Below are 128,002 nucleotides of genomic sequence, written 5' to 3'. Positions count from 1 at the left end.
CGTGGTGGTGGGGACCACCGCCCAAGGTGCGGGGATGAGGATCTCCAAAGGTGCTTGTGAGCTTTGGGGGACCCCCCCTCGCCGAGGGGCTTGTGATGGCCCCAGGGACAGCGGGGCCATCCGTGTCCCCCCCAGGCAGCCCCGGGCGGGGGGTCCGTCGCGCCCCGGCGGGGGCAGCCAGGCGGAGCGGCTTTGTCCTTCGGCTGAGCCGAGCGCGTGGGGGAGGCGGCGGGCGAACCCGGCGCAGCGGCTTTGTCTGGGGACGGTGACGTGGTGGCGACGGAGGGGGGTGTTGGGAGCCCAAACCCCCCCGGACCCCGCAGCACCCCTCACCCCAGCTCTGGGCACCCGCTAGACCCCGTGCAGGTAGGGTGTCCTCGGCCGTGGGTCCCCTCCCGAGGTGGGAGGGCTGGGGATGGGGTCCCCTTGGGCTGGGGGGGCCTGGGGGGACCCCAGCTGCCTCCACCAGCCCTGGGGAAGCCGGTGCTGCCCCAACGTCCGTCCAGGGCCTGATCCAGCCCTGGGGGGCTCGGTGGGGCTCTGGAGAGGGTTTTTCTCGGGGAGACCCTGGGACAAGCCGGGGATTCCCCTGCTTTGCGGTGGGGCCGGGGAGGTTCGGGTGTCCCCGCATGTCCCTGCGTGTCCCCTCACATATGCCAGCCCGCGTGTCTCCCCCTGCGCCGTGGCACCCCCAGACACCCCCCAGCCCCACGGGTGGGAATGGGCCAGATCCTGCGCGGGGGGAGTTACCCCAGTGCTGGGCTCTGCCCCTTTGCACCAGCCTTGATGTGTCGGGGTGGACACAGGGTGCCTGGGGGTCAGAGGCCCGACTGCTGGCATCACTGAGGGTGCCACGGTGGCAGGGCTTGGCTGAGCCATCCTGGTGCTCTTCGGGAGCCCAGTGGCTTCGTGCTGGTGCTTTCACCAGCCCCAAGGAGCTCAGATGGTCCCATGCCCCCCTAAACCACACTCAGCCCCCCTGCCCTACCCTCAGGGGCAGCAGCAGTGGCAAACCCCCCCATCCAGCCCTGTGCCAGCGGGTGGGCAGCAGCATTTGCGGGGGCCGGGGGCTCCTGCCAGCACCAACAGATGCTCTCCAGCCTGGGACATATGGCCAGGGCTTGGTGGCGACGGGAGCTGTGGCCGCCCGAGGAACCGGGGCCACTGTGGAGGGTTTGGGGGCACGGGGGGGCTGCAAGGGGTCTGACGCACTTTGTGCACCCAGTGAGCCCCGAGCTGGCTGGCAGGGAGCCCCTGCGGCCCCGGGCGGGGGGCATGGCATGGGTCCCTCTCCCCAAGCACCCCGTCTCCTGCACCATGGCAGGGGGGTTCCCTGGTTCCCTGGCCCCTTCCTCCCCGGTACGGCAGCAGGACCGTGGCTGTGCCGCCCAGGTGCTGGCGTGGGGCCCATGGGCATGGCCCCGGTGGCAACCGCTGCTCCCCCAAATTCCTGCCCCGCCCTCCGCGGGACCGCGATTCCCAGGCAGGAATTAGCGAGCGGGTAATAAATAAATCACCAGCCGGGAGCCTTTCGCTGCCCGCCTCTATTTTTAGCTGCACCCTCCTCCTCTGCAGTTGCTCCCCGGCAGCGTCGCTGCTCCGGGGCACGGGGGGAGCCGGGGGTCCCGCTCACACCCTACAGCCCCCCCATGGCACAGGGGCCTGCTGCAGCCCGGCCCTGCGTGGGTTAAACCGCGTCCCCCTGCCCTTGTCCCTGTTCGGGCAGGGGCGAGGGGGTGCTGTCCCAGCCAGGGTGCCCCTTAGAACCCCTTCACCCACCGTCCCGATGCCACCCCAGCCGAGGGTCCTTCCCCAGCCACCTCCTCTATGAAGCCCATGACATCCTGTGCCCACCCAGGGCCCCCCCTGCTTCTCCTCAGGGACCCCCACACCCCACTGGGGAGATGACACCTCGTGGGTACCGGTGTCCCAGCCGGGGCGTTGCGGCGGGGGGCGGGGGGCGGTGGGAGCACCCTCCGGCTGTGCCAAGACACCCGGGCTGCAGCGGTGGGCGTCCTGCTGCCGCATCACCGCCAGCCTCGCGGTGCGGGAGCTGCCGAGAGCGGGGATGCTGGGACCATGGCTCAAGGACACGCGGTGGCCATGGCCAGCAGCTCCAGCTGGGGGGGACCTGCCGCGTCCCCCCCGTCCCCGCCGTAGGGCCGCAGAGGACCCCGCTTGGTCCCCCTGTGCCGCAAATCCCACCCGAGCATCCCTGGGGGATGCAACTGCTGGCCACCGTGGGGAGGGGGCACAGGGACCCCTCGGGGCTCGGCAGTTTTAATCAACCCTCCGGGTGCCGAATTCCGCCGGAGACGTCCCCAGCGATGTCCTGACGGGGGAAAGATTTAATAAGGCCCATTTACGTCGCCATCGATAGATGCTATTAGCGAAACGACCACGGAGCGATGGTTAATAAAATATTTAATGTCATCCGTCTGCGATGGCTCTGGGGGCGGCTTCGCCGACCCCATTCGAGGAGCCAAAAAGTTTACCGGGGCCTGGCACGGCTCTGGCATCTGGGTGGTGAAGGGGCCTGGGGCCGGCAGCTCTGGGAAACCGCTTCCCCTCCGCCCTGCCCGCTGCGTATTTTTCTCCCCAACCGAGTATTAAAAAGAAATCGGAGCCCATTTTCCTGCAATAAATTTGGCAGAATGGAGAGAAAATGATCCGGCTCTGGAGGGGAGCCAGCGGCCCCGGCTACGCACCGGGGAGCAGCCGGGCACTGGAGCCTTTGCTCCCGTAGGTGGCAGGAAAAAAATCTTCCCTGGCTCCAGTGCACCCATGGGGATGGGGAAGGGGTCCCAAAGCCCAGCTGCCCCCCACGGATGGGGGGACGCTGCTGCCAGCAGCCCCTTCCTGGGCATCCCCACACCGGGAGGGATGCGGGCACGGTGATGGTGCTTGCCGTGGGGATACTGGTGACGGTCGGTCGGGGTTTTAGCCGGGACAGGCTGCAGCAGCACTCGAGTGCTCGGAGGCCTGAAATCCGGGGAGCTGCCCCCTCCGCAGGGTCCGGCCCCGCTGCAGGGCTGGGGGAGAGGCTGCGGGGCCCCCCCAGCTCCCCCCATGCCAGGAGACCCAGCCTGGCCCTCCAACCACGATGGCACTGCCGGTGCCATCGGCCCTGTGGGCTCTGCGTGGGGATTTCGGGGTCCATCGTGCAACGGGGCCGCTGGCACTGGGGGTCTGCGCCAGCTGCAGCGGGGTCTGTGCTTGCCGCCCTGGGACTGCCGTGCCGGGGGGGCTGCTCGTGCTGGAGGGGCTGCGCTGACCCTGCGGGGCCGAGGGAGCTGCTCAGGCTCCTGCCTCCCCCGTGCAGCCGGAGGGTGCAGGGCCGGGGGCTCTGCCCACAGCCCCCCCAGTGACAAACCCATGCCCCAAAACCACAGCTCCACTTGCCGATTCCCCGCTCGCCCACCCTGGCTGCTGGGGTGGGGGGGCTCACTGCGGCACCAGCAGCCCCCCTGCCCACCACCGTGCCCCCAGACAGGGTGGGGTGCACACGGGGATGTGGGACAGGGTGACCCCCCGGTTGGCGGTGCCAGGGCAGGACCCTTGCCCTGGTGCTGTGGCTCTGGGGGTCCCTGGCACCGCGGCCGAGGGGGTTTGGGGACCTGCTAACGCCGTGTCTCCTCCTGGCCAGGTGTGGAGGGAAGCCCATGGCACCCGGACCCCCGGACCCCCCCTGTGCCAAGACCCAGCCCCACAGCCCCTAACGCCCCGAGGGCCCCCCCGGCCAGCCCCGGGGAGCCCGAGCAGGTAGGGGGGTGCAGGTGGCCGGGGTGGGCAGGGCTGAGGGTGCAGGGACCAGCTGGGGGGGTCATGGGGGTGTGTTGGGGTGCCGGGAGGCTGCTCTGGGTGTGCCAGAGAGGATGTACTGGGGGCATGCAGGGGGGGCGGGTGGCAGCGTGCTCGGGGCGTGTGGGGAGGATGGAAGGGGAGTGCAGGGGGGGGTGCATGGGGGTTGATGGGTTTTGGGGTGCGGGGACCGGTGCAGTGAGGCTGGAGGGTGGGGGGGGTGTGGTGGGGTGCATGGGGGGGCGCTGGGGGCGTCATTGGGGGCTGAAGGGTGCGCACAGGGGTGTGGAGGGGGCGCACGGGGGTACTTGGGGGGGTTGGCGGGGGGGGGCGTGTGGGGGCCGGGGGGTAGGTGGGCTGGTGGGGGGGGGTGCGGGGGCAGCACAGGGGTCTGGGGGGGGCAGGGGGCGTCAGGGAGCGCATGGAGGGGGGCGGGGGGCGCTCAGGGGGCGGAGCCGGCGCTCGGGGGCGTGGCGGGGGGGTGTGGCGTGGTGCTCGTCACGGGGGGCGTGGAGGGGGCTCCGCCAATGAGAAGCTCCGCCCCGCCCCCGCCCCGCCCCCGAGCGCTCCGGTCCCGCCGCCGCGCGCCCCCGGGACCGAGCCGGGCTGCGGCGGCGGCAGCGGCGGCGGCGGCGCGGCCCCGGCCCGGCCCGGCGGCAGGTAACGGGCAGCAGGCAGGGCAGGGCCGGGCCGAGCCGGGCCGGGCCGGGCCTGGGGGGGGTTGTGCCGGGCCGAGCCCACCGGGCACCCCCGGCACCGGGAGCCCCGGGCACGGCGGGGACGTCGGGGGGCGGCGGGGGCGCGCAGCTGCAGCTCGTTACCGGAGCCGTCCCGGGGCCGCGGGCAGGGGCCAGCACCGGGCACAGGGGGGCACCGTGGGGCCGGACCCGACCTGCCACCCCCCCCGGGGGGCTGCAGAGGGGGCAACCGGGCTGCGGCAGCCCCGGTCCCCGGGCGGGGGGGCACGTCCCCACGGGCAGGACGCGTCCCCGCCGTGGCCGTGGCTGGCACATGGGCAGCACGTGCCCTGCCAGGCGTCGCCCGGTGCCGGGTGGGGGCGAGGGTGCCGCTCTCGGGGACCCCCCACCCAGACGGCCCCTCTGCCGCAGGTCGCCCCCGCGCCGCTGAGCCATGCGGGATCGCCCGGCCCCCTCCCCGCCAGAGCCATGAGCGGCTGCCGCTACAATGGGGGGGTGGCACGGCCCCGGGGCCCCCTGAGCGCCTCTGCCCGCACCCTAAAACCGCTGGAAGGTGAGACCCAACCGCTGCGGCCCCACCGTCCCCCCGGCCTCGAGGTGGTGGTCTCCCGGCCGGAGCAGCCTGGGGGGCTGGATCCCGGCCCAGCAGCAGCCCCGGGGCAGGATGCGGCCGAGGAGCGGGGCCGGGGAGCGCGGCGGAACCAGAACATCGGGTACAAGCTGGGGCACCGGCGAGCCCTCTTCGAGAAGCGGAAGCGCCTCAGCGATTACGCCCTCATCTTCGGGATGTTCGGCATTGTGGTCATGGTCACGGAGACAGAGCTGTCCTGGGGGGTCTACACCAAGGTGGGGGTCACGGCGGGGTGGGTGGGGGGTCAGGGGGGTCCGGCCAGGCTCACGCTGCCCGCTCTCCTCGCAGGAGTCATCGTATTCGTTTGCACTGAAATGCCTTATCAGCCTCTCGACCGTCATCCTCCTGGGGCTCATCGTCATGTACCACGCCAGGGAGATCCAGGTGAGGGGCACCCACCTGTGGGCACTGGCTGGGATCGTGCCGCACTGGGGGGGTCCCACCGTTCACCTCCCCCCTTCTCCTTCTGCCCCCGCAGCTCTTCATGGTGGATAACGGTGCCGACGACTGGCGCATCGCCATGACCTACGAGCGCATCTTCTTCATCGCCCTGGAGCTGATCGTCTGCGCCATCCACCCCATCCCCGGCCAGTACCTCTTCACGTGGACGGCGCGGTTAGCCTTCACCTACGCCGCCTCAGTGGCCGACGCCGACGTGGACATCATCCTCTCCATCCCCATGTTCCTGCGGCTGTACCTGATCGGGCGCGTCATGCTGCTGCACAGCAAGCTCTTCACCGACGCCTCCTCCCGCAGCATCGGAGCCCTCAACAAGATCAACTTCAACACCCGCTTCGTCATGAAGACCCTCATGACCATCTGCCCCGGCACCGTCCTCCTGGTCTTCAGCATCTCCTCCTGGATCATCGCCGCCTGGACGGTCCGCGTCTGCGAGAGGTACGTGGGGCGCTCCCCGATGGGGCTTTTTGGGTGGGGGGGGGTACGGGGCTGGGGTGCAGCTGAGGACACACGGCGCAGACCCTGGGGGGGAAGAGAAGAGGCCCCCACTCTCTGGCCAGAGCCTTCCCAGCAGGACCCTTGTGCCCTGGGTGGTGACCACAATGGTTTTGCCAAACCAAAACCATTTGCCAAGGTGAGGTGGGGGTGGCTGGACCCCCAGGCTGTCCCATGACCTCTCCCAAGCCCCTCTGTGCCCCCCTGGGATGTGGCAGGACCCTCTCTCTGCCAACTGCTCCAACCAGGAGGAGCTGGGGGTCTTGCAGAGAGGACCGAGCCCTTGTGCAGGATGCAGCCTGTGCTCCTCAGCTGCGCCCGCCGGGATGCCAGGGCCGGGATGCCGGGGCCGGGATGCCCGTGTCGGTGCCCTGCCCGTGCTCGCCCCTTCTCGGCCGCTCCCCCCGGGACGCGCATTAACTGCTCTTGTTTTCCCTCCCTGACCGCTCTGCTGCTCGCAGGGACAAACTGTGAGTCACCCCAGGGACCGACAGCGCGTCCTGCACGGGACGTCCCCCCGCCCCGGGCTTGTGCTACCCGGAATTTAGGATTAGCTGCAGCCAGCGGGTGGGGGGTCAAGGCTGGGGGGCTGCGGGCTGGGGGGCAGAGAGGCCGTGGACACAGAAAGGGGCTGGAGCCCTTTTCTGCTTGGAACCTCAGCAGCTGCTTTCTGTCCCCCCTGTGCCCCCCAGCTGGGGTGCCACGGTGCCCAGCCTGGCCGCGGGCTCAAACCGAGGGTCCCGTCGCAGCGTGTGAGGGGGCCGGAGCGCAGGTCCTTCTGCCCCGGCTCGCAGGGTGCTCTCAGAGGGGTGGGCTCGTGGCAGGAATTGCTGCCGGTCTCGGGGTGGCTCCGGAGGGAGAAATCCCGACAAGGAGCGGAGCTGAGCCGGAGCAGTGGGGAAGGAGCCGCTGGAGCCTTCGTGTTTCCAACCGGAGGCTCCGGCTGAGCGTCCGAAGGGCTTTTGCTCGGCTCCGGCGGACGCCGTTGCTCGGCGTTTCCCCGTGACGTGCACACTCGGGGTGCGTTGAAGGAGTCCCGGGTGCTCCTGGAGAGGCTGGGGGGAGCAGGGAGCACCGCAGCCCCTGCCGTCCCGGGGACTCTCACCGTGGGGTGACATCCTTAGGCTGCCAGCGCTTTGGGGACAGGCTCAGCCCTTGCTACCAGCCCACCCCAGGGTGTGGGTCCCTCCTGGCCACACGGTGCCCCCCGGCATCGCCCGGCTGCCTCCCTCGGTGCCGGCTGAGGTTCCAAGCCCAGACCGCGTGGCTGTGCCTGGGGGCCAGATGGAGGGATGCAGCAATCCTAAATTCCTCGCCGCACGCTTGAGTTCCCCCCGGCTCGCTCTCGTCTCCTCCCTCCCCTTTTCTCACCCCTGGCACCCTGTTTTCCCGGCTCCCCGCTGCTCCCTGCATGCCCCCATCCCACTGCCCGCTTGGCTGCACCCAGCGCCCGGCCCCGCTGCTCTGTGTCCCCTGGCTGGGCTCGTCCCGGCGAGCGGCAGGGGCTGTGTCCGGGGGTCTGTTGGGGAGGGGTGGGGGGCACACGAGGGCACACTCGTGGCATTGGCGCTGGCCACGGAATCTCAAAGCACAGTGTCCCCCGCTCCCCTCGCAGTGGTGCCCACGGTGACCTCGGGGCCCTTCATAGCCCTGGGCCTGCTCGGGGTGGGGGGCAACTCGCCAGGGTGACCCCTGAGGACTCACAGAGTGAGGGGTCCTCTGTCCCAGCCAGGTCCGTGCGACTGTCCCCAGCTCTGCAGAAACGGGGGGTCCCCTCCCTGGGGGGTCCGGCAGTGACACCCGTGTCCTGTGCTTTGAGATCTCTGGGGGAGCTTCAGGAGGACGGAGGCTGCCGCCATCCGTGCGTGGGGGCTGCGGCTCCGCACCCGTCACCTCATTGTCCTTGTCCAGCAGCCCCCCGCCCCGACCCTGAGCCAGCCCCGCTCCTGGGGGCCACAGCCCCGGGGCTTTCCTGCTCCCTGGTGCTGGTGTCCGGAGTGGCCGTGCCTGGTGTCCCCAAAGTGTCCCCAGGGGTGTCCCCAGCTTCTTTGGGGCTCCATGTGCCAGCGGTGTGACTCGGAGCTTGGGGACACTCTTGACTGCAGCCGCCGGATGGGAAAGCGGCTAAAAACCGCGTTGGCAAAGCTGGTGGCACCGCGAGGGGCACGTGGCGGGATCGGGAGCGTGCAGTGACGGTGGCTGCGCTCGGCCCCGGGCAGGTACCACGACAAGCAGGAGGTGACCAGCAACTTCTTGGGGGCGATGTGGCTGATCTCCATCACCTTCCTCTCCATCGGCTACGGGGACATGGTGCCACACACCTACTGCGGGAAGGGCGTGTGTCTGCTCACCGGCATCATGGTGAGCGCCGGGGAGGGGGGGGGGGTGACCACTGCTGGACCCCCCGCTGCCGCCGCTGCCCTCACCGCGGGGCTCTGCCCGCAGGGTGCCGGTTGCACCGCTCTGGTCGTCGCTGTCGTCGCCAGGAAGCTAGAGCTCACCAAAGCGGAGAAACACGTGCACAACTTCATGATGGACACGCAGCTAACGAAGCGGGTAAGACCCCCCCTCACCCCCCCCAACGCCGGTACCATCCGACGTGGCATCACCGGGCGCGGGACCGCATCCCCATCCCCAACCCTGGCGCTCTCCTTACCTCCAGGTGAAAAATGCTGCTGCCAACGTACTCAGGGAAACGTGGCTCATCTACAAACACACCAAGCTGGTGAAGAAGATCGACCATGCCAAAGTTCGGAAACACCAGCGTAAGTTCCTCCAAGCCATCCATCAGTAAGTGCCAAACCTTTACCTGCTTCCTACGAGGAGGTTTTTTTCCCCCCCGTCGTGGCTCTGGAAGGAAAACCGGGCGCTTCCCTCCCCGTCGGTGCTGGTGGGACCCCCGGCTTGGCAGCCTGGTGGTCCCTGTCGCCCTCCCCACTGTGGGGTTGCTTTCCCGGTGGGTGAGGACCCCGGTGATGCCAGGGGTAACCGATCCGTGAGGCTTGATGTGACCGTGTCGCCGTCCGCTGTCACCTGCACTGGGGAGCAGGGCTGGGGGCTGCCTCTGAGCACCTGCTTTGGGATGGGGGGGGGAAATGGAGGGGCACCCAGCTTGGGGTGGGGGGGACGGAGGGGGGGGCCGTGCTGTGGCTGCTGTCGTCTCCCCGCGCTCTTCGTGGTGGTATTAAACCTGCTGTTGTGTTTTGTCTCTGTTCTGCCCGTCCCTGCAGAGCTCAGAAGTAAGTTGCCCCCCCGGGGCTGCTCCTCTCCTCCGTCCGCTCCCGTTTGCATGGGCTGGTGGCTGCAAAACGGGCAGGGGGGGGGTGGCACACGGTGGCGCAGCCCCCCCAGGGCTGTGCGGGGTGAGGATGGAGGGGCAGAGGCTGTGCTTGCGGGGCTGGGGTGGGGGCTGCATGGCGGGGTGACGGGGTAGGGGGGTGCTGCGGAGGGGGGGGTCACGGCCCTTGACCCTGCTCCCCCGTGTCTCCGCAGGTTGCGGAGCGTCAAGATGGAGCAGCGGAAGCTGAACGACCAGGCCAACACACTGGTGGACCTGGCGAAGGTGAGCGGTGCCGGGGTGCGGGGTGGGGGGGGATCCCGCTGCGGGAGCTCCCGCTGCTGAGACCCCCCCCCCGCCCCCTCCGACTCTGCAGACCCAGAACATCATGTACGACATGGTCTCGGAGCTGCAGGAGCGTCACGAGGAGCTGGAGAAGCGGCTGGGAGCCCTGGAGAGCAAACTGGAGGCGCTGGGGCTGAGCCTGCTGGCACTGCCCGGGCTGCTCGGCCAGACCCTGCGCCAGCAGCAGCGCGAGCTCCTGGGGAGCTGGACCCCCCGCCTCTGCTCCGCCACGGCCCCCTGCACCCCCACCCGACCCCCCAGGGCTCCTTCCACTGCCCCCCCGACCTCCTCGGACAGCGGGTGATGGGGGGGCCGGGGGTCCCTCTTATGTCTGGCCATCGTGTGGCTGATCTCAGTAGCTTTGTTCTGTAAAGCCCTGTATAAATTTCCTGCGTTCACTGTGCTGGCATGAGGCTGGACCCCCCCTCGGGCCATCCTGTGCCCCCCCCAGCCAGGCAGGGGGTGAGGTCTGGCCTCCAGGAGGGCTTTGGTGGAGGGGGGAAATGCAGCAGGCACAGTGCTGGGAGGATGGAGCGGCCCTGGGGGGGGATGGAGCAGCCCTGGGGGGGGATGGAGCAGCCCTGGGGGGCAGGAGCTGGTGGGGGGGGGTGAGGGAAGGAGGGAGAAGGCAGGAGCCCTGAGTGTTGGGGGGATGGTCTAGGGGCTGCCACCTCGGGAGTGGGGGTTGGAGGTTGGGGAGAGGGTGGGGGAGACACCTGGGGTCTTGCTTGGAGGGTGCGGAGGAGGGGGGCAGCCCCCCCCCCCGTGGTGAGAGCAGGGCTGAGCCTCCAGGGTTGAGGATTTTAGAGGGGAGGGGGGCGGCACTGTTCCTGGCTCTGCCACGAAGTGACCTTGGCGAAGTCATGTCACCTCTCTGTGCCTCAGTTTCCCCCATCTGTAAAATGGGGGGGTAGGGGGTGGGGGGGAGGGAGGGACAACGGTACCGACCATTGTGAAGTGCTGTGAGATTTCTGGATGCAATATCGAGCCCGGCCCCCTGCCAGCGGGGTGGGTGAGCACCCTCCGCCGGGACCCCTGCACCCCCCGGGGGCTGGTCCCGCTCCCCAGCCGGGACCCTCGGCGGGGGTGGGGGGCTCCGGGGGGGCTGAGGCACACATTAAAGGAGGCTGAACTGGACGCGTTGCTCTCTGCTCGCGGCAGCGGGACCCCAGCCCGGTGGGAGGGGTGGGATGGGATCCCATGGGGAGCGGGGGTGGGGGGGATGTTTTTGGGGGGGGATCTCTGCAGCTCCCCTCGCTCCGGGGGCTCCCCCCCACCCTGGGAACCTTGCAGGGGGAGGACGGGCTGGACATGGGGGCTCCGAACGCACCGGGATGCACTGAGCGCTTGCAGCCCCCCCACTCCGCTTGCAGGCACTGGGGCAGGTTTGGGGGGGCTCAGAGCAGCGGTTTTGGGGGGTGGTGATGGGGGCAGGCTCAGAGCACCCCTGGCCATGCCAGGGTACCTGGGCATCCCGGACGCAGCGCCGGGACATGGGTGCTGCCCAGCCCCAGCCAAAACCAGGGCCTGGCACTGGAGCCCTGCAGAAGGTGGGTACAGGGACAGGATGTGGCCCTCGGTGGGCACTGCGCAGGGGGGAGGCTGGGGTGGGTGAGGGCCCGATCCTGCCCACGCGGGGCCTCATGCTGCACTTTGGGGCGGCGCGGCGCTGTTAATGTTTAACTGCTGGTGCCTGGCGGTGGCAGGCGGCGGTGGTGGCACCGGTGTGGGCAGCAGTGGTGGCATTGGTGGCAGTGGGCAGCAGCTGAGGGACGTCGCTGTGAGCCCCAGGGCCACGTCCCACCATGAGACGGGCAGGTGACACCGGTGGCGGGGGACTCGGGGGGCTGGGGCAGCCCTGCAGGGACTGGCACGGGGGTTGGGGGGGGACACACAGAGCCCAGGGGTGCCACAGTGGGGCTGGTCTGCTTGACGCTGGCAGCATCTGCAGGGTCCTTGCCGGGTGGGACCCTTCCCCTTCTCCTGCCCGCAGGGGCTGCCCCGGTTCCCTGCTCCAGCCCAGCCGGGTGCCGGGAGCAGCAGCAGCTGTGTTCCCGCTGGCCCACGGGCCAGGACGGGGCGGTAGCCCTGGGCCACGCACCGGAGGAGCTCAGAGCAGGGGAGGTGACATCCCTGGAGCCAACTGATGGGTCCCCATGACAGTGGCCACTCGGGAAGCCCCGGAGAGGGAAGGTGGCCCAGGGCCAGGCTGCAAGTGTGCTCTGCAGGGGAAACTGAGGCACGTGGAGAGGGCTGGTGCCACCACGCCCCGTGTCGTCTTCCTGTGGGGCTTGCTCCTGTCCCTGCTCATCTCGAGGCTTCTCCAGTGGGACACGACCTGGAGGCAGGGGAACGGAGCAGCCGCCGGATGCACCCAGGGAACCCCCGTCACCCCAAAGCTGCCGGGAGCTGCTGGCCGAACCCACCCGCCCCGCCGGAGAGCCAGGGCTGTCCGGTACGGATCCAGGGACAGGCTGGGGGGCTGGGGGTGGCCTGGCCGCTCACTGCCATCCTCCTGGGCTGTGCCACTGTGTCACGGCCCCCTCCTCGCTGGTGTCTGGCCAGGGCATGGGCAGCCACGCTCACCTTCCTCTTCCTCACGTTGCCTGGCCGGCAGCCTCTCGTCCCTCCAGACACGGAGGTGCGAGGTGACTGGGAAGCACCAGGAGGTTCCTGGGAGTCCCGCCATCACCAGGAGCGGGGACAGCCCTGGGTGGTGTGCCCCCCGCCGTGCCCCCTGGTATGGTGTGGGGGTCGTGCAGCCTCACCCCCCTCTTTTGTGTCCTGAAGCCCCCGCCAGCCCGAGCCAGGCACGTCATCTTCCAGGATGAGGTGATGCCATTGGAGGGGGTCCCCCCTGCCAAGGATGGGGAGAAGCCAGGGGCCAGGTCCATCCCCCCTGGGCTGGCACCTTGGCCACGCACTGTCCCAGACTACGTGGTGTAAGTGACCACGGGGATGGGGACAACCATGGGACTGGGGCATCATGGAGCCCCGGGGACCTGCGACACCCAGCCGAGGGCACTGCCTGCCCCGTGTGCGGGCAGTGTCATGGGCAGTGCCAGGGCTCTCCCTCCCGCACTCTGAGCCTCGTGGCTTCCTGGTGGTGCAGAAAGTACCCAGCGATCCGGAGCCCCCAGCAGCGGGAAGGGTACAAGGGCGTCTTCCAGGACCAGCTGGCTGAGTACACGGAGCTGCTCGGGGAGGTCCGTGCCGCACGGCGGAGCCTCGGCGGGCTGGAGGCGGCGATGGGCCGGCTGCCCCGGCACACCGTGACCAGGATGGTGGGTCCCTCGGTGGGCACTGGCTGTGGGCACCATATGTCTTGCGAGCAGTGGTGGATGTGATGAGTTGGCTGGTCTCCGTGGATACTAGGGATGACCTGGGGAGGCTGCACTGGGTGGGGGGCACCAGGGGGGCATGTGGACACCCGGGCTCCTGTGCTGAGAGGTGTGAGCCGGGCTCGAAGACTCGCCGGCGGCTGGTAAATTAGGGAGCGGTGGCGTTTCTCGGCTACGCCCCGGGTGAGGTTTTCCCCGCATGGCACTGCAAGAAGGGTGGCTGCCCCAGAGCTCCCCCAGGCTCGTTAACTCCAGCTGCCTCGTTAGGGCCCCTGGGGTGCCAGGACGGGTCTTTCTGCCCGGTGGGATGGGAGCTGGGTGGCCCACACCTGGGGAGAGTACATGAGGAAGAAGAGGGTGAGGGCTCAGAAGCTGCTCCCTGTGCTGGGAGGTGCCTCTCCCTCCTCCCCAGTGCTTCAGGGACCCAGGGCACCACGGGACCCCAGTGCTGGGGCAGGGTCCCTCGCAGCTGAGCCTGGCCCTGCTCTCTCCGGCGAGCAGGATTCGGCCTTCCTGGAGAAGCAGCAGCGCTGCGAATACCTGAAGAAGAAGCTGACGCACATCAAGGCGCGGATCCAGGAGTACGACCGCGACGCCGGCGACGGCTCCGTCTACTTCTGAGCCTGCTCACGGGCTGGCACCCACGCCATGGGACAGTGGCCCCAGCGGGGACCCCAGGGACTGGGTACCGGGAATGGGGTGGTGATGCTGCAGGGATGCAGCTGGTGCCCACCCAGCTGTCGCACCCACCGGGGCACAGCGAGAAACCCGCGGGCTCCTTGTGCTGTTGGTTTTGGGGTCCTCTGGGTGCTCTGTGCCCTGCGAAGCCTTGGGGTCCCCCGGGCTCCCCTGGTCACTGGGTGGGTGTTGCCTGTCCCTGCGTGGGAGCCGGGCCCTGGATGTGCCCCCGCGTCGCCCCTCACGAACTGGGGAGCACCCGCCTGGGTGCTGCAGAAGTGCCCAGAACAGGTTGTAATAAAACACGGTGATGATTTTTTTTTTGGGGGGGGTCTTAATGCGCACCCGGGGTTCCTGCAGCGGTGGGGGGGACAGCCGGCAAACGCGTCCCACCCCAGCATCCATGGGACTCTCCTGCCCCCAGGAAAAACACTGGGAGGGGCTGGGGAGGGTGCAGAGCAGAGTCCCGACCCCAAAGTCCTGAGGGACCCCGGGGATGCCCCCCCCCCGCTCAGGGCTCCCCTTTATTCCGCCCCGTCCGGTCGAACCCACCTCCCCCCGGAGGCATCGGGACGGGCTGCGGCGCTGAGAGCCGGCAGCGGGGGCGGCCCCCGGGGCTTCCCCCCCCCTCCCCATCCCACCCCTCCCCGGAGGCGGAAACCGGGGCCGGTCTCCAGCAGCGCCCGCCGCCGCCGAGCCGCCGATCCCGGCTGCCATTTTAAGGTGAACAAAGAGGCGGAGGCGCGGGCAGGTGAGTGGCTCCGCGGCGGACGGGACCCCTCCGGTACCGGCACCGGCGGACGGGCGAGCGAGCTCCTGGTACGGGGGGAGCGGGGAACCGGGAGTCCCCGTTCCACGTCGCGCACGGCGAGTCCCTCCTTTCCCGCCGCACCGGGGTCCCCACCGGTACCGTGGTCCTCGCTGGGGTCCCCAGCGGTACCGGGATCCCCACCGGCACCGGGGTCCCCAGAGACACGGGCACTGAGGTTCCCACCGGGGTCCCCACTGGCGCGGGGGCTCCCGGAGCCGCGGCCCCGGCAGGTGGAAGGCGAGAGGCGGCGGCTCCTCCCGGGGAAGCGGGGCCGGGGGCCGCTCTGCTCGTTCTGCCCTCCGGGAAGGGACCCCCGGAGCTCCCGGTCCCGTGTCCTCCCCGCTGGCACCGGAGTGCCCCGGGTCGCCGCGCCCGGGTTACCGCTCCGGAAGCCCGAGACCCCCCTCAGCCCCGCTCGGGGAGGGGTCCCTGCCGCTGCTGTGCCCCGACGGCCGCTCGAACGGGGATCCCCGGTGGGGCAGGGGGGGTCAGACCGCAGCCCCGGGGGTTAATCCGGCCGGAATCGGTGGGTTTGGGGATTTACGGGGGGAGGTCGGGACCCCCTGAAGCGGGGGGGGCGGTTTGGCTTGGGCACCCCGGGGAGGTGCTGCCCCAACCCCCTGGGGGCACCTCCGGACGGCGGCTGCGCCCCAGACCCCCGGTGCCCACCCTTGCTGCAGGTCAAGGGGTGCCAACGTCCCCACAACCCTCCCCGAGGGGCCCGATCCTGCCCGCTGAGCCCTGGCACTGCCAGGAGCGGGCGGCCGGGTTGGGTTTCCCATGAAGGTTCAGGTTTCCACTGCGGGCCGGGGGGGTCTTCACACCAGGGGGTGTCTGGCCCAGGGGGTCTCTGCACTTGGGGGGTCTTCACAGCGGTTTTGGAAAAAAAACCCCAAACCTCAAGTTTTTGAAAACCGCTTTGCCACGTTTTAGGGGGGTGTCGCTAACGTGCCCGGTGTTGTTATTATTTTGTTTTTAATCCAGCCAGATCTGCTTACGGAGGAGCCCTCGGGGCTGGCGCTGGCCCTGGGTAAGAGGTTTTTCTGCTTTAATTAGAATTTAAACAATCCGGCGCATTCAGGCGGTGTCTGGCAGCCGCGGTCATGGGGGGCCGGGGGGGCCCAGCATGGCAGGGTCTGGCGCGTGGGGCAGGGCTGGGGTGCGACCTGGTGACTTTGTTGGGAGATGCTCGGTGAGTCACTTCTCCTCCCCGTGCCTCAGTTTCCCCATGAGCAGTGGTGAGTCTGGCGGCGCGGCGTTGGGCACGGGCAGACGGTTGGTGACCGTGCCATCGGGCTGGTGACAGGTGACCAAAGTCCCTGCTGGGTGTGCGGAGACGTAGAAACCTGGCGGTGCTGCCTCGCACGGTCGCAGCGCCAGTACCGGCACCTCCCGGTGCGGCACCAGCTCCGACGGCTCCGTCCATCTCCCCACCAGGCTCTCCACCGCCACCGCCATGTTCAGCAAGAAGTCCTATGATGGCCCCCCCACGGGCTACGGATCCCCCACGGGCTACGGCCCCCCCACGGGCGATTATGGCTACGACTACGGCGCCCGCTCGCCCCCGCCGGGCTCCTACTACATCGAGGATGTGCCACAGCACTTCTACAAGTGGACCTCTCCACCCGGCGTGGTGAGGATCCTGGAGGTCACGATCATCCTGCTCTGCATCGCCATCTTTGCCTGCATTGCTTCCACCCTGGCCTGGGAGTACGGCTTCGGGGGGGCTTACAGCACCGGGCTGGGGGGCTTCTACGGCTCCGGCTACTATGGCAGCGGGTTGAGTTACGGCTACGGTTACGGGAGCTACTACAGCGGGGTCACCAACCCGCGGACGGCCAACGGCTTCATGATCGCCATGGCCATCCTCTGCTTCCTGGCCCAGCTGGGGCTCTTCGTCGCCAGCGTCAGCAAATCGAGCGGCTCCCGCTCCCGTCGCTTCTACCTGGTGGTCATCGTGGTCTGCGCCGTGCTGGCCTTCGTCATGCTCATCGCCTCCATCGTCTACGTCGTGGCCGTCAACCCCCAGGCGCAGATGACCGGCAGCTACTACTACAGCCCCTTGCTGACCATGTGCAGCCAGATGTACAGCACCAGCACCTACCTCAACCAGTACCTCTACCACTACTGCACTGTGGACCCCCAGGAGGTGAGGGTGCCCCTACCCCAGCTCTGGCAGACCCCTCCCTTCCCTCCTTGAGCCAAACTGCTGGCGCAAACCCCTTGCTCTGCTTCAAACACGGTGCTGAGCAAGGGCAGCACCGGAGGGAGAGCATCGGTGGCCACGCGTCCTGCCCTTGGGACGAGTCCCCGGCCAGCCGGCGTTTTCCCCTCCGTCTGTAACGTTTCTGGTGGTACTGGTCACCCTTTAGTGGCTGTGGAGGGCAGGGGGTGGCTGCCGGTGCTGGATCCCAGCCCAGCTGTTTACTGGGGCAAGCTGGCGCTGCGGGAGGAACCGGGGCGAGCCGGTTGCCTGCGCCGGGGAGTTTCGGGGAGGGGACCGGCTGTCGTGCCGGTGCAGAGCCGGTATCTGGTACTTTGGTCTCCCCGGTCGTAAAAGTATTTGGACAAGGTTGTGGCAGGGACAGGCTGCACGTGTGGGGATGGGTGCGGGGTCGGGGTGGCAGCTGGGTGTCAGCTTTCCCCAAGCACCCACCTTGGGAGCCTGGCCGGTCAGTGGGGCAGCGAGAACCTTCAAAACAAGGTCCGTCAGCCCCGGTTTCGGCTGGGGCCGGCAGGGATCCTGCGTGGCACATGGGCTGGGACTGGCGCTGCCGGTTCCCATCCGGCCAGGCTGGCCGTGCCGCATTCCTGCAGCGGGGCGGGGGGAGCCGTGGTGCCCGCGCTGCTCTCGCTCCACGCAAAGGCCGAGCGTGGCCTGGGTTGTCCTCTGCCAGCCCCGATTTCGGTGCGGCTGCAGGGATCTGGCTCATGGGAAACCAGCTGGCAGAGACCCGGCTGCGTGGTGCAGGAGCTGGCAGCGGGATTAGGGTGCTGCAGGGAGATGGTGGAGGGTGCCAGCTTCCTGCTGCTCCCTGAGCCCCAGACTTGTCCTGCACCCCCCTCATATCACTTGGGCTGGCCCCAAAAGCTCTCGAACCCCTGATGGGCTCTGTCACAGCTGCCTGGGCACAGGGGGGCCCTGCCCCTCTCCCTGCACCGTGGTGGGGGGGTCCAATGTTTGGAGCATTTGGGATGAGGGGAGCAATTCCTGCTCAGCCCCAGGTTGGTGCAGGGCACCTGCATCCCCGGGTCAGGGTCTTTGCATCCTTGTGGGACCCCCGCCCTGAGACCCACCCTCCTCCATCCGTCCAGGCCGTGGCCATCTTCTGCGGGTTCCTCATCGTCATTCTGCTCTGCCTCATCTGCTTCTTCGCTCACAAGACGCGGAGCAAGATCTGGAAGTATGGGAAGCCGAACATCTACTGGGACAAGGTGCCAGTGGTCCAGGAGGGTCCCAACGTGGAGGAGTGGGTGAGTCTGAGCGTGAGCTGGGGGTGCCGGTGGGTACCCGGGTTTTCCCTCTCCGAGCATCCTCCTCCCGAGCACAGGGGCTGCGTGGGGACCCGGGGCTCCTGGCACCAGGGCTGTGCCAAGCCCGTGCCATTCTCCTTTCCCAGCTGGGCCAGGGGTTTGTGCCAGGAGCCTCTTTCTGCCTGGTTTGTGCCACCCTGGTGCCTGGTCCTAGCATGTTTGCGCACGGCAGCGGGCAGGTCCCAGTTGTGGCGTTATCGCTGCCGGTGTGATGCTGTGCCCAGCGCTCGACAGGTCCCTCCCTGTCCCCGTGTGGGTTTTTCCAGCCGATACCATTCCCTGGCACCATGAGGCTTTGCATGGGGTGCCGGGCTGGGCAAGCTGGGCTCAAACCCCCTGGAAGACAAACAGGGTGGGATCCGCTGGGCTGGGTGCCGGAAGCACCACACCGAGGCTCCGGGTCCTGTCCCCTTTGCTCGCCCCATGCTCGGGGACATTGGCCACAAGACGCCCGTCGACACGGTTTGGTTTCGGTCTCGGCAATGATTAACTCAGCTCTGCGGGGCCGTGCCACCCCGCTGCCACGCAGGGAGCCACGGGCTTCGCAGCGACCAAACTGGCACCGTTTGGGCTGCGGATGAGCCTGTGGCCCTTGGAGGGGGATGCTGGGGAGCCCCCCCACTCCGCTGCGGCTCAGCCCCATTGCCCTTGGGAGATGCCAGTCCCAGCGTGGCCCCACAGTGTGCCAGGACGCACTCCGTCCCGTCCTGGCTCTGCAGCTCCCTGGGCCAGTGCCTCCGTGGGAGCCGGTGCCTGCGGCGCCCCATGGGGAAGGAGCCTTCGGAATCTCGGGGGGCTGCCGAGGGGCTGCCCCAGGACAGTGGGCAGCAGAGAACTGCAGCGTGGGCAGGGGCTGCATCCCTGTCACCATCCCCTGCTCATCCCCATCCCTGGGAGACCGGGGCAGCCCAGGGGTGCTCAGCCCCAGGGGTCCCCCCTGGAGCCGGGGCTGGAGACGTTCCTGGCGTTCCTCTCAGAGCTGAGCCCGGCAGCGGCTCTCGGCCCCGGGGACGCCCGGCTCTGCGCTGCGCCAGGCTCTCACCAGGACGTCTTGTTTTGCAGAAACACCTTTGTTCTGGGTTATTTATTTTTGTTAAAAGTCCCTCCCTTGAAAAGCATTTCCTGGTGGTTGGGGGGGGCAGGACCCCACGCACCCGGGCTCACCCTCACCTGCCCCTTGTGGGGGTGCCCGCTTTGCCCAGTGCCACCGTCCCAGCTGGGTGAGGTCACCCACTGGTGACATTTCCCCCCTCGGTGGGGTGCAGTGGTAGGGGGGTACCAGGCTGTGAAACCCCCCCAGGACGTCCTGTTCCCTGTTTGTTTGAGGCTGAGATAAACGAGTGACCTTCGAGTGGGCGGGAGCCGTCGGGCGCCGCTGCCTCTGTCCCAGCGTGGCACTGGGACGTAGCCGTCCCCGTGTCGCCGGTGGCCGCCTCACCGGGTGGCCCCATCAGGCAGAGCGGGGCCAGGAGCGGACCCCAATTAGCCACATCCTCGTTAGTCTGGGGGAAAGTGCCGGAGGAAGCGGCTTCACCGGCCGGAGCTCGTAGCCGGTGTTCCCAGGGCCACCGGCCCGGGCAGGGACTGGCTTCCGGCACAAACAACCCACAAAGGCCAGGAAGGAAGGGGGGGAGGGACAGACGGACGCCCCACATCCTCCTTGAGGAGCTGTGGCTGTGCCAGGGCAGCGGTGAGGGTCTGGGGGGGTGAGCAAAGCCTGGGGGGTGCCACCCTGGGGTGTGAAACGGGGTGCCAGGACCCCCCGGTGCCATGTGTCTGTCTCTGCTTGGCTCCTGGTGGGACCCCCCACGAGCTCCGTGCGGGGTGGCGTTGCCCACTGGGGTCCAGGGTTCCTTCTCCTGCCACCCCCCAGATGCGGCTCTGCCCACCTGTGGGGGCTCTCCTGTCCCCACTGCCCCACAGCCACGCGGGACATCCCCCCATAGCTTTGCCGGACAGCCCCCACGGCTGCTCCGGGGTGTCTCTGGATATGTGGGATGGAGACCAGCGTCCCGGCGTGCCGGGGCCGCGGTCTGTGCCCCGTGGGTGTCCCCACCGTCCCGGCACGCGGCTGAGCACCTCTCCCCGCTCCAGGTGAAGAACGTGGCGGACGGGGCCAGCGTGCAGGACGACACAGCCACGCTCGCCTACTCGGAGAAGCCGACGAGCCCCATCACCGCGCCGCCCTACAGCCCCCCCTCCTACAGCTACCCCCCCCAGAACGGCTACTACCCCTCCGAGACCTACAGCAGCCGGGGGTGAGTGGCCAGGCAGGGAGGGGACCCTGCGCACCCCTGCGTGTCGTCCCCCCCTCAATTCTGACTTGGCTGATGTCCCCGCGTCCCTCGCAGCGACCAGCCGGACCGGGTGGTCAGCCCCAGCCTGGCACAGGAGCAGGCACGGGAGCAGCCCACCAAGCCCCCTACCCGCCGCGGCCGCCGCCGCCGCCGCAACCCGGAGCTGGACGAGTCGCAGTACGAGACCGACTACACCACGGCCGTGGAGTCCGGCGACGAGCGGGACCAGGACCAGTGGGCCAGGTGAGGTGGTGGGGGGACACCCCTGGCAGCCCTCCTGCCCCCAGAGCCGCCCCTCCAAGGCCTGACCCCCCCCTCTCCCGCAGCCTGTACCCCCCCATCGCCTCGGATGCCACCCGCCAGAAGTACAAGCAGGAGTTCGACACCGACCTGAAGCGCTACAAACAGCTCTGCGCCGACATGGACGGCGTCAACGACCGCCTCAACCAGCTCAGCAAACAGCTCGACAGCGTCTCCGAGGACAGTCCCCAGTACCAGGTCAGGGGGTGGGGGGGCCGCCGGGACACCGCGGGGGTCTCGGGATGCCGTGGGGCATCGGGGATGGGTACATTTGGGCATCAGGGATGCAGTGGGGCATTGGAGATGGATGCTAAGGGGGGTCTCGGGATGTCATGGGGCATCAGGAATGGATGCTGTGGGGGTCTTGGGATGCTGTGGGGGTCTCAAGATGCTGTGGGGCATTGGGGATGGGTGCTGCGGGGGTCTCAGGATGCTCTGGGTATCTCAGGATGCTGTGGGGCATCAGGAATGGATGCTGTGGGGGTCTCAAGATGCTGTGGGGGTCTCAAGATGCTGTGGGGCATTGGGGATGGGTGCTGCAGGGGTCTCAGGATGCTGTGGGGCATTGGGGTTGGGTTCCGTGGGGTGTTGGGGATGCTGTAGGTCACTGCTCATCCCCATGGGCACCCACCCTCACGGCCCCCCTCTCTGGTTGTGATCCCCCCCACACCCGGTGCCCTGGCAGGACCTGGCAGAGGAGTACAACCAGCTGAAGGACCTGAAGCGGGTGAGTGCGGAGCGCGGCCGGGCTCGGTTTCGGGCTGGGGGGGGGGGGTGTGATGCAGTTGGGGGGGGTTGGGAACGTGTTCCCCCCCCTCCCCGTGGCTGAGGCCGGTCCCTGCGGTGCCCCTCAGAGCCCCGACTACCAGACGAAGAAGCTGGAGACCAAAACTCTGCGCAACAAACTCTTCCACATCAAGCGGATGGTGAGCGACTACGACAAGGTGCGGGGGTAGCCCCTGGCACCCCCCGCCCACGAGGGGCTCCCCCCGACCCCCCCCAAAGACTTTGGTGCGTTTTGTACCTTTGTTTGTATAAACCCCCCTCACAACCCACCATTCCCCGCCCCCCGCGATGTCGGTGCCAAGGGCGCAGGGACGGAGGTGGCTGCTGCAGAGCCCCCCCTCCATGTTTGCCCACCCCCCGCACCTGTGCCCCCCCTGTCCTGCATATGGGGAGGGGGCTGCACATCCCCTCCCACTGCTGTAAATATGTGTGGGGAGGGCCTGCAGTCCCCAGCCATCCCTGCCCACCCCGGGGTCCCAGTACCAAACCATGGCTGGGATGGGGCTGAGCATCCCTCGGCCAGGGAGCTGGGGGGGGGTGGTCAGAGCATCCTCCCGTCCCCCCCCCCAATCCCCCGGGGCTGCCTTTTGGGGAGCAGCCCAGGGCAGGGTGGTGTTTTATAAGGAACTGGCTGAAACTGTGTCATTTTTTTCCTTTTTTTAAAAAAATAAACTGTATCTATTGATTTTAAATCGGTGCCGGAACAGAAGGGGCTGCAGAGTGGGGGCTGGTGTGGGAGCAGGTACCCCCAGGGGGCAGGTAGCCCGGGCTGGATGTGGGGTTGCCACCGTGCGTGGCTACAGCCACATCAGCACCCCACTCCCAGCACCTTCATGATGGGGGGGGGGGGGGGGAACAGGACACCCCCTCCCCAAACTCCTCCACCCTGAGTTGGGGGGTGGGATAGAACTCCACAGACCCCCCCATTGCTCCCCAAACCCCATGGTGCTAACTCCCACACCCCTGCGTGCCACTCATCCGGTTCTTCCCCCGCCCCTGCAACAGGATTTACCCCCCCCCAGGGGGCCCCCCCATTTAAAAAACATCACCCAGAGCCCCCCCAAATCCCCAGAATTTCCATAAACCATCCATTCAGGTGCCTTAAGGGCTTAATTATTTTTTTTTTTGGAGGGGGAACTATATCTCCTCATTCCCCCCCCCGGGTGGGCTTCAGCACCACTGCAGGATAAGTCCCCTCACAGCATTGCCCCCCCCCCACTGTTGTACGAAACAGCTTTATTGACTTAATTTCTTGAAGTATCATCGAACAAGGATTATATTTTCAGTGAATCACTCTAAATGATAAATTCCCCCCCCCCAGCTCATCCTGTCTCCATCTGAGACCCCTGAGAGGCAGAATCTGGGGGGGGGGGAACACACTCCACACCCCAATCCCTCCAAGGTGGCTTTGCCCCATGTGTCCTCCCCTTCTTCCAGCACATCCCTGGAGACAAAGACCTTCCTCCCCTCGCAGCAGCATCACCTCTTTCCAGCCAGATTTTAGGCATTCCCCCCCCCCCCCCAAAAAAAGATTCTTCCTTTCCCCTAAAAAAAAATAAATCATAGTGAGGCACAGGAATATAGCGAGCGGGAGGAGGGTGGGTGGGCGGGTGCTGGCACCCACCTTCCCAATGTGAGGATGGTGGTGGGTGCTGGGGGGGGCAGGTAAAGCACCAAGCGAGGCAGCAGGGAAGAGCTGGATGCTGGGGCGGGGGGATGCAGCACCCCAAAAAAAAACAAAGGATCGTTTGGTTTGTATGCTGCATGGTGCACAGCTCTGGGTACCCTCATCCTCTCCTGGGTACCCCCATCCCTGGGTACCCCCATCCCCTTCTGAGTACCCCAGTCCATGGGTACCCCCATCCCCTCCTAGGTACCCCCATCCCTGGGTACCCCCATCCCCTTCCAGCTACCCCAATCCCTGGGTACCCCCATCTCAGGATACCCTCATATTCTCCTGGGTACCCCTCTGTACCCGAGAGTGGAGATGCTTCAGTGGAAAGTGCAGGGAATTGAGGGGGGGAGGGAGTGCTGGCACCAGGGGGGGACAAGCCCCATCCCCAAAAAAGGGGCTGCTCCGAGCTCAGCGCTTCAGTCCTCGAGGCTGGATCCGGCCCCACCAGGGAGGGGACAAAGGGGGTTTATATTTAAAATGTCCCTTTTTCCACCATTCCAGGAGTGGGGTGGCAGCAGAGGCGGGGGGGGGTCCCACAGCCCGGCTGGTCCCCCCTCCCACCGCTCCCATCCGAGCCTTCCGCCATCCCAAATTCTCCGTTGGGGGGACGGTGAGAAGATGGCATCCCCCTCCCCGGAGCCCCGGGGATGCTCCGAGGTCCGCAGGGAAGACCGGGGTGGGGGGGGGCGATGAGCTCCGCTTCACCGGGATACGGAAGAGTTCGGTGTCCGACAGTGGCACGGCTGGCACTGGGCTTTAGGGGGGCAGCGCCGTGACCCCGCTGCTTTCCGGGGGGAGCGTTGGCGGATGGCTGAGCCACAGGCTGGCAGCGGGGCTGGGGGCCGGCGCGGTCCGGGGCTCCCTGTGGCTGGCACCATCTCGGGGCACTGGAGAGAATCCGGGTGCTGGGGGTCTGCGGGGTGGGTGGGGGGAGAGCCCAGCCCCTACTGCCCCGTCCCGTAGGGCCAGTTGAAGGTGCTCCCAGACAGCAGCATGTCCCTGATCAGTGTCTCGATGGGCGTCTTGCCCACCAGGCGCATGAAGAAGAGCTGGGAGATGAGGGCGGCGGGCACGGCGCGCAGCGCTGGCAGCCGCAGCAGCAGCCGCCCGAAGCGCTGGGGCTGCGCCGGGTACTGCGCGCGCACGTACTCCGTCAGGGCCACCTGCGCCTTCTCCTGCAGGCTCTCCACGTGCGCCGGGTCCGAGAGGCCGCAGGCGTCTGCCAGAGGGATGGGATGGAGAGGGGTGAGTGGTTGGAGACCCCTCGATATCCCCAGCGAGCCCCCACCGCCGCCCCTCTCCTTGGGACCATGGCTTGGGTGGCTCCGGCTGCAAGCTCGTCCCTGCTAGGAAGGACCGGGCACCTCTGCCACGTGAGATGAACACGGACAGACTGAGGGATGGGGCTCCTCAGGACCCCCCCTGGTGGGCAGGGTGGTGTTTGTCTCGCCCCCATCACCCCAGGGAAGCTCAGCCCCATGCCCAGATGGACAAGTCGGGCGCTGCAAACCACGGCGGAGAAGCGCCGGGGCACAAGGACCCTCTGCCACCCCCCTGAGAGCCACCTGATGCCCTCTGGACCCTGAATCTCCAGGGAAAAGGGGGGGGACAGATGCTCCCGGGGGGCTCACAGCTCCACGGGACGGAGATGGTGACAGACCCTGGTGGTGGCACCGACCTACCCGGCGTGAAGAGCGCAATGGCTTTGAGGCAGCTGTACTCGGCCGAGTCCACCTGGAGCCGGTTGAGCTTCTCCACCTGATCCTGGAAGATGCGGATCTGGTCCATGAAGGAGACGACGCGGTCGGCCGACATGGGGGAGGCGTGGAAGCCGGCGGCGGCCAGCAGCGGGGCCATGTGCAGCGGCAGCGCCGACTGCGCCGCGTTGAGGACGAAGAGCTCGCTCCAGCTGAGCCGCAGCAGGGCCACCTGGTCGGAGACGGGCAGCTCCGGGAAGAAGGGAATGTTGCGGGCCCATTCCACCGTGCTGAAGAGGAGGCGGGCGGCCAGCTCGCAGATGTTGTCGATGCCCATGACGCTGCCCTGCTGCGCGTACTGCGAGCCGTAGCGGGCGGCGGGGTAGGGCTCAGCCCGCAGCAGCTGCGAGATGAGCTCCGACACCGGCTGCCCGTTGAAGTATTCCCCGCTGGGCATCGTGTTGGGGCTGGTGCTGGAGTGGGTGGGGGGGATCCGGCCCCGCTGCACGGCTGCGGAGATGGGGGGGGAAGGAGATGAGGTGTCTGGCTGCTGCCACATCCTGCCACGTCCCCCAGCCCGCTCCCAGGGGGTACGCGGGGTCCCCTCTGCCCCGTGCAGGGTGAGGAAGGGCGGGGGTGCTCCCCCTCCCCACCCAGCACGCCCAGTGGGGATGGATCCTGCCACCCTAAGGGACAATGGGCGGCTTCCAGGCAGAGGGAGGTGGCACATGCCACCCGCTGCACCCGCCAGGACTATGCTCATCTATTTATCATCCCGGCAATCCACTGGCACCTGCCAGGCTGCCGGCACCGTGGCCAACGGTCACTGGCAGCGTCCGTGCCGCCTCCTCTGCAAGGACCTGGCAGAGAAGAGGCTGCAGGACCAGCCATGCCATGCCAGACCGGGTGCCCCGGTGGCACTGCGGCCCCTCCCCGTGCCCAGCAGCGGCGCAGGACGACGGCTGCCCAAGGTCATTGCGTGGCGGCGGATCATTTATTTGCAAATAAAACGTCCATCTTGGAAGCATCGTTAACCCCGGGGCGCTCCCCCTCCTAATTGCATTCAGAGCTATTTTTCAGCTCCCCCCCCCCTCCCATTAGCGCCCACGATTTGCTCAGTCCCTGGTAATTAATTTATGGGCTGTTCATGAGCCACTTAAATGAGAGCTCTAAATCATGCTAAGTGGCAATAATGCCATCTCGACTCCTCTGGAAAAGAGGGAATTACTGTCCTGCTTCCAGTATCCTTCCCCCTCTTTGCTCCTCGCATTAATGCCACCTGCCACCGCGCAGCCCCGGCACCGTGGCACAGCCCGTGCCGAGCCCCCGGCGTCTCCGTCCCCGCGTGCGCTTCGGCACAGGCTCCATCCCGCCTTCATCCTGGTGGCAGTAGCCTGGGAAGGGTTTGGGGTTCGCGCCCCTGGGCGATGTGGGGGGAGCAGAACGCTGCCCTGGGGGTTCATACGGCTCCGGCAGCACCGGGAGCCCGTCCCAGCCAACCTCCACCGCGCAGGGGGCACTGGGGCTGTCCCGGCTCCAGGTGTGTCACCTGATCGGCTCAAGGCTCCGGCTTTTCCAAACAAACACCACCTGCGCTGCCGGCACCGAGGGCGATTCAAGGAGCAGGGTGGAAAAAAAGGGGGCAAACGGGATTTTTTTTGATGCAAACAGGGTTCCCAGAGAGATGGGAGAGCGCTCGGCTGCAGCGGGAGCAGGATGGGCACCGGCAGCACCGGGAGGCCTCGGCTGGTTCACCAGGACCCCTCGGGAGCCATCCCCAACCCCGCGGTGTTGGCATTACCTTCCTTCCTCATCCCCACGCGGAAACACTTCTTCAGGCGGCAGTACTGGCATTGGTTGCGGTGGTGCTGGTCGATCTGGCAGTCGCGGTTGGACCTGCGGGCAGGACCGGGCAGATGAGGTGCTGGGGAGGACGGACGCGATGCCACCGGGGGTCCCGGCACCCCACTGAGCTGCTCCGCCGCCCACCTCCCCACTGCCACCGGACAAAGCCCTTCGCTTCCAAGCACGGCCCACTCCGTGCTGGCCGCGGTTGTGCCACACTGGCCCCCAGCGTGCCAGCACAGGCGCTCCCAGGCGGCACTCAGATGCCATGGAAACAGATTTCCTATGGCACCGGCTGCCACTTCGCGTTGCCAGTGATGCCCAGGCTGCAGAAAAGCCAGAGAGACCCATGGGACGTGGGGGTCCCATCCTCGGGGACACGTAGGGATGGCACTGGGGAGCGACGCCCCGTGCTGTGGCAGGCGGGGGGAGGCAGCGGAGCAGCCCCCGGCCTCCCCGCCAGACACGCGAGGAATTTCAAGGAATTTCAACTATTTCCTATGGGGCCGGGGCTGCCCCCACGGTGCTGAGCCCGAGATCTTTCGGGCACTGAGAGCTTGTTGGCATCCCTCACGCCAGTGGCATGGCCCCGCATCCTCCGTGCTCTGGTCTGGCCTCGACTGGACCCTGCGGCAAACCAAAACCCGGTGGCTCCGGAGCAGCGGTGCACGTGCCCCCAGCCCTGGCGTGGGGTCTGCACCGGCCGGAGGGACGCGCTTTCCCCACCCCGAGTAACCTCGGAACCTGCAAGGGGGGTCATGGCCACCCCCGGCACACGGGTCCTGCCCTGGGCAGGGAGCCACGGGCACCGGGCAGCCCCTGCACCACGCACCAGAGCACCGGCCACTGCCAAAGCCAACCGCCGCCCTCCACTCCGGTGGCACGGTGGGGAGCGATGCGCGGGGCTGGGCTGCCAGAGACGCATCGGCAGCGGCCGAACCCCCCCAGCCCCGATCCCCACCGGGCGCTCGTGGTCCCCGAGGGGCGCAGCAGGGTACGGGTGACACCGGGTGCTCGCATCCCACCCAAGGGCCATCGCGGCAACGGGGCAGAAACGGGGTTACCCGCAAAGCGGCGATAAACGGCGGCGCACAAAGCCGGGGCGCAGCGGCAGCCGGCAGCTCGGCTCTGCCCGGGAATCCCGACACGAGTCTCCTCATCCCTACACGACTCCAGAGGCAAGACGGGCAGGGATTCCCGCCGCGCTCAAACCGGAATTAATTCGCCCCGAACATCACCACTGCGCTTCGCACGTTCGGAAACGTGTTGCCGATAAAAAGTTATTCCAGCGGAGAAGCGATAGCTCATCAAAACGTCACGTTACATCTTCATCAGCCGCCCGCGCTGCGGCGGGGCCAAAGCTGCCGGCACCGCCGCCGAAGCTGCCGGCGCGCGGGGGCCCGGCTGACCCTCACCGCGGCCTCGCGGCACCAAGAAAACCCCCAAATCATTTTGAGCTCCTCGTAGCGAGTTCCCCAACTGCAGCAACCTGGGAAACTGTGAGAACACAAAAGGCGTACACTGTGCTAATTATGTAATTAGAACATGTAATTATTTAGTGCAAGAACTAAACTGAATCCAACTCACTTTTAATATTCAAATTAGCGCAATCTTGGCTCGATGCTGCTTTTGACTCCCTGAACAAAGCGGCTGCCGGGGGAGCATTGTTCCCGGCCCCTCCGACACTTCCCTCCCTACTCGGAAAACCAACGTTTTCCTATCGCGTGGAATCACTTCCCAGCGCAAAGTGGGGGGAACAAACCCCAAAACACCGGCAGTAGGTGCCCAGATACCAGTGCCAAGCGCAGGATAAAACCTTGGATGCTCCTAGTGTGGGCGAAGCCCCTCCGTCATCCCGCATCCAAGCGGCATCCAGGGCACAGAGCCTGTCCCTCTCCCAGAAAGCCCCAATTTGGCCTTTCCGTCGTTCCAGGCAACGGGAATTTCTCACGAGCCGTAGGTATTCCCCATCTTCAAATCATTCATCCCGAGCAGGCGCTCGGCTGAGCCTGCTGCTCAGATCCCGCTGCTCAGATGGGGAAACTGAGGCAGGGCCAGGGGCGATGCACCCGCGGCAGGCGGTGGGGAGGACGCTGCAGGACCGGGGGTGACGGGAGCTGAACCCTGCCCCACGCTGGCAGCTCCGCGGCCACGAGTGGCTCGGCTGACGTCAGCCAGGACCCGGCAGTGCCGGTGCCGGGAGCTGCCGGGAGAGGAGATGCTGCGCACGGGGGAGGACAAATCTAGGCCGCCCAAACGAGAGCAAAGGCTGCTCGGAGACGCTTCCCACCGCAGGAGCAGCGCCGGCCCTTCCCTTCCCACGGCATCTCAGCACCACGAGACGAAGCTCGAAGCAGCCAGCCCCCTCAGGCGGGCAGAACGCGGGGTGCAGAGGTGGGGTATCCCGCTCCCAGCCCGGCTGCGGGGTGCCCACGGCCGGGACGCGGGTGCCATCCTTGCAGCACCCTCACTCGTTCAGCAAACGCCACTGGAAGCGCTCGGACGCGGATCTGGACCCCTGGACACACATTGACCTCCCCGGGAGCGGCCCAGCGCCGGAGCCCTGGTGCGTGCCAGCCAGCCCGACCCTCGCTCCGAGCCCAGGACAAACTCCGGAGTTATTTGCAGCTCCAAACTTCGCCGGGGTCGTATCCTGGTCCTGCTGGCGGGGGCTGCAGCCCCTCTCCCTGGCATCTCCCCGGCTCGGCGCCCGCAGTGCCAGGCTGTCGACACCTCCGGTTCCAACCATACCAGCTGCCACACTGGTGCTTTCTCCGGGCAGAGCGGCCGTGACCGGAGTGACTCACGACCACGGTGCGTTTTCAGGCATTAGCCTGGAACAGTAATTAATGCCGGAGCAGAACCGGGCGATGACGAGGACCCGGACACCGGCTGCGCCCCACGGCCCGGGGGACGAGGCGGCCATGGCATCCATCCCTCCGTGGGCTGGGGATGCGCCGGGCTGAGTGGGATGCAGAGTGGGGTGCAGAGCACGGAGGGACCCCGTGCTGCACTGGGGGACCCTGTGCCACGCTGAGGGACCCCATGCCATGCTGGGAGACCCCGACCCACACCGGGGGACCCCGAGCAGCTGCGGCGGGGCCCCCCGTTAGTGCTGCAGCGAGGCCGGCACGCAGCCACGACAGGGCCAGCACGGTGGCCACTGCAGAGCCATGCCGGGGACCTTCAGCGGGGGCCACCAGGGAGCTGCCAGCGTGCCGGGGCTCTGCCACCCCCGGGACCCCACCACCGAGCCCTCCGCCCCCGCCAGCCCCTACCTGCAGGTGTAGCTGAGGTTCCTGCGGATGCTGCGCTTGAAGAAGCTCTTGCAGCCCTCGCAGGTGAAGACCCCGTAGTGTTTTCCCGCTGGATTTGTCCCCGCACACCACGCAGTCCACCGGCGCCCCGGCCCGCTCCTCCTCGCCGTGCTCCGCGTCGCTGCCGCCGCCCGCCGGGGACGCCGCCTCCTCCCCGCCGCCGCCGCCGCCGCCGCCGCCGTTGGGCTCGCCCCAGCCGCCGGCCACCATGGCCATGGCTCCGCGGCCCCGGGGGCTCAGCACCGGCCCCGCCGCCGCATGGAGCGGCGCCCGGTGCGCGGCGCCCGGCGCCTCCCGGAACGAGTTGAGCAAGTTTTTTGGGGGGCGGCGGCCGGTTTGGGATTTTTATGGTTTTTTTTTTGTTGTGTTGTTGTTGTTGGTTTTTCGGGGGGGGGAGGGGAGGGTTTCCCCCCCCCCCGTCCCCTTTATCCCACGGCTCACTCCCACCCCCCCCCACCCGTTAACGGGGGGGCCTCGCGGAAACTTTGCGGCGGCGGGAGCGGGGGCGCGGCGCGGCGCATCCCCCCGCGGGGCGCGGCGGCTCCGGGCGCAGCGGCCGCCCCGGGGCTCGGCCGCATGCGGGGGCCGCCGCTGCCCGCCCCCGGTGGCTCCTCCGCTCCGCGGCACCGGCAGGGAAGGAGGAGGAGGAGGAGGAGAAGAAGGAGGAGGAGGAGGCGGCGCTGGCCCGGCCCGGCCCGCCCTCGCCCCTACGGGCCCCGCCGCCGCCGCCGCTGCATGCAGCCCGGTCCGGGTCCGGCGGGACCGGCTCCGCCGAGCCCCGGGGCTCTCCCCGCCTCCCGCGAAAGAGCAAAGTTCAGCCGCTGCCGCGGTGGCCGCCCTGGATGCTCCTCCCCGTCCTCCTCCCCTTCCGCTCGCCGCCCGCCGGGTCCTGCCCCGGCCCCGGCCCCGGCCCCGCCGCCGCACCGGGCCGCCCCCGCCGCCCCCCGCCCCCGCCGAGCCGCGGTGAGGGGGGGGGGGGGAACCGGGCAGGCGACCCCGCCGCACCGCATCGCACCGCAGCGGAGCAGGCAGGGCCGGTCGGTGGCCCGGTGGCTCCGTGGACCGGTGGTACCGGTTGTGGCGGAGGCGGGCACGGCGGGTACGGGCAGGGCGGTGCCGTGGCCTGGCCACCGCGGTGGAGCAGGCGGTTTGGCCAGCGGGGGTGGCTGGAGGTGGCCACCACCCCCTGCCTGCCCGGTGGCTTTTGGGGACCGGGGCCCTTCGACGGCCCCGGGAGCGCTCAGCACCTCGCGCTGCCCCGGGTGGCACCGGGAGCCCGGTGTGCACGGCCACGCCACGCCGTGGGCTGCGGTAACGGCTGGGGTCCTCGTGTCCACCCGTCCCCCCCAGCGAGTCTCCTCGAAGCTGCGGGATGTGGCAACGGGCAAATTCACCACCGAGTGCCGGAGTCCAGCTGGGCATGGGGACCGAGTCCCGGCACCGCTTGTGCCCACCTCGGCTGCGGTGCCGCCGCCGTTCGGGGCTCCAGGGGCCACGGCGGGAGGATGGCAAGCGATTTCCCTGCCCCTGGCCCGTGGCCAAGCCACCGGCATCGGCGATCCCCTCCTCTCGCCGACGGCCCCAGCGGGATCTTTAATTACCGCAAGCGGCACGAGGCCGCGGCTCGCCATCTCATGCGAGGCACGAGGGCCGGGGCTGTGCCACGGGGAGCACGCTGGGTCCCTGGGGTGCCACCGCTCCGCGCAGCCCCTGGGACGGGGCAAAGGGCTGGATGCGGCCCCGTAAAATCCGTTTGTAATGTGGTTAATCAAGTCGGACCCGTTAGGAGCTCGTCGGCCGGCCCTGCGAGAAGGGGCAGGCTGGGGTGCCGGCCGTGGGCGCGCAGCACCCGCCTGCTGCCACCCTGTTAATCGTTAACGAAGAAATAAACTGTGTGGAAAGGTGCCTGACCCCGGAGCAGCCCCGCGGTATCGCCCTGCCTTCGCCTTTCACCCAGGAACCAAACTCTCCTCCTGGCCATGCCACGGCAGCCCCGGTGCGTCCCGGCAGCCAGCCTTTCACCTTGACTTCAGGGGCAAAGTCCGGCGAGCTGGGTGCGGAGCTGGGGTGTGGGCGGGCTGGGTGCCCCCCGCGCACCCCTGTGCCCCCCGACGTGCCCTCGGAGCAGGCCTGACCCTATGGAGAACCCCAGCTCTGGGCGGGCGAGGATGCTGATGGCGAGCAGAGCGGCATCGTGCCAACAGGCTTGGACCCGGCGCTGCCAGGACCTTCATGGCACCTTGTGCCGCCATCCTCGGCGTTCCCAGGCCATGTGCCAGGGCTGGGGTCTCCATCAGGGCTAAGCAAAGCCCGGAGCCGGGTGCAGCAGGGGTGGATGGATTCCAGCTCCAGCCATAAATAAAACCTCCATTTCCTCCCGTCCGGAGGGATCTCTGCTCACCAGGTGCCGGCTACTGCGGCCACACCGAGGTGCCCGGCAAGGGCCACGCACGAGGCCGATGCCACAGGGCTGCTGCGGTCGGTCGGGGTGTGACGCCCGGCAGAGCCAGCTGGGAAGGGGCTGGGTTTGAGGGGGGGTCCCCAGTCCGGGCAGGGGGGTGACCCCCACCTGCAGCCGGCCCCACTTCTCCTTTCTCTTCTGTCAGGCTGTGATTTATGGCCCTTTCCCTGCCGCTCCCCCGCCTCCTCGCCCCCTGCAAAAAATAATAATCCAGGAACAAAGGAGGAAATTGGATCTTCTCCCCCGCGCGGCTGCCGGCCCCGCGGTGGGAGCCGGTTTGTTTTGACGTCGGAGTCCAGTTGGCGAAGGCGTTTGATCTCCGGAGGAATTCCTCCTTCCTCGCGCTGCTCCGCTGACTCTGCCACACAAAAGGGCCCCCGGGAGCTGCCGGTGCGTTTCGTGCCGCCTCGACGCCCCCGGGAAGGGTCCGGCACGGCAGAGGCGCCTGCCGGGGTTCGGGGAGGTTACCAGGCTCGGTGGTGGATCAGGCTCCGGCATGGGGATGGGTGGCAGCGGTGCTCCCCCCAGCTCCCCCCCAGCCTTTGGGCTGGAGGACGATTGAGCAACTCTTGCCAAAATGTGCCAGGGCAGGGCCAGGTCCATGGTTGTGCTACCGGGGAGCTGGGTGCTGGTTCTGCCAGAGACCTGGGTGCCAGCAGCACCAGAGAGCCAGGTGCCAGCACTGCCAGCCCCAATCCGGTTACCAGCATCCCGGTGAGCACCGCTGTGGGCTGCAAGGCGGCCGTGCCCTCTCCTATACCCACGTGGGAGTTGCCAGCAGCGGTGCTTCCCGGGGGCTTACATAGATACCACCCCGTCCGTCCGTCTGTCCGTCTGTCTTCCCAGGCCCCAGTGTACCCCCATGACCTGCACCCCGATGCGGGGCTGTGCGGGGGGTGGGCAGAGCCCTGCATGGTTTGGGTCAATCCCCTGATTTCCAGCCGTGGGGCAGGATCTGGCCACGGAGCCACTGGCAGAGCCCCCGGCCCCCGTTTGCAGTGGGGCAGAGGGTGCTGTGCTCCTGGGGCTGGATCCTGCCAGAGGCGTGCGGGCATGGTGGGGGTGGCGAGGGCAGCTGGGGGGCCAAGGGGCCCTCGTGGCCGGGGGGTCCCGGCGCTTCGGCTGCAGCCCTGGCAGCGCGTGACCTTGCAGGGCCGAACCGCGGCCGCGCCGCGGCAGGCGAAGGACAAAGGGAGGCTGGGGCTGGCTGTGCCGCGGCTCCATGGCTCCCCGGGCAGGGCTGCCCCACGGCACAGCCCTGCGCCCCACAGCTGCCCCATGGCACAGCCCTGCGCCCCACGGCACACACGCCGGCACGGCGCAGGGAGAACCCGTCGCGTTCCCGTGTGGCAAACACGCCTCCGGCGAGTGCACACGCGTGTGCACGGGACACACAGCCCCACGCTCGGGGGTGCACACGCGTGTGCAAAGGGCAGAGGGGGTCGCTGCACACACGGGCTCTCGCTGCTCCATGGAGTGGCGGTTTTGCCCCCCTCAATGCCACGGTTTTGCCCCCAGCCCTGCAGAGAGGCTGAGGGGGACCCCACCCCTGTTGCCCCCAGATCCCCCTTGCCCCTTCCCAGGGCTGCTCCCTGCTTGGCATTCCTGGGATATCAGATCCTGAGCCCCCACCCAGGCCGGTCACTCCCTCCCCAGCTGGGTATGAATCACCCACCCTCCCAGCCCCCCTCGCCCCTGGCTTCTCCCCACTGCCTTCACCCCTGTGCCCCAACCCCCCGGCACAGGCTGGTGCCCGCCGGGACAGTGTTTCACAGCCCCCCAGGACCCAGTTTCCCAGGGAACAAGGTGCAGCCCCACACTGGGCTCTGCCACCCCAGGGTGCCCAGGGGCTTTTCTGCTGCCCTTTGGCCACGCTGCACCACACCGTGCCATTCTGTGATTCCATTCCATGCCGTGCCATGCTGTGATTCTGTGCCATGCCGTGCCATGCTGTGATTCCATGCCATGCTGTGCCATGTCATACTGGCAGCCTGGCAAGCAGCACGGTGCTGGAGGCCCCTGGCTCCACTCCCTGAGTTGTGGCATGCTCTGTCCTGACAGAGGCTCGGGGTGTGCCAAGGTGGGCAGCGTGGCTGGGCCTGGTACAGCGGTGGGAACGGGGAGCTGAGGCCACCTCAGCCTGCCCGGAGACTCCACAGCCGCTGGGCACAGTGGGGATGCCACAGCCTGGAGGGACCCCATCCCCACCAGTGCCCTTGGGGGGACCCGGTTTGGCCCCGGGGTCAGTGGGACGTGGCAGGGGGGACCCGTCCCGCCGGGGTGGGGGGGATGGCGGGTCCCGCCCGCCCTCCCCCTCCTGCCGGCACCCAGGGCTGATGCCGCCCCTGCCCTTTCATGGGGCTCTCGGTGGAGCCTGACCCCGCACAAAGCCCCCGGGAACCCATTTGAATCTGAAAAGGGGTCTGAGCGCAGAGCCCTGACCTTCAACCTGCGGGTCAGCCCCTCCACGCCACCATCACTGAGCCCCGGTGGCCACCGGAACCCCCCCACTAGCCACGCCGGACCGAGCCGAGCCGAGCTGCCACCGGAGCCCGAGCCGGGGGCTGCAGGAGGGGCAGGGATTGGGCAGTGCAGGCAGCCCCCCTGCTCCGGTCACTGCTGGTGCCCCAGGCGTGGGCACTCGCCCCGCTGTGCTGGGCACATGGCAGCGCCCGCAGCATCGATGCGTGGGCGGCTGCGAGGCCCAGGCTCCATGGCACCGCTGCTCCCGTTTCGTGCCAGGGCGGCTCCCTAGGGCACGGGGAAGTTATTCGATCCACCCAGCCGCCTCCGGGGAGGCAGGGCTGCCCTCATTTTGGGGGGCTCCCGGCTGGTGGAGGGTGGCAGGGATGGGGGGCACAGGCAGCTCCGGGCAGTGTGCCGTATCCCCACGTCTCCGTGTCTCCGCGTCCCTCTCTCTGCCCTCTCCATCACCACGGCTCTGGATATTGATCCACTGAGCCTTGAACTCCGCTGCCGGGTCTCCCCGGGGACATTCAGGCCTCGTTTTAGCCTATACATAGCTCCGTGCCTCAGTTTCCCCTCCACCCTGCAGTGTGCCCGAGCCCTGGTCTGCCCCACAGCCCTGCGCATCCTCCCACTGGGACCCAGCTCCCGCTGTCCCAGTGCCCCACCGTGCTGGGGTTCGGGCTGCCGGATTTAGCCCCCCGCTCTCCGCAGCAGCCCCCCAGCACAGCCCCGCTGCCGGGCCCCCCTCCTGCGTGGCGAGGATGCCCCCGGCACGGGGTCACTGCTCCTCTTCCCTCCTGAATATGCATGGGGCCCCCGCCATGGCCACTGCCGTCACCTTTGATCCCGCGTCAGGGATCACGAAACGGCTTCATCTGTGCCGGGAGATAGCGGGGGCGGCGGGGGGGGGGACTGCGCCTTTGTTCCCGGCTCCGCCGGGATGAGCCGAGCTGGGGATCCGGCTGCCTGAGCTCCCCCCCGAGCACAAAGCCCCCCCAACCCCAAACCACGGTGGGGCTGGCTGAGCCGGAGCCACGAGCATCAGTGGTTTATTCTCCCTGCGGATACAGCTGGCACCTCCTGGCATGGGGGTCTTGGGGGTGCCGGGGGGGTCCCTAGATGCAGGTCTCGCTGCCGGCCGTCCCCTGCTCCAGGATCTGCAGCCTTCGGGCTAGTGCCTGTGCCCGCCGGGCATGCTGCCTGCCCAGGGCACCCACCTGCGCCTCCAGCCGCCGCAGCTGGGCCGCCTGCTTGCGCCGGGCACCGCGATACGTCAGGGCCAGCGCGCTGCGGGCACCGCGTCAGCATCCCTGCCCGGACGTGGTGCTGAGGGGACCGCGTGGGCAGGATGGACCGGGCACTGGGGTGGGGAGGGAGCGTGGGTTTGGGGTGTGCAGGGAGGGACTGGGACGGTGCATCAGGGGTGTGCAAGATGTGACCATGCTTTTATGGTGTGCAAGAAGGGACCGTGGTTTTGGGGTGTGCAAGAAGGGACAGCGCATCAGGGGTGTGCAAAAATGGATGGCGTTTTTGGGGTGTGCAGGAAGGGATGGCACTTTTGGGGTGTGCAGGAAGGGACCATGCACCCAGGACATGCAGGAAGGCACCATGTTTTTGAGGCATGCAGGGGGACGTTGCACCCAGTGCCCACCCGCCAGGGGAGCGGGTGCCTCTTGCCCACCGGTGATCCTGGAGGATGTCTGCGGTGACGGTGATGCACTGGTCCTGCTGCACGCGGCTGGCGGCACTGCTCTGCTCCAGGGACAGCATCAGGGCCCGTGCCCGGGCACGCAGCTCCTCCACCCTGGGGGCACCCACATGGCAGCCAGTCCGGCATGTTGCCAGGCACTGGCACAGCTTGCCATGGCAGGGCCACGGCACGCCGGTGACATCTCTTACCGGGCCAGGGCGCGGAGCAGCTCTTCCCCCATCCTCTGCGGGTCCGGTGGGTGCCGGGGAGCCGCTGCTCCCACCCGGCTGGTTTGGGCATCCTGCAGAGGCTGGGTGTAGGTGCCATCCCTGGGGATACCCTGGCCCAGCGGAGGGTCCCCGTGGGGGGGTCGGAGCGATCCTTACCTCCTCGCTGCTGCTGGAGCTGCTGGGGGGGCTGGAGGGGCGGCCGGGCCCCCCGTCCCGCTCCCACTCCAGGTGCTGGAGCACCAGGCGCAGCGCAGCCTCCCGGGGCCCCTGCCCGGCCGCCAGCACCTCCAGGCCCCGCTTCTCCCTCTCCGCCAGCTGCAGCCGCGTCTTGAGGTCAGCCATGGCCTCCTGGCAGGGCACCACCGGGCAGGGGAAACTGAGGCACAGCCCTAATTCCCTGTCTCCACTCCCTCCCACCGTGCATCACCCCCTGCCCCTCTCTTGGCTGCTCTGCTCAAAGCCCGGACCCCACGGAGAGCTGCCAGGGGACCCAGGCGTCCACCCCCCCGTCCCCTTCCCCCATCTCACCTTGAGCATCGCCAAGTCCTGCAGCAGCTCTGCTTTCTCCGGCCGCCTCCAGCCAGGCAGGAGAGCCCTGGCATCGCGCAGTGCCCGCTCAGCCCGGGCTCGGGTGTCCTCGCTGCGGTGGGTGCCAACGTGGACGGGTGCCGGGGCATCGCGCAGAGATGCCTCCACGGCCGCCTGCTCCGCGCGCAGCCGGCGGATGTGCTCGCGCAGGGCCCCCTCCTCCATCCCGCGGGGTGCCGGGGTGCTGCGGGGGGCAGCGACACCGCTGGGGTGGGCACGGGGGCACCCCGGGGACCGCTCAGCCCCGGCCGGGCATCAGGCCCCCCCATCTCACCCTGCTGTACCTCTGCGTCCTGGGGGACCCGCTGTCCCCGCTCTCCTCCTGGCCGTCCGGCTCCGTGTGGCCGGGGAGCTGTGGCCCCTGGGTGGGCACGGGGCTGGCCCCCTGCCCGCACCCTGCGGCTCCTGGGCAGGGACAGGCAGCAGCCGGGCAGGTGCCCCTCTCTGGTACGTGCCCGCAGGGGCTGTGCTGGGGACGAGGTTTCCCCGGCACCCATCCTGCACCCCCCTGATATTCATAACCATCCGCCCAGTGTCCTCCCAGCACCTTCCCGGCATCCCTGCGGTGTCTCCCCACATCCTCCCGGCATCCCCCCAACATCCTCCCGAGACCCCTCTGGTATCCCCCGTGCATCCCCCCAGCATCCCCCCTGATACCCCCCGCACCCCACTGCCCCCCGGGCTGGCACTCACCACCACTGGCACCGTCCTCCTCCCTGCCCAGCTTCGCCTGCACCAGGTGGAGGAGGGCGGCATAGGCCCCCCTGCAGCTCTCGCTGCAAAGAGAGGGGCTCAGCATGGCACTGCCAGCCGCGTCCCCCACCCCACGTCCCCCCGTGCCCACCTGCAGCGCAGGGCCAGGTGCAGGGCGGTGCTGCGGGACTCGTGCTGGCCCAGCACCATGCTGAGCCGCTCCGCATCGCTCTTGCACTCCTGCAATGCCGCTGCCAGCTCCCGGTTCACCTCCTGCAGCCTCCCCAGGCACCTGGGCACCGCCGGCACGTGCCGTTAACCACGCGGTCGGGGCCCAGTGCCATGCCTCAGTTTCCCCACCGGCGAGGGCTCAGCAGCCCCTGGGGTCGGGGGGGGACACTTACCCCTGCATCTGCTGCACCCGCTGCTCCTGCTCCCGGTCAGCACCTTCGGAGGGTTGGGGGGAGAGGGGGCTGTGGGTCCGAGCGCCATCGCGGCACTGGGGCGAGTCCTGCGGAGGGGACAGGCAGAGCCCGGCACCGGGGCAGGATGCCACCCACCGAGCCCCCTGTCACCGCGGCCACAGCTGGCCCCGCACTCACCTGGGGCAGCCGGGGCTCCCCCTGCCCCGGGGGGGTGCCGAGCCCGGGGGTGTCGCTGCTGGAGCCCCCCGGCTCCTCCAGCCTGGACAGAGCATCCCGCAGGTCCCAGACCTGCACCGGGCAGCAGGCTGAGCCCCGGGGGTGCTCCGGTGGCACCCCGAGGGCTGTACCAGGGCAGAGCCCCCCTCCCTTGCCATGCCCCTGGCATCCACCTTCTGCTGCAGCCGGTCGCGCTCCCCGCGCAGCGCCCGCAGCGAGGCCGTGGCCCGGCTCAGTTCCTCGTCCTGGCGCCCCAGGGCCGCCCGCAGTGCCGCGTTTCTCGCCGCCGCTGCTGCCACCGCTGCCTCCTCCGCTGGCAGCCCCTCGCCCGCTCCCTCCTCCAGGTCTTGGCACCTCGCCCTCCCAATCCAGCCTGGTGCCTGGTCCAGCTCCTCCAGGCTCTGGAGATATGGGACCGGTGAGCTGGTGCCCATCCCCTTGGTGTCTGGGCTGACTATGCCATGTGGCTCACCTTGGCCGCCCGTGCCCACTCCTCGCCGTGCACAGGTTGCGCCGGTGCCCACCGGTGCCGGGAGAAGACGGCGCGCTCCAGCGAGCTCACGGCATGCTGCAGGTCCGCAAAGAGGTCAGGGCCGTGGGCTGGGGAGAGGGAGCGTGGCTGGGGTCAGGTCCCTGCAGCAGGCAGCGAGCTGCTGGCATGGCACAGCATGGCATGGCACCGTGCACCCACCTTCCAGACCGGTGGTGGTGTCGAGCATGCGGTCGAGGCGCCAGGGCTGCGAGCTGGCGGTGGGGAGGCTGGCGCTGCCCTCCCAGCCCTCCTCATCCTCTCTGCGGGGCAGCGAAGACCAGAGATGGAGGGGCCCAGGCAGTGGCAGCCCCTGGTGCCCCGTGGCCGCCGTGTGCCAGTACCTGCCTGTGTGGCACTGCAGCTGCTCGGCTCTCCGGTGCAGCCGGGCCACGGTTGCCAGCAGCCCGGTGATGCACTCCTCGTAGCGCAGGATGCCCTTGGCGTCTCCCACCACGTCCTCATCATCCTCCTCCTCCTCGTCTTCATCCTCCTCCTCTCCCGGTGGGGGCTGCGGGAGCTGTGGGGACCAAAGGTAGTCTGCCCATCCTGGCACCAGCTGGCACCAGGGGATGGAGGGGCTGATGCCCGCCGGGATTTGCCAGGATGGGACGGCAATGGATGAGTTTTGGCCACGAGCCGACTGGCTGCAGCGCTCCAGAGTCGGGGCTGGACAGAACCTGGTGCTGCCACACCATTGCGTACTGGAGCCTGGCACTGGCACCAGGGATGCCCGTGGCTGGGGGACACCCGTGGGGGGCCGAGGAGGCCCCCGGCCACGTGGGACCAGCCCCTGGCAACACCCATCCCATGGGACACCCCACTTGCCTTCTCCATCCCGGTCACCTCCTGCCCACGCTGCCCCGTGCCAGCCAGCGCCCGTCCCGCGGCTCGTCCCGGTTCCACGGCCGAATCTCCCGGCACGTCCTGGCACGTTCCGGCACGTCCCGGCTGCGCCGCCGGCCCCTGCCCTGGGCCTTTCCCTGTCCTTGTTCCTGCCGAGTTTCCTCTTCCTCGGCGGCTCCGGTGCAGCCTCCTGCACTTAACCGTTGCGCTGCCCCGTGTCCGGGCCGGCGGCGCAGCCGTCTCGGGGGGCTCTGCCCCCCAACACCGGCCCTCCCTGCTCTGCCCCATGGCACCTCGAGCCCCTGCTGGGACCCTCCCCGCGTGCCCGGGCTCCCTCGCACCCAGCTGGGAAGATGCACCCAGCTTTGCATCCTTCAGCATCCTCTGGAGTTTGGGGGGTGGCACCCAGAACATTTTGGGGGGTGCGTGAGTGTTTGGGGTGCTGGGAGGCATTGCACGGGGTGCTGGGGGGTGCGGGCAGAGGGGAGCTGGCCCGAGGGTGCTGTGGGCAGCGCGTGGGTGTTCAGGGGCTGGAGGGGGGTGTTTGGGGTGCAAAGGGGTGCTGCAGGGGTATTTAGGGTGCAGGGGTGACTGTGCATGGGTGCTGGAGGGTGCTGCACGAGTGTTTGGAGTGCTGCAACAGAGCACGGGGATTTGGGGTGCAGGGATATTTGGGGTGCAAGGGGCAGTGCATGGGTGCAGAGGGGTGTGCATGGATATTTGGGGTGCAGGGGGCAGTGCATGGGTGCAGAGGGGCGTGCACAGGTATTTGGGGTGTGGTGCATGGGTGCAGGGGCATGTGCACGGATATTTGGGGTGCAGGGGGCGGTGCAGGGGTGCAGGGGGGGTGTACACAGATATTTGGGGTGCAGGGCGCAGTGCATGGGTGCAGAGAGGCGTGCACAGGTATTTGGGGTGTGGTGCATGGGTGCAGGGGCATGTGCACGGATATTTGGGGTGCAGAGGGCGGTGCAGGGGTGCAGGGGGGGAGTACACAGATATTTGGGGTGCAGGGGGCGGTGCATGGGTGCAGGGGTGTGTGTACGAATATTTGGGGTGCAGGGGGCGGTGCAGGGGTGCGGGGGGGTGTGCATGGGTATTTGGGGTGCAAGAGGCTGTGCACGGGCATTTGGGGTGCAGTGCACGGGCGTTCAGGGTGCCGGGGTGCCCTTCCTCCCCCACGTGCCCGTCGGGCCCCCGGAGAACTACAAATCCCAGCAGCCCCCGCGCGATGCTGTTTCCGGACCGTACCGGGCGGGGCTCGTGCGGCCGGGAGCGGGTGAGCGCGGGCCGGGGGGGTGCTGTAGGGTTCTGGGGCAGGGGGTGCAGAGGGTGGGGGGCACAGGGGGTGCCCGGGGCTGGGGGTACGCGGGCAGCGGTTGAGCGGTGCAAGGCGGGGGGCGTGGGGCGGGGGGGCACGGAGCAGGGGGGGCACGGGGTGCATGGAGAAGTGGGGGGATGCAGCAGGGGGTACGTGAGCAGGCGGGAGGCATGGGGTAGGGGGCACGCGAGCAAGGGGTGCACGGAGCCGAGGGGGCGTGGGGCAGGGGGTGCATGAGCAGAGGGCACATGGGGCAGGGGGTGCATGAGCAGAGGGCACATGGGGCAGAGGGTGCACGGAGCCGGGGGGCAGTGGGGCAGGGGGTGCACAGAGCATGGGGGTTGCGTGGAGCAAGGGTGGACGTGGGGTGCATGGAGCAGTGGGGGCAGAGGGTATGTGAGCAGGGGGGCATGAACAAGGGGTGCAAGGAGCAAAGGGGGGCATGGAGCAGGGGATATGTGAGAAGGGGGTGCACAGAGTGGGGTGTCGGGGAGCACGAAGCCGCAGCAGCGCTGGCACCCCGCAGCCGCCCGGCATCGGTCCCCACCACCGCCGGAGCCGCCATGGAGCGTGGCTGCGTGATGGACACGTCGGAGCCGGGCAGCGCCGCCGAGGAGGAGGAGGAGAAGGTGACAGAGCCGCGACCCAGGACCCGCTCCAACCCCGAGGGGGCCGAGGACCGGGCGCTGAGTGCCCAGGCCAGCGTGGGCAACCGCAGTGAGGGGGAGGGCGAGGCGGCCAGTGCCGATGACAGCCCGCAGGGTACAGCCGTGCCCGATGGCACCGCCTGGCCCGGGCCCGTGCCCCCGGCTGAGGTCCAGGTCAAGACACCACGGGTGAACTGCCCCGAGAAGGTGGTGAGTGTCTGCAGGGAGTGTGGTGCAGCCCTGACGCGAGGGTGAGGGGCTGCGGGGGGCTCAGCCCTGGCTCTCCCCCGCAGATCATCTGCCTGGACCTGGCGGAGGAGATGGCTCTGCCCAAACTGGAGTCCTTTAACGGGTGAGTGTTGGGGGGCTGCTCCCAGCTGGGCTGGCCCCAGGACCCCTGAGGACCCCAGCTCTGCCATCTCCAGCCGGCCTGGGGACCAGTGCGGTTGGGGCCCGGGGGGGTCACTGGTTCCCGCTGAGCTCCGGCCCCCACCGCAGGTCCAAGACCAACGCGCTGAACATCTCCCAGAAGATGATCGAGATGTTCGTGAGGACGAAGCACAAGATCGACAAGTGCCACGAGTTCGCGCTGGTGGTGGTGAACAACGACGCCACGTGGGTGAGTGGGGCCGCGGGCACCGGACCCGCCCGAGGCCGGTGATGGCTCCGCGTCCCCCTCACCCCGGCTCCGCTCAGCTCTCAGGGTTCACCTCGGACCCCCGCGAGGTCTGCAGCTGCCTCTACGACCTGGAGACCGTCGTCTGCAAGTCGTTCAGTATCCCACCGCCTGTGGGGCTGGGACGGGGGGCTGGGACTCCTCGGGGGTCCCTTGGGTGCCAATGAGGTCCCTTGGGTGCAAACAAGGTCCCTCGAGCGTAAGCAGCAACCCTCCGGGCCCGTTGCCTGCAGATGGCAGCAGATCCGTGGCCTCGCTGGCATCTCCGGCACCAGCCGGTGTTGGTGTTTGATGCTGGAGGGTTGAACTGGGCAGGGTTTAATGCCGGACCCTCTGCACCCACAAACACCCATTTATTGGTGTTTTCTCCCCATCCCGGTGCGATCGCCTCTCTCTGCGGGAGCTCCCCGGTGCCAGCCTGGCCTCCGGGTCTGGGTGCGGGATGTGCCTGGGGAGGTGGGCAGGGGTCTGTGTGCCAGGATCGGTCCTTACCTGGGGCTGCAGATCTGGAAGGACTCTTCAACCTGATGTGAGTAGGGCTGGGGGGCGGCGGGGGCTGCTGGGGGGGTCGGGGCTCCCACCTGTCTACGGATTTTCCACTTTGCTGTGAAAACGCCACAAGCCTTTAACCCCAACGGCTGCTGGGGTGGGTGCTGCCATCCCGGTCCTGGCCTGGAGCTGGGTTTGAGTTTTCGGGAGGCAGGGATGGTCCCTGAGCCACCTCCGTCCATCCCGGCGCAGCCAGCAGAAGATTGAGCTGCCGGTGACGGAGAACGTGCAGACCATCCCGCCGCCCTACGTGGTCCGCACCATCCTGGTGTTCGGCCGCCCAGGCTGCCAGCCCCAGTTCTCCATGTCGGAGCACATGAAGGTAGGTCCCCCCATCACCCCCCACCCCGCGCCGTGTCCCCCACCCCCGGCTGAGCCAGTGCCTCTGGATCCATCCCGGCGCTGCTCCCGGCTTCTCCTCCGGCAGAAGATGCTGCAGTGTCCCTACTTCTTCTTCGACGTGGTTTACATCCACAACGGGGTGGAGGAGAAGGACGACGAGACGAGCTGGAAGGTAAATGTGAGATGGGGCATCCCCCACCCCACCCCGCCGCCGTGGCAGCATCATGCCGTGCCGGCGCTGCCCGTCCCCATGTTTATCCCCACCCCCCCAGGAGATGTACGGCTTCTTCAGCAGCCTGGACACCAAAGGCACCAACTACAAGTACGAGGTGCCGCTGGCGGGGCCGGCGGTGGAGCTGCACAACTGCATGGCCAAGCTGCTGGCGCACCCGCTGCAGCGCCCCTTCCAGCCGCACGCGGCGTACGGGCTGCTGGGGGACGACGAGCCCCCCGAGGTGGAGGCCACCGTCTGAGCCGGGGGGCGGCCGCGGAAAGAGAGACGTGTTCTGCTGAGCCGGTGTCATGCCGATGCGCCGGCGGTGGGAACGCGGTGGGAGTGGGGTGGTGTGGCCACCCCGGGCCCTGTGGTCCCCCCAGTTGTGGGGATGGGGGGTCCTGTGCCCACTGAGCCCGGCAGTGCTGGTGGGGGGACCCTGAGAGCGGCTGGGTGCTGGGGGCAGTGCTGGGGGTGTTGGCACTAACAGTGGGGCTGAGTGGTGGGAGGTGCTGGTGTGGGTACTGGGAGGTGCTGGGCGGGGCTGGTGCGGGACACTGGGCGGAGCTGGTGTAGGATACTGGGTGGGGCTGGTGCAGTTCCTGAGAGCACTGGTGCAGTTACTGGGATACTGGGTGGAGCTGGTGCAGGATACTGGGAGCACTGGTGGCATTCCTGGGACACTGGGCGGAGCTGGTGTAGGATACTGGGTGGGGCTGGTGCAGTTCCTGGGAGCACTGGTGCAGGATACTGGGTGGAGCTGGTGCAGTTCCTGAGAGCACTGGTGCAGTTACTGGGATACTGGGTGGAGCTGGTGCAGTTCCTGGGAGCACTGGTGCAGTTACTGGGATACTGGGTGGAGCTGGTACAGGATACTGGGAGCACTGGTGGCATTCCTGGGACAGTGGGTGGAGCTGGTGTAGGATACTGGGTGAGGCTGGTGCAGTTCCTGGGAGCACTGGTGCAGGATACTGGGTGGAGCTGGTGCAGTTTCTGGGAGCACTGGTACAGTTACTGGGATACTGTGATTCTATGATTCTATACTGGGTGGAGCTGGTACAGGATACTGGGAGCACTGATGGCATTCCTGGGACACTGGGTGGAGCTGGTGCGGGATACTGGGTGGAGCTGGTGCAGGATACTGGGTGGAGCTGGTGCAGTTACTGGGAGCACTGGTGCAGGGCACTGGATGGAGCTGGTGCAGTTACTGGGAGCACTGGAGCGGTCACTGGGATCCCGGTGCGGTTCCCGGAGCCGCGGGTGATGCCGGCGCCGGGCACTGGGGGGCGCTGCGGAGCTGGGGGGGGCGGGGCTCGGGGCGGGGCGGCCCCGCCCCTTCAGCGGGGACTCTCCCGGGCGGGGTGGGCGGGGCCTGCCCTCGGCCGGCTCCTATTGGCCGCCTCGCCAGCCAATGAGCGGTGGTGCGGCCGTTCGCGGGGCGTTCGAACGGGCGGGGCGGCGCGCGCGTGCGCGGGGCGGCATGAGCGGCGCGGGACGGCGCGAGCGGTACCGGGGCAGCGCGGCGGGGGGGGGGGGGGGGCGCATATTGCACCGGGAGGGGACGGGCATGGCCCCGGGGCGCCGCGTTGCGCCAGCGGCGGGGCTTTGCCATGGCGGGGGCTCTGCAGTACCGGCGTTGAACCGGGCGGGGGGGCGCGTCGCACGTGCTGCACCCCGGGGAGGGGCGCGGAGGGGCGCTCCGGTACGCGCTGCCCGGGGGGGTTTGCACCGGGGACGAGGAGTCTGGGCCGGGGGCCGACCCCAACGTGCTGCTCCCGGCGGGGTCACCCCCGTCCATCGGGCCGCCGGCAGAGCGGCGGTGGGCGGTGGGTGCTGCCTGCGGCTGCTGCCTGCGGCTGCTGCTGCACCACGGCGGGGACCCCAACCCTGTGTCCCCCCCCGCCCCGGGGTGCTGGAGCACCCGGCTGTGGGGCCGGTGGCACTCGTGTGACCCCGAGGGGATGGCCGTGACCTTGACCTGCCAGCCATGACCCTGACCCGCCGGCCGAGCTGGGAGTGGGCAGTGGGCTGGGGGTGAAGCCCCGCTCCCCACTCCAGGTCTGCTGAGGAGCTGATGCCGCTGCACGTCGCCGCGTCCCGGGGGTGCTGCAGGTGCCTTAAGCTCCTCCTGAAGAAAGGGGGGGCCCCGGGGCTGCGAGAGCAGGTTAGTGGGGACGGGGACAGCACCTTGGGGGTGCTGCCTGTGCTGGGTGCCCACCTGGCCCTGGCAGCAGTGACGGTGGTGTCCCCTCCCCGCAGGATGGGAGACGAGCCATCGACCTGGTGCTGAGCAACCACCCGCGGGTGCAGATCCTGGGGGACTTGCAGGGTGCCCGGGGCTGGCCCCCCACTGAGGGTGAGGTCCCCGGGGTGCCCCCTTGGCCGGGACGGGTGCCAGGGGGCTGATCCAACAGTGACTCCGGTCTCTGCTTCCAGACCCGGGGGTGCCCAGGCGCTCTCTCTCCTTCCTGACCGAGGATGGCACCGACGGCAGCGTCTCCTCTGGGCCCCCCGAGGAGGGCTCCGGGGTCGGGCCCCTCAGCAGCACCCGCAGGTCCCTGCTGGAGGAGCCGGAGCTGGGGGGTGGCTGTGGTTCGGGGGAGCCCCCACTCTGGCAGGGCTGTCCCCTTGCCCCCGCCTTCCCCTCCCTCGCCCCATGGCCCCACGCAGACCCCGCGGGCTCAGCTCTCCCCCTGCAGCCCCTCGCCTCCAGCACGCTGCTCTCGGCCGGGGATGAGCTCGGGGAGGGACCCTGGAGCCAAACCACGGGGGCAAGGACGGGGGGTCCCCCCTGGGCTCACCCCGAGCCCAGTGCTGGGGACAGCCCCGGCCCCTCACCCCAGCGGGAGTTTGGTCCGGGTGGGTCCCTGAACTCCCCCCAGCCCCGGTGTTGCAGCAGTGTCCTGGGGGGACACAGGGGTCCCCTACTCCGCCAGGGCCTGAGCAGCTGCTCCGCGGAGTGCCGGAACCCTGGGGACAGTGACATCCTGGGTGCTGCGGCTCAGCATCGTCCCGGTGTGCCCCGGGGACCAGCGCTGGGCTGGGCAGGGCTGGGCATCGCTGCCCCAGCTGCCCCTGACCTGGGGACGATGGTGGTCGAGGTGGGGGCTGGAGGCTGGGACCACAGCAGCCCTGGGGACAGCAGCAGTGCCAGCGAGCGCTTCGTCAGCGCCGTGGAGACCCTGGAGCCCAGCAAGGCTGGGGGGCACCCGGGGGCTCAGCACCACCACTACCCCCAGCCCAGGGCAGCCGGGGGGCTGGAGATGGGCAAAGCCCCTTCCCCAACCGGAGCTGTCACCCAGGAGCTGCCCCCCGCCAGCCCCCCAGATGTGGGGCAGGTGCAGGGTCAGGGGTTTTGGGGGGGCTCGAGTGCAGCCCCTTGCTATGAGGGTGGCTCAGAGGTGGGTGATGTGGGGGAGCTGCTTGTGCGGCTCCAGGGGTGCAGCCTCCGGGACTCCCCGCCCTGGACTCCAGAGCCCCCACCCAGCCCAGCCGGCCTCACCGCTGGGGATGTCACCCCCCAGGAGCCCCCCAGGCACCGCCACGTCACCCCCAGGACCAAGAGCCGCCTCCAGGCCTCTGCAGCACGGCTTGGAGCCTCCTCTTCCTCCTCCCTCTTCGACGAGACACTGGAGATGCCTCGGAGACCCCCCAGGCTCAGAGCACCCTGGAGTGTCCCCAGGGACCCTGCCCCCACCTCGGGGCACTGCATCACCCCACGGGGCGAGGATTTGTCCAGCGGGGACGGAGAAGGGACGGGCTCTTTGGATGACACTGAGATCCTCCCCAGAGCCCCCAGCTTGCTCCCGGGGGCCAGCAGCACCCCTGGCTCCAGCCCCACGGTCCTGCTGGACCGCAGCCACCCCCAGGACTCACCATGTGCTCGGGGCTCCTCCCATGCCACCGGCAGCCCCAACCCCCGGGTGCTGGAGGGTGGCACTGGGTGGCAGGACCCCTCGCCTTTGAGCCTCCACCAGCCTCTGTGGCCCCATGGGAGTTTCAGCTGCCTCCTGGCCCCACGGCCACTGGGAAGCACCGCGGTGGAGCCAGGGAGCCCGGCCGTGCCCACCAACTGCAGCACCCACTGCACCGGGGAGCACCTTGAGGACAAGGAGCAGGAACAGGCACCCACCGAGCAGCACAGCCCTGGCACGGAGGCCACCATCAGCCCCGAGGACACTGTGGTCCAGGACGGGCAAGCGTGCACTGTGCCACCGCGGTCCCTCTCGGACGAAGCTCTGCGCCGGCGGCTGCGGGCACTGGGGGATGACCCAGGGCCCATCACGGAGCTCACCAGGCAGCTGTACCTGCGGCGGCTGGATGAGCTGGTGAGGGGGCCCCGGGGGACAACGGCAGGTGAGTCCTGGAGAACCCCCCTTGCCCAGCTGGTCCCCAAGGTGCTGGTGTGGGGCTGACGGTGCTCCCCGATGGTGACCCGTCTGCCCCAGGACACAGCCTCGAGCTGGCGGCTGCGTTGCGGACTGGCCACGTCCCCGACTGCGCCCAGGACGAGCTGGTGCTGGCCCGGCAGTTTGACCGCCCCGACCGGAGCCGGCACTGGCGGGAAGGGCTGCTCAAATCCAGCTTCAACTACCTCCTCCTCGACCCCAGGTAGGGCCATGCCGCTGCCCTGCATGTCACCCATGCTGGGGGTGGGTCCGAGCATGAGGCATCAAGCCTCAAAGCTGGGGGTTTGCACCCCCAGGACCACCCAGAACCTGCCACTCCGCTCCCACCGCCTGAGCCCGGCCAAGTGCTTCAGGACCTTCATCAAAGCCATCTTCTACGTGGGCAAGGGGACACGTGCCCGGCCGTACCGCCACCTCACCGAGGCTCTGAGCCAGCACCGCGCCGGGACGCGGAAGGTGAGGTGGGAAAGGGAGGCTGTGCTGGGGCCCGTGGCGGTGGGCATGGGGGGGGCTGCCGTGGGTGCTCAGGGCTGCAGTGCCAGTGCCAACTGTCCCGCAGGGCTGCCCCAAAGTGCAGCGCATCCTGGAGATCTGGGCGAGCGGACAGGGCGTCATCTCCGTGCACTGCTTCCAGAACACCGTCCCGGCGGAGGCGTACACGCGGGAGGGCTGCCTCGTCGAGGCTCTGGGTGAGCAGGACCTGGGGAAGGGGGGAGATGGTGCTGCCCTGGCCCCCTGCCCACGCCACAGCTCCCGGCACCGGCTCTGCCACCGCTCTGGCTCCCCCCATCCCTCTCTGCCACCTCATTCAGGAGTTGGGGGACACGGAGTGGGGGCTGCAGCCCATCCTGGGGCACATGGGGACTTTGGGGTCCCAGTCCCCAGCACAGGTTCTGGGCACGATCCCCCAAATCTCCATTTCCTGCGGGAAAAGCTGCCTGGGAGCGAGTGCTGGTGGGGGGTATGGGGCTGTGGGTGCTGGTGGGGGGCACAGGGCTGGGGCTGTGGGTGCTGATCCTGTCCCTGCAGGGCTGCAGACCATCACCAACCAGAGGAAGGGGAACTGTTACGGTGTGGTGGCGAGCTGGCCGGCGGCACGGCGCCGGCGCCTGGGCGTTCACATGCTGCACAGGGCCATGCGCATCTTCCTGGCCGAGGGCGAGCGGCAGCTCTGCCCGGCCGACATCCAGGGTGGGCGCTGAGCACCCCGGGGGGCTGAGGAATGGGGTGCTGGGGGGCACCCCCCCACCTGTACCCGCTCTCTGCCTGGTCCCAGGAGGTGGCTGCGCTCCGGGTGTGGGTTTTATGTCGTGAACACTGTCGAGAATTTTTTTCTATTTCCCTAAAGGGTGATAAATAAATCACTGCAGGTCTGGGTTTTTTAGCTAAGAAATCCAAAACGTGTGGGATTTCTGGCTTCGCTTCCCCACTCTGCTGTGCTCCATGGACATGCCCAGTGCCTGGGCACAAGGACATTTCCCACCCCCCGTGCCCGGCGTGTCTCTCCCCATCATTGAGTCGGACGCGGCTGAGAATATAACACGGCTTTACTGTATGGAATGGCACTAACACGGCGCGTGGCTCAGCGGCGGGGTTACGGTGCGCGGTTTGCCTTGGCGCGAGCGACGTGGGTACAAGTGGCACGGACTCGGTGGCAAACAGAGGTTGAAGAGCTGCAGCCCGCAGCCGGGCACCGACAGTTGCCTGCAGCTGGCTGGGGGGCTCGTGGCGGCAGCAGAGCCGTGTTTTGGGGTACGGTTGTATTTGTGGGTACCCTCGTCGCAGACCCCGGCTGTGCTGTGGGGTGACGCGTGGCCAGGACGGGGTGGGAGGGGTGTCACAGGGGAAACGATCTGAACCCAGGGTCGTTAAAATTCTCATTATGAGACAGGCTGTGGCAGCAGCGGGCAGGGGCAGGAGCTGGCACAGGGGCAGCTCTGCCCCGGTGCTGGGACTGAGTGGGGCCACCTGGGGACACTCAGCACACGGGGTCCCCGTCACACCGGGGCTGGCTCCAAAGGACCCTTCCTCTTCTACATTGCTCAGTTTGGGGAGGAAGATGGGCTCAGGCTCGGGAAAGGCGCGTTGCAGGTGGGTGCCAGCTCCGGTGGGAGCAGCCCTGCCCAGTCAGGAGCCATCGAGCCAAACTGGGATGCCTCAGCGCGGTGCCAGCCCCGGTCAGGGCGAGGGGGACGTGGGTGGGACGTGGGCCCAGGGTGAGGTTTCCATGGGACTGGTTGTTTCTTTGGTTTAGATGGGGGGAAATAAGAGGGAAGCAAAGCAGGGAGCGGCTCCGCTCTTTGGGGCAGCGGGGAGGCTGGGGCCGCCCCCCGAGCACAGCATCCTCCCGGCTCGCTCAGGCTCCCACCCATCCCGGCACGGCCGGGAGCCCCCAGACCCTGCGATGGCACCCGGGTCCCCGCTCGACGCTTCTCGTGTACCTTCTCGGTCCTGCCGGGCTCCGGGCAGCGGGATGCGAAGCGCGGAGGGGAGGAGCTGATGGGACCGGTGGGTTATGTACAGAATGGTGCCAGCAGGTAACAAGCTGTTGTCCGTCGCGTTCAGGCGGTCACGGTTTGCTCCGTTGCTCCAAGACCCTGTGGATCTGTACAGGAGTCATCGGCGAGGACGGACACAGCGGCAACAGGGCGGTGTATCGCCGGTCCCCCGGTGCACGAGGGACGGGTGCGATTCCGGGAGCGGGTGGTGGGTCCTGGAGTCGTGGAGGAGCTGGAAGCTGGGAAGGGCGAGCGGATGGGACACTGCGGGAGTCACTGCGTGGCGGCGATGGCTCCGAGCACCGCGAGGACGTGGCAGCGGGAGGGAAGCGGAGGGCTCTGCAGAAGCCAGCGCTGCGGTACCTAAAGCGATGGTGGTTGGGGACGTGACTGCACGGACGGTGGCACTGGGGGACCACAGGAGAGCTCAGGTTTGGCCTTGTCCTCCCCACCACAGCCGTGTCAGTCCCACCATGGTGGGGGAGTTGATGGTCCTTCTGACCGTGCCCGCAGGAGCAGGTCACCTTCTCGTCCTCATCTCCTGCGCGGGCAGACCCTCGCCAGTGCCGGGCAGGATGCTGCGTGCACGGCTGCCGGCAATAGCGGTGGTCCCGTTCCCCCGGCCCCGCAGATGGCTCGAGTGAGGCACCGCAGGGCTCAAAGGCAAATTCTGCTGCTGAGGATGAGGAGCCTTTGGCTTCCCCCCAAAGCAATCCCAGCTCGGCTCCTCCGGCCCTGGCCTGGCGGGTGCCAGAGCCAACGCGCTCTCCCTGGAGGAACCCCTCCGAGTTCTTCCCATTTTGCTGCAGGTGGGACCAGTCCCCCTGCAGCCGCCTCCTCTCTGTCCCGGGGGGGTCACTGCGTGAGGAAAATAATACTACAAAGAAACAGGATGAAGACGCTCCAGCGGCTGCCGTGCCGTCCCCGAGGGGATGGGGACCAGGTCTGCCATGTTCCCGCTGCCAGCCCCACGCGCCCCTGCCCGGGGGAGCCTCCGTGCTCGGCCACCGGCCTCCGACGCAGCCGGGAAAGAAAATCGGCTGAGCTGCCAGCGAGGGCAGCCTCCGCTGCCCCCCTCTGCTCTCGCAAACCCTGCTCCTCTCCGAAACGTCTCTCCCATCGGAGCAGCCCGGTCACCACGTCCCGCCGCCTTATTTCTTCTCCCCGTGCCCGTCCCCAGCTGGCGTCTCGGGCTCCCACAGGACGAACTCGTGGAGCAGCGTGTTCACCGTCTCGGGACACTCCATCATCACCATGTGGCTGCCCTCGTCGATCACCTTCAGGAAGGCCATCAGCAGGATCTGGAGGGAGACAGTGGCAGGCGTCAACGCCGGGACGAGCCCCCTGCCCGCATCACCGCATGCTGGCAGGCAGACCCCAGCCCTCGCCCAGCTCCGCTCGGTCCCCTACCTCGGCCATTCGCTGGTCCTCCTCCACTGGGACGAACTTGTCGTGCATGCCGTGGACCAGGAGCACCGGCACGGCCAGCTCCGCGTGGTAAACCTCGTCGCCCTCCGGCCAGTACTGCCCGCTCATCATGGCGCGCAGCACGAAGGAGGACACGTTGAAGGCGTTGCCTTCCTTCAGCAGCTGCTTCTCTTTGGCACCCTGGCGAGCGAAGCCAGCCCTGCAGGACAGAGCCGGTGCAGGCAGAGGGTTAGCCTGGCATGGTGCCTTGGCATCAGGGGGACGGGAGCATCCCTACCCGTGCTGGGGTGGTCCCTGTGGTGGCTGGAGGCCGGGGTGGCCGGTCACAACCCTCCCCAGTGCCCATGGTGCTGGGACAGCCACTCACTTGAGGAAGCTCCATGCCAGGCACGGGGACAGGCAGTGCAGCACGCAGGTGGGCATGTTGAAGATGGAGCAGAGGCTGGGCTCCAGCGCTGTCGGGCCTCCTCCGTTGATCATGATCACCTTATGGACCAGGTCTGGGTACTCGTGGGCAAGGAAGGTGCAGAAGGACACCCTGTGGGGAGAGAGACATGGTGGGCACAGGGGGACCACGCTCTGGTCCCACAGCACCGGTGGATGCTTCACCCAAGGCAGACCCCAAGATCCGTGGCTGGAGCCCAGGTTATACCCACCTCGCTTGACCCGTGTTCCCCCTTTCTGAAGCAGGGTGACCCCAGTCGAACCCCCCAGCCGGTGCCCTGCAGAGCCCGGGCAGAGGGGCTGAGCTCAGGGTTCCACTCCTGTGCCGACCAAAGCAGGGTGCTGGGACCTGCTTGGGTGCCTGCCAGCCTGTACCAGCCTTGTCCTTCTGATCTAATCCTGCCCAGCTCAGAGCCCGGCTCCCTCTCCTCCCAGCCCTGCTCTCTGCACTGCTTAGTCTCCATCTAATTGACTTTCTTGGGCTTACTCTATTTATAGGTTGTGCTCCGCCAGCTTCCCGGCTGGAGGACAGGCTCTGGGATTAGCTGGACCCAGGGACACACACCGAGAGGATGCAGGAGATCAGAGCTGAGGGATAAACCCAGGACGGGAACCCCCCACCTCTCCTGCTTCTCAGCCCCCAAATTGCAGGATTTGTTGGGTGTTTGCTGCCAAGGAGAGGATGGGGAGCGGGATGAATCCATCTCTTCCCTCCTGGGACCCCTGGTCCCTTACCCATACGAGTGTCCTATCAGGATATTCCTCTTCTTCGCGTAGCGCTTGAAGACGGCCCTCATGTCCTCCGCCAGCGCGTAGAAGGTGTACGCGGCGGCAATCTGGGGGGCCGAGCTGCAGCCGTGGCCAGCCAGGTCGGGAGCCACCACTTCGTAGCCCAGCTTGGTAAAGAAGTCCAGCTGCTCCTTCCAGATATCCAGCGAGCCGCCCACGCCGTGGATGAAGAAGAGGACCACGTCGCTGTGCGTCCCTTTGCAGCTCGTGATCTGCTTCTTGCAGTCGATGTTGATGACTTTCTTGGGTTTACGCTTCCGACGTTTGCCGGGGGCAGCGGTTGCTTCCCGCGTGCCGCATCCCGGCGTGCCGCATCCTGGCGTGCCGGCGGGAGCCTGGGCAGGAGCTTGGCCAGCCAGGTCGGAGAGCTCCAGCTCCACGGTGCTGTTGGGTTCTCCCGAGCTGTTCTGGCAGTGCAGGATCTCGGAGCGGACAGCGTCTCCCAGGTTCTCGATCACCAGCTGCCCGTTGCGGTAAACGGTGATCTTGCGCTTGCAGTGCACCGTGCCCCGCTCCGGCCCCCCGGGCTGGGTCTCCTCGGGCCCCTCCGAGGCCGGGCGGTTGGGGGTGCTGTGCCTGACCCGCAGGATCCTCCCCGGCTTCACCTCCACGAAGCTGTAGCCGTTGCTGGACTCAACGCTGTCCAGCGGCCCCACGGCGTTCGTCGTCTTGCCCATCAGGCAGCACAGGAGCCCGTCCGTGATGCTGTTCAGCATTATGCTCCCTGCAATGAAGGCAAGGAGGGGGGGGACAGGAGAAGAGGGGTTAGTCACCAGCTCCAGCACCCAGCAGGGACATGCTGGGGGGTCCCGGCTGTGGTACAGGGGACTGGGGACAACCCCGTCCTCCCCTGCTTTATTGCCAGTTCCCTGCAGTGGCACGAGGCAGAGCAGAACGTGGACCCAGTGCTCCCCGTCCAGCTTTGTTCTGGGCCACATCCCCGTCACTGGGATGGTGTGCCATGTGCCGGCCTGGCAGGGATGAAGCGGAGCGGCTGCGAAGCCACGCAGCCCCCGGCATGCAGCCGTGGGGCTCTGGAGAGGGGTCTGCTCAGGCCGAGGGAAGGAACGCGCCAAGAAAAGCCTGCTCGAAATGAAAATGGTGTTTCTGGCACCAAATGTGGGGCTAAGGAAAGATTCAGCTATGAAAATGCATTATTTATACCAATTAAATATATATCCGTAGCTCCAGCCTAAACCACCAATACAAACGAGGAGAGATGGAAATACAGGGACTGGAGGTGAAGGTTTTCATTACAATTGCTCCGCAAACGAAGGCTGAAAATAACACGGCAGGAGAAGTGGGGAGGGAGGCAGCGACCCAGTATCCACTTGTGGGGTGGGAAACCCCCTCCCCAAATCCCCGCCCGGCACCGCGCGGGGATGTGGCACCATCCCGCTGGCCCCAAGGCTCATTCCTTGACATTTGCTCTTCCAGATGCGCTCGAGTGGCTTTGGGAGAGGGCTGGGGACGTCGGGACCACCGACCCCAGCCAGGAGCGAAGCCAGACCTGAGCAAAGGCAGACGTGGGGTAGGAAAGAGTGGTGGCACTGGGGGCATCGGTGCTGGGACTGGAGCCCGCCGTGGTGCCGGGGGTGGCTGCGGAGGGCGTTGGGGAGGTCCCTGCCTCCCCCGGCTGGCAGCCTGACGCGCGTTTATTATTGATGAAGCTAAACACGGTGAATTATTGATGCCAATGGGCAAAGAGCCGGAGCAGGCGCTGCGCAGAGGGGCTGTCCCTGCATGGGAGGGCACCGGCTGTGGGTACCGACTCCTGCGAAGAGAGGGAGAAGAAAAAGTGCTCTCCCGGGGTGAATTAAGCATCTAAATCCCAGTAACGCTGCCAGGAGCAGCCCACTGAGCTCCCCGAGCGTTCCCTTCGAGTGCACGGGGCAGGATTACGGCTGCTTCGCTGGCAGAACAAGGCGAGGGTCGGAGGCAGGCCGGGAGCGCAGGCATCCCTCTGTGCAGCTTTCAACGCTCACTGCGTTCGGGGAAGCCAATGCTGTGCCCTCCTCGGAGACCCCCATGGACCCCAACATGCCCAGCCTGGCCCCCGCCTGCTGCCAGGGACTGGACGGGCTCTGCCGAGAGCTGCTGGCCGGCGAGGAGCCCAGGCGCTCCGTCCCCTGCCCAACGCACAGCTCGTGTGTTTCCCCGGGAAAAAACAGCCTGTTTGCTCCAGGCAGGCGATCCGGGTAACAGTTCCCTTGGCAAAGCCGGAGCAGCTTATCCAGGGAGCTTTGCCAGCTCAGGCCAGCAGCCAGCGCTGGATTCTCACCCGGCTGTCGGGGCCAGTGGCCCAACTCCCACGCAAACGCCACGTAAGGCTCCGGGTGCTGAAGACGCCGCGAAGCCGGTGCTGGGTGCTCCTTTTTCCCTTCCTGGGCTGGGGAGCTCCCCAGGGGCTCCCCCAGCATGGGGCACGGTGGTCCCAGCTCTCTGTGGTTCAGTGCCTGGGCTTGCATCAGCGATCTCTCTTCTGGACACAAGCACATCCACGTAGGATGCGGCTGCACCGAGAGCTTTCCCGCATCCTCCTGCTCCCCGCAGCCTGGCCGAGCACCACCCTAAACCACTGTGTCACCCGCCGGGTGCCCTTCACCGCTCCGGGAATGGATCCATCCAAGTTGATGAGCAAGAGCCCTGGGAAGGAGAAGCCAAATCCAGACCTCACTGGCAAGGGGCCGGTCTGCTCTGCTGAGCCACGCTTCCAGATGGGTGCTGAGCCCAAGGAGCTGGGCACCAGACTGGCTGGAGCCCTGGCTGGGTAATGCCCAGCTGCCTTTGCACCGGGACAGACACGCCGCTGCTCTTGCTGCGGTTTCGAGCACCAGCTTGGTGCCAGGCGTGGGCTGCTCCTGGTCCCACAGCAGCTCTGAGCTGCTAATGCTGAACAGAGAGAGGGGGCAGGCAGAAAAGCCGGGGGGAGAGGGGAAGTAGGCAGACCCCAAGCCTCGCGCTCCCCATGAGTCCGACTGAGAGCCGTCCGCAAGCTCTGCCCACGCTGGACGGCCGCATCCTGCGCTTGCACTGGGTACGGTTCCCCCAGGCTCAGCCTGCAGGACCTGGATGTGGTTCTGCCTCTGATTTCCATAAAGCCTGGCTTCACGCTGCGCCTCCATCTCACGAGGTACTAATGATCTCTGTGTGGATTATAAACAGGACTTCTGGCCAAACGGCCTCGACATTGATTAACTCCTCAGGATTAACTCAATCAGTCCATCCTGTTCGTTTCCAGAATTGATTTGCTGGAAGGCTCTGGCAGGCAGGAGCTCTGCAGGCAGATCCAGGAGCTCAGGCTGGAGCCACGGAGCTGCCCTCCAGCATCGTTGGCTCTGGGTGCGAGCCTGGATCCCGCTGCAGAAGAGGGGCTGCTCAGCTGAGCAGGATCTGGCTCCCTGCGCTGAGCTGCCTCCGCTCAGATACGCCCAGGCTGGAGCTCGTGGTCCAGGACGTGGCAGTCCCTGTGGGGTACCAGACTGAGACCACCCCAATCCCATCGGAGCGCACATCCCGGTCAAGCCGGTCGGTGGCTGGGTGGGAAACAGAGGGACGGAAGGTTAAGTGACTCGGCTCGATGTCAGGCTTCGTCTCAGGGGCTGGGAGGCAAAGCGTGCCCGTCTCCCACCTCCCACGCGCCGCCTCTAACCCACCACGCCGTCTGCCACGGCTGGTGCAGCCAGAAACATCAAGGGATGTTCCCTCCGCGAGATGAAAGGGCTGAAAATGAAACCAGATGGATGCGAAGAACTTTGCAAAGATGCTGGTAACCATGGCGATGAGCTGCTTTTTTTTTCCTCCCCCCTCCCTTCCATCCCAGCTCCCTTCCATCGCCACCCCCAGCAGCAGGGGAGGTTTCGGCACCAGTTACATAAGGCCAGGCACAACAATGAGTCAGGTGCGGCGTGAACCCGCTGTCAGCCTCTGTGTCCCGTGAGGCCGAGGACGTGGCACGGGCTTGGGGAACTGGATGGCATCGCCCTGAGCTGATACCCACATCCCAGTGCCCCCCAGAATCACAGCTGCCCCCAGGAAACTGCTCGCAGCAGAGAGAGGATGCTCGAGGGATGATGGGGATTAATCCCAGGGGGATGATTTATTGCCCAGGTCCAGACCCAGTCCTGGAGCATCCGTGCAGAGTTCTGCGGCTTCACCCTCCCTGCGATGAGCAACCCATCTGGGGGGAAAAAAAACAACTTACTGACCTACTTTGCGCTGCAACGCCGCAGATTTTATACAACTTGATGGCACCATGTCACAGCTGGAGAAAAATGGGACAAGATGTGATGTGGCAGAGTGGAGGGCAGAAAGCCCAACGGGGTAACATGACAGGCAGTCCATGGGGCTGATACGCAGTCCGTGGGGCTGACACAGAGCCCATGGGGCTGACACACAGTCCGTGGGGCTGACACAGAGCCTGTGGGGCTGACACACAGTCCGTGGGGCTGACACAGAGCCCGTGGGGCTGACACACAGTCCGTGGGGCTGACACAGAGCCCGTGGGGCTGACACACAGTCCGTGGGGCTGACACACAGCTCGTGGGGCTGACATGCAGCCCGTGGGGTAATGTATCAGGGCAGCACTCACACCACGTCTGCCCCAGGGATGTGATGGCCCGGCACAGGCACGCTTACGGGCCAGCCAAGCTGGCTCTTCCCTTGCCATCCCTGTAGAGAAAGGGTCTCCCCTGCCCCAAACAGCCTCCTGGTCCTGCCTCCCGCGGGGGGTCTCGTCACCACTGGGTCGCTGGGGACAGTCGATGTCCCAAACGCCCAGGATGCTGGGAATGACAAAAATCTCCTCCTGTCCTGTCGCTGCTGGGGAGACCTTGAATTGTGGCCAGGGCAGCAGTGAGCCCGTCCCTGCTGAGAGAAGCCCTGGCAAACCCTTGGCCTGAATACGCCAGCCAAGAGCATCGTTTACCGCAGGGGCAGCACGAGCGGGAGCCGACGGCTGCAAACCTCCTCCTAACCCAGCCAGTCCCATCACCGCTCCGCACCCCCGGCCCCCTCCCTGCACGGAGCCCTGGACCCTCGTGGGGAGTAGCAGGGACCTGATATCTGCTAATTCCTTGCAAATCCTCGGAGGAGAGGTGCCAGCGAGGAGCGTGAGCTGTGCTGCAGCCAGAATCCGACCTGCCATAATAATTTGTTCAGCTCTAATCCCTTCCCTCCGGGGCTCACAAGTATTAACGATGGCACACGACGCTCCTGAGGAACGGGCACACATTATTACGCTCTTCCCAACCTCCCCCAGTCGCTCACTGTCTGCAAACTGGAGAAACTGCAGCATCGAGAGACGCATCACGAGAACGACTGTTCGAGGACGGATCTCGGATACACGCAAGAAAACGTTCGTGCCGCTTAGTCTCAGTCCTGCAAAGCCAACTTCCCTCCGGGGGAATGTGAAAAAGCCACTTTGGCTGGTGGCAAGCACCTGGATTCAGTCTGTTACGCCTGGCTTCCCCGTCCTGATAGAATTAGCGCGGCTTTATCAGGAATTAGTAGCCGGGAAGGCTTTATCAGCCGTACAAATAGAAAACCAAGGAGGCAGCTCGGAAATCCTCAGCACAGGCAGGGATGCCACCGCAGCCTGTGCCTTCGCCGGGAGGGAGAGGATGGGTCCCCCCTCGGCAGGCAGCGAGGACTGGGCCGAGGGGAAGCAGATAAATCCCGTTCCGTGAAGAACCGGCGCGGTGGGGCGAGCGGAGCGTCTGCAGGACACACGGCAGCCCGGAGCCGCGCTGGCCGCCTGCCACACGGCTCCCTTTAGGGAGGAAGAAGACCTTGAGAAACAAAAGGATTATGCAACGCGCAGCGGAGTAACCTGTGCCTGACCTCCGCGACCGAAATCCCGCTTAACCCCCTCCGTTTCCCAAACTTCCTAGATTGCCAAGGCAGGGGGGGTGGGCGGCAGGGAGGATCGCCCACCGCAGAGCCGCAGAAAAGCCGGCTGGATTCCTCCGGCAGCAAACGTCCTCCAGCAGCGAGCTGGAAGAAACCATTGCAAGGAGGCAGGAGAAGCAGCAAACCCTTCCCCCTCCGGCGGGCAGCGATGCGTGCGGGTACCCCGGCGATCTCCAACCAAAAATCCGGGCAGATTTGGCACGCACGTAGCAACAGCGGGTCTTCGGTCAGCGCCGGCAATCGTGTACCGCAATTGCATCACGACGGAAGCCATCCCTTAAGTTTCACCACCGGGCAGCTTTTCCTAACCCCGCGCTCCCAGCAGGCTCAGGCTACCGGGGCTACGGCAGTGCCAGCGATGCCGTGCCACCGCGAAGCTGCCCTGCCCTCCTTGCCATCCCGTTTTACCGCCTCTCAAATCCCTTCCCACCGGCAGCTTGGGAAAAAATCACATCTTTTTGGCCCATTTGCTCCCCGCGCGGCGCATCTTCCTCCCCTCCGCTCCACGTACGCCCCACGGCTCGGCTGGTGCTCCGAGTGCTCCGCACAAAGACGGGCGAGGAGGATGCTCACCTCACCTCATTTAGTGCCGAGGATCGTCAGCAGTCGGGGTCGCAAGCGAAAGGCTCAAACCGTGCGGGAGGCAGAGGAGGAGGAAAGCAGCAGGAGGCTGTGCGGGATGCAGGGTGCCAGCGCTGGCAGGCTGCTCAGCTCTTCGGCTCCTCCGGTTACATTTTTTTGCCTGTTTGCTGGGAAGGATGGAGCGATGCCTTCAGCTCAGCTCGTCGGTTTTAGACCGAAATCTCTCCTGCCATCTTCTCCCCGCGAGCAGCTTCATGCCTGAGCTCTGGGGTTCGGGGGTGCTGTTTGTCCTTGCGGTCCATGGCCACAGAAAGCCCCTGAAATCCCTCCTAAGGAGGAGGGCTCTCGGCGTGACAGACAAGGAGACGTGCCAGTCAAAGCGAGACCCGGCGCAGCCCCCGCTGCCCGCCCGCGGGGAGCCTGCCAGGGGCCGGGGGAGCGGGAGGACTCGCCCTGCTTTTGTGCCCCTTCCAGTGGGATGAGTTTCCAAATTCCTTTTTTACCTTTACCTTTTTGTTACTATTCTGGTATTTGCAGTGTCCCAGGGGCCACAAGTGTGTCAGTGCCCTGAGTGTGTCAGTGCCCTGAGCGTCAGTGCCATGAGCGTGTCAGTGCCATGAGTGTGTCAGTGCCCTGAGTGTCAGTGCCATGAGCGTGTCAGTGCCGTGTGTCAGTGCCATGAGTGTGTCAGTGTCCTGAGTGTGTCAGTGCCGTGAGTGTGTCAGTGTCCTGAGCGTGTCAGTGCCGTGAGTGTGTCAGTGCCACGAGTGTGTCAGTGCCACAAGCGTATCAGTGCCATAAGTGTGTCAGTGCCATGAGCGTGTCAGTGCCATGAGCGTGTCAGTGCCACCAGCGTGTCAGTGCCATGTGTCAGTGTCACGAGCATGTCAGTGCCACGAGTGTGTCAGTACCATGTGTCAGTTCCACAACCGTGTCAGTGCCACGAGCGTGACAGTGCCCTGAGCGTGTCAGTGCCATGAGTGTGTCAGTGTTTGGGGGTGTGGGAGTCGCGTCCCCTCAGCCCGCGGGACTGAATTCCAGCGGGAACACACCGAACCAGGGCAGGAAAACCAGGAGCTGGTGCCTGCTCCTGGCGATGCCTCCAGCAGAGCAATCCGAGGGATCTTTTTGGTGATCAGAGCAGACAGCGCAGATGACCGAGACCCTGTGGGTACCAGCGACACCCTCTGACCCCCAGCTGCCTTCTTCCTCCTCCTCTTTCCTCCTCCTCTTCCTCCTCCTGCACTTCGTTTTCCTGCTCTGTAGAACAGATAATCCCATTCACCGCCTCAGGAGCGGGCAAAGGCTGAACCTCTCTATAGGTGCCCTGGCACATCCTATACGCCGCTGCTCTGTGCACACACGTGTGTCAGGGGAGGAGGGGCGGGGGGGCCGGTGCCGGTCCCGGGCCGGTCCCGCTGCCTGGAGGAACTTCCCAAACCGGATGCCGGTGCCCCGCACTGCGTGTGGCGACAATTTCGGGGGCAGCCGGAGCGCAGCCCTCACGGGGCAGGAGGGAGGGCAGCGCCCTGGGCCTGGCCCGGCCCTCCCGCCGCGGCGGGGCCCCAACGCCGGCGGAAACGTCCCGGTGAGGAACGAACGGGCCTTTCGAGGCCGCTTGTGCCGGGCGAGTGGCTGGTGCGAGGGACGAGCCACCCCCCCGGGGCTCCGCAGGCCCGGGGGGCCCGGGCCGTACCGCCGCCGTTGCCATGGTAACAGCGCGGCCCTCTCCGGGAACTACAGGCTAGCGCGCATGCGCGCTCTGTGTCGCTCATGATTGGCCCGGCGGAGGGAGCCAATAGGGGGCGGTGTTGCTGGGAGGACGGTGCTGTCCGGGCGGGCGGAGGGCGATGGCGGCGCTGGGCAGGCTCTGGCCGCGGGCTGGCGGCAGGTAACGGCGGCCGCCGCCCGCCCCGGGGAGCGGGGATGCGGTGGAGCCCCCCGGGGGGGCAGCGCGGGGGCCGGGGGAGGCCGCGGCGGGATCACCCCGTCCCTCAGCGCTGCCAAAAGGCCTGTCAGCGGCAGCGCGGGGCTCTCTCTCCTCACTTCTGTGTTTTTGTATTTGTTTTTTTTTCCTTTTCCAAAGATTTCCTCTAGTGCAGCAAGCCTGCGCCCTCCAGCTCCGGGCAGCCTCAGCCCTCTCCAGTTCCCTGGGGCTGCCTCTCCGAAGCCATCTCCCCTTCCAGCCCGGCGGTGCCCTCGCCAGCCCGCCGCCCTCCTGGAGCCACCAGCAGATCCGTACCAAGGCACGCGGGAACGAGTACCAGCCCAACAACCGCAAGCGCAAGCGCACCCACGGCTGGATCCGGCGCATCAGCACGCCGGCTGGCATCGAGGTCATCCTGCGCCGCATGCTGAAGGGCAGGAAGTCCCTGACCCACTGAGGGCCATGCCCGCCATGCTGGTGCGGCACGAGGCGAGCCCCCGAGGCTTTGGCGTGACCCGGCCCGAGCGTTGGTGCTGAGGGATGCTGTGGCTCTCGGGAGTGCTGGCTTGAGGGTGACCTCCGAGGGTGACCTCCGAGGGCTCCGTTTAACAGCTGCTTTTGAAATTGTGAAATTATTGCGGCTTCGCGCATGTGATTCGAAGATAAACCTGTGAAAACCTGAGCTGTGGTGGAAGCCCTGCGGCTTTCTGTGCTGAGCGTTCGCGCAAAACGTCACGGGGAGTGGGAAGCTGCGTGTCCGCAGGGCGCGGCTGCCAGGGAGCCCTTCGGCAGGATGGAGTGGGGAAGAAGGGCTGAGGGTGGGAGGAATTTTGGGTTTGGTTGGCACCCGCCATGGCAGCGGTGTCTGTGCCCGGTCCGCTCTGCCACCCGCTCCGGTGCTCCAGGATCGGGCCCAGGGTGGCGGGGAGGAGTTACCGTCTCCTGGCCACTGTTCTCCCAGGGCCGCTAATGAGCCGCCCCGTTCCTGCCGCGTAATTAACGGCGCCTTCATTAAGCCGCGCTCCGGGGACGCGGTGCGGACTACAGCTCCCAGCGTGCCCTGCGCGACATCCGGGTCTCCCCGCTCTGCACCCCACCCTGCCGGGCCTTCCTGAGCGGGCCTTTCCTGCGTCGACCTAACCCCACGCTCCTCTGCGCCGTGCTGAGTGACGGGCACGGCGCCCAATAGAAGGCGAGAGTGGCCCGGCGCAGACCAATAGGGACGCGCGGGGCGGGCGGCGGAGGCAGTGGGCGGGTTGAGGCGCGGCGGCAGCGGGGGAGGGGCGGCTCTTCACGGCGGGCGGCGGCGGCGAAGATGGTAGGTGCCTCGCGCCCCCCGCCCGAAATGGCGGCGCCCCCGGCCCGGGGCTCTGAGGGCAGCGCGACCCGTCGGCCCCCGTCGCTGCTGCCCTGCCCGGGGAGGGGGTGGCTCCGCGGCCGCCTCCGGCCCTGCAGGGCCTGTTCCCTGCGGCGTCCCTGTCGGGGGCCCAGCCGGGTGCCGAGCAGCCTGAGGGGGGGGGTGGGTGCCTCACCCTCTGGGGCCGGGGGGGCCGGGGTGCCCCGGGCCGGGGGCATTGCGCGTCCCCAGCGGCGGCGGGGAGTTGGTGCTCCCCAAGGGGGTGTTGCAGGCCCCAGGGGGTGGGGGGCTGCAGCACCCCAAGGTGGCGGGGCCCCCCCCCGCCCCTGGGAGCGGGGGATGCTGAGGGGGGTAGGGGCGCCCTGAGCTGGGGACGCGCTCCTTGTGTTGGGGTGGGGGGGTGAGGGAGGCTGGGGCACCCCAGGCAGGGGGGGGTTCTCCCTTCTCGTGTCTGGGGGGGCTGTGGTGCTTCAGGACTGTTCCCCACCATGGCTGGAGGATGAGGGGCCCCCCTCCCGGGCGTGGGGTTTTCCCTGTCCTCAGGGATGGAGGGCTGGGGTGCTGCCAGGATGTGGGGTGTTCCGTCCACCCCCAAGGCTGGGGTGCGGAAAGGGGAAATTGGGGCACCTCGGGGGTGTGGGGTGCTTCATTTCTGTGCCCCCTAAGCAGCAACAGGCACCAGGGCTGGTGCCTGAGTGGTTGGTGTCAGCTGTCGTAGCCAAGAGCCTTCCAGCCCCCCTCCCTCCCTTTGTAGCGATGTAATAATTTGTGGAGAAAAGAGTTTTCCTTCTGCAAGCTCAGTAACTAAGGGAAAGACAGTGATGTCCCTGTGGTCTCCGTGTACTGGTGTACTGTGGCCGTTCCCAAGCCTGTGTTAGTGGTTTTCCTCCAACCCACGTCCACGTGTGCGCACATCTTGCTGGGATGGAGCCCTGCCTCCAGCGTCTGTGTGCTGAGCCTTGTCTTGCTGCACGTCGTTACCGCAGTTCCTTTCAAAAGCTAAGAATAGGGCACGGGTACGTGTTTTTTTTTTTTTTTTGTCTTTCTGCTTTTAGATGAGGACTGCCATCTCCCGAGGAAGCCGAGCACCCGTGTTGACACAGGAACAGTAGATGCATCTTATCTCTACCTCACTTCCCAGATCATAGAAGGAAGCAGTGTTGTCTTCCGACATTGCATAATCGAGATGTTTTGTTGTGTTTTTGGGTTTGACTTTCCCCAGAGGAAGTGAAGCACCTGCTCAGTTTGGGTGCTGGATTTTGTTTTCCACGCAGGACGCTCCGTCAGCTTCGCTGGCTTGGTGGGGGTGCACTGGCTTGGGTTAAAGAGTGGCAGAAGGCACACAGGGGGACATTTCCCCCTGTGCCATTCCAGGGGCGGTGTGAGTCGGTGTGCCTTGTGCCATGGGTGTGTAAACGTGGCAGCCAGGGCTTATTTATCTGGTGCCCTTAGTGCAGATAAGGATCACTGCACTTGGAGCAGTGTCTAATTCTGAATATCCAGGAACACGACTCCAAGCCATTCCCCCGAGGGGGTCTTTGTGGTGATCTCTGTGTGTATGTAGCAGGGTTGTGGTTATCGGAGGGGTGGTCTGTGTCACTGACAGCCAGACTCTTCAGCTGAACTGGTGACGAGTGCTTCACGCTCCCACGCTGGAGCCTGGGTTGGAGAAACATCTGTCCCACCTGCCCAGTGTCCCTGTGGTTCCGCTCTGGCTAAGTTACAGAAAGGTGGTGGCCGTGAGCCAGGGCTGCTCGTGGCTGTTGGAGCTGAGGTCTCCAGGTGTTGTCTGAGTGTAGATAACACTCCTTCCTGCTTGCAAGCCTGCACTTCGCTGGTTTGCATCCTGCTTCAGCTGTTTATGTTGGGGGGGGGGGGGGCAAACCCCACATTGACCATTTAAATTGCTTTTCGACTGAGAATTTTAACAGTGTTTTTGCAACTTACTCGACGTAACTCGCTCGGCTATAAAAGTCTGTTAAAAGACTGTGGAATCCCTGGTGAGAGCTGTCATCCCGCTTGTCCAGCCTCTTTCCAGGGAAGCCCGGGCTCTGCCAGACCTAATCCTCATCTGGAAAGTAAGGAATAGTCTGGTGTGAGGAACTCGGGGTGAGCTGGAGCTTGTTGAAGAGGTGCTTCCTGTCATGTGCTCCTAAACAAGAGCAGTTATTTTCCATTCTTACAAGTGGTAATAAAACCAAGTAGCTGTCAGGCGTTTACACAATAAAAGAAATCAGGGACACGTCCGTCTCTCTGGATTGGGACGGTGTAGTGGAGCAGGTTACTTTGCATTGGATTTGCAGGGTTTTTACCAACATTATTTCTAAAACCAGGCCTATGGGAAGGGCTCAATGTGGAAACCAGTGTGTCAGTAGAGTTCTCGTTAAGAACAAAAGTATGAATAATATTTTCTGGTTTGGCTGATTGTAGCTCTTTGTTTTGAAGTCAAGATGCGGCGTTAAGAAAAATAATGGCCTCTATTTAAATGGAAACAGTGCCTTATAGCCTGGCAGTTTTGTGGCAGCAGGATCAGAAATTAAATGATTTCTCATCTGCTGCTTTACTGTCCTTTTAAAATTGCTTATAGAGAAGGTGATGTGTGTCCTGGAGTAGAATCCCTCAGCGTGACAGAGTTTGGATCTTTAGGGAAGTGTCGTTTGGATACAGGCAGCTGGTCTGCTGGCTGAGAAGGGCCATCTCAGGGCACCTCTCCCCTCTGCTTGTCATAGAATCACAGAATGGTTTGGGTTGGAAGGGACCTCAAAGACCATCCAGTTCCAACCCCCCTGCCATGGGCAGAGACACCCTCCACTACACCAGGTTGCCCAAAGCCTCATCCAACCTGGCCTTGAACACTGCCAGGGATGGGGCAGCCACAACTTCTCTGGGCAACCTGGTCCAGTGCCTCGCCACCCTCAGAGGGAAAAATTTCTGCCTTATATCTAATCTAAATCTCCCCTCTTTCAGTTTAAAGCCATCGACCCTTGTCCTGTCACTACACACACTTGTAAAAAGTCCCTCTCCAGCTTTCCTGTAGCCCCTTTAGGTCCTGGAAGGCTGCAAGGTCACACAGGTCCATTTTACATTTATCACCCCTTTTCTCTTTTACCTTAAAGACATTGCTGGGCACCTTTGTGTCTCTGCTGTGAGCAGAGGGGCTCCAACACGCTTTTAAGCTCGGTTTTCTCCTGACCCAGTAGTGTTCTCCTCCCACCCTCCTTTTCCCACTTTGGAGAAAGAAATTCCTGTTTCACACTTAATTAAGGTTTAATCAAGCTGAGAGGGCTCTGCAGGGTCCCAGCGTCGCTGGCCTTGTGCAGTCACCAGTTTTGTTGGGAGCAGTGATCTAACCTCTTCCATCAAGACTTGGGATTTGTGTTTTTTGGGATGTACCAGCATTCTTGACGTGCGTAGGGATGCGATCCTTCAAAAAAAGATCAAGTTGGGCCAGGCCGATAAGTGTGTGATGAAGATTTGGCTTTTGAGGCTGTGTAGGCTTTCGTTGCTCCGTGGAGCCAGCCGTGGTCTGTGACAAGGAACATTAACTGGGAAAGTGAAAGAGCGACTGGTTTGAGCTGGTGTGAGGTTCAAGGGCTTGAGGCATCGGCGTAGCCGTGGCAGGGTTTCTGGGGTGATGCTGTGGTTTGTGCTGGTAAATTACCGAGATCTTCCCTTAGAGCTCGCCCGATTGCACACACACCTCTTTTTAATCACCTGCGTGGCCAAAGATATTTAATTAGCGTGATTTTAACTGAATTACTGAACTTTGGGGATATAACGAACCAGAAGCTGGGGGTTGGCATACTGTACAAAACCAATTTTTGGGTGGGTTTCAGCATCCAGCAGCCATCTCACCAGCTGGGGCCTGGCAGCATCCTTCAGCTCCTGCAGTTGTTTATCCCGAGGAGCAAGAGTCAGGACTAAGCAAACAGAATATCACTCTTTCCTTCCTCACCTGCTTCTCCGTTTGTATTCCATGTCTTTTCAGGCAGATTTTTTGAAAGGATTACCGGTCTACAACAAAAGCAACTTCAGCAGATTCCATGCCGACTCCGTATGTAAAGCATCAGTAAGTATTGCCACGTCCTGGTGCTGTGGGGGAACGTTTTCTTGCACAGCTTAAAGGATGCCAGAGGGAAATCGACTTATAAAATGAGTATTTTGTTTCTTGAAAAATGTGTATGATCGCAGCTGATAGTTCATGAGACTGGCAAGGAAAACTTCCCGCTTGCTTTGGTAAAGGAATTTGTCTTCACATCAGCCAAACCACATCTGTGGTGCTTTCTTTATGTGTATCTGTAAAAGTAGTCGTATGACCTGAAAAACATGTGAAAAATGGATTTTCTTCTTTGTGTTGTGTGTTAAAAAGCTGTAGCAGCACCGTGTCACGGAACAGGGCAGGGTATCACGATGCGTTTGTAGCCCACCTTAATGGGGCCTGTGGTTCGTTTCCCCGTGCTTGGGGGGAAACCCACCTTTTTGCTGTCTCCATCCTGTAACCGTGCTCCTTCTTCTACAGAACAGAAGACCATCCGTATATCTTCCCACGAGAGAATATCCATCTGAACAAAGTAAGTCTGCCCTGCTAAAGTTTGAGGTTTTTAGTAACTTTCTTCTGTTCCAATATTAAATAATCTCCCTTATTTTGAACTTCAGATCAGGTGACATGATTGAACTGTGATTAGCAGTGTGGGTCTGGGTACTGGGTTTTGTGCTTTTCCTCTGCCCTTGCGGAGCGATGGGTATTGCTGCCTGCTGTCCTTTTTTAAAAAAAAATCCTGTTTAGCCTGCAAAGTACGTGGGTGATCACTGCACCATCTCAAAAGTCTTCTTTAAAATGACCTCAGTGTGTTTCTCTCTCTCTTTTTTTTCTGGCAGTCATAGTAACAGAAAAGACGAATATACTTTTGCGTTATTTACACCAGCAGTGGGACAAAAAGGTACGGTTGTGTTTTCTTAATACTAACATTTTGTCTTGAATTGCTGACTCAGCCTAACTGACCTGAATATTAATCACAAAGTATCAAAGGTTAATTAAAAGAAAGTGCGACTCGCACTTTAGCGAAAGATAGCACAAGGAGGCTCTGTCTCTGCATAACACTTCCTTTTAAAAAAATGACTTTTTTTTTCCGTTTCGATGCAAGAGACATGAACTCAGTGTTTAGTCTAGAACTTGGGAGACTGCAGGTACATCTCCAACTTACTGCAGTTTTCCTTTGTGACCTTGGCAAATCGGTCTCCCTGCGCCTCAGCCTGTGCTTTACAGCTCGGGTAAAACTGCTCTCACCTCCCAGGACTGTTAGGAGAAGACAGATGAGCTCGTGCAGAGCATGAATGCTGTGTAAGTACCTTGGGTACAACATCTGAGTGCCTGTGTGAAGAACACCCAAATCAGCGTGCTCGAGGTAGTGGTTGAGACTAGGAAACCAGGATACCTGGGCTGGAAGTACTCGGAACAACGTGTTGACTTGGGAGTGGAGAAGTCAAAGTGTGAGTGTGGTCATGGGCAGAGCAGAGGTAGTGGAGAGAGGCAAAATTACAAGCAACCTTGAAGCTGAAGAGAAAGTATTTGTATGTGACAGAAGGGTTTGGGAGATTTTGATAAGTTCAGGGACTGACTCAGAGCAGTGGGAAAGAGGATCTTACTCGTGTTTATGCAATATTTGAGATCTATAAATAAAAGGTGCTGATATCGATGGTGGTTTCGTCCCACCCTCAAATCGGAAGAACAATCTAGAAGGAGCATCTTCTGGCTTTGGGCAAAACCCTCTTTGGTGTTTGCTCCAGCGTGTCAGTTAGGTCATCCCAGCACTATATTCCATCCGAAACTTTTACACAAAAACTTGTTCTCCCGACGCCAGCGCCCACGAGAATCTAAGGCTTTGGAGAGTTTCACTGTAGCTTTCTCTGTCCAAACAGAACGCAGCGAAGAAGAGAGATCAAGAGCAAGTGGAAATAGAAGGTGAGAATTCGGCGCCGCCACGGAAAATCGCTCGGACAGACAGCCAGGATATGAATGAGGACACTTAAACTCTTGGCTTCCTCCTCTACTACTTTGCAGGCACTTCCTGTTTTGTCTCAAAGTGTGTAAATTTTGCCCCTTGCCCCCATCTCTCACCCCTCCACTATGCAGCCCAAACCACTTCTGACTTCATAGGAGCCAATGTATTTATTTTTTTTTCTTCTCTCCATTTTTTTTTTTATTTATGCCGTAAAACTTACGGAGCAGTGGTGGAACAAATCAGTAAATGGTGTAGTATAACCTTAGTTCCTCCTTTCTCAAAATATACACTGTCACTTCCACAGGTTTTGTTGAATCTGTTACCTACTCAGCCAGATCCATCTATGGGAGCCTGGGTGGGAGACGTGGGTCGTTACGGAACCCCACAGTGGTTTAGGCTTTCCCATTCATGTACCATTGGCATATTACAAGTGGTTTAACTCTTCTTTGGATGTGCCCAGTCGAGCCATGAGTGTGGGGCCTCACTATTTTTCTCAAATATTCTGAAGCTGGCACTGCACTAGAAAAAAAAAAAAAAAATCATGGGCATCATTTAGGGTTATGTTGGTCTTAGCAAATGTGTTGTCAACTTGATCTATTATTCTTTTGGTCTGTTCTGTGAGGGCCACGGTCATTCGGCACCGTACGTTATCTCATGCATCAGTGGTCATGGAGAATTCAAGTGAAAGGTGTGTTGGTTTTGTTGCTCTTACATTCTAACCGTCTCTTGGTCTCGAACGGACTGATATGTGCAGCTGCTCCGTTGGGATAAAAGGATGCTCTTATCCTATTCTGAGTATTTGATCAACAGTGTTGTTTAAGCAACAGCTGATGGAATGGAGTTGGGTCGGCACCCCGCAGGCAGCGCTGGGCCGGATAAGTCTGGGAGCACCTTGACAACTCGATGGAGTTCTCTGATCAGCTGCCGGCTCGGAATAACGGCACGTTGTGCTTTCCTGCGATATCGGCGTGTCTGGAACGGAGTCGAGGGCTTGGAGTTGATCACAACGTGAGCTTCCACGGTCTCTGACGAAGACCGACCTCCCTTGGACTGTGACAGTTCAGTGCCTGTTGCCCGTAACCCTTTACTGGCTCCGGTAAGAGCCAAACTGGAGACCTGTGGGTCGTCAAGGTGGATTCAGAGGTTCAGAGACTAAAAGGAGACGAGCATCGTCACCCGAAGGGGACAGGAAAGGTGTAGCTTAGTAATGATGTCTTGTCTGCTTTAACGTAAGAGGCTGACTTCACACTGTGTTAGTTTAAATTGTTGCATTTCTAGCTGTGTTTTTTCCTCCTTCACAAATCCCAGACACCGATTCAAGAAATGGCACGAACGTTTTTCTAGACATCCTGGATAAGCCTCGTTCCACGCGGCTGCAGCGGCCGCGAGCTTTGAGGGTTTCTGCTGTCCCCTTCTCCCGGTGTCCCTGTCCCACCAAAGGGTGCCACGTGGGCAGGTTTGGGGGCGAAGGGAGATAAACTGTTGCTGACGACCATCTGTTGCAAGGCAGAACCTTAGGAAGAGCAGGGCACAGCTCACGTTGTGTTTATGAATGTACACGAGGCACCAAGTTTCGGATGCAGTGAGTGAATTTGATTTAACACTGAGTAGTTTAGAACTTTGTATCTGCCTCAAAAAAACCATTTTGCTGTGGCAGTAACCTCCGAATTACTGGAACATCGTTGAAAATGCCAACTGTGTTGGTGAAGATAAAACGCGCTTGGGTTTCCGTGCGATTTACCGGCGATGGCAAGAGGACTCCTCCCAGCGTCACGCTGTGGAAAGTGCTTTTGTGCAAAGTGCAAGACGTTGGCTGAAGATGCTGTGACAGCGTCCGGCGTCACCTGAAGCCGAAACTGAAGAATCCTTTGAAGAGCTGTGAGGTACCAAAAGAGGAAACGAACGTGCAGCTGGTGGTGAAGTGTGACCAATTTGTGTGTTTAGCAAAGCTTGAGAGCTGCGACCTTGCAGTCATGTTTGTACAGTGCTCTAAAAGTTGTAAAATGCTGTATAATTCTTGATGGATACGGCAAGGTTTGAGCTTTGCTGGCCTCTCTGCTAGACAGAGTGATGTACTATTAAAGAGAGTTGGCAGTTCCTTCCTGTTGTAAACCCCCGTCTTTGTTCCCTCCGTGTCTTGTTGGTTGTGGAGCCTTGGAAATGTTCCAGGTGTTTTCAGGAGGTAAAAGAACGTTGTCTTTGTAAAGCAGTTCTGAAGGGATGGCGAAGCAGGTCTTCGAAGGGACGGGACTTTGAAGGGTCACCGCTTGGGTGTTGTCGCGGTGGTGGTTGTGTACGAGCAGTACGGATTTGGCACCCGCAGTGAGTCTTTCTACATCCCATCCAATGTGAAGCGAGAGCTCCCATCCTTCCTCCTCCTCCTCCTCGCTTTCCGTGCTGCTCCTGGCTCGATCAAGAGCGCTCTCCTCCCGCTCTTGCACTTTGATCCTATATTTCCATCTGTTTAACACATGGTAAGTGTGTCGGGTTCGGATGTTGCACGGAAGATCTTTGCCTGACTGTGACTTCCTGGTGCCTTAGTGCATTGAAAACAACAAACGCCGCTTCAAAAAACCCCAACCAACGCGCCCCGGGTTTCCGCCGGCCGCACTGTTGGTACAGCACCCGGCTCCTCCGACGTCGGCTCTCTTGTTACGGAGTGACTGGGATTTAGCGACCCTCAGGGGTTTTTGTACATGTCCGTGTAGTGGTTTTTTTATAGTTTCTGTTACTAATGTATTCTAAAGGTTTGGGTTTTTTAATGAAAACTTAAGACGCTTTTCCAGAGATCAGAATTTGGGTTTTTTGGTTGAATAGTGCATCTTTCCTCAAAAGTCAAAGCAACAGGAACATGTTTCTTGATATTTTGGGACGATGAGGCCGTTCAGGAGCAGCCCCGTCCAGCAGACTGTCCTCTCCGCGGTGTCTGGCCTGTACTAACCAGCACTGGAGCTCGTGCCTGACGCGAGACGTACTGGGTGAGTTTAGGGTATAACAAGTTGGGCACTGCCCTTTTGTAACATAAAAACACGCTAGTGACTGATGTGCAGGGAAACTGAGGTGATGTTTAGGTAAATTCTTGATATCATATGGTTGGTTTTTTTTTTTAGTCTGAACAGAACTGACCCCGGGAGGTCTCCCCCAGCCGCAAGCAGAGCGGGTTTTAGGGTTCATGAGGGTCTTGAAAAACTTCCAAGGACAGAAAGAGGAAACACCTGTGGGACATGCCAACAGTAGCAGAAGCTTTTAGATGCGTTCAGATGTATTGCACTCTAAGAGGACGGGCTTTTAGAATCGTTACATAGGTTAGACCTGATTTTTTTTTATAAAAAGACTTGTTTTCTGAGCCTTGGTGAGACCCCAAGCACCAGCAGCGTCCTGGCGTGGATGTCTGGGATACACGTCCCAGTGACCACTGGGAGCTGGTTCCTGAGCCGAGTTGTGATGGATCCGAAGGACACGCCGAACCCGACCTGGTAAACGTGCCAAGGTGTTTGTGAGCTCCGCGGGCGCGCAGTTGTTTGGGATTGCGCCGACGGCTCCGGGCGGTGAAGGCTGGGAAGTTTGGAGTAGAATCGGCTGGAAAATGGGTTTCCTCCCCTCTCCAGTGCGTGCCTTATGCAGCAGGTCAGTTGTTGGTGTTTGGACTGTTTCCTGTGAGGCAAATCTTGGACATGCTGGACGCTAATCTTAAAATTTTCACTCTACTATGGGTAGTTTTAGCAGTTGTAACTTCAGAGCTTTATTTTTTGGTGAGCTCCTTGGCACTGGCCTGAGGGGCAAAGACTTACCAGGAGATTTTTTTCTAGCGCCGCAGCTATCAGCTGTGGTACCACTTACATTTCCTGCCTTGTTTGTATATCACTAGCTTCATTTTTTTAGTTTTAAGATTATTTTTTTAAAAAAAAGAGACCTGTGTGTCTATAAGAGGAAAACGAATTTGTTTTCCTGGGCTAATGACATCAGCCTGGCAGCAGGAATTGTGTGACACGCTGACCGTGACCAGAGGGGTTCCCACCAGTCTCTCTCTGCGTCAGGTTTCGGTTTATACTTTTTGATGTGTAACAGAGAGTGGGAAATCCTGTTCTTTAAAGAAGAGAGGGTTATGTTTTCCTGGGAGCAGCCGGGGGTGTTTTTGGGTGTTTTTTCCTGGCTTTGGTTGAGCACAGCCTGACCTTCGTGCCATGCTCACCGCGCTTTCGGCTTTCTCTGCCGCTGGTTCGCAACGCCTGTGCCCTGACAGCGGAGAGCGCGGCCCAACAGCTGATCTGGGATGGTTGCTGCTAGGAATCATCCGGAAAAAGGCTGAGTCAGCAGGCTGTCCAGGTGGACTGGCCGTGCCAGCCGACGGCCCGCTTGTGGGGCTGGTGGTTGGCATCCAGCCTGCTCCGAGTGACTGTCGCAGCGTCGCCTTGCAGAGCTCGTCGCGAAACGCGTGCGCTGGCAGCTGGGTTGTATTTTTATATAAAAAGATGTGTGTCATCTTGAGAGTTTAATGTCAGGAAGGAGACAGGGCTGCTTAGAGCCTCGTCTTTTTTTAACTACTGGGGGGAAAAAAAACGTCTTCTAGATACTGCAAAGGCTGGACCTGGCGTGCGGGGAAGAACGTCGTAACTGAAACGAGGGGCTGAAATGCTGTGGAACACTGAGACTCTGTTTTAAAGGCAAAACTTTCCTAGTGTGTCCCCAGATCTGAAGAACTAAGGCTCCCTGTGTGTGTGATTTTTAGACTTAAGTTGTTCTAGGAGTTAAAAAAAGAAAAAAAAAAAAGGTCTTATTGGCAGTCTTAATGCTTGTTGAGGAGTCTGGGTGGCTTCGACCTTTGTGGTAGAGTCCCAGGTTTTGCTGATGTAAACCTGAAAGTGCTTGTTCAGCTGGCGGGAGCGAAGGGCACCCCTCTCAAACCTGACCCTAGTTCGGATCGGGATTTTTGCCACGTGGGAGCTGGCTGGATCCCTTGGGTGACGCCGGGTGAGCGGGCACGCCTGCGGACCGATGTGGTGGTTGCAAACAAGGTTTTTCCGTGGGCCATCAGCCGCTCTCCCGCTCCAGCCCCTGCCCAACTCCTCGGCTGCCTTCGGAGGCGAGCCCCGGCCCCGTTCCACGCTCGCCGGCCCCGTAGGAGAGCGGAGCTGCCCTACAGCTGCCTTGCACACGGCGAGGACGGTAACTCGTGCTCTTGGTGCTGTAACTACTTTTATTTTCGTCGCCTTTGTGACCGAAGCAAACTTTATCTGCGTAGCCACTACCGGTAACGTTTCATTTTTGCCTCGTTGCTACCAGCTTCGTAAACATCCCCAGGACAACTCCTCCGTGCTCGCTCTCCGGTGAATCGCGGAGCCGCAATCCCTGCCACGTCGCTGCTAAACACGCACGGTGCTTCTGTTTTTCCAAGATGCATGATGTTGGAGAGTCTTAACAGGTCGGATAACTCTGCCCCCCTTTGATAAGTGATGTGTGTGAAAAGGGGCGAGGGGCCGGGAGCACGGAGGCAGCGGAATGAGCTGCTGGAGAGCAGGATTTGTTCCTTACCACCGGCTCTCGGGGATGCGGGGCCGGGGGGTGACTAATCACTGACTGTAAGAAGCGTGAAGGGATGGTCAGAGCTGAGTCACCCCCTTGTCCGTGCTACAGTTGTGCCGCTTCCCAAACGCATTCCGCTCCGGATTCATCAGCACACAGTGGATATTGTGTGCTGATGAACACATATCCAACCAGTTGGATATTTTTGGTTAAACCACCCCGTCCTCGGCCGGCGGAACGCCACGAGCACGGCTCGGAGCTTTCTGTCCGCGCTTTTCGCAACGCAGCGTCGAGCCAGTGAGTCTGGGTGAACTTCCAACCTGTCTTTGCAAGTCGAATTTTCCTCTTTTGCGGAAAATACTGTCTTGCGGGGTTGGGAGAAGGCGGTTTTTCCTGCAGGCTGCGTGTTGGCAGAGCGGCTGCCCTCGTGGGGTGACTGTACATACTGTTAGCCGAATGTCATGGCCATTGGATTTTTTTTTGCATTTATTTTTAAACTGTTACATGTTTGATACTGTGTATAATAAATTTGCAGAATTTAGAGGATTATAACTTTCTGCGTTCTTCCTCTGCCCGACGAAACACGCGAGGGCTGCGGTGGAGGGTGCTTGGCATCGAGCCGTGCCAGTGCCCTTGTGCCACTGTTGTCAAGAGGGCTGTGAAGGGTGACGGTGTCCCCGAGGTCCCCTTCCACCTTCCCCGGGGACAGGAGACCTGAGAAGTCAAAATGCTTGTGCAAGCTGCCGCAGGCAATAATTTAGCCCACGCCTCAGGCTTGTTGAAATATATTTTTATTGCATTTCTGCAGGTTTTACAAAAATATGACAAAATAAATTAAAAAGAAATAAATAACCCCCTTCATTTCTTTTAATTTCCACAGAAATAAAACACAGCAAGGGAAAAAACAAAACAAAACAACCTAATTCTTCCCTCCTTTGTACAGTAACTGCCCGGAAAAGTGAGATACCAGACAGGCGGCTGCTTGTAGAAATAATTTGTATAGAGAAATGTTTAAAAATGCCCTGGACTTGCGGGGTCCTGGTGGCAGTGGGACCCTGCCCTCTCCTCCAGCAAGCGCTACGGGGACGGATGGTGCCGGGACTGTTACTCTCAGGAGGGAAATGGGATAAAACAAACTCCCTTAAGACCAGCGTGTGTTCAAGAGCGGCAGAGATGAGAGCTGGCCCCACCAGCCGAACCCAAGCCGAGGAACGAAATGAAACGGAGGAAAGGGAGAGGGCTCTGTGCCCACAGCCCTGCCTGACCTCGGGGTACGGGCAGGCGGGCACGGGGTGAGCTTCGGGCTCTGCAGAGCCCCGGAGACCGGGCAGTGGTGCGGCAGGGTGTCAAGCTGAGGCAAGGTGGGTCTTTCGGGTTACCTGGTACCCCCAGCTGGGCCCGGGGTCTTTTCTCCTGCCATTGTTTAACGTGCTGCTGCTCCAGGGCATGGCCATGGCCATGATGGGCTTGTTGGGTTTCCGAGGGCCCGTGTGCCCCAGTTTCCCAAGGGTCACCCCAGAAATCTCGTCCTCTGCTCCTCACACCCAGGAGAGGGCATGGCTGGTGTGGGAGGACGAGGGGGCACCCGGGGAGAGGGGCTCTGCCCGACCTCTGTGGCGAGCCAGCCCTGGGACACGGCAAAGCTTGGGGCTGTCCCCAGCCGACACGAGGATCTTGTCCCCGCTGCGGTGCAGGGAGCCCACCCTGGCAGGGGGCACGGTGCCCTTGGACCTGGAGAGCATCTCCCTGCCTGCGCCAGACCATCCGGCAGCGCCTTGGCTCCTGGGTTGGCAGCAGGTAAAGCCTTTGCCCTCTCCTGCCCTTATTGCTGTAGAAAATGGCTTGATTCAAAGACTGAAAAAAAAGAAAATTACACAACGTGTGGCAAGAGACGAGGAGGGGGAGGAAAAAACAACCTGACGTTTTCTACAGCCCAGGCCTTGGGGAGAGAGGGGTACGCAGACCCCACCTGACTGCCCGGGCCTGGACCAGGCACAGTGATGGGGTGGCCGCCCCGGCGTCCCCCCTGGCTCCTGGCAGCCCCCCACCTCTCCCCTGCTTGCTTTGGAAATGGTTGGCGGCTGGTGGGCGGAGGGCAGAGCTGGTGGTGAGGGGCAGGAGGGAGCTGGCAGGGCTGGACTGTCCCCAACCAGGTCACCCATGGGTGCCACCGCCCCGGCCCGGCCCCTAAAGCGAAGCAGCACCGAGCAGAGCCGCCGAAAAGCGCGGAGCAGCCGTGTTGCAGCCCCTTCCCCGCGCAGCCGGAGCGAGGACGGCGGCTGTTAAAGCACTAAAACTAGACCCAGCGACGGCAAAACCTTCACCCCGGCAGAAGCGAAGCTGCTCCCACCCCCCCCCCCAAACCCTGCCCTTGCAGGGAGCTCACGGTCAGCCCCCCCCGCAGCCCCGGTCCTTCTCCCGGGCTCTGGCGTCACCTCCACGTGCGAGTGCCTTATTGCGAAATAATTCCACGAAATAAGAAAGCAGAGAGGGGAAGGGACCGTCCTGGCTCGCGTTGCAGTCGCTGGGGCCATTGCCCACACCCGGCCGGGCTCTGCTGACCATGGCACCGGTGCCAGCTCTCGCCTCCGCCGCCTCCAGCCGTGGGACGAAGAAGGGGAGAGAGTCGCTTGCGTTGGGATTTGTTTCGGTTTTAGTGCAAGAAACGCTGCCCACGCGTGGGAATCCAGGGGGCTGGTGCTCGCCCCCCTCCCTCCCGGCCGTCCGGGCTTCGGGCAGGAAAACGTCCCGGTGCCGGGAAGGAATCCACGCAGAGGCTGCCGGGAGCAGGACGGAGCGGGGCACGGCCACGGTGCTGGCGGGACGCCGGGCGATGGCTGTACGGCGGGGCTGTAGGCACGGGTGAATCCTCTCCGGCGAGCGCCACGGTCTCGTCCCTCCGTGATCGGAGACGCGGCGCTGAGCCCGGCGGGCTGGTCCTGGTGGATCTGGCAGCGCCGAGCTCCCCTCTGGCTCCTCAGGCTGGACCCCGACATCTGTTTGGGGCGGTGGGTGTGGAGCCAGTAGCCAGGACCAGAGCTGGACCAGGGCATCTCCCACCCGTGACCCTGCGGAGTGGCGCAGGACGGAAACCGGTCGGGATGCTCCGTCCGAGATGGCCCCTGCTGCTGCTCGTGCCAACGGCACTTTGCTCAGGTGTCCCTGGTGCAGGATGCGGCCGGACCCCCAACGGAGCTGGGGACGAGACGGCGGCAGGTCCCGGTGGAGGGGCTGGAGGGATGCGAGGGGACGTGGCAGAGGGGGACGGCGCAGGGCTGGGCGCCAGCGCTGGCACCCGGCGGGCTCAGCCCGGCCCTGCGCTCCCCACGGCGAGGGGAGGCGAGAGGGTGACGGTGTCCGCGGTGCCCAGGAGAGGGGAGCGGGCAGCCCCCCTCGCTCCTGCTCCCCGAAATGGTCCGGTTAGAGTTTATAGCCCCCACTCTCCTCCTCTGCCCGGCTCTCCGGCTCCTCCCGGCCCCCCTCCTCCGGCACCCCGTTGAGATGGGACTTGCTGGGGACCGGCCGCTCGCCCGTGTCCACCGAGGGGCCAGGCCGAGGCTGGGGGGAGGCGGTGGCCGCAGCGCCGTTGCCCCCGGCCCCTTCAGACTTGCCGAAGTTGAAGAGCTTGCCGGGGTTGAACGGCTTGGTGGGCGACTGGACCTTCTCGGTCCCCGCGTCCCGCTTAGTCTCGGGGGATTTCAGGAACTTGAAGCTGAGGAAGCCGGGGAGTTTGTTCTCGCTGCCGGTGGGGGACTGGGGGGACCTGGCGGTGGCCGTGCTGCCAGCCCCGGCCCCCCCGGAGAGGAACTTGCCCTGCAAAGGGATGATCTGCTTCAGCTTCATCACGTTGTTGGTGGCCAGGAGGGAGCTGGGTCGCTTGGGCTTGTCGGAGCCGTGCGAGGTGCCCCCGGAGCCCTTCCCTTTGCTCTGGCTCTTCTCGTGAGCCGGGTCCTGCCCGGCAGCCTCGGGCTTGGCCTCGTCGCGGCCGGACTCCCGCTCCCTGCGGGCCTGGAACTCGGCGTGCCGCTGCCGCTCCTCCTCCTCCCGCTTGCGCCGCTGCTGCTGCTGGAAGTGGTGCTGTGCCTGCCGCTCGTGCTTCTGTCGGCGGGGAGCCCGTCAGCCCCGCGGGCGCCTCGGGGAGCCCACCGGCCCTGCGGGCACCTTGGGGAGCCCACTGGCCCCACAGATGCCTTGGGGAGCCCACCGGCCCCAGGGACACCTTGGGGAGCCCACTGGCCCCACAGATGCCTTGGGGAGCCCACCAGCCCCGGGGATGCCCGGGGAGCCCACCGGCCCTGCGGATGCCTCGGGGAGCCCACTGGCCCTGGGGACACCTCGGGGAGCCCACCGGCCCCGGGGATGCCCGGGGAGCCCACCGGCCCCGGGGATGCCTTGGGGAGCCCAGCGGCCCCAGGGACACCTCAGGGAGCCCACTGGCCCCACAGACACCTTGGGGAGCCCACTGGCCCTGCGGATGCCTTGGGGAGCCCACCGGCCCCGGGGACACCTCGGGGAGCCCACTGGCCCCACAGATGCCTTGGGGAGCCCACCAGCCCTGGGGACAGGGGGGTCCCCGCTCCACGCTCGGCCCCAAGGAGGGTCCCACCCCGGCGTCGCCTACCTTGAAGGCTTCGCGGCGCTGGTACTCCAGCTTGGCCATCTCCTCGGCCACCCAGGCAGGGATGTCGGGGATGGCCACTTGGATGATGTACTTCAGGAAGAGGGCGAAGTGCTGCAGGGGGAAACGTGGGGTTGGCTGAGCATCCCCCCCATCCTGAAACGCACCCCGCAAGGGATGGGGAACCAGGGAGACCCTACAATAACACCCCGGGGGGGTTTCTCAGCCCAGTCGCGTTGCTCAGCAGCACAGGGAGCTGCCCGGGGTGGCAGCAGAGAGTTTAAGGGCTGAGACCCCATCCCTATGGGAGCCCTTGGCCATCAGAGCCAGGACATCACCGCGTCACGCTCCGGAGACACTACAATAACAGCCAGGCACGGAGCAGGCACCGTACCTCCAGCACCACCACGGAGATGATGGCTCCCTCGGGGCTGAGCCAGGGGAAGAGGCGCTGGAGCTGCCCGCACTGGGCGATCAGGTAGCAGTTGACCACGATGGCCAGGACGCCCATGGCCTCCATCACTTTCTGCAAGAGTGATGGTGCTGGGGATGAGCCCCCCGACCAACCGGGCCTCCCGCCGGGCCCACCCCCACCCTGATGCCCCACCCCACCTGCCACTGCCCAATGCTCTCGACCCGCTGGCCGAAGGGACGCTGGAGCCCCGTGCACAGCTTGAAGGCGTCGCTGCGGATCTCGATGACGTTGTTCACCAGCGCGCACATGGCGGCCAGGGGGAAGGCGGAGGAGAAGAGCACCACGTAGCCAAACTGGATGAACATCTCCTGGTAGTCCTGGAAGGTGTCCTGGGGAGGAAGAGGAGGAGGAGGAGCGCGTCGCAATGGGGCCGGGGGATACGCTGCATCCCGCCGGCCCCGTGCCCACCCCTCCGAGGCCGCTCACCTCGTACTTCTTCATGCAACTCTCCACCTCCGCCTGCGTCAGCTGCGTCGAGTAGTCCTCCTCTGGCGGGTCGATCCACGATGCCCGGTTGCGCTTCCGCCCTTCCTCCTCACCCTCCTCCTCCTCCCGGCTCTCAGCCGCCCGTCTCCTCCGGCCAGCCCGTGGGACCACCGCCGGCTCCGCCGCTTTGACCGGGCTGCCGGGGGGACCTTCGGCCTCCTCCTCATCCTCGCAGAGCTCGAAGACCGACGCAGGATCCATGCCCTTCTCCACCATGGTGGGGCTGCCCTCCTCCAGGAAGCTCTCGTCCTCGGGGCCGCCGGGCTCACCGCCGCGCCGCTCCGCCTTCTCGATGAAGCTCACCTTCTTCAGCTTCAACCCGCAATCCAAGGCGCTCTCCTCCTCCGAGTCCGACTCGCGCCGCTCTTCCTCCTCCTCCTCTTCCTCCGGCACCCCGCAGCCCCCGTTCAGACACTTCTTCTCCCCCCGCAGCCCCTCGGGGGGGCCCGGGGGATGGCGGCGGGGGGCCAGCAGGCGCAGGACGGCGTGGGCGAGCTGGCGGAGGCCGCGGAGGCTGAGGTCGCCGCGGCGCAGGCGGCGGTACAGGTGGGGCTGCGACACCTCCCTGACGTTCTGCAGGAACTGGCGGGTGATGAGCAGCGTGGCCAACATCTGCGCGGGGACACGGGGCGCGCCGTCACCCGGGGAGGGGGGACAGCACCTGGGGGTGGGGGGGGGTTATACGTGTCCCTGCATCCTCATCGCCTGTCCCTGCTCCTCCCCGTGCCCGCGCTGGTGGAGCACGACACCCAAGCCCCGTGCGTGTCCCCCCCCACCAGCCTGTGACCCCCCCATCGGTGACAACCGACGGGATGGGATCTCAGTGGGGCTGGTGCCGCGTGTGCCACCACCAGCCAGAGCAGAGCCGGGGCTGGGGATGCCTGTGGCCCTCCCGGGGGCAGCAAGGGTCCCGCGGTGGGGTGCGAGGGGGGGGTATAGGAGTGTAGGGGGATGCCCGCCCCCCCCAACCCCTCCCCGCTCCTACTTTGGATACTCCCAGTCTCCAGCAAAAGCCCAGGAGGCCCTTAAAGAAGATGAGAGAGAGGTGGAGGTGGAGGAGGATGAAGGGAAGGAGAGCCTCTTTGAGCTGACGCACGAGGCTTTGGGAGAGAGAGAAGATGAGCAGGAGCTGTGGAGGGGACAGAAGAACAGACAGACAGACAGACAGAGAGACACCGTGAGCAGGGGCTGGGGACCTGGAGCAGCCTCCGGCCCGGAGCGCGACAGCCAGGGACCATGGTGGGGACCCGCGGGGCCAGTGGCCCCCCAGGAGGGTGCTGGGAGCGGGGACGGTGGCAGGGCTGGGTTGAGGACATCCGTCTGTCCGTCCGGGCGATGCCGGGGGGGCTCAGGCTGGCCCCGCCGCCCCCCAGCACGGTCCCTTACCTCCTTCAGCCGCTCCATGTCTTTGAGGTAGAACCCGATGTAGAAAAGACTCAGGTATGAATTTACAAACTGAAACTGCGGGATGGGGGGGGGGACGGTGAGCACGGGGCAGCCACCGGGACCCCCCCCAGCCCCTCCATCCCCCCCGGGACCACCGGCTCCCCTCTCACCAGGACGATTTTGATGATGAGGTGTTTCTCGTAGGCACTCTGCAGGCGATAGTTCTCTGCAAAGCAGAAGGGGGAGTTCGGGGGGGGCTCGGGGGGGAGGTCCCAGCACCCAGCCCCGCTGTGAGCACCCCTGGGTGCCGCCCTCACGCACCCATGTCGTTCAGCCAGTACGCGACCTTCTTGTAAACCTCGTCGCAGGCGGTGACGATGACAGCCAGGACGATTTTGGGGAGGAAGCGGATGATCCGGGGCAGCTCCTGGATGCTCAGCACGAACTCCTGCGGGGACAGGGATGGGGACAGGGCTGGGGTCAGGGTGGAGGGGGCCAGCAGCCTGGTGCGGGCAGGATGAGGACCCACCTGGAGCTGGAAGCAGCCCAGCATGAGGAGGAAGACGCAGGAGAGGCAGGCGAGGCAGACTGGGAGGCTGACCAGGCACTGGAAGAGCAGCCGCTTCCACGGCGGGTAGTAAAACTCCTCTGCGCTGGTCACGGGGCTGATCCTCTTAATGCCCTAACGTGGGGGGGGGGACACGGTGGTGTGAGACCCTCCCCATGACTGGGAACCCCACAGGATCCTTCCTTGACCCCAGCACTGGTGGGACCCAGCGCAGACCCCCTCGGGGTGCAGGGGAGGGGGGTGTCACGAAGGTGCCGGTTCTCTGCACTGAGCCCAGGTGGCTCGTCGGGGTCAGGGGGGGCTCAGCCGGACCGCAGCCCCTGGCACCCCCACCCCAGGCATGGGACCCCCCCCCGAGGGCTCACCCTGAACTGGGGCCGGGGCTCCTCGATGGACTCGGCCGGGGTGTCCAACGTCCCCCACTTGTAGGCGAACTCGGCCCCGCGGCGCTTCCACTCCTCGAGGAAGAGGGTGGCCCAGATGACGTTGAAGATGGCGAAGACCACGCAGCAGATGTCCTGGCTGGTCTGCGGGACAGACAGCACCGACTGCACCACGGTCGGTCCTCTCGCATCCCCGACACCCCCCCTAGCCCTGCAGAGCTGCTGCCCACCACCCCACCACCGCGGCCATGGGAGCCTCCCAGCTCCGCAGCAATTACAGCACTAAAGCATCCGAGGGAAAGTCTGGAGCAAGGAGGGACAGACCCCCTCCCCCCGCCCCCCGCCACAGCCCCCCATACACAGGGATTTACCCCGTTTCCCGACCCCTCTCACCTGGTCACTCTCGGTGAAGGTGTAGAGGATGGAGCCGAAGACGGCGGGGTACACCATGGCCGAGGTGTAGAAGCCCAACCAAGCGAAGTACATGGCGATTTTCACCCCGAAGTAGTCACAGATCTCGTCTGGGGGGGGCGAGGGGGGCGTGAGCAGGGCTGGGACCCCCAGCTCCCCCCCACGCCACCCCTGCAGCCCCTCACCGAGCGGCTGGGCCTCGCAGACCGCCTGCACCCAGGACTTCATGAGCCGCTTGAGGATCCTCTGCTCGTGCAGCGGGAAGACCTGCTGGATGACGCCGCGGGCCGCCAGCTCCGGGACTGCGCCACGGGGCACGGGGTGAGCGATGGGCTGCGGGGATGCTGCCAGCGCGCCCCGGCCCCCCCCAAACATGTCCTCAGATGGCCCCAGCGTGGCAGGGTTTGGGGTAGAGACAATGAAGAGGACGGGCTTGGGGTGACCGTGGCACATTGGGGCTCTACACCTAACCCTGGCACTGCCCGGCCATGGCACGGCATAGCCACCATGCACCCACCACCCTGTCCAGCACACAGCCCTGGGGATGGGGACATGCGGTGACACGGGACCCTGTGCTTGAGCACAGGCTGGGCAGAGGGAGCAGGGAAGTGGGGTGGCAGTGCCATGCCGTGCCATGCTGTGCCATACTCACTGATGGGCTGCCCCTCGAGGAAGTGGATGTTGTGCAGCGACTCGCCCTGCTTGGCGCGCAGGTTCTCCAGCCAGTACCTGATGATGTTTTGCCGTTCCTGCGGCACCGTGGTGGGGTTGAGCGCGGGGCGATGGTCCCACTGCCCGGCCCCCAGCCCCTCTCCTGCCACACCCACGGCCCCAGCCCCTGCCCCTGTCCTGTGCACTCCCTGGACCCACCTCATCCCCAACCTGGGGGATGGCTGGATCGGTCCCCAGCTGGGCTGGGGGTCCCTGAGCCCCTTCCTCACCTGGGGAGGGGGGGAGAGGACCTGCCTTCTGTGCCCCATGTCCCCACATCCCTGCCCTGCATCCCAGCATCCATGCATCCCCACATCCCAGCATCCCCACATCCTTGCCCAGCATCTCCACATCACTGTCCCATATCCCTGCATCCCCATATCCCTGCATCCTGACATCTCTGCACCTTGTCCCCGCATCCCTGCCCTGCATCCCGGCATCCCTGCATCACCACATCCCTGCATCCTTAGCCAACATCCCCACATCCCTGCCCCATGTCCCCCATCCCTGCCCATCCCACCTGAGAGGTGAAGAAGTAAAGCTCGTTCTCGATGTTCTCGTAGATGTAATCCTCCTCGCAGGAGAAGCTCCTCATGCCGCCACCGAATTCGGCTTTCACCGGCTTCCGCAGCCCGATCTCGTCGGCCCCACGCAGCAAACTGCAGGGAGAGGGGACGCGGCTGGGGAGGCGGCGCGGGCCACGGCGGGGGCGGGGGACGCGGGGGGGACCCTACCTCTCGTAGGTGGCGGTGACGAAGAAGGCGTAGACACGGGTGTGTTTGTGGTGCCGGACCTGGACGATGAGCTCGGGGATGCCGAGGCGGATGTGGTTGAGGAGCCAGAGCAGCGTGTGGTCATCGGTGGTGTCTGGACGGCACCAGTCAGCACCGCGGTGGGGTTCAGGGTGTCCACGTCTCCCAGCACAGCCCACCCTGGTCTCCATCCCACCCCACGTCCCCCGGCCTCGCCATGGCTCTGCGCCGCCGTCCCGGTGGTCCACGCCGGCACCGTTAGCCCCAGCCCCTGCCCCGCTTTGCCCGGGCAGCTCCGTACCCGGGAAGGTCATGAGCACATCGCAGTTCTCCGTGGGCACCGTCTTCATCCAGGCCTTGTGGGACATGATGTAGCGCCCAGCCTGGAGCAGCCGCTTCCCGAAAAGCTTATCTGCCAGAGGGAGGGATGGCGGAGGGAGGGGGTGAGCAGCCGCGGGACCCCCGCAGGCATCCCCCCACCCGCAGCCCTGGCATCCGGACCCCAAAGTAGCCACGACTCAGGCACACGGGATGGGTGTGGGGACCCCCAGCGCGTCCCCAGCAGTGGCCATGGCAGCGGGTCGTGGCCTCGCTCGTGGTGACGCTGGCCCCGGCTCGGGTTTCTCCTCCAGCAGCTCCGGGCACCCAAAAAGGCTCTGACAGCTGCTGGGGAGGAGCTGGCGGCACGTCCTGGCACCCCTGGGGTGCCAGCTGCTGCAGGATGCCCTGGGGTGCCCCCCTGCCACCCCCTCAGCCACTCACCTCCGCCCGCAGCCCCTCGCTGGGGCTGGGATTCGGTAGAGCCGCGGCTCCAGGAGATGGGAAACCGCAGGAAAAATGGGGAGAGCAAAAAAGCAGCTGGTCTCCATGGAAACCCAGGGAGGCCCCGCGCCGCCGCGGTGAGGCGGGATGGGGACGGTCCCCAGGGTCCCCTTGTCACCCCCCGGCAGGGGCCGGCACAGTGACACAGCCCCTGTCCTGCTGTGGGGTCCCCACACCACGGGGACACGCTGTCCCTGTGCCCAGTGTCCCCATCACAGCTTTTGGGGTGAACAGGGACTGGGTGCATCCCAAAACACTGCCCAGAGCTGGCAGGGAGGGCAGGATGAGGCTCTCTGACACTGCTGGGGGCGGGCTCCCCACAGGACCCCCTTTCTCTCTGCCCCACACCAGCAGTGTGCCCAGCAACCTCCCTGCCTCAGTTTCCCCTGCTAAGCCAGGGTGGCAGAGCCAGGACGGGGCAGGTGGACCGATGCCCAGGGGACGTCACGGCCTCTCTGGCCGCCCCAGGGCTGGGAAGGTCCCGGGGTTCCGGAAACGTGGCTCACACTGGGACCTGCTGGCCCCGAAAAACAGGAAATGCCAAACCTGCCCTGGAGCTGATCCCAGGGGATGCACCCCGGCTCTGAGCACCCCTGGACCCCGCTGGGCTGGGGGAACGGAGCAGGACCCCTGCCCCAGCCAGGCTGAGACCCAACAAACTCATCGCCTGAGCCGCCATCGAGACGAGGCCGTGGCGCCGGGCTCTGAAAGGCCGCCCTGTCCTGGCACCGTGGGCGAAAGCCAGGGCCGGCGCCAGGCTGCAGCCAGCCACCCCCGGAGCGGGGCCCATCCTGCACCCCGGGCCACATCCTGCATCTCGGGCCCGGTGCTGGCGGAGCGGGCACGCGGTGCTGGTGGCAGTGGCTCGGCCGCGCTCGCCGGGCAGCTCGCCGATGCCGGCAGGGTGAGCTCACCCACCCTGAATTATTTACACCCGCTGGGAGCGGTGTAACCCGGCCGGCAGCGCGGGCAGCAGGCTGGGGGCACCGTGGGGCCGAGCCAGCGGGTACAGCTGGGCAGAGGCAGCCGTCGAAGCCTGCACACGCGTGTGCACCAGCGTGCAAACCGGGGCGCCGCTCAGGGGGTGCGCGGGGTGGGTGCCCACCCTGAGCCCTCAGCTGTGGGTGCCGGAGGGTTTTTCCTGCCCAAGGTCAACAGAAAAGACGTGGCTGAGCTGCAGAGGGGTCCCCAGCGTCACTCCTGCCCCCTCAACCTGGGCATGGAGTGCCAGACTCTGCCTTCATCCCGCTCCGGCCACAGGGTCCTTCTCACCCTGCTGCCGGCAAGAGCAACCCCCAGCCCCTTCCCGGCACCGGTGCCATCACCAAACCGGCATGCAGGGTCCACTGGCAGAGCGCGGGGCCAGAGCCCCCCAGTGTCCCAGCCCAAACCCCTGCATCCCGCCATCCCGCCGCCACCCGCTCCCCCGGCACACCGGGACCGTGCCGCTCACCTTGGCTCTCCGGGATAAGGTCACGGGAGCTGCAGCGTGCCAGGGCCGGGCACGTCGCTGCCCCGCCACCGAGCGGAGCCCGCGGCCGCCAGGGAAGGAGGCGTTTGGGGGGGCGGTGATGCCGCCTGTCCCGGGGGGGACACAAAGTGGGTCACCCTCCCGCTCGGCTGCGCGGCGGGCAGCGGGCCCTGCCTGCACCGCCCTGCCCTGGGGACCCCAACCCGGCCGCGGCCATAGGGACGTCACCTGCTCTCGGGGTGATGCAGGGGGGACCCCAACCCCAGCTTGCGGACCCCCACCCAAAGCCCCTATCCTGCACCTGCTGCCCAGCTCTGCCCCAGCCCGGCCCTGGGGTGGCACGGACTGGGTCTGGGGGGATAATGGGCCTGGCCTGGGGGGACAAACGGACCTGCCCGGGGGGGGTGCGTGGCCCAGAGGTGACACGGGGGGTGCGTGCACCCGATGCCGGGGAGGTCACCAGACTCAAACCTGTATGTGGACCCCATCCCAGCGGGGGCATGGACCAGTCTTGGCGGGGGGACACATACACACAGCCCCGATCCCTGGAGGACCGCAGACTCCCGGGGGGTGCAGAGACAGGACTCCCGGAGGGGGGGCACGGAGCCCTCCGGGGGTGCGGTCAGAGCCCCACCGGGGGCACGGACACCTCCCCCCGTCCCCGGGGAGCCGCATCCCGGCCGAGCCCCGCCGACATCCGCATCGAGCCGCAGGGAGCGGCCCCCCCGCACCGTCCGCAGCCGCCGCCCGCAGCCCCGACCCGACCCCGGCGGCGGGGCCCGCTCCCGCCCGGTGCCACCTTACCCAGGACGCCGGTCGGGGCCACCGGTTCCCCTCGCTCCTCGCCGGCCGGGGCCCGCCGGGGCCGGTCGCCGTCCTGCGTTGCCACCGGCGGCTCGGGCATGGTGCGGGGCTCCGCGGCGGCTCGGCGGCGGGGGCCGGTGCATGGGGCCGCCGCGGCTCCGGGCTCCGGGCTCGAGGCCGGTGCCGCCGGTGCCACCGGTACCGCCCGAGGAGCCGCCGCCGCCGCCGCCGCCGCCGCCGCCGGGCGGGAGGAGGGACAAAGGCGGCGGAGCGGAGTGCCGCGCTCCCGGCCCCTTTAATTGTCTGGTTGGCCGCCGTCTCCCCAGCGCCGGCCGCACCGGCCACGCGTGTCCGGCCGCGCCCCGTGGGATGGTCCTGCGGGGAGCGGGGCGGCGGCTCCCCCCACCCCACCGCGGGGGCTACGGAGCATCCGGCTACCGGCCCTGCCCCGGCCCCAGCATCCCGCCCCACCCCGGGGCTGCCCCCCCGCATCTCAGCCCCCCCCCGCATTCTAACCCCCCCCTCGCCTGCCCTCGTACCCCTCCGTGCCCCCCCCCCCCCCCCCGGCACGGCGGGTCAGGCTGTTCCCTGGAGCGCCCGGGGCGGGGGGGGGCGGGGGGGCGGGGGGGCAGGCGGGTAACCCGACCGGGCTGCACGGTGCCTCCCTGACCTTTCGGGAGCCCTCCTCTGCCCCCCACCCCGCTCACTCGGGGGGACCCCCGCCCCCGCAGGGCCGGAGGGTCCCGGAGCCCAGCGCAGCCCGGCCAGGGCACCCCGTGAGCCCCCCGACAGTGTGGGCATTGGGGTGGGGGCACCCCTGTGGCGGGTCCCGCTCGCCCCCCCGCCCAGCTCCGCGCACTCCCGCGGCTATTTTGGGGCAGGGGCCGGGTGCCAGCGCTGCTGAGCGGTGCCACAAGGAGCCGTCCCCTCCTCTGGCATCTGTGTTACGGCAGCTGGAGGGGGGGAGACAGGCTGGCGCGTCTCCCAGGCCAGGCCTGGCCACTGTCCCCGTCTTGGCTGGGCACGGGTTGCCCCCCCGCCCCTGCCCAGGGGGTCCGGCAGAGCCTCGACCCCTGGCTGGGACCCCCGCAGGGGGAGTCCAGCTGCCTGGCGAGGAGGAGAAGTCTGAGCCACTCAGAACTGGGGGGCAAGGGGAGGGGGGCACAAGAGAAAGCTTCTGCACTCGGCGGTGGGGAGGGGGTCCAGGCTGGCCTGGTCACTCGGGGTGTGCAGGGCCGTGTGCATGGGGCCCGTGCACCCCAGGACCTCGAAGTCCCTTGGGGAGACCCCTCCAGCCCCAGAGCTGACGCTCTCTGCCGCGGCTCCTCCTTGGGCTCCTTGTCCCACGAGCACGGGGGGGTCGGGAGGGCTGGGGGTGTCTGCAGGGATTTAGCAGAGGAGGCGACATTGATGGGTCTCCAGCATCCTGCACCCCTGCCTGCACCCCTGCCTGCACCCCTGCTAACATCCCTGCCTGCATCCCCGCCAGGATCCTGGCCTGCATCCCTGCCTGCATCCCTGCCTGCATCCCGGCCGTGGCTCGCTCCTCCCTGCTCCAGCGCCTTTGTCTGCATGGCCGTCCCCCCTGTCCCCCCCCGCGCCACCGCAGCCGCCCGCAGCCGCCCCAAAACCGCTGCAAACCGAGCCGAAAATTTGGGAACCGTGAGGGGGGACCCCCAGAGCAAGGGGGGACCCCATCTGCCCGGTTGCCCACACCCCATCCCCTGTGCACCAGCTGGCTTGGCCCCCCCCCGAGCCCTTGGCCCTGAGCAGGAGGGGAGGGGATGGGGACAGGGCGGGGGCGGCTTGCGGGAGCCCCCACCCCACAGCCCGGGGGTCAGCCCCGGCCCCCGCTGCGGCGGTGAGACCCCGGGACGTGGGGAGGGGTCCTCGGGGGAAGAGCAGCTCCAGCTTGGCTGGGTGCAGAGCTGGGGCTCAGTTGTGTCGGGCGCAGGGGTGCCCAGCGCAGAGACCCCCCCAGGGTGAGCGGGGGTCCCCAAAAAGCCCAAGCGCTGCCGGACAGCCTGTGCCAGAGTGGGGGCTTGGGGACCCCCGCCCCCGAGGGACGGGGACACCGGTGGGTGCAGAGGGGACGGCAGGACAAGGACGGGGCAGGGGTGGGCTCTGCCACGGGGGGGACAAGGTGCTGCCCCCCCCCCCCTCCGGGCACGGGGACCCCCTCAGCTCAGCGAATTAACGACGCTGGGATATTTTAGGGTGAAGCCGGGGGTCGCGCGTGTCCCGCTCCCGCAAGGCGGCCCCGCAACCGCTGGGGGATCCCCGGGGGGGGGTCGCTGCACCCCCCACCCTCTCCCCCTGGCGGGGGCAGCACCCGGGGGGCGCGCGGTGCCTCCGGGGGGAGGGGGACGCGCCGCGCCGGGCGGAAGCGATCGACCGCCACAGCCTCAAGCGTCGCGGCGTCATTGCTGCGCCGCCGGCCAATCAAAATGAAGCGTCGCAAAGAAGCCCGCCCCTCCCTTCCGCGCTGGCCAATCGGCACGCTCGGGTGGGCGGGGCGAGGCGCCGGCGCTGAAGCCGCGGCGGGAGCGCGGCGGGGGCTCATGGCGCTGCGGAGGGCGCTGAGCGCGGCGGGGCGGAGGTGAGGGGGGTCCCGGGGGGCGGGGGGGGGGGAGTCTGGTGAGGGGGTGCGTGGGGAGGGGGAGCGCCTGGAGGTGGGGGGCACGTGGAGAGGGGGTGCAGCCTCATAGAGGGGTGCACAGGCAAAGGGGGGGTGCACCCCGGTGCCTTTTGGGGGGGGTCGGGGATGCGCCCCAAAGCAGAGGGGTGCGCACGGGGGGTGGGTGTGCACGGAGGGGGCTGCGCGTTCGGGGTGGGGGGTCTGCAGGGTAAAGGGGTGCAGACCTGCACCCTGCCTGTCTGCCTGCCCCGGGGGTGCACGAGGAGGGGGTGCAACCTGCGGTGGGGGGCTGCAGAAGGAAGGGGTCCACTCCCGCATCTTAGGGGGGCGTAGGGAGGGCTCTGCACCCCAGAGCCCAGTGGGAGCCCAGTTGCAGCTGTGGGGTGTGTGGGGAGGGGTCCGGGGGGCGAGTGGAGGGTTGTGCATCCCTGCACCCTCTCTGCCCCACCTGGGGGTGTGGGTAGGGGTCCCCTCACCCTGCATCCCCTCTCCGGGCTGCCTGCCCTGGCACAGAGGGGCTCAGCACCTGTGCTCCGCGGCGTGGGGGGACACCATCTTCGCCGTCTCCTCGGGACATGGGCGGTGCGGGGTGGCCGTTATCCGCACCAGCGGGCCGGGCAGCCGCGGGGCCCTGCAGACCCTCACCGGGCACCCGGAGCTGCCCCCGCCCCGCGTCCTGGCCCTGCGGCGCATCCGTGACCCCACCACCGCCGAGCCCCTGGACCGCGGCCTCGTCGTCTGGTTCCCAGGTGAGGTTGGCATTGGGTCTTGGTGGCCGGTGGGGGTCTCGGTGCCCAATAGGGGTCTTGGTGCCTGGCACAGACAGGGCTCACCCCCTCTTGGCTTCCCTGGCACTGTGAATCTGGCCAAGCACAGATGGTCCCAGCTCAATGCTGGCCCCTTTGCACCGATCCTATATAGCTGCAGCACAGCTGCTGGTGGGGGGTCTCTCCTGACCCCCCCAAAAGCCCCTGGGGGGTCGAAGCATGGATGCTGCCATGGGAAGGGAAGGGATGGGGTGTGCCGGATCTGGCTGGGGGCGACCTTGCAGTGCTGGGCTCCTCCGATGCCCATCCACGCTGTGTCCCGGCTCCGCAGGTCCCCAGAGTTTCACCGGAGAGGACTGCGCCGAGCTGCACGTGCACGGCGGGCCGGCGGTGGTGAGCGGGGTGCTGCGGGCGCTGGGTGAGGCTCCCCCCATCCCCTCGGGTCCTACCCCCTGGGGTGCTGCCGGAGGGTGCCCCCACTTCAGGGAGGGAGTCTCACCCCGGGGCTGGCAGGGCGCTTGCCGGGGCTGCGTCCCGCCGAGCCCGGGGAGTTCACGCGCCGAGCCTTCCGCCGCGGGAAGCTGGACCTGACGGCAGCCGAGGGGTTGGGCGACCTGATCCGGGCCGAGACGGAGGCGCAGCGGCGGCAGGCGCTGCGGCAGATGGAGGGCGAGCTGGGCCGGCTCTACCAGCGCTGGAGCGAGACCCTCACCCAGGTAAGGGTGTCGGGGCGCGGGCTCGGATCCAGCTGCCTGGCTTCCTCCACTGGTGCCCTGGGGACATGGGGCCAGGCTGTCCCCGCTGACACCCCCCCAACCCCAAGGCTCTCGCCCACCTTGAAGCCTATATCGACTTCAGCGAGGATGACAACGTGGAGGAAGAGGTGTTGTGCCAAGGTGAGGCTGGCAGGGCAGCGGTGGGGCTGGGACACTCAGTCCCTGCTGCCCCCCCCCACCTTGGCATGACCCCTGCTCTCTCCCCACAGTGGATGCCACCGTACGGGCGCTGGAGCAGGAGATCGGTGCCCACCTGCAGGACGGGCGCCGCGGGGAGCTGCTGCGCGGGGGGGTCCATGCTGTCATCGCCGGCCCCCCCAACGTGGGCAAGAGCAGCCTGCTCAACCTGCTGTGTGAGCATGGCACAGGGGGGCTGCTCCCAGCCTGGGCCGGGTTCCCCCTCCCTGGGGACACGGCGAGGGCAGGGGGGGCCCCAGCATCGACTCTGTGTCGTGTCCCCCCCACCCCCAGGCCAGCGTCCGGCAGCCATCGTGTCGCCGGTGGCGGGGACGACGCGGGACGTGGTGGAGGTGGCCCTGAACGTCGGCGGTTACCCGCTGGTGCTGAGCGACACGGCCGGGCTCCGCGATGCCACCGACCCCGTCGAGCAGGAGGGGGTCAGCCGTGCGCGGGACCGGTGAGGCCGGGGGGTCCAGGCTGGGGGTACCCCCCACTGCAGGGACTGGCAGGATGTGGCCCCCTGCCCTACTCTGCTGTCCCCCTCCCCAGGCTACAGCAGGCGGACCTGGTGCTGGCCGTGCTGGATGCTGCAGCGGTGCCCACTGAGCCGGCCGGGCTGGGGGCTGCCCTGCGGTCCCTGCTACCCCCCGCCGCCACCCCCTGCATCCTGGTCCTCAACAAGGCCGACCTGCTGCAGGGGGTGGGAGGCCCCTGTGTGATGCCTGCGCCCGGGGAGACCCCCTGCCCCCTGCCACCCTCCTCTCCTGCAAGACGGGCGAGGGGCTCGACCACCTCCTGGAGCTGCTGGCACAGCAGCTGGCACGGCTGTGAGTGCGGCGGGCACGGCAGGGGACCCCGTCCCGGCTCAGGGGGGCTGCTCAGGCTGTATTTTTCCCTCCCCCCAGGTGTGGAGACCCCCTGGCAGGCTCGCCCAGCCTGACGCAGAGCCGGCACAGCCTCCACCTGGGTGACTGCGCGGCGGCGCTGGCGCAGTACGGCCGGGAGCGCCAGCGGGACCTGGGGCTGGCGGCCGAGCGGCTGCGGTTGGCACGGCGGCACCTGGGCCGGATCACCGGCCACGTGAGCACCGAGGACGTCCTTGACATCATCTTCAGGGACTTCTGCGTCGGCAAGTGAGGGGCACGGTGGGGGAGTCCCCTGGCCGCTGTGCCACCGGCATCAAGGACCGTGGGCACGGGAGCTCCTGGCTCCGTGCCGGTATTAAACCGTGGTGCCTTTGGTGGCTCTGGCGTCCTTCCCCCTCCCTGGTCCGGCATCCCAGTGCCGGGCTGCAGTGTTTTCCAGGCCGGTGGGAGTGTGCCCCAAGCCCCAGACATGGAAAAAGCCACTGGGAGAGGCCCCATTTCCTGTCCGGGAGGACAAACACGGAGCTGGAGCAGCTGGAAGGAAAAAGCCACCCCAGGCTTCCCCCTGGGGCATCCCCTCCTACCCTGACACCATGGCACAGGGGGGCACAGGGCTGGGCATCCCAGCGGGGTCCATCCTGGCACCCCAAGTGCACCCCCAGCCCCAGGGACACAGCGTGGGGGTCTTGGGGTCCCCCCAGGGCACAGCCCCAGCCCGGGGAGCTGTGGGATCCCCCCACCTCTTGCATCCACCTGGCAGCTTTGGGCTCTGCACCCCCAAAAGTGGGGCTTCCCTGGGGACCCCCCCACTCCCACCCCCCAGCTGGGGCTTGAGGCTCCAGAAGCTCCTGGAGCTCCGAGATTATTTATAGTGAAGCTCCAGGAAATCCTCTGGCAGCGAACAGGTCCCTCCGGTCCCCCCCGGCCGGGCTGCACGGGGGTGGCATGGGCAGCCGGGGCCATGGGCCGCAGGGGAGCCCCTCCATCCCTGCCATCCCACCCTGGCACCATCCTCTTCCAGGGGCTGCGCAGGGACGGGGGGGACGCGGCGATGTCCTCTGGCAGCGGCAGCTGGTGGGAGCGTGTGGCAGCGGCTCGAGGGACCCGAACGGGCTTTGGGGGACCCCAATGGGACCTGGGGGGACCCAAATGGGACCTGGGGGCGCTGCCTGGGGCTGAGGCCACAGTGGGAATGTTTCGTGCCGCCGGCGCGGTGCTGGCGTGCGGGCAGCCCGGAAAGGCTCTTTCAACAGGAAGGAGCGGGAAGCGCGGCCGTAAATCAGCGCGCGGCAGCCGGCAATTCATCACCGCGCTCGACGCGACCTTCGCCCGCCGCCGCGTCCCGGCCCCCCGCCCCGGTGGGCCCTCGGTGACAGGATGGGGCTGCCGCGGTTCGGTGGCCGAGGGCTTCCTGCTGGCTCGGCCTCGCACCCTTCCTGCCGGGAATGCCGAGGGCCGCGGGTCGCCCCGTGCCACCGGCGCTGGGTTTCCTGGTGGGGGGCGATTGCCACCCCCGCAAAGGGGCACGTGAAGCTGGGACGGGATGTTCGCGCTCCCTGTCCCAGCCGTGGCCTTGGCACCCCCCCCCAAATAGGCATCCGGGCACACGTGCGGCGAGTTGTGTCGGTGCTCGGGGCCGGCTGTATTTACGGCTGCCAACCGCCCCGTCTCCAAGTGTACGGGTACATCGCCAGGGGGTGCGGGAGGGGAGGGGGACAGGGGAGGGTGGCCCTGACCCCCACCACGCTGCGAGGAGGATGGTGGCGGTGCCAGTCGCTGGCTCCTGGTCAGGGTTTGCCATCCGTGCCGTGGGAAGCACCTCCTGGGCTTATCCTCCAGCCCCTCACCGCTGCTTTCCGTGCGCCACTCGGCTGTTAGCCGCTGCGGAGAGGGCAGGATCAGGCCCACGCCCCTTTTACCCCCCCACCCCTGCCAGCCTGGTGGGGTCCTGTGCCAGCCCCCCCTCACCTGGGGTTGGTCAGGGTGGACGTGTACTGCTCCACGATCTTCTGCACCGACCGCTGGATCTCCTCCGCGTTGATTTTGCCTGGCGGGATGGAGCAGTGGGACCTGAGCCGGGCTGGGTGCACCCCACGGGGAGACGGTGACCCCCACAACCAGTCCCCCCCCCCCGACTCACCCATGTTCCCGAAGATGCCCTGGTTCCTCAGAGCATCGGTGTAGGAGCCCACACCGGCGAAGGGGCCCGGCCGCCCGCTGCCCCCTGGCAACCGCGAGCCCGTGATGTCCAAGAATGCGTCCAGCTGCGGAGAGCGGGCGGTGGTGGGTGATGCTGGCACCGCTGCCCCCCACCCTGAGTGCAGCACCTCTGGGCGAAGGGGGTGCTACAGTGGCTTGTCCCTGCTCAGGGTGCACCTGCGGCTGTACGGAAGCGTGCGTGCGAAGGAAAGATGCGTGTGCCAAAGCGCGTATGGGAAGGGAAACGCGTGTGAGAAGGTGCGTTGGCAGAAGTGCGTGTGCAAAATAAGGATGCACGAGCAAAACGGCATGTGCAAAAGAAAGATGCACGAGCAAAATGGCACGTGCAAAAGAAAGATGTACATGCAGAAGTGCACATGGAGAAGAAAACGCATGCATTTGCAGAAGTGCATGTGGAAAAGAAAGGTGCAGATGCAAAGTTGCACGTGCAGAGGAAAGGTGCAGGTGCCCGGCCCCGTGTGCTCCTGGCACGGCCGCGGAGGGCACCAGGGCCCATCCGCCCGCCCCGGCAGCCCCCTCACCTTGGCGCCCAGGCAGATGTTGAGCTGCTCCTTGAAGTACTCGGCCTGTGCGGCCGCTTTGCTCTTCTCCGCCAGCTCCTTGCCCAGCTGCTCCTTGTCCACCAGCAGCTTCTTCTTCTCCTCCTGGCCGCCCTTGACCTGCTTCTCCACCTCCTGCAGCCGCTTCTCCAGCTTCTGCTTCTCCCCGGAGCAGTTGACGTGGCACTGGCGCACGTCCATCTCGCAGACGCTTTTCCCCACGTACTTGGTCTCCCGTTCCTGCTGCCAGAGGAAAAGGTCCTCCGTCTGCTGCGTCAGCCGGCCGAGCTGCTCGGTGACGCCGCTGCAGCCGTACAGGCCGAGCATCTCCTTGATGCGCTGGAAGGAGTAGCCGACGGTGGACCTCAGGGTGCTGCACTGGTGCTTCAGCTGCTCCAGGTTGGTTCTGGTGGACTCGCAGAGGGTCCTGGTGTTGAGCAGGTCCTGCTGGCACTGCTCCTGCTCTTGGGTGGCTTTGGTCAGCGCGGCACCCGCTCGGCGCCCGTTCTCCTCCACCTCCTTCTTGCCCTGGGCGGTCTGGTCCAGCTGGTTCCGCAGCTGCGCCTTGTCGGCTGCGCGGCGAGGGGGCGGACGCGGCGTTAGGGTGTGTGTCCCCCCACCCAGCTCCCACCTCACATCTCGGGATGACCCCCTGGCCTGGCCCCAGGAGGAGGTAGACCTCCCTGCGCAGGCTGTGGTGGGTCCCTGAGGGGGGCTGGGGGTCCCCAGGGGGGCTGGGAGGGGGGTGCCCAGGGTGGGGTGGAGGGGTGGTCCCTTACCGCTGCAGCTGGCGTTGATGAGGCTGATGGTCATGTGGCACTCATCCAGCTTCGTCTTCTGGTAGAAGATGATCTTCATCATCTCCTGCAGCTGAGGTGGGAGGAGGAAGAGGAGGAGGGGGGGTCAGAGCGTCCTGTAAGGACAACCCCACCCCGTTACCATCACCTCGCTCCCCTCGGGTGATGGTGAGGGCAGGAGGCTGGAGAGGAGGAGGAGGAGGACTGCAAGATGGGAACCCCCTCAGCTGGGGAAGACACATGGGCATCACCAGCAGGCTCTGCCCCCTCGCACCCTCTTGCCCACCCTGCTGAAGCTTGCAGCGCTGAAGCAACGTCCCAGCTCTGTGCAGCACCCATGGGTGGGTCGCTACCCCCTGTAGCCCAGGAGGGCTTTGCCTTTCCTCCCTGGGGATGGGTGGGGGGCGTCTCACCTTGGAGGTGGGGTTGAGGCCCTGGGTGCTGTTACACTTATCCAGGTCCCGTTGCACCTTCTGGGCGAAGACCTGGAGCCCTTGCTTCTCCTTGAGGGTGGCGTTGAGGGTGCGGGTCAGGTTGACGTTCCTCCCGCTGAGGGTGATGATCTTGGTGTAACGGTCCTGCAGCTGCTCCTCCAGCAGCCGGAGGTGCGTGTCGGTGCCCGCCTGCGCGTTGCCGTACACCATGAAGAGCACCAGCCCCAGGATGATGAGGAACTGGATGAGGGAGGTGAAGAGGAAGATGTACTTCACGTAAAACCCACAGTCCCGCTTGGGCATCGCCTCCTTGGCCTCCAGACCGAACTTGGCCATGGCGTAGCTGCTCTTCTCCATCGCCGCCGCCGCCGCTCTGCGCGCCCCGCGCCGCGCCAGCGCCTTTCAACGGGCACCGCGCCGGGGCGGAGCTTGCTCCCGTCGCCGTGTTTATATTGCTCCATTTAATATTTCCTTCTGCTGGGCTCCTTCCTGCCGCTCCGGATGCTTCGGACCCGCCGGCTTATCACGATGCAGCTTCTGTTTTACGGGATGACTATTGTTCCTGGTTGCTAATGAACCGGGGTGAAGCCTGGGAACCCATTCCCCCCACCCCTGTGCCGTGGCTCGATGCTTCCCCCGGGACCGGTTCTCACCCCGAAATAGCCACCGGCACAGTGGGCACCAGGGATGCCCAGGGAATGAGTCCCCAGGAGCTGGCGCTCACTGATGGGGTGACAGAGGAGGATCCCACCGCCCGTGCTGGGCACTCTACGTTGGTCCTGGTGCTACATCCCTCTGGTTGGGACGGTGGCACGCAAGTCACCGCCGGACCCCGCTGCTCACCGGATCGGTGGCACGTGGGGACCGATGCTCCACATCTGCCCTCCAGCACCTCGTGGGCAGCCCGCGGGTGAGGGAAGGATGCAGCCAGGCCCTGGCTTGCAGGTAGGGGGGCGGTGGGCTGGGGTGGGTGATGTGGGGCTGTGGCATGATGCCACCGGTGGGAACCTGTGCCTGTGGCATCTGCAGGTGCTGTCACCCTGCAGAGCTGCTGTCCCGCCGCGGGGCCTGGGGGCCGCTCCTGGTCCCTGTCCCCCGCCAGGGACATCTGTGCTGGGCAGAGAGCAGCTGGTGGAGGGGGGCAAGGGGCAAACCCACATCTCTCTGTGCCCACCTGCGGGACCACCGGGTCCCCTGTCTGCTGGGGAAGCACTGGCCAAGCACATGGAGTGTGGGTGGCCGTGGCTCTTGCAGGGATGGCCACCCCTGCCAGCACCGCTGCCACGGCGGCTCAGCCCAGCCTGGCACGCATGGAGAGAGCTGGGGGTCTGCAGCTGTCTCCCCCCCCCATCCTCCTCCAGGTCTGAGGTCCCCTGGGCCCTGCGGGTGAGGGTGGGCTTGAGCCCATACCATGGGAGCCCTGGGCTGGGGTGGTGGGGCTGCCTGTGCCCGGGACCCCCCCTCCAGCTCTGCAGGATGCCCAGCCCGCGCTGGGGGGGTTGTTTGGAGTGGGGGGGGCAAGGTGTGGGGCTGTGCTGGGCGCTGACCCTGAGCCACTCGCTGTTTCCTGCCTTCTGGCTGTGCCGGGGTCCCCGGGGAGGGGGAAGTGTCTGCGATGGCCGGGATGGTGTCGGTCCCGAATCCATTCTCAGCTACTGCCGTTTCCTTCCTGAGCTGCAAATAACCGTGAGTCACCCCCGGCCCCGCCGCGGGGACGCTGCCGGGGCTCTGCCGGACCCCCGGACCCCCCCACACCGCTGGCTTCGCCGGGCGGGTGCTCCCCCTGGCAGCCCACCCCAAAGGGCTCCCCGCAGCCTCCTGGGGTCCCTGGGGATCCCGATGGGCTGCCCAGCTCCCCCGGCACTGCAGCCCCCACCTCTGTCCCGGTTCCCAAATACCCTCCCGGTGATAATTAATCCATCCCGTGCCAAGAGCTGGTGCTGTGTTGACGTCGGGCTGTGGCGATGCCTCTGCCCCGTTCCCCTCCCTGTCCCGAGCTGCTGCAGGGTGGGGGTCTCCACTCTGGGACCACCAGGTTTGGGGTTCTGGGGTATGTGTCCCCCCTAGAACGGGGTCCGTAGCCTGGGGAGCTCCGACACAACTGGGGACCGCCCCGCAGAGGCATTTTCACCTGGAAAACCACCTCCTGGCACCTTCCTCGGCCCCGCGAGTGGGGCGTAGTGGGGGGCACGGGGAGGCGATCCCCCCTGGGAGCACAGACCGGATGTCTGCCCCCTGCACAGGATACTGGGGCAGTGGCAGCAGGAAAATCGGCAACTTTCCTGGCAACCTTCTTCAAAGTGGATCAAAGATGCTGGGAAGCGACGGCAAAACAGCGGCAGCTGCTGATCCTTGTCCCTCCCTCGGCGGTGGCAGAGCCCAGTTAAAGTCCTGGGGTGCGTGCGATGCCTGGGCAGGGCTGGGGGGACAGCTGGGCTGGTGGCACTGGGAGATGGCCCGGTGAGCAGAGCAGCCTTTATTGTCCAAACGCCTGCCCAGGCTTCCCAGTTTCTGGAGCACCGGGAGCGTGGTGGTAAAGCCCGGAGCTGGTTAAGGAGCAACTCCGAGCCCTCGGTGGGGAAACCATCCTGAGGTCGGGCTGAAACTCTGCCCAAAAGCTGGACAGCCAACCAGTATGTTCTGCCATCTGGCATCGGGACACGCGGTGGGATCGGGACACGTGGCATCATCACAACAAGCGGCAGGATCAGGACACATGGTGGGATCAGGGCATGCAGTGGGATCAGGACGCATGGTGGGATCAGGACACACGGTGGGATCAGGGCATGCAGTGGGATCAGGACACACGGTGGGATCAGGACACACGGTGGGATCAGGACATGCAGTGGGATCAGGACACATGGTGACCACCAGCATCACTCATCTGGATGCTGCGGCTCCGGTGAGACCCGGCCAGGGCTGAGCCGGTGCTGGGTCCCAGTGCTGAGGGGTGCTGTGGGACTGGGAATGATGGGTTCTGACGTGTGGAATAACACTCTATCATCGAAATTACAGAATCGGTGTGTTTATTCAGCGCTGGACGCACGGGGGATCGCTCCACCACAAAACGTGCGTGCCCACCAGGGTGGCATTCTCGTATTTATACAGAAAAATGTTATATAAGCATAAGTTTTCCCCGAATAGATAGTTTTATTACAATAAGCTCTGAGAAGCCATTTCCATAATCTCCACCTTTAACTTTTCCCAGTTGCGCGTGCACAGTGCCTTCTGGTGGTCGTGAGTAGGGGTCTCGGGGATGAAGGCTGCATGTCTTCCTTGTGATGACCTTGTTTCACCTCCTTGAAAATTAGCAAAGTCATGATGATTCTCTGCAAAGTCATCAGGACTGTCCTTGTTCTCCTTCTTGGTTCCTGCTTATTTTACACGAGGGTTGTGCAACTTACAGATATATGGCTTGAGCTGAGCTGGCTTAAAAGTGGTTAAGGGAGATTAAGCACATCTTAGACCCTCTATCAGCTCAGTGGGGTGGGGAGGGACCCCCCTGCCCCCAGGGAGTCCGGGGCTTCAGCCCTTCCTGCAAAAAAAAGAGAGAGCAGGGAGTGAGTCCCCACACAGCCTCCCCCATGTCCTGCTCCCTGGGGACACCGGTGGCACTGGCACATGCCAGGAAGCGTGGCCGTGAGCAGCCAGGCTGGCTGCAGCAATGATGCCCCCTCCCCAGGCTGTCCCCAGCGGTGAAGCCCCCTCCCCAGGTTGTCCCTGCTCCCCCAGCCACGCGGGCAGAGAGCACCCACGGAAAGTACCGGGACGGGGGGCACCTGCGCCCGGTTGCTCGATCCCTTGTCCGCCGCCGCAACGCATCGACCTCGGCCGCGTAGTCCCGTCTGCAGGAGAGTGGAGTCGCGTGAGGGGGGTCCCTATCCCCAGGGTGGGGGGCCGGAGGGTCCCCATGGGGAGGGAAGGACGGGGCAGGGTGGTGGAGGGGCTGGGGTGGGGTTGGGGTGGTTTGGGGGGGTGGATGCTCTGGGGTGCCCAGCCCCTGGTGGAGGACAAGGACCGTACAGGGTGGCCTCGAGCTCTCTCTGCCGGGCCTGGCACTGCTCCCCGCGCGCCTGCAGCACTCGCCGCAGCTCCGCAGCCTCCTCCAGCCGCTGCCGCAGCCCCCGCGCCTGCTCCTCACCCCGCGCCAGCTCCTCTGCGGGACGGAGGGGACAGCGGTGTCACCCTGACACCCCAAATCCTGACACCCCAGACCATGACACCCCAGATCCCAATGCCTCAAACCCCAACACCCCAAACCCTGACACCCCGACACCCAAAACCCTGACACCCCAGACCGTAACACCCCAGGTCCCAATGCCTCAAACCCCAACACCCCAAACCCCAGCACCTCAGACCCCAGCACCCCAAACCTTGACATCCCGAACCCTTATACTCCAAAACTCTGGCACCCCAATCCCTGGCACCCCAAACCCCAACGCCCCCAACCCCAGCACCCCAAACCCCAACACTACAGACCTCAACACCCCAAACCCTGACACCTCAAGCCCCAGCACCCCAGACCCCAAAACCCCAACACCCCAAACTTGAGCCCACCCTGCCGGGCATTGCCCCCAAACGGTGTGTATCTGGGGGACCCCCGGACGGGGTCCATGCCCGGGGTGGCGGGGGGGACCTGCACCCCACGCCGCTGCTCCTGGGGGACGGACAGAGGGACGGGATGTCCAGCCCTCACCTTGCAGTGCCTCCTTGCCGCGGGCCAGCTCAGCCCGCTGGCGCCGCAGGGCCAGCGCCGCGTCCCGCAGCACCGTCGCGTTGGCCTCCAGCCCGGCCTGGGAGAGGGGACACGGCGGCGTGGGGACGAGTGGACGGTGCCCCCCTGGCTCTCCGTCCGCTGCCGCAGCCCTCCGCGTCCCCGAGCCATCCCCACGCTCCTGGTGGCCTTAGGTCCCCCTCATCACTTTTCCCAAAGCGGGTAAAGATGTGGATTCGAGGAATACCCCTCTTCCCTGGAGGGATGGCTCAGCCTGATCTCCCTGAGGATGCTGGTGCCCCGGGATGTCACGGGAGCCCCGGGCCACCCAAGCACCCCATGGGTGGCATCACCGGTGCCTGGGAGGGGACGGGGCTCCCCTGAGCCGGGTCCCCGAGCGGCTGCACAGCCCAGCCCCGCTCCCGGCGCCAGCCCCGGGAAGCCAGAGCACTTTTCCAGCCTCTTCAGGCCATTGTTCGGCCGGATGAACTTGGAGGGGCGGCAGGACCCGGCTCTTCCTCCGGGCTGTGGCCGCGGCGCTGGGGCCAGGCCCTTTCCCAACCGGAGCCGCAGCTAAAAATACCTGGGAGGAGAGGGATGGCAGCGCTGCACCGGCTCCGGCCCCCGCTGCGGCTTTGGGACGGGGTAATTATACGTGTGCGGAGCAACTCGGGCACGGCTAAGAATAGCTGCCCCTGGCCGGGCACGGGCACCTGGGGAGGGGGATGGTGGGACCGGGGTTGTGCCGAGACACCGGGAGCAGCCGGGGCTCCCCTTTTGGGATGTCCCGTGCAGGAGGGTGGCCCCGTGCACCCCCGGGGTGCTGCCGTCCCCATCCCAGGGCTGCGTCTCCTCCGTCCTGGCTCATCTTCCCAGCCAGCCTTTGCTCTCCAGGATTTGCCCATCTGCAGCTTCATTCCCGTCGGTGCCAGGACTTCCTGCCAGCCTGGTCAAAATCTCACTGCGGACGCAGCAGCACCTCGGTCGTGGCTATCGAGCTCCCCCAAAACCCCCCTCACCACCGCGGCACCCCGCACCCCGCACATGGCCAAGGACCCCCCGCCCGGTCCCCATCCCCACCAGCACCTACCACCCGCTCCCGGCAGGACACCAGGCTGGCGTTGAGCTTCTCACCATCACCGCGGGCCTGGGCGAGCTCCCGCTGCAGAGCATCCTCCGCCCGCGCGCCCGCCGCCGCTGCCCGCTGCAGCCGCCCGCGCTCCCGCTCCAGCTCGGCCACGCGGTTCCCCAGCTCCCGGCTCTCGTTGGCCGCCCGTTCCCGGCAGCCCCGTAGCTTCCCTACCGCCTCCGAGCGCCACACCATCACCGCCACCGCCACCGTCACCGCCGCCACCAGCACCAGCAGCGCCGCGCACAGTGCCAGCACCTTCAGGGTGGCCTTGGGCACGGCGGGGTCCATGCCCGAGTGGGACACAGGGCTGCTTGCCCGCTCCGGCGGCGGCTGCCCGGGATGTGCCAACATCCCCTGGGCAGGTCGCTCTCTGGGCTGCCGTAATTGCCATGTGTGGATTTTGCTTTTTTCTCCCCAAACGCCACTTCGGGCTGCGGTTTCTTGCTGGTCACGGCCCAGAATAGACTTTTTTTGTGCTGGAGGTGGGAGGATGCGCTGCCCCTGTGCCCACCCGGGGGTCATGGCTGCGGGACACACAGGGAAGCAGTCGGGGTCCGGCGGGTGCCCGGGGTGCTGAGGCTGCCGTTTGCCCGAGGGGGTCTCTGCAGCACCCCCCTGTCCTCACCGTGCAGCAGAGTCGGGACTCCGGGTCCCCAAGAGGTGCTGGAGCAACGAAATGCTGGATTTTCACAAGGTTTTATTGGAAATTGGTTTAAAAATCACCTGTGGAGTGCCCGTGGACCCCTTTCAAAAATCTGAACTGTTTCGTTTTCCGAAGAGAGGGGCTTTTTCCAGGAAATCATGTGGTTCCAGAGCGTGCAGCACCCGGGGGAGTCCGATGGCCCCTGGCATGCCGGAGTCTTTCGCAACGCTGGTGCTGTGCCCCTGCGTGCACCAGGGCTGGTATCGGCAGGGCTCGGGCAGAGAACATGGGGGACCCCACCACAAGGCAGGGGGTGATTCCTGCCCCGTGTCCCAGGAATATGGGGGGAGATGGGGCAGCTGCGGGTGCATGTGCAGCCCATGGAGCTGCTGGTGGGGCCAGTGCCCACGGTAGGGGGGGGACAGGGCAGAGCATCCCCAGGGCAAGGGGGAACAGGGATGGAGGGGGCATAAATGGGGCATGGGGTACCCAGAGCACGGGGGGCCTGAGGTATGGAGAATATGGGGGTTATGGGGTATTGGGGTACCAGGGGTATGTCAAATCAGGGGGCATGGGGTACTCACGGTGTTGGGGTACCAGGGGTATGTCAAATCAGGGGCATGGGGTACTCAGGGTGTTGGATACCTGGGGTATGGAGAATTAGGGGTATTGGGGTACTTGGGGTAGAAAGTAACTGGGGTGTAGGGTGCCTGGGACAGGGGCTACCTGGAATATGGGCTGCAGAACATAGGATATGGGATATGGGATGTGGGATGTGAGATGTGGGATGTGAGATAAGCGATGCCAGATATGGGATGCCAGATATGGGATATGACATCCAAGATATGGCAACATGGGATATGGGATAGGGGCTGCAGAATATAGGATGTGGGGTGCAGGATGTCGAATATGGGATGTGGAATATGAGATGTGGAATATGGGATGCAAGATATGGGAATACAGGAGGGATTCAAGATACTGGATGTGAGATACGGGACACAGGATGTGAGAATATGGGATATGGAATATGGGATGTGGAATGTGAGATGCAGGATAAGGGAGATGGGACCTGGGAGATGGGATATGGGATGTGAGATGCAGAATGTGGGATGTGGGACTGGGGATGTCACCGCACCTCACACCAGAGCTGGTCACCCAAATAAATCCAAGTTTGGCCAAGGCGGTGCCTGCCGGGAGCAGGCCAGGCTGGTGCCACCGTCCCTGCCAGCGTGACCATGCTGGGGAGCTGAGACCCCCCTGGCACAGAGCCCTGGCACAGGCAGCCCAGCTCCGGGGATGCTCCTGCCACATCCGGGCACGTGGAGCCGCGGCCACGGCCTCACCTTTCCTCCCCCCCCACCCCTCCCGAAATAGCTGTTCCGCTTTTAGCCGTTCTGTTCTGCCGCTTCAGGCTGCGAAATTGAAAACACACAAAATATTTACCAAACTTGCAGTTTTTTTGAGTCAGATTCTCGACATCTGGAGAATGAAAAGGCTCTGGCAGGTTCGGCGAGCTGTCAGCGTGAAGGCTTGAAACGTGTTGTTATTATTATTTATGGAGCCCGAAGAGGAACGAAGGCCAAAGGTTTCAAAAATAGCTTGAAAAAAAAAACGGGAATGGATGTTTTTTCCAGAACCAGCTCACTTTGAACAGCGACATATTGAGCTGCGACTCTTCCAAAATATATCGAAAAAGCAACTGGGAGAGGAATGTGCACCGGGCAGCGCTGCCCCGGAGCCGCCCGGCGCGATGGGGCTCGGCCGGCGTGCGGCATCCTGGCTCAGCCCCGCTTGGGCAGGCGAGCGGGGGTGCTCCGGGCAGCCCCTCGCCCTCTTCCCGCTGTTTTCCCCCCAAATTCCGCCTTCCAACGGCCTCTTTCCCAGGGAACACACGGCGATAGCCCCCGTTCCGGGAGGGGTTGGGGGTCTCTTACCTCCGGCTTGTCCGTGTTTGAGGAGCGGTTGTTTTCCTGCTCCGGCAGGTTGTCCGGAGGGAGCGCCCGGAGCGGAGCGACGTCTCTTGGCCAGATGGCTGGAATTCAGCAGCTGGATCCCGCCTGGTCCTGCCATCGCGGCAGAGACAGGGACCTGGCACCTCCCGCATCCCACTGTGGCCGGATGCCCAGGGATGCTCCAGATGCCTGGAGATGCTCCAGTTTGAGGTCCCCAGGGATGCTCCAGTTTGGAATCTCTGGCGATGGTCCAGTTTGGGATCCATGGGGATGGTTCAGTTTGGAATCCCCAGGGATGCTCCAGTTTGGGGTCCCCAGGAATGCTCCAGTTTGGGGTCCCCAGGAATGCTCCAGTTTGGAATCCCCAGGGATGCTCTGTTTTGGGGTCCCCAGGGATGATCCGTTTTGGGGTCCCCAGGGATGCTGTGGTTTGGGATCCCTGGAGATGTTCCAGTTCGGGGTCCCCAGGGATGCTTTGGTTTGGGATCCCCAGGGATGCTGTGGTTTGGGGTCCCCAGGGATGCTGCAGGGCAGGGCAGGGGGGAGCCGCCGCCTCTCCCCAGTGCGGGTGCCCTGGGCAGGATGTGGCCCCTGACGCAGCACCACCGGATGTGCGCGAAGGAGCGCAGGCAGCGAGGAGGGGGCACGGGGGCACATTTTTGGGCTGCCAGGGGCCGGGGCCAGACGCGGGGGCAGCTCAGCCATGGGGAGGTGGTTGGGCAGCGCAGAACCCCCCCAGCACCTCGGGGGGGCTGAGAGGAGGGTCCCGGGGTGGGGGTGGGCAGCACCTCTGCTCTCCCCTTTCATCCCCTGCCAGCGCCTGTTCCCTTTCAGCCGTGCGCGTGAGCTTCCCTCCTATTTTGAGCCGTCTTTTCGGCCAGTTTCTTTTATTATTTTAATTCAGGCACTGTCATTATATTTTCCATTATTTAAAAATACAAAAAAAAAAAAAAGAAGAAGAAAGGGAGCGAGCGAGCAGCTTCCCGAGGCCCTTTCCAGCTCCCGGCTGCTGCTCAGAGCAGCTTTTGTTCCCGGCCAGCACCGGGACGTGCTCGCGGGGCGCAGCGCGGCGGTACCCCCTTCCCATAGTCCTTCCCCACCATGGGGCCAGGAGGGGTTTGGGGGGGATGGACACCAATGTGGGGATGCTGTTGGGTGGGGGGTCAAGCAGGGGCCCTGGCAGCACCGAGGGATGTGCCCATGTGCCAGCACAGCATCCTGCTCATCGCGGCTGGGCTCTGGCAATCCCTAATTGCTGGTCGGGGGGACCCACATCACCCCATCATTTGCCCAAATCCGAGAGGGGGATCCCGGGTATCCTTCCCCACCCCCCCAGCCTCCCACCTGCCTGTGGCAGAGCTGAGCTGGGAGCGTCACTTGTGCCAAGAGGCTGAGAAAGCCAAAAAAGGGCAGTTTTGCTGCCAACATCGTCACGTTGCAGAAAACCCCTCTGGGTTCTCCATCCCACAGCCTGCGGGTCCCATGGGGAGTCCCCACGGGGGTCCCCACCCCCCTGGTACCCCACTGCGGAGCCACCATGGGTCGCGCAGAGCCGCGTGCCAGTGGTTGGTGCTAACGATGATGAGAATTAGAGATGAAAGTGTCCCAGCTGGAACTGTGGGCGCGCAGCCCCGGAACCAGCCGGCACTGGGCGGGAGGTTTGGCATCACCTGCAGCCAGGAGGGGCCGGGGGGTTATTTTGGTACCCGATGATGCTCCGCAGCACACGGGTGGGGTGCGGGTCTGGCCGGCCTCAACCAGCACCGAGGGCACCCGGGGCCAGGGTGGGGACCGAGGGGCTCCTTGTCCCCGGGGCCAGAGGGTGCGGGACCCCCAGGATGGGGTCTGGGGGTTCAGCTCCTGCGTGGAGGGTCGCACGCCCTGGGGTGGGGAGAGCAGCAGGAGGATTTGGCTGGAGCCCCCAGCCCAGCCCCTCACCCTGGGCAGTTTTCCAGCCCTCAGGACCGGGAGGCTGGGCTGGACCCCCAGCACGGACCCGCCGCAAGCCCGGCACATCCCTGCCCATGTGCCCCTGGCAGCAGGGGGGAGCCCCCGGCCACCCCCTCGCCTCTCCCCAGCCCCCAGTGCCCGGAGCACCCCATGGCATGATGCCAGAGATCCCAGCTGGTGCCATGCTGTGATCCAGTGAGACAGAACAGGACACAACTGGGAGAAAATGGGGGGGTAGGACCCCCGCCATGAGGTCACAGCATTTCCAGTGCCGCGGCGTCGCCCACCCGACGTGCCAGCATCCAGCCGTGGTGGGCATCCATCCAGGCAGGATGGGGAGAGGGGCTGGGATTTGGCTGCTGGTTTGGCCAACGCTCCCCCCGTGCCGTCCCCCCACTCCGTTCGCCCCCCCCCCCGCCCAGTACCTCGTGTCCCCTTTGATCTCACGAGCGGCCGCATCCAGTATAAGGGGGAAAAAATGCCGCGTCTCCGCCAAACCGCGGTGTAAAAGGGAAACGTCCCGGGGGCCAGGGTGGGGGTTTGGCCCCGTAAACACAGCCTGTTCCATTACGGCATCCGCTGGGATGGGTGGGAGGGGGCACAGGGCAGGGGATGCCCGCGAAACCCACCCAGTGCCATGAACCGGAGGGGACGGCGGGATGCCAGCTGGACGGACAGACCCCCACCCTTTGCCCTGGCTGGGGTCACCCAGTGGGTGCCCAACTCCTTGCGCTGGGCACATCGCCGTGTCGGCGGGGAATGGGCTGGATGGGGCCCCCCCCTTAGGCTGCCACGTCCCCCAGCCGCGGGGAGCTGGCACGGCTCCCCCCGTGCCGCCGCCAGCGCCTGAACCGGGCCCAATGCAAACAGGAGCTGCCGGGACGGTGCTACCGTGTGGGACGGGAGGCGATGGAATGGGGGGGGGGGGACACACAACACCCACATCCCTGCGTCCCCCCACCCGGGTCTGGGCACCCCCGGAGAAGCCCGGCAGCCAGGCGGGTGGAGACACAACCGTATATTTCGTTAATAAATAATGTACAAATCCGCACGCGCCCGCGGTGCCGCGGGGCCACATCCGGCCATCGCCCAGGAGGTGGGGGGGGGGGGGGGATCCCCGTGGTGGGGAGGGGTCTTCAGAAATGCCTTTTTTGTTTGGTTTTTTTTTAATCTCTCCTGGGAAAAAAGGTAACTGGGGCAAAACGCTCCCCGAGGGCAAACCAGCCAGGTGGGTGGGGGGCAGGATCGGGCCCGCCCAGGCTCAGCTGAGCCCCCCAGGAGCTGACACCGCGTTGTGCCAGGGCGGCGGGCGCAGGGGGAGCCCCTGGTCCCCGGCCTTGGGGGTTCTCCCCAAAAGAACCCCCCTGTTTCCCTGGGGGGGTGCAGGGGCGCAGCGGGGGGTCCTGGCACCCTCGGTCAGCGCCAACCCTGGCATGGGACCCCAGCCGCTGGGCATGGGGAGAACACTGGGCAGGGGCCCCCCTCCCATCGCAGCCCCTTCCCCTATTTGCTTCCACCCCCTCTTTTATTCTGTTTTATTTGAACCCGGGGGGCCGTGGCCCCGCTGCTGGCACCGCCAGCGCCGCGGTCCCCGGGGCTGAGCACCAAGAGCTGCCCCGCACGGGGCTGGGGGCAAGGGTGGGGGCAGCGCCGGGTGAGGGGCTGGCGAGGGGTGCCCGCTGTCCCCCCCTCCCCGCAGCCCGCTGCCCCGCTGCCCCCTGAGGGTCCCGCTCCGCGTGTGCCCCCCCCCCACCTCGGTCGTTATAAATGAGTGCGGGTACAAGCGACGGCGAGAAGGGAGGGCAGAGCTGAGCCAGGGATGGGGGGCACGGCGGGGGGGGGCCGCAGCGCTCACGGCTGCCCCCGCATCCCGTCCATCCTCTGCCGGCTGCCGGGGGTCTGGCGAGCGGCCGCGGGGCCCAGGGCTCGGGCGCCGGAGGCGAAGTCCATCACCTCGGGGGGGGCCCGGCGCATCTCGCTGGCCCCCATCTCCTGCCGGATCTCGGCCAGCGCCTCGGCCGGGGCCGTCAGCAGGCGCTGGAAGAAGCTCTCCTGCCCGGCCGGCCGCTCCTGGCAGGTGAAGGTGACGGCCGTGCCGGCGTCCGCCTTCATCTCCCGCGAGAAGCCGTCGGAGGTGCCGTCGAAGCAGCGGCCGATGGCGATCTCCTTGGCCAACCGCGGGTTCTGGTCCGTCACCGTGTAGATGCCGTAGTTGTGACCCAACGGGTCGACCGGTGCCAGCATGGTGAAGGCGGCCGTGTGGTTGTTCTCCGCCACCGGCGGGTGACGGCTCAGGTACTCCCGGAGGAGCCCGTTGACGGCCGTGCGGCGGCAGCTTCCCTGGGGGATGATGGAGACCAGGGTGCGATCCACCAGGCTCTGGTCGAAGAGCATCCCGCTGCACTTGAACTCCACGCAGGCGCCCGAGGTGTTCTCCAGCGACGTGTCCCGCACGCTGCGGGTGTCCCGCAGCCCGTAGAGCTGCCCCCGGGTGCGGGGGTGGCTGCCCCCCACGTTGCGGGACCTCACCATATACTCCTGCGGCCCCTCGATCTGCACCTTGATGAAACAAGCCCTGAACTCCTGAGGGTTGGGCCACCACGAGAGGTAGTCACCAGTCCAGGAGGTCAGGTCGCTCTCTGTGAAGGGCACCACGTTGTACTCGTACTTGTCCACCTCCACGCGGTAGAAGCGGAGGTGGTTGGCGCTGACCGGCGCCTCCTCGCACTCCTCGAGGCCACGGTAGGGGTAGATGGGACCGTTGGTCTCATCAACATTATTGGGGTCAGGCTTGGCCACGTTGATTTGGAAGGCTGTCTTCTTCAAGTTGGGGTCATCATGGTCCGACCGACGGTAGCCCAGCTTGCCCAGGTAGGGCTGGGACACCCCAATGGTGTTGGGGTTTAGAGTGGGGCTGGAGGCCACGGCTTCCAGCTCCTCCCCGCCCAGCATGGCGGTGACGTGCGCCGAGTAGGCGTCAGGGCGCTGGCCGTCGCAGAAGGCGGGCAGGCAGGCGCCGTTGGGACCCGTCACCACGCTGTCGAAGCGACCCCATGCCCGGGGGTTGGCGGGGTAGCCAGGCTGGGGCTCCAGGTTGACCAGGCTGATGACCACCCCTTCCAGCTGTTCGTAGGAGTTGAACTTCTCATTGCTGTAAGCCCTGACCTTGACGAAGCACCGGCGGTCCTCCGGCACGTCCAGGTTGAAGAGCCGCCGCTCCCGGATCTCCAGGTTCCCCACCAGGAAGGTCCTCTCCTCCCTCTTGCCCCGGCTCCCCGCAGCCGGCCGGAGGACCCCCTCCTCCTCCCACAAGCCGGTCTCGGGGTTCAAGGACCACAACTTCATCTTCCGCAGGTGCTCCGGCATCCAGACCTGCCCCGCGTCCATCCGCACCTCCACCGGCCCCGTCTGCAGTGCCGCGCCGGTCTCCCCTTCCTGAAAATCCACGGCGAACATGCCGTAGGTCCGCAGAGGGACGATCTCGCCCTCGGCGTTGGCGAAGCTGAGGTCACTGGAGGCGGCGCCGGCCGTCGCCACGTCCCTGGGGTCCAGGAAGGTGACGCTGGCTTTGACGGTGCCCGTGAAGACCTCCCCGGAGGGACGGAGGAAGGTGCCAGCGGGAAAGACGAGCTCCCCAACGGGCTCCCGGCCACTCGCCTCCCCCAACGGGATGGCGTTGCTCCGGCTGCTGTCCAGATCCACCGGCTCCTTCTTCCGCAGCATCTTGACCTCCTGGTAGACGGCACCGCCGCGGCGGTTGAAGGGCAGGACCTTGATGGCATCCACGAACCTCTGCTGCCGGTCGACGAAGCGTGCCACCAAGCGCTGCGTGTCCGGCGGCACCTCGATGGTGAAGGAGCCCTTGTAGCCGGTGAAGCCGACCTTCCTCCCCCCGAGGAAGATCTGCCCGAAGCGCAGGGGCTCACCGGTGTCGGCCGCCGTCACCCGGCCCTGCACCAGCACGCGGGGCTGGGCACAGGGTCCGCAGCCGCACTCGGCCACCACCTTGACGGGCAGCGGGGAGCCGGCGCAGGGGATCTCCCGCATCTCCATCCTCCGCACCCCGCAGCAGCGCCCCGCGTCCGCCCTGCAGCCCGAGCGCTCGGCCGGGCCGCCGGCACACGGGACGGGCGGGCAGCGACCCACGTTGTAGTAGCGGGAGCCGGCGGTGTCCAGCTGGCACTCGCCGGGCAGCTCCACCAAGCTCGGCTCCGGCTCCGGCTTGCAGCTCTGCTGGCCCTGGGCTGGGGGGGACGGCGGGGTTAGGGTGACTGTCCCCATCGTGCGCCCCATCCCAGCACGGCGCGGTGGCTGACGAAGCCCGTCCCGTTCTCACCCAGCACGGTGAGCTGTGCCGGCGCCGATCTGATGGCACCCGCCTCAGAGCTGGCTTTGCAGTGGTAGGTGCCAGCCTGCGCCGGCACCAGCCCCTGCAGCACCAGGTGGCTGCCGTACCGGTGCACCGTCCGCTCCAGCAGCGTCCCGTTGTGGTACCTGCCGGGATGGGGACGGGGTCAGTGGGGACGTGGCCTTTCCCCACCACCCCAGTGCCAGTTTTCCGCCACCCGGACCCCTCTCACCAGTAATATTTCTTGGGGACGGGGGTGCCCGAGGCTTTGCAGCAGAAGGTCACGTCCTGCCCGGCCACCCGCACCTTGGCCTTGGGGTGCAGCACCATGAAGGGCTTCTCTGCCAGGGAGGAAGGTGGCAGAGGGTGCAACCAGCCGTGGCCGCCCCCCCGGATCTCTCCCCGTCACCCTGGAGGGGTGCACGGCTCGACCCCCCGCCCCGTGCCCAGCTGCTCACCCAGCCTCTGCAGCACCACAGTTGCCACTGCCACACCGGAGCCGTTGGAGACGACGGGTGCCAGTCCCGTGGCGAAGCCCTCGCGGTGGGCGCTGACGTTGGTGGCGGTGCCCTCGCACAGCCCCGTTGCGGTGAAGCGCCCGCGGGCGTCACTACGGGCCAGCAGCACCGGCGGGCGGCCCTCCAGGTAGACATGGGCATCTGGCAGCGCCGCGCCGGTGGCGGAGACGACGGTGCCCTGCAGCGTGCGCTCAGGGCAGGCTGCGGGGTGGCACGGTGCTCAGCCCCCGCACCGCCAGCAGCCGGACCGCGCGGGTGTGGGGGGGCACCGCGGAGGGGGTCCCCGCGTCCCCAAGGGCAGGTACCTGGGCAGGGCGAGGTGGCACATTTCTGCACCTCGGTGGGGCGGCCGGCACACGGCGCCTTCTTGGTCATCTTACAGCTCCGGCGCCGGACGCGTGTGCCCGCACCGCCGCAGCTGCGGGAACAGGGACCCCAGGTGCCCCACTCTGCCCACGCCGACTCTGCAGGGCACACACCGGGTGGGCATCAGGCATCACACTCCCCCCTCTGAGCCCCCAGCCCTGGGGACACCAGGGGGTCCCCTCACCCTGGGAGGCTCCATCCATCCACCCGTGCCCCGGCCAGCCCCGGCTCGGCTGCCGCGTGCCCCTGCCAAGCTATTTTTACCAGCGGAGCCCCTGTTATTGCAATTAAGCTGACGAAGTGTAGGCGGCAGCGGCTTCGCCCCAGGAGTTGCCGCGTTGGCATGAGGGCAACCGCCGCGCGCCAGCAGCCTGCGGGACCCCTCGTGCCGCTGGCGGCGGGGACCAGGAGAGGAGCTGGAGGTGGCCAGAGCCAGATGGTGAGAGGTGGCTGGGGGGCAGGTGGGTGCCGGTGGGGTGCGGGGGTCCGTACCTGGGCAGGGGCTGGCGCGGCACGGCCGGCGCTCCACGGCTTTGCCCTTGCACTTGAGCTCCTTGAGCGCGGCCGCCCGCCGGGCGTTGACGCAGCGGCGGGTGCGGGTCTGGGTGCCGCCGCTGCTGCAGGCGCTGCGTGAGCAGGGGCTCCAGGAGGACCAGTGTGACCAGTAGATGTACTCTGGCCGGGGAGGGGGGGGGGCACAGAGGTGTTAACTGGGGACCCACCACCTGCGCCCATCCTGCGTTGGGATGATGCCCAACGCCGGCACCCGCGGGGTGATAGATGGAGGGAGGGGGAGCGCTTGGCAGCACCCAGTGGGATATAGCGGGTGTGGGGGGGGACAAGCAAGGAGTGAGCTCAGCTATGGGGATGGACCCCCCCCACCAAAGTGCCAGCGGGGTCCGGGGCAGGGGTCTCACTCACCCAGCGGGCAGAGGAAGCGGACGTGGTAGTTGGAGCAGGTCTTGCCCGGCGGCTGCTCCTTGTTGACGCAGCGAAAGCCCTTCTTGGGGCTGGCATGCACCACCTCGCCCACCGCTGCCGGCAGCTCCCACCCGGTGGTCCGCGCCTGGATGGCCACCGGCCGCCGGCAGACGCGCTCGCCGTAGTAGAAGCGAATGGCGTCCAGGCTCTCGTAGTCGCCGTCCCCCCCGGGGTGGTCGATGTTGAACCAGGACGTCCACTCGGCCCCCCCGCCTGGGACAGAGCCAGCCCTGAGCCCCCCACCCCGTCCCTAAAGCACCCCGGGGTGTCAGCGGGGTTGGGGGCACCGAGGGCTGCTCAGACAGAGGACGCGTGGGGAGGAGCTGGGGGACGTGGCGTGGGGACCTCGGGGAGCGCGGCGGGGTGGGCACTGCGTGCCCGCTGCGAGGGTCCTTTGGGGACAGGGCAGCGGGGGGAGATGGCACCCCCTGGGCTGACGGGAGGAGTGGTGGCCCATGGGGGGTCCCCAGTGGGACGGTGTCCGGCGGGGGCGTGGGGACAGCCGTACCTGCTGTGTCCAGGTCGAGCTCTGCCAGGCTGGGGGCTGCTTTCCAGGGCTTCCCCGCACCCCCGCTCTTGCCAGGCTCCGAGTCGTTCTCCAGGGGCTCTGGGGGATGCAGAGGGTGAGAGCCCCCGGCCCCGGGACCCCCTCCCTGCAGCACCCAACAGCACCCAGCCGGTCCCTTGCCGAGCTGCGGGCACCCAAGCGAAGCACAGCCAGTGCCAGGACGTGCCATGTCCCGGCGGGGATGGGGAGCCCCTGCCCTGAGCCCGCCCCAGCCCCACATCATCAGCCAGGCGAGGGGCGCAGGGCAGGATTTACCAGATTTACCGGCTCCAGGGGGCCGGGCTGGTGTCACCACCCAGGGACGGACCGAGGGGCGGCCGAGGCTGGTGCCGCGTGGCGAGTGCGGCCACGCCGGGGCCCACGCCGCGTCCACGGGCTGCATGTTGGCGAAATGCTGCCTGCGAGCTGCCAGCTGCTGCCCAGGGCGAGCTCGGCCCCGGGGGTGGCGGGGAACGGGGAGACGAGCCGGGGAGCCCACGCACCCGCCACGAGCCCGGCGTCACGCCGAGCCCCAGCAGCCAAACCGGGGGGCGGCAGGAAATTGGGCTGTAAAACCACAACCGTGGGGCGGGCGACCGCGCTGGCAAGTGGAGATGCCACCATGGCAGCGGCCGGACTGGGTGGAGGGTGTCCCCCAGCCACATCCCACGGGAGTCACCCCCGGGGGGGCCGGGGTTCTCAAGGGTGGCCCTGCCCCTTGCGTGGGTCCAGCCATGCAGGGGGGGACGGATGCGGGGAGCAGGTCCCTGGAGAGGAACCTGGACCCTGGTGTCTGTCACCCATGGGCACCGGGCAGGATGTGACCAAACACCCGAGACCCCTCCCCCGTGCAGCCTGGATCACTGTGAGGACCCCAGGGGCATGTAATGCCCCCCCCAGCCCTCCCGGCATGCAGCGGGCACCATCCCACCAGCAGCAGCAATCCCATGGCACGGGGGTCTCGGCTCTGCCACCCCCGTCCCCCCACCCAGATAGACGGGACCTGGGGGACAGCGGGGACCCGCTGCAGCCCCCATCCTGCCACTGGATGCGTTTTGTCCCCAGACTCGGGACATTCCCAGCTCAGCCCTCAGCACCTCACAGGGACCCCCGCGGGGCTGGGGGGCAAAAAGCCCCCACCGAGGAGCCAGGGTGGCCGAGCCAGCCGGGGCTTCCCGCAGGTGCTCGGCCATTGGGCAGGGCCAGTGGGCATGTGGCGGGGGGCACAGCCCCGTCCCACCGGTGACACGGTCCTGGAGCCCGGCCAATGCATCTGCCCACCGGCAGATGCCAGAGGGACCATGACCCTGGTGCACCGCTGACCCTGGCACACATCTGGCCCTGGCACACATCTGGCGAGCGCTCAGCCCCATCCCCATCCTGCCCCGCATCGCCGTTACCGGTCCCCAGGAGGGCACGGATGCCACCGGTCGATGGCACAGATGGGTCCCCACACCTTGGTTAGGCGGCAACCCCGGCCTTACCTGGTGCTCCGGCACCGTGCAGGACGGTGAGAGCCAGGAGGGCCAAAGCCAACCCCCCCATGGCTGCCCGTCCGGCGGCGGCTCGGCCGGCGACTGCGAGCGCGGCGGCACCGCGGGTCTATATATGAGGCCTTTCCCCCTCGCGCCGGCAGACAGCAGCAATCGGCTCCTGGCACGCGAGGCCGTCGGCTCTGCCGCCGCTGGATCGGTGTCAAGAGGGAAGCGGGAAGGAGCCCTCCCCGGTGAGCCGGCCGCGCGCTGCCGCTCGCCGCTCCAGCCCGGGAAACTTGAGGGTTTGTTTTTGCAAAGCTGCTAAAATTGGATGCGTTTGGGAATGCGGCGGGGAGGGAAGGGAAAAAAGCCCGAGCGAGCCCGACCCTGCGGTCGGGGCCGGGGTGCCAGCGCTCCCCTGGCACCTGCTGCCTTGGGGCGCAGCGGGCTGGGGTGGGGGGGGGGTGTCAGTGGGCGCCCGTGCCGTGACCCGGCTCACGTGGCTGTGCCGGAGCCGCCCGTGTGCCGACGCGGAGCTGGAGCTGAGGCTGCGCAGAGCTCGGTGCACCCATGGCCCCAGTTGCCCACCCCGGGGCTGCGGGGTGCAAAGAGCCCGGCGGTGCTGGTGTGTAATGGTGAGCGGGGAGTGATGGGTGGGGACCCCCTGGATCACCCCCAAACCGCGGCCGCCCATGGTTTGGGACAGCAGCCCCCTCCCGCAGCCCAGCCAGCGGAAATCCCAGCGCGTTCCCTGCATTCCCCGAAACTCCAGCTGCACCCAGCTCCCCGGGGAGGGGAGGCAGGTCCCAGTGCCGTGTCGCGGCCGAGGCCACCCTCTCTGCTGGGACAGGTGGGCACGGTCCCCAGCGGTGGCTTGTCATTGCCCTCTCTGTTAATTGAAGCCCCCCACAGGGAGGGGGCTGCCCGTGTGGGGGACAGGGACCCTTCCCCAGTACGTGCGAGGGTTCCAGGCTCTGGGGAGGGTGTGACAGCACTGGGGACCTCACAGCCACCCATGGGACCCTGGTGGCTGCCCATGTCCCCAGGCAGCGGGGCTCAAGCCGCGTCCGTCCCCAAAATCAGGCTGGCGACAGGTCCCAGGGGACGTGGCACAGGGGGTCGAACTGGTGCGGAACCGAGCGGCGGTACGAGCCCCCAGCCCAAACCCTGCCAGGACGTCACCAGCCCCTCGCCCCGTGCAGACACTGACCCCCGGGGAAGAGCCACCAGCAGCTTTATTGGCGGGGGGCTCGCAGGGCCACCACGCACTCGGTGCCAGGGTACTCGGGCGGGTTGAGCTCGAACTTCTTCTGCACGTCGTACGGGAGGAAGCGCCCGGCCACGAAGTGCTGGCGGCCCAGGAAGCGGCGGGCACACTGCTTGGGCGCCGCCAGTGACACCAGGACATCGGGGCTGATCCCGCCGCTGCTCCCGGCCTCCACGTCCCACCCTGCAACGGCAAAGAAAAGATGCGGTTTGGGGTTCGGGGGTGACCCCCGGGGATGTGATGCTGGTGGCAGCGCTGAGCCGGTGGAGGGTGCTCTGGGGTGGCGGAGGTGGGGAGGGCACAGGGGTGATGGGGCACGGGTGTCCCCCCTTTGCAGCACCGGCATCGCTGCCCTGGGCGGCTCCGGCTGCGTCTTGGCACCACGCGGGGTTTTTCTTGGTGGGGATTCACCGGCGGCCGTGCCGAGGGCTCCTGTTTGCTCCCGCGGCGGAGCCGGGGGGGGACGCGGCGGGGGGGGGTGATGGCAATTCCAGGCCTGGCTACCAGACACCCGGGTGTTTTCAAATTACATCATGTCTCAGTTCGGGGAGTTTGTTATTTACCGTGGATGCCCTGAACGCATCCGCGGGGAGCAACTGCCAGCGCCGGCTCCCGGTGGGGACGGTGCCAGGCTGGGAGGGGGGTGTAGCAGGGTAGGGGGGGTCCCCAGGGCTATCCCTGCCCTGGGAAGGCACCGTGGGGGCTCCCCAGCCGCCCACGGTGACGCCACGGTGGGCAGGGTGACGAGCATGGGGTGTGGGGTGCAGGACCCGGGGCGGGGGGGGGTCCCATCCTGCCCGGGGGGTGCTGAGGACCTGAGGGCACGTCCAGGCTGACGATGGGGATGCGGATGTGCTTCAGGGTGGCCAGGATGGCAGCGCAGGGCTCCCTTCCCTCGCCCGCCTCCGCCTCGGCACCCAGCACAGCGTCCACCACCGCGTTGTAGGCGTCGTTGATCAGCTGCACCTGGTGGGGGGGGGACACGGTGGGCAGCGGCTGGGGGGGGGGTCCCACAGCCCCCACCCACCATGGGATGGGCACCGAGCCCCGCGCAGGGATCTCATCTTCCTGCCTAAATAGGCTCACCCAGCCAAAAAAATGTATGTGTGTCCCCCCAAGCCGAAGCGGGAGGGGGGGGACGAGGGGCGCGGTGGCGGGGCAGAGCTCGGCACGCCGAGACGTGCCGCCCCGGCCAAGGCGGCGCTTTCGGGTCACATTCCTCTCGCCGAGCCCGGCGCTTCCAACAACAACAGAGCCGGCGGTTGGCGGGGCCGCCGCAGCCGCCGCTGGATTTCGTGGCATCCCCGGGCTCCCAGCAGAGCCGGGGGCGGGTTGTGGGGGGGGGGGGGAAGGGTAATAAAAAAAAAAAAGAATAATAAACTCAATCACATCAGCCGGTGAGCGCGGCGGTGCCGGGGGGGCTCACCTCGGTGGGGAGGTAGGAGAGGAAGGGGATGTCCATCTTCTCGCACTGCGTCGTGAAATCCCGATACAGGGGGTCCGGGGAGCGTTTGGGGTAGAAGATGGTGGGCTCGTAGTCCTGTGTGGTGGAGAGCAGCGATGCGGTGGTGGAGCCCGGCACCGCTTGGGGATGAAGAGGAGGAGGAGGAGGAGGAGGGGAGGAAGGTACCTACAAAGATCCGCAGGTGTCGGGCACACACCAGCCCGATGGCCCCGTTCTGCGCCGGGCCGCACACCACCAGCACCGTGGGCTGCTTCCGCGGCAGGGACGGCAGTGGGAAGGCCTGTCGGGAGCAGATGGGGATGGGTCAGCCCTGGGGATGGTGCCCAGCACTGGTGGGGGGGGACATCTGGGCTTGAGGGGCAAACGGACCCGCGGCAGGGATGTGCTGCCGGTGGGAGCACCGTGCGTGGTGGGATGGGGATGATGCCCAAAGTGGGATGGGGTTGGCACCCAGAGTGCGATGGAGATGGCACCCACGGCAGGATGGGGCCCATAGTGGGATGAGGATGATGCCCATGGTGGGATGCAGATGGTGCCCACAGTGGGATGGGGAAGATGCCCCAGGTGGGACGGGGCCAATGCCCAGGCCAGGTCTGATGCCCGGGGCGGGACGGGGCTCCCCGCCAGGCTGTGGGGAGGTGGCCGCGTGCTCCACATACCAGCAGCCTGCGAAGGGCGGCTCTGTTTATCCATTGACGGATTTTTTCCTGCTCACGGAACCTGGCTCCTGGTCCTGGTCCCATCCAACCGCCAGTGACCCGAGCGGCACGGCCCGAGCAGCACGACCCACGCGTGGCCACCGGGGTGCTGGGCGAAGCCGCGCTTGCCCGGCCCTGGTCCTGCCCCAGCCACCCTGCCAGCAGCCGTGGGGCTCCTGGGGATGTGCCAGGAGGGGATGATGCTGGGGACCCTGGCTGGCACCCCAGCTGGGGTCCACAGATTCTCTCCCTGGCTCAGACCCCGCGAGGAAGAGGAGGATGCGCGGCTGCAGGAGGAGGATGCTCGGCCCCGCTCTCCTGGCTGGGGCTGGCAGTGGAGCCAGGGATGCCGCGATATGGGGGGGTCCCTGGAGGAGTGGGCAGCCCCATGCCATGGGACCAGCCTCAAGGCAGCCACAGGATCCAGAGAGGCTCCAACACCCAAATATTTCCCCTCCCCGGGAAACTCCTCTGCCCCTGGGGAAGGCGAGGGCAGAGCACGGGCCAGACCCCTCCAGTGGAAAAGCTGAGCTGGGCACAGAGCTCACCAGCTGCGAGGCACAAAGCCACCCTTGATGCTGCTCCTTCCCTCGCCATTCCTGCCCAGAGGATGCTGCTGCCTCCTCCTCCTCTTCCTCCTCCTCCTCCTCTTCCTCCTCGCACCCAGAACTCGGGGGTCCCAGCAGCAGGAGCGTTGCTGGGGAGCCCCGGGGATCCCCCCCAGCACCCTCCTCCCCGCACACAGCGAGGGCAGCCAGTGCCTGGCAGTGCCAACGATCCAGGGAAGGGCTGAGCATCCCCCTCTCATGGTGGGTGTAACCCACCACCCTGAGGGTCCCCATTTCATACTGGGGGAATGGCAGAGGGTGGGTGAGGAGCCCAACCCACCCCCCCCCAGGGAGAGGCTGCAGCCCTGGCACAGCCTGAGCGACACGTCCTGCTGGGCTCTGCCACAGACCCCTGGCTGTCCCCTGTCCCCAAACCCTGGTCCAGGACAGGGGGGTGACCACAGCCAGGGGTGGGAAAGGCCACAAGGGTGGGGGAGCAGCCGGCGGCGAAGCCCCCAGCCCCAGCGGGGTGTCCCTGGCCCCACTGGCCGCCTCACCTTGGTCACGGCCATGGCACAGGCGTGTCCCCAGATCTCGATCAGCTGCTGCCGCCCAAACCGATAATCCTCCAGCAGCTCCTTCTCGATGGCCTCCGCCTCCGCCTTGCTGCGGGGAGCGGACAGCAGTGAGGATGGGGATGTGCCCCCACCCCTGGCACCGAGCCCCTTGGGACCCCACTCCGGCCCCAGGGCGCCGGGCAGGGGATGCTCGGGGGCATCGGACGAGAGGGCTGGCGGCTCGCAGGGCTCAGGGTGGGCACAGCCGACTGCTCCGGGCTTGGGACGTGAGCGGCCGGAAGATTTGGGGGCCCAGCACCGCAGGGTGGGGGCTGCATTTCGTGCGAGGTACGGCCCTGGCAGCGTCCCCGGGCTCGCGGGGATCGGGCTGTTACATAAAAGCGAACAATGCTGCGGTTGTTCCTTCGCTGCCAAGCCCAAAAGTTGGCAGAGCCGGGGAGCCTCCACATCGGACAATAATTGCTCACATCTGTTGGCTCACCTGCGCCGCGGATGGGAACAGCGTGTGCCGGATCCAGCCCACCGCCGCCGCGCTCCTTGAGGAAGGGGATGGTGAAATCCGGCCCCCGGGAGAGGCCAGAGTCGGGATCCCAGCGGTGCAGGGGTGAAAATCCGCAGCCCCGTGGGGGAGTTGGGGGGCTCCGGCCATGTTCCCGTTTTGGGGGGTGCACACTCACACCTCGCTTGGTCCCAGCCATGGGGAGGGGACCCACCAGCTCCCCACCACAGGAACTGGGAGCTGGAGGGGTTATGGGGCCGGGGTCCTGCCGGGTCCCTGGCCATGGGGTGGCCCCGCACTGTCCGTGGTGACCCCACGGACCAGCCATGTCCCCTGGGTGTCCTGGCAGCCCCCAGAGACCATTTAGATCCGACATCCCCTGGTTGTTCTGGCAGACCCCAGGGAGCCCCCATTTCCCAGCCATCCTGGGTGACCCCACCTCACCCCACTCCCTGGGTGTCCTGTCAAACCCATGGACCCCACAGACCTGCTGTGCCCTGGCCCCTCTGGCAGCTCCCCCAGACCCTACAGACCCCATCCCTTGCCATGCTGCCAGATCCCATTGACTCCATATCCTCTGGCTGGCCTGGCTGACCCCATAGACCCCCTCACCCACCCCCCAAGTCCTGGCAGACCCCACGAGACCCCCGTGCCGTGGCCATCCTGGCAGAACCCCAGAAAAGCCTAATCCATCCCATCCATCCATCCCATCCCATCCTGCCCCATCCCATTCCATCCCACCCCATCCCATCCCATCCCATCCCATCCCATCCCATCCCATCCCATCCCATCCCATCCCATCCCATCCCATCCCATCCCATCCCATCCCATATCCTTTGGTGCCCTCTAGTGAGGCTCAGCCCGGCCCCAGCCCCACACCAGGGTCCTAGGGGCAAATAGTGGGGCAAAGGGGCCAAACGCAGCCCCCGGTGCCCCCCCGGGCCGGGGCTGGCACAGCTGCGCTGTCGGTCGCCCCACAAAAGGCACGTTTCGGCTCTGACAAAATTCCCCGGTTCTGCTCCAAGGGGAACATTGTCTGTAATCGCTGCTGGCAGCGAAACCTGGGCCCCGGCCCGGGCTGGCACCCACTGTCCTGGCACCGTCCCCGGGGAGGGGGGGGGACACAGCACGGGGCTCCCTGCGGGCCTGGCTCGTTGCCCACCCAGAGAGCAGCGTCCCCCCCTCCAAAAAAAAAAACCCTGCTCTGGGCTCCGTGTTCGCTCCCAGCCCTTCCCGGGGCTGAGAGCTTTGGCTTTGCTGTAGGGTCTGGGGACCCTGGGGGGGCGGAGGGGTCTGCTCCCATCCCCTGCGCAGAAGTGGGTGCCCCTCAAAGCCCGGGGAGACTCAGTAAAGCCCCGTCCGACCCAGTTCAACCCAGTTACCGGTGCGTCCCGGAGGGGCCGGTGGATGGCGGGGGCTGCTGTTGCACCCATAGGGCAGAGGCCTGGGGGGGGGGGGCGGGCAGGAGGGAGAGGAGCCGAAGGAGGAGGGGGTCGAGAGCATCTCCTGTGCCCCCTCCCGTGCCCCGGCCCCGGGCACCCCGGGCTCCGCATCCCCAGTCCGCGTCCCGGCTCCGTGCCCGCTGCTCGTCCCTCCTGGGCACCGCTCGGCTGCGGGACCCCCCCGCCCCCGCCGGGCTGCAGGCGGGGGGGACACCGGGGGCAGCAGCCCTGCCCGGGGCCGGGGTCCCTCCGGCGGGTCCCCCCCGCGCCGCTCCCCGCGCGCCCGCCGGAGCCGTCCCCGCCGCAGCCATGGAGACCCGGGATGCAGTTGCTCTGGCAACCGAGGCTCTTTGGGTACCAGCCCCCCTGGCCCCCCGGCTCCGGGGTGCGAGAAGCCGGGCTGGGATCGCCCCGGGGGACCGACCGTCCCGGGGGACACGCGTGGGGCCGGAGCGGCCCCGTCCCTGCCCGGAGGAGCCCGGGGGCATCAGAGGGGGCAGGAGCCGACCCGAGGGGGGTCCCGCCTCACCACCGGGAGCCCCCAGGACCCTTCCGGGGTCCCCATCACGTCCCGCGGAGACCCGGCACCGGCCGCTTCCCTGCGGGCAGCGGGGACCAGCCCAGGGTGCGCCGGGGGGGGGCACTGGCGAACCGCAGCAGCCCCGGTACGGGTGCACGGTGATGGGCACAGGTGCGGCGGGACTCCCGGTACCCGCCCGGGGCTCCCATGGCGCGGTCCGGGAGGGCTCCCCGGGGCCGGGGGGGGGCCGGACTCACCTGAGGTACCGGGGGGGTTCCCGGCCGGGGCCGGGCACGGAGCTCATAGCGGGCAGCGGGACGGGGCAGCAGCGGAGCCCTGCGGGAGCGGCGGCGGCGCGGACCCCCGGCTCTTCGCAGTGCCGCCCGGGGGAGGTGGCTCCGGCTGCCCCCGCCCCGCCTGGCCCCCCCGCCTCCACCGGGAGCATCGCCCCGGCCCCCGGCCCGCCCCGCGCCCCCGCCCGGTGCTGCCATCGGGGACGGGCACACGAGCAGCGGCACCCGGTGCGGGGGTGCTGGGCGGCACAAACCGTGTCCCTGGGACCCCCCCCATCCCCAGCCCGCAGAGGGGAAGCTGCCCACACCCCGCAGCGGCCCCGGGAAGCACCTTCCCCTCACCCCGAGCAATGGGAACGTGTCAAAGCCTCAAACCCGGCGGTTTGCAGCCCCCCACACCCCTGTGAGGCATCAGCGAGCACGGGGCGAGCCGAGAGCCCGCGGGGCTGCCCCCCACCCACCCTCCGGCCCCCCATCCCCTGCCAGACCCTGACACGGAGGGATCTGTCCCCGCTGCAGGGGACAGGCAGGGCAGGGAATGCAGGTACCCGGCTTCACTCGGGCACTTGGCATCTGGAGCACAACCCGGCTCAGCCACACAGCGACTGGCCACCTCTCGCAGCCCACCCCACACTCCCACCCCAATCTGGGGCTCCGGGAGCGAGAGCCGGGACCCCCCGGGCACACACAAGCCAGAAGAGCAGCGAGTGCCCTGTGAGCAGGCCAGTTTCCCACTGGGGGATACAGGAACACGCACAACACCACTTCCAACACCGCGGATCCGAGTGGTTTTAATAACAGACACTGGGAACAGGCGCCCCCGCCACGGCACCGGGGGAGGTGGCAGCCCAGGAAGCACTGTGCCAGGCTGTGCCAGGCTGTGCCAGGCTGTGCCATGCCTCAGACGTAGTACTGCAGCCCGAACTTCTCGTTGTCCAGCTCGCTGGTGGGGCGCAGGTAGTAGAGCTCGTCCAGCGTCGGGGGCACCCAGCGGTCGGTGTGGAACACGGATTCGCCAACCTGGGGTGGGGGGAGAGCCGGAGAGGGGCCGGGCACAGCCGCCTCGCAGCAACTGGTGTGCCCCCCCTGCGGTCTAAGCCCTGACTAGGGGGGGCGGAACGAGCTTCACGCCACAGCGCAGCCCCCCACACCGGTTCCTGGGGGGCTTCTTCAAGCTCAGCCACTCGGAGCTTTCCAAGAGATCCCACCCAGACCCACTGGGATGGCTGGTTCCCACCCCAGCTGCACTGGGGATCACTGGGAGGCAGCCCCTGGCACAGCCCCCCCCCTTCCGGAGCACCTGGGAGTCACAAACCTTCCAGCCGGGAACGTCCTTCATGATTTTGGCCTCTTCGTCCAGGTTCTGCCGCAGCAGCCGGAGGGTCCTGCCGGACAGAGCAGGGCTGAGCCCGGTGCGGCGGGACGCAGCGCCCGGCAGAGCCCCCCCCCCCCGCCCCCCGGTACCGGTACCTGCGGTCCGACTCCGCCTGCAGCAGCGGCATCAGCGCGATCCGCGCCTCCAGGTCCTCGATGAGCAGCCGCCTGCGCCGGGATGGGACGGGGGGGTCAGGGCTCAGCGGGGAACCGGTGCCGGGGGGGCCCGGGCGGTGGGAGAGCACCGGGGATGGGCCGGGAGAGGGACTGGGGGGAGCAGGTCCCGGGTGGGGGGGAAAAAGGAGATGGGGGGGCGGGGAGATGAGAGAAATCCGGGAAGGGGGGGCGGAACCGGCGCCAGTGCCCTGGGGGGGGGGGGGCGGAACCGGAGCCCAGTCCCGGGGCCGGGGCAGAACGAGGTGGCAGAACCGGGGAGCCCCGGGCGGGGCAGACGGGAGCAGCGGGGCCGGGCGGAAGGTGCCGGGAAGGGCCCGGGGGGGCGCCCCGGGGGGGGGCGGACGGCACCTGCGCTCCCGGTTCCACTTGACGAGCGTGTAGTAGCCCAGCAGGAGGCTGCCGACGCCGAGCGCGAAGAGGCTGTAACCTGCGGGGGGGCCGGCGGTGAGCGGCGGCACCGGGGAACCGGCGGGCAGCGGCCCGGGCCCGCCCCGCGGGGCCCCCCCGGCCCCGCTCCCGCCCGCCGCCCACCTGAGACGCCGCGGCGCGGGAGGTGCCGCTTGTAGTCGACGGGCCCGTACCCGCCCGGCGGCGCCATGTCCTGCTTCACCTTCGGCGCCGCCATCCCGGCGGCCGCGCGACGTCACTTCCGCCGCGCTCGCCGGGAAAGCGCCGCGGGGTGGGGGGGGGGCGCCACGTGACAAACCCGCCCCGCCCCGCCGAGCGGCGCCTTAAAAGGGCAACGCGGGCGGCGAGCGCCGGTGGGGCCCACCCGTGCCCGTCCCGGGGCGGGCACCCAAATAACCGCGCGCCAATCAGCGCCCCCAGCCTCCGGCTGTGCTCTGCCCACCCCCCCAGCCCGAAGGTCCCCCCAGCTCCCGGTGGCACCGCAGCCGGCACCCACCAGTCTGTGCCAAGCCCCCCCCAGCCCCGGGGGTCGCAGCTGTGCCCCGCACCGCAGGGCAGGAGGAGGGCGAGGACCCCCGCAGGGCCCCGCACCCCCAGGAGGGTTTTTCCCCGCACCCTCCAGCTCTATAAACCCTCGGAAGCTTCAGATCAAGGTCACTCCTGTCTTAATCCCTAATCGGTGGCCGTAATCCCTCGGTTGCGGCGGGGATTTTATAATCTGGCAGATGGCACGGCCGAAGCTGCCAACCGAGATGCTGGGGGCAGCCCCGGGTGGGGGGAGAGGGCACCCTGGGCAGGGGGGACACTTGGGCCAAGCCTCGCGGGCAGCAGCTCCCGCCTTTCTCCAGCACCGCTTTGCTCCCCGACACCGGCGGGATGGGAGCAGGATCGCTGCCTCCCAGCCCAAATCCTGCAGCTGGGATCACTGGGCTGGGGGGCACAGAGGGGCCCCCAGCTCCCCCTTCCACCCCGGGGGCCAAATTCCTGCGTTTGACTCTGACCGGCTCTGGCGGCGTCGCAGGACCCGAGTCGCAGGGGACGGTGCGGGAGGGGGGTCGGGGTCTTTGGGGCAGGGGGGTTGCACAAATGGGATTATTTCCACAAATGGGATTATTTCCACAAATGGGATTATTTCCACAAATGGGATTATTTCCACAAATGGGACGCATCTCATGAGGTTTCCAGGCACCACCTGAACCCACAAACGCTGATTTACGCTTCTCTAGGACTGTCCCCACAAAACCTCATGGATAAACAGCATTTATCCCTGGGAGGGGATTCCTTGTTCAAATACTCATCATTTAGGCAATTAGGGCTTTTGCCAAGTGATAGCTCCATATTCCCATGGGATGTGCCAGGATGGAGAGGGTTTGGCAGGATCCAGCAGCCCCTCACCCACCTGCTCCCTGCCCCGGATCCATCCCATTCGTTCCAGTCTGGGATGGCCTAAAAATGCATCGAGTGCCTCGTTTTCCATCATTGCCAAAGCCCGGAGAGAGGAGCGGGGGCTTGACCCAAAAAACAGCTTTTTAATATTTTATTTGTGTTTAAAAGGGTTTTTTCTACATCCCTGCCTGGTACGTCCTGAGATGCTGCGGCGGCAACGAGGGGCTCCCTCCTTCGTCCTCCTCCTCCTCCTCCCTCCCGAGGGATTCAGCTGCTGGGGGCATCCTATAATTTCCAGCGGCCGCATTTCCTAATGCAGCCCCTAAACCGGGAATTCTTCAGGGTGGACTGGAGTGGATTTAACCCTTCAGATGCCGGCAGGATCTAAATCAGCGCGACAGAATTACCTCGGTGACTCTTGAGGACTCCGACCCCGTCGTATCCAGGGGAGGTGGGGGGGGGGCACCCGGCTCCGCTCGGGAACAAGGCTTCCCTTGCAGGGAAGGGGCTTCACCCCTCGCTGGAGCCTCCTCCTCCTCCTCCCTCGCTGCTCTGCCCTGCACGCCAACAGCGGGACCTTGCAGGATGCTCCTCCCTTCGCGTTGGCTCTCACAGATCCAAAAGTGGGTTTTACGACGCCAAAACGGGTTATTCCTGCTTTCACCCGGCACCAACCGCTCCTCATCCCCAGCCATTCCAGGCGTTTCCAGCAGGAAGGCTCCCCCGAGCCCAGCCAGGAACCGTCCCTCTGGAACAGCTTCCCGCTGACCGCAGTGCAGAGGACCACGGCTGCGAAGGGCCATCAGAGCTATTCCTGGCAGGATGGTTCCGGGATGCTCGGAGACAATCCGGGGGTTTCCAGCTTTGCCCAGTGACGAGATGTTGGCGCAAGACAGACGGACAAATGCCCGGGGCTCGATCCGCCCCGTGCACGAATCTGGAGTCACCGCTGTGGTCCTGCCCTCGACAGTACAAACGCTGGCGCTGCATGTGGAAACCTGAGCTGAAAAAAAAGAAAATAAATGTATTTTTTTCCCCCTTCCTTCCCACTGGGCTTCGTTCTAGAGCAGGAACCGTGTCCCTTCTTCCCTCTCTCCTCCCAAACAAGTGACTCTGGAGCACGGGCTGTCGGCAAATCCGCATGTTTTTGCAAATCCCCGCGAGTTCAAAGACAACGTGCACAGCGTCGGGGGCTGCCAGTGCCAGGAGAGCCCCGGGCACGACGGGCCGCTGAGCGATGCTCCAGCTGAGCGATGTTCCAGCTGCGTCGGTTTTATCCAGAATCTGGGCCGAAGAGATTTTGGCAACCTCGTTCTTCCGAGTTTGTGATCTGCATCTCCCCTTTCCCCTCCCAGAGGGGAGCGATCCGCCGGCTTCTCGAGTTATCCTGGAGCATTTAAACAAACTTATTGATGCATTCCAGTATTTCAGGAGGAAAATGGAGTTAAATTCCTAGCTTTGGAATTGCAAAGCAACCAGGACCGCAGTTCTCTGGCTCCCAGCCCGCTCATCTTCTCCGGCTTCCTTACTTGGGAGGCTGAGTTTTGATGGCAGGACACGTACAGCAGATATGGGGAAAAAAAAAAAGGTAATGGAGGGACAGAGATTCCCAATTCCAGGGTGAGAAGAAGGGCTGAAGAGGCGTTTGCATCTCCTTCCTGCCCAGAGCGTGCGCCCCGTCTGCATCCAGAGACGGCATCTGCGAGGACGCGTAATCCGTTGGTGGCTTTTAATTTCAGTCCATGAAATTCCACGTAGGACTTTCTGCCTTCTCTTCTCCTCCTTGTCCCGTTCTCCCAGCGGCCTGTTTTGGGGGCAGAAACTCTGTGTGGTCCCCAGAGGGACGGGGTGGATGACATCCACGA

The 128,002-nt window shown here is 66.0% G+C and overlaps 17 protein-coding genes across 19 annotated transcripts; 8 read left to right on the top strand and 9 right to left on the bottom strand.

Annotated features, from left to right (window-relative positions):
* The first annotated feature begins 4,967 nt into the window (after positions 1–4,967).
* On the top strand, positions 4,968–10,234 carry KCNN1 (potassium calcium-activated channel subfamily N member 1). 2 transcript variants are annotated; one of them, XM_086627593.1, is made up of 8 exons: positions 4,968–5,345; positions 5,419–5,514; positions 5,609–6,027; positions 8,304–8,445; positions 8,530–8,640; positions 8,747–8,874; positions 9,577–9,646; positions 9,738–10,234. In XM_086627593.1, exons 1-8 carry the CDS (start codon positions 4,968–4,970, stop codon positions 10,008–10,010), a joined length of 1,617 nt encoding a protein of 538 aa, XP_086483719.1. In that variant the 3' UTR covers positions 10,011–10,234. The 2 variants fall into 2 exon arrangements, with proteins under 2 accessions (XP_086483719.1, XP_086483717.1); XM_086627591.1 differs by having other exon boundaries at positions 8,304–8,640.
* A 1,840-nt stretch (positions 10,235–12,074) lies between these two features.
* OCEL1 (occludin/ELL domain containing 1) lies at positions 12,075–13,668 on the top strand. Its single transcript, XM_086627534.1, has 4 exons — positions 12,075–12,161; positions 12,497–12,648; positions 12,819–12,978; positions 13,549–13,668. Exons 1-4 carry the CDS (start codon positions 12,075–12,077, stop codon positions 13,666–13,668), a joined length of 519 nt encoding a protein of 172 aa, XP_086483660.1.
* A 2,324-nt stretch (positions 13,669–15,992) lies between these two features.
* OCLN (occludin) lies at positions 15,993–21,623 on the top strand. Its single transcript, XM_086627863.1, has 7 exons — positions 15,993–16,685; positions 17,852–18,010; positions 20,165–20,328; positions 20,422–20,610; positions 20,694–20,865; positions 21,353–21,394; positions 21,522–21,623. The coding sequence occupies exons 1-7, from the start codon at positions 15,993–15,995 to the stop codon at positions 21,621–21,623; spliced, it is 1,521 nt and encodes a 506-aa protein (XP_086483989.1).
* Positions 21,624–24,072: 2,449 nt separating this feature from the next.
* Positions 24,073–30,052, bottom strand: NR2F6 (nuclear receptor subfamily 2 group F member 6). Its single transcript, XM_086627742.1, has 4 exons — positions 29,949–30,052; positions 26,627–26,721; positions 24,811–25,335; positions 24,073–24,347 (listed from the first exon to the last, which is right to left on the bottom strand). The coding sequence occupies exons 2-4, from the start codon at positions 26,637–26,639 to the stop codon at positions 24,073–24,075; spliced, it is 813 nt and encodes a 270-aa protein (XP_086483868.1). The 5' UTR covers positions 26,640–26,721; positions 29,949–30,052.
* Positions 30,053–36,032: 5,980 nt separating this feature from the next.
* USHBP1 (USH1 protein network component harmonin binding protein 1) lies at positions 36,033–39,986 on the bottom strand. Its single transcript, XM_086627533.1, has 15 exons — positions 39,933–39,986; positions 39,633–39,847; positions 39,451–39,551; positions 39,232–39,359; positions 38,933–39,160; positions 38,721–38,831; positions 38,523–38,629; positions 38,270–38,410; positions 38,119–38,201; positions 37,710–37,830; positions 37,366–37,609; positions 36,994–37,185; positions 36,817–36,908; positions 36,599–36,721; positions 36,033–36,204 (listed from the first exon to the last, which is right to left on the bottom strand). The coding sequence occupies exons 1-15, from the start codon at positions 39,984–39,986 to the stop codon at positions 36,033–36,035; spliced, it is 2,112 nt and encodes a 703-aa protein (XP_086483659.1).
* A 1,964-nt stretch (positions 39,987–41,950) lies between these two features.
* On the top strand, positions 41,951–44,182 carry BABAM1 (BRISC and BRCA1 A complex member 1). 2 transcript variants are annotated; one of them, XM_086627697.1, is made up of 8 exons: positions 41,955–42,312; positions 42,396–42,454; positions 42,601–42,721; positions 42,799–42,877; positions 43,283–43,307; positions 43,520–43,649; positions 43,755–43,841; positions 43,942–44,182. In XM_086627697.1, the coding sequence occupies exons 1-8, from the start codon at positions 42,019–42,021 to the stop codon at positions 44,140–44,142; spliced, it is 996 nt and encodes a 331-aa protein (XP_086483823.1). In that variant the 5' UTR covers positions 41,955–42,018; the 3' UTR covers positions 44,143–44,182. The 2 variants fall into 2 exon arrangements, with proteins under 2 accessions (XP_086483824.1, XP_086483823.1); XM_086627698.1 differs by lacking the exons at positions 42,601–42,721; positions 42,799–42,877; positions 43,283–43,307 and having other exon boundaries at positions 41,951–42,312.
* Positions 44,183–45,363: 1,181 nt separating this feature from the next.
* Positions 45,364–49,494, top strand: ANKLE1 (ankyrin repeat and LEM domain containing 1). Its single transcript, XM_086627748.1, has 8 exons — positions 45,364–45,389; positions 45,942–46,047; positions 46,143–46,239; positions 46,320–48,239; positions 48,332–48,494; positions 48,589–48,748; positions 48,852–48,981; positions 49,322–49,494. Exons 1-8 carry the CDS (start codon positions 45,364–45,366, stop codon positions 49,492–49,494), a joined length of 2,775 nt encoding a protein of 924 aa, XP_086483874.1.
* A 2,447-nt stretch (positions 49,495–51,941) lies between these two features.
* ABHD8 (abhydrolase domain containing 8) lies at positions 51,942–54,167 on the bottom strand. Its single transcript, XM_086627848.1, has 4 exons — positions 53,398–54,167; positions 52,586–52,756; positions 52,201–52,417; positions 51,942–52,091 (listed from the first exon to the last, which is right to left on the bottom strand). The coding sequence occupies exons 1-4, from the start codon at positions 54,165–54,167 to the stop codon at positions 51,942–51,944; spliced, it is 1,308 nt and encodes a 435-aa protein (XP_086483974.1).
* A 7,620-nt stretch (positions 54,168–61,787) lies between these two features.
* On the top strand, positions 61,788–62,552 carry MRPL34 (mitochondrial ribosomal protein L34). The gene is made up of 2 exons (XM_086627870.1): positions 61,788–61,834; positions 62,030–62,552. Exons 1-2 carry the CDS (start codon positions 61,794–61,796, stop codon positions 62,325–62,327), a joined length of 339 nt encoding a protein of 112 aa, XP_086483996.1. The 5' UTR covers positions 61,788–61,793; the 3' UTR covers positions 62,328–62,552.
* DDA1 (DET1 and DDB1 associated 1) lies at positions 62,333–69,530 on the top strand. The gene is made up of 6 exons (XM_086627532.1): positions 62,333–62,347; positions 63,060–63,188; positions 67,216–67,296; positions 67,747–67,798; positions 68,106–68,167; positions 69,147–69,530. Exons 1-6 carry the CDS (start codon positions 62,333–62,335, stop codon positions 69,255–69,257), a joined length of 450 nt encoding a protein of 149 aa, XP_086483658.1. The 3' UTR covers positions 69,258–69,530.
* Positions 69,531–78,172: 8,642 nt separating this feature from the next.
* Positions 78,173–87,739, bottom strand: ANO8 (anoctamin 8). The gene is made up of 18 exons (XM_086627855.1): positions 87,640–87,739; positions 84,844–84,954; positions 84,525–84,657; positions 84,311–84,449; positions 83,732–83,828; positions 83,265–83,381; positions 83,062–83,189; positions 82,651–82,812; positions 82,247–82,399; positions 82,039–82,165; positions 81,888–81,943; positions 81,718–81,792; positions 81,317–81,460; positions 80,272–80,943; positions 79,983–80,174; positions 79,765–79,896; positions 79,374–79,484; positions 78,173–78,850 (listed from the first exon to the last, which is right to left on the bottom strand). Exons 1-18 carry the CDS (start codon positions 87,737–87,739, stop codon positions 78,173–78,175), a joined length of 3,327 nt encoding a protein of 1,108 aa, XP_086483981.1.
* A 2,461-nt stretch (positions 87,740–90,200) lies between these two features.
* On the top strand, positions 90,201–93,226 carry GTPBP3 (GTP binding protein 3, mitochondrial). Its single transcript, XM_086627531.1, is given in 10 exon segments — positions 90,201–90,238; positions 90,791–91,026; positions 91,376–91,462; positions 91,558–91,760; positions 91,868–91,940; positions 92,030–92,173; positions 92,292–92,457; positions 92,550–92,740; positions 92,743–92,827; positions 92,906–93,226. Coding segments are annotated over 10 exon segments (1,455 nt in total). The 3' UTR covers positions 93,138–93,226.
* Positions 93,227–94,481: 1,255 nt separating this feature from the next.
* Positions 94,482–97,225, bottom strand: PLVAP (plasmalemma vesicle associated protein). The gene is made up of 6 exons (XM_086627810.1): positions 96,836–97,225; positions 96,405–96,495; positions 95,608–96,197; positions 95,007–95,130; positions 94,835–94,913; positions 94,482–94,747 (listed from the first exon to the last, which is right to left on the bottom strand). The coding sequence occupies exons 1-6, from the start codon at positions 97,211–97,213 to the stop codon at positions 94,741–94,743; spliced, it is 1,269 nt and encodes a 422-aa protein (XP_086483936.1). The 5' UTR covers positions 97,214–97,225; the 3' UTR covers positions 94,482–94,740.
* A 74-nt stretch (positions 97,226–97,299) lies between these two features.
* Positions 97,300–102,990, bottom strand: CCDC194 (coiled-coil domain containing 194). Its single transcript, XM_086627856.1, has 5 exons — positions 102,661–102,990; positions 101,553–101,649; positions 100,880–101,012; positions 100,621–100,701; positions 97,300–97,393 (listed from the first exon to the last, which is right to left on the bottom strand). The coding sequence occupies exons 1-5, from the start codon at positions 102,988–102,990 to the stop codon at positions 97,318–97,320; spliced, it is 717 nt and encodes a 238-aa protein (XP_086483982.1). The 3' UTR covers positions 97,300–97,317.
* A 6,108-nt stretch (positions 102,991–109,098) lies between these two features.
* CILP2 (cartilage intermediate layer protein 2) lies at positions 109,099–115,552 on the bottom strand. Its single transcript, XM_086627530.1, has 9 exons — positions 115,492–115,552; positions 113,969–114,067; positions 113,401–113,673; positions 112,972–113,154; positions 112,419–112,577; positions 112,054–112,314; positions 111,828–111,936; positions 111,584–111,741; positions 109,099–111,491 (listed from the first exon to the last, which is right to left on the bottom strand). Exons 1-9 carry the CDS (start codon positions 115,550–115,552, stop codon positions 109,099–109,101), a joined length of 3,696 nt encoding a protein of 1,231 aa, XP_086483656.1.
* A 1,165-nt stretch (positions 115,553–116,717) lies between these two features.
* Positions 116,718–122,803, bottom strand: YJEFN3 (YjeF N-terminal domain containing 3). Its single transcript, XM_086627813.1, has 6 exons — positions 122,757–122,803; positions 120,018–120,126; positions 118,384–118,494; positions 118,176–118,289; positions 117,565–117,715; positions 116,718–116,932 (listed from the first exon to the last, which is right to left on the bottom strand). The coding sequence occupies exons 1-6, from the start codon at positions 122,801–122,803 to the stop codon at positions 116,718–116,720; spliced, it is 747 nt and encodes a 248-aa protein (XP_086483939.1).
* A 754-nt stretch (positions 122,804–123,557) lies between these two features.
* On the bottom strand, positions 123,558–124,968 carry NDUFA13 (NADH:ubiquinone oxidoreductase subunit A13). Its single transcript, XM_086627757.1, has 5 exons — positions 124,875–124,968; positions 124,692–124,770; positions 124,263–124,334; positions 124,108–124,177; positions 123,558–123,812 (listed from the first exon to the last, which is right to left on the bottom strand). The coding sequence occupies exons 1-5, from the start codon at positions 124,966–124,968 to the stop codon at positions 123,693–123,695; spliced, it is 435 nt and encodes a 144-aa protein (XP_086483883.1). The 3' UTR covers positions 123,558–123,692.
* Positions 124,969–128,002: the final 3,034 nt, after the last annotated feature.

This window comes from Tauraco erythrolophus, chromosome 28, assembly GCF_009769465.1.
Source record: "Tauraco erythrolophus isolate bTauEry1 chromosome 28, bTauEry1.pri, whole genome shotgun sequence".
NCBI classification, from domain to species: domain Eukaryota; kingdom Metazoa; phylum Chordata; class Aves; order Musophagiformes; family Musophagidae; genus Tauraco; species Tauraco erythrolophus.
The sequence above is the reverse complement of the archived record's forward strand: the minus strand, read 5'-3'. Positions and strand labels throughout refer to the sequence as shown.

Excerpts from the sequence above, each read along its gene's own strand:
- YJEFN3 (XM_086627813.1), bottom strand. The coding sequence starts at position 122,803 with ATGAGCTCCGTGCCCGGCCCCGGCCGGGAACCCCCCCGGTACCTCAG. Across the intron at positions 117,716-118,175 it reads TCTCCTACCTCCCCACCGAG|GTGCAGCTGATCAACGACGC; the intron begins GTGAGCCCCCCC and ends CCCCCCCACCAG. Across the intron at positions 116,933-117,564 it reads CAGCCTGGACGTGCCCTCAG|GGTGGGACGTGGAGGCCGGG; the intron begins GTCCTCAGCACC and ends TTGCCGTTGCAG.
- OCLN (XM_086627863.1), top strand. The coding sequence starts at position 15,993 with ATGTTCAGCAAGAAGTCCTATGATGGCCCCCCCACGGGCTACGGATCC. Across the intron at positions 18,011-20,164 it reads GTCCCAACGTGGAGGAGTGG|GTGAAGAACGTGGCGGACGG; the intron begins GTGAGTCTGAGC and ends TCCCCGCTCCAG. Across the intron at positions 20,866-21,352 it reads AGGACAGTCCCCAGTACCAG|GACCTGGCAGAGGAGTACAA; the intron begins GTCAGGGGGTGG and ends GTGCCCTGGCAG.
- USHBP1 (XM_086627533.1), bottom strand. The coding sequence starts at position 39,986 with ATGGTGTGGCAGCACCAGGTTCTGTCCAGCCCCGACTCTGGAGCGCTG. Across the intron at positions 38,630-38,720 it reads GGGAGCCCCGGCTGCCCCAG|GACTCGCCCCAGTGCCGCGA; the intron begins GTGAGTGCGGGG and ends TCCCCTCCGCAG. Across the intron at positions 38,202-38,269 it reads CACCTGGCCCTGCGCTGCAG|CGAGAGCTGCAGGGGGGCCT; the intron begins GTGGGCACGGGG and ends CTCTCTTTGCAG.
- CILP2 (XM_086627530.1), bottom strand. The coding sequence starts at position 115,552 with ATGGGGGGGTTGGCTTTGGCCCTCCTGGCTCTCACCGTCCTGCACGGT. Across the intron at positions 113,674-113,968 it reads GCTCGACCTGGACACAGCAG|GCGGGGGGGCCGAGTGGACG; the intron begins GTACGGCTGTCC and ends GCTCTGTCCCAG. Across the intron at positions 113,155-113,400 it reads CCGCTTCCTCTGCCCGCTGG|AGTACATCTACTGGTCACAC; the intron begins GTGAGTGAGACC and ends CTCCCCGGCCAG.
- NDUFA13 (XM_086627757.1), bottom strand. The coding sequence starts at position 124,968 with ATGGCGGCGCCGAAGGTGAAGCAGGACATGGCGCCGCCGGGCGGGTAC. Across the intron at positions 124,771-124,874 it reads CCCGCGCCGCGGCGTCTCAG|GTTACAGCCTCTTCGCGCTC; the intron begins GTGGGCGGCGGG and ends GCCCCCCCGCAG. Across the intron at positions 124,178-124,262 it reads CAGGCGGAGTCGGACCGCAG|GACCCTCCGGCTGCTGCGGC; the intron begins GTACCGGTACCG and ends TCTGTCCGGCAG.
- ANKLE1 (XM_086627748.1), top strand. The coding sequence starts at position 45,364 with ATGAGCGGCGCGGGACGGCGCGAGCG. Across the intron at positions 46,240-46,319 it reads GGGCTGGCCCCCCACTGAGG|ACCCGGGGGTGCCCAGGCGC; the intron begins GTGAGGTCCCCG and ends CTCTGCTTCCAG. Across the intron at positions 48,982-49,321 it reads CTGCCTCGTCGAGGCTCTGG|GGCTGCAGACCATCACCAAC; the intron begins GTGAGCAGGACC and ends CTGTCCCTGCAG.
- ANO8 (XM_086627855.1), bottom strand. The coding sequence starts at position 87,739 with ATGCCCGAGCCGCCGGTGGCAACGCAGGACGGCGACCGGCCCCGGCGG. Across the intron at positions 82,813-83,061 it reads CCTTCACCGAGAGTGACCAG|ACCAGCCAGGACATCTGCTG; the intron begins GTGAGAGGGGTC and ends TCTGTCCCGCAG. Across the intron at positions 81,461-81,717 it reads ACATGGAGCGGCTGAAGGAG|CTCCTGCTCATCTTCTCTCT; the intron begins GTAAGGGACCGT and ends TCCCCTCCACAG.
- NR2F6 (XM_086627742.1), bottom strand. Across the intron at positions 24,348-24,810 it reads CATTGCGCTCTTCACGCCGG|ACGCCTGCGGCCTCTCGGAC; the intron begins GTAGGTCGGTGC and ends TCCCTCTGGCAG.
- MRPL34 (XM_086627870.1), top strand. The coding sequence starts at position 61,794 with ATGGCGGCGCTGGGCAGGCTCTGGCCGCGGGCTGGCGGCAG. Across the intron at positions 61,835-62,029 it reads TGGCCGCGGGCTGGCGGCAG|ATTTCCTCTAGTGCAGCAAG; the intron begins GTAACGGCGGCC and ends CCTTTTCCAAAG.
- BABAM1 (XM_086627697.1), top strand. The coding sequence starts at position 42,019 with ATGGAGCGTGGCTGCGTGATGGACACGTCGGAGCCGGGCAGCGCCGCC. Across the intron at positions 43,650-43,754 it reads CCATGTCGGAGCACATGAAG|AAGATGCTGCAGTGTCCCTA; the intron begins GTAGGTCCCCCC and ends CTCCTCCGGCAG. Across the intron at positions 43,842-43,941 it reads ACGACGAGACGAGCTGGAAG|GAGATGTACGGCTTCTTCAG; the intron begins GTAAATGTGAGA and ends CCACCCCCCCAG.
- ABHD8 (XM_086627848.1), bottom strand. The coding sequence starts at position 54,167 with ATGCTGAACAGCATCACGGACGGGCTCCTGTGCTGCCTGATGGGCAAG. Across the intron at positions 52,757-53,397 it reads CTGATAGGACACTCGTATGG|GGTGTCCTTCTGCACCTTCC; the intron begins GTAAGGGACCAG and ends CTCTCCCCACAG. Across the intron at positions 52,092-52,200 it reads AGGACCAGCGAATGGCCGAG|ATCCTGCTGATGGCCTTCCT; the intron begins GTAGGGGACCGA and ends GTCTCCCTCCAG.
- KCNN1 (XM_086627591.1), top strand. The coding sequence starts at position 4,968 with ATGAGCGGCTGCCGCTACAATGGGGGGGTGGCACGGCCCCGGGGCCCC. Across the intron at positions 8,641-8,746 it reads ACACGCAGCTAACGAAGCGG|GTGAAAAATGCTGCTGCCAA; the intron begins GTAAGACCCCCC and ends CCTTACCTCCAG. Across the intron at positions 9,647-9,737 it reads CACTGGTGGACCTGGCGAAG|ACCCAGAACATCATGTACGA; the intron begins GTGAGCGGTGCC and ends CCGACTCTGCAG.
- PLVAP (XM_086627810.1), bottom strand. The coding sequence starts at position 97,213 with ATGGAGAAGAGCAGCTACGCCATGGCCAAGTTCGGTCTGGAGGCCAAG. Across the intron at positions 96,198-96,404 it reads CATCAACGCCAGCTGCAGCG|CCGACAAGGCGCAGCTGCGG; the intron begins GTAAGGGACCAC and ends CTCGCCGCGCAG. Across the intron at positions 95,131-95,607 it reads ACATCTGCCTGGGCGCCAAG|CTGGACGCATTCTTGGACAT; the intron begins GTGAGGGGGCTG and ends CGCTCTCCGCAG.
- OCEL1 (XM_086627534.1), top strand. The coding sequence starts at position 12,075 with ATGCACCCAGGGAACCCCCGTCACCCCAAAGCTGCCGGGAGCTGCTGG. Across the intron at positions 12,162-12,496 it reads CGGAGAGCCAGGGCTGTCCG|CCCCCGCCAGCCCGAGCCAG; the intron begins GTACGGATCCAG and ends TGTGTCCTGAAG. Across the intron at positions 12,979-13,548 it reads GCCGGCTGCCCCGGCACACC|GATTCGGCCTTCCTGGAGAA; the intron begins GTGACCAGGATG and ends TCCGGCGAGCAG.
- CCDC194 (XM_086627856.1), bottom strand. The coding sequence starts at position 102,990 with ATGGACCCCGCCGTGCCCAAGGCCACCCTGAAGGTGCTGGCACTGTGC. Across the intron at positions 101,650-102,660 it reads TGTCCTGCCGGGAGCGGGTG|GCCGGGCTGGAGGCCAACGC; the intron begins GTAGGTGCTGGT and ends CCCCTCTCCCAG. Across the intron at positions 101,013-101,552 it reads CGGCAAGGAGGCACTGCAAG|AGGAGCTGGCGCGGGGTGAG; the intron begins GTGAGGGCTGGA and ends TCCGTCCCGCAG.
- DDA1 (XM_086627532.1), top strand. Across the intron at positions 63,189-67,215 it reads GGGCGGCGGCGGCGAAGATG|GCAGATTTTTTGAAAGGATT; the intron begins GTAGGTGCCTCG and ends ATGTCTTTTCAG. Across the intron at positions 67,799-68,105 it reads AGAATATCCATCTGAACAAA|TCATAGTAACAGAAAAGACG; the intron begins GTAAGTCTGCCC and ends TTTTTCTGGCAG.